This window comes from Salvia splendens, chromosome 14 (genome assembly GCF_004379255.2).
Source record: "Salvia splendens isolate huo1 chromosome 14, SspV2, whole genome shotgun sequence".
Lineage (NCBI taxonomy): Eukaryota > Viridiplantae > Streptophyta > Magnoliopsida > Lamiales > Lamiaceae > Salvia > Salvia splendens.
The window spans coordinates 2,856,053-2,982,302 of NC_056045.1; the positions used below are offsets into that span (position 1 = coordinate 2,856,053).

General features: G+C 36.7%; 14 protein-coding genes and 2 pseudogenes across 18 annotated transcripts; 6 read left to right on the top strand and 10 right to left on the bottom strand.

Annotated features, from left to right (window-relative positions):
- Positions 1-4,435: 4,435 nt before the first annotated feature.
- Positions 4,436-6,179, bottom strand: LOC121763632 (AT-hook motif nuclear-localized protein 28-like). The gene has a single exon (XM_042159691.1). It carries the CDS (start codon positions 5,865-5,867, stop codon positions 5,115-5,117), a length of 753 nt encoding a protein of 250 aa, XP_042015625.1. The 5' UTR covers positions 5,868-6,179; the 3' UTR covers positions 4,436-5,114.
- A 7,506-nt stretch (positions 6,180-13,685) lies between these two features.
- LOC121765792 (chaperone protein dnaJ 1, mitochondrial) lies at positions 13,686-21,950 on the bottom strand. Of its 4 annotated transcripts, none has more exons than XM_042162025.1 (19): positions 21,804-21,950; positions 21,642-21,720; positions 21,427-21,534; positions 21,240-21,331; positions 20,984-21,067; positions 20,828-20,866; positions 20,303-20,425; positions 20,191-20,232; positions 20,015-20,102; positions 19,589-19,653; positions 19,381-19,443; positions 19,228-19,300; positions 17,876-17,967; positions 16,534-16,605; positions 16,364-16,420; positions 15,409-15,457; positions 15,265-15,334; positions 14,816-14,902; positions 13,686-14,270 (listed from the first exon to the last, which is right to left on the bottom strand). In XM_042162025.1, exons 1-19 carry the CDS (start codon positions 21,852-21,854, stop codon positions 14,243-14,245), a joined length of 1,362 nt encoding a protein of 453 aa, XP_042017959.1. In that variant the 5' UTR covers positions 21,855-21,950; the 3' UTR covers positions 13,686-14,242. The 4 variants fall into 4 exon arrangements, with proteins under 4 accessions (XP_042017959.1, XP_042017958.1, XP_042017957.1 ...); XM_042162024.1 differs by having other exon boundaries at positions 13,686-14,273; XM_042162023.1 differs by having other exon boundaries at positions 13,686-14,233; positions 21,804-21,949.
- A 2,015-nt stretch (positions 21,951-23,965) lies between these two features.
- On the bottom strand, positions 23,966-24,968 carry LOC121763362 (bZIP transcription factor 44-like). Its single transcript, XM_042159364.1, has one exon. It carries the CDS (start codon positions 24,516-24,518, stop codon positions 24,072-24,074), a length of 447 nt encoding a protein of 148 aa, XP_042015298.1. The 5' UTR covers positions 24,519-24,968; the 3' UTR covers positions 23,966-24,071.
- Positions 24,969-32,758: 7,790 nt separating this feature from the next.
- LOC121764875 lies at positions 32,759-36,624 on the top strand (annotated as a pseudogene).
- A 4,457-nt stretch (positions 36,625-41,081) lies between these two features.
- On the top strand, positions 41,082-45,468 carry LOC121763755 (alcohol acyltransferase 9-like). Its single transcript, XM_042159832.1, has 2 exons — positions 41,082-41,803; positions 44,409-45,468. Exons 1-2 carry the CDS (start codon positions 41,369-41,371, stop codon positions 45,336-45,338), a joined length of 1,365 nt encoding a protein of 454 aa, XP_042015766.1. The 5' UTR covers positions 41,082-41,368; the 3' UTR covers positions 45,339-45,468.
- A 6,207-nt stretch (positions 45,469-51,675) lies between these two features.
- On the bottom strand, positions 51,676-52,787 carry LOC121765668. Its single transcript, XM_042161879.1, has one exon. It carries the CDS (start codon positions 52,537-52,539, stop codon positions 51,676-51,678), a length of 864 nt encoding a protein of 287 aa, XP_042017813.1. The 5' UTR covers positions 52,540-52,787.
- Positions 52,788-53,625: 838 nt separating this feature from the next.
- LOC121765409 (eukaryotic translation initiation factor 1A-like) lies at positions 53,626-54,905 on the bottom strand. The gene is made up of 2 exons (XM_042161554.1): positions 54,583-54,905; positions 53,626-54,025 (listed from the first exon to the last, which is right to left on the bottom strand). The coding sequence occupies exons 1-2, from the start codon at positions 54,835-54,837 to the stop codon at positions 53,843-53,845; spliced, it is 438 nt and encodes a 145-aa protein (XP_042017488.1). The 5' UTR covers positions 54,838-54,905; the 3' UTR covers positions 53,626-53,842.
- Positions 54,906-55,756: 851 nt separating this feature from the next.
- On the bottom strand, positions 55,757-59,646 carry LOC121765408 (BTB/POZ domain-containing protein POB1-like). Of its 2 annotated transcripts, none has more exons than XM_042161552.1 (6): positions 59,282-59,646; positions 58,525-58,668; positions 57,748-57,869; positions 57,600-57,663; positions 57,026-57,305; positions 55,757-56,914 (listed from the first exon to the last, which is right to left on the bottom strand). In XM_042161552.1, the coding sequence occupies exons 1-6, from the start codon at positions 59,529-59,531 to the stop codon at positions 56,086-56,088; spliced, it is 1,689 nt and encodes a 562-aa protein (XP_042017486.1). In that variant the 5' UTR covers positions 59,532-59,646; the 3' UTR covers positions 55,757-56,085. The 2 variants fall into 2 exon arrangements, with proteins under 2 accessions (XP_042017486.1, XP_042017487.1); XM_042161553.1 differs by having other exon boundaries at positions 58,525-58,647; positions 59,282-59,645.
- Positions 59,647-66,885: 7,239 nt separating this feature from the next.
- On the top strand, positions 66,886-69,954 carry LOC121765375 (UDP-D-xylose:L-fucose alpha-1,3-D-xylosyltransferase MGP4-like). The gene is made up of 4 exons (XM_042161505.1): positions 66,886-67,460; positions 67,904-68,065; positions 68,416-68,631; positions 69,379-69,954. The coding sequence occupies exons 1-4, from the start codon at positions 66,954-66,956 to the stop codon at positions 69,589-69,591; spliced, it is 1,098 nt and encodes a 365-aa protein (XP_042017439.1). The 5' UTR covers positions 66,886-66,953; the 3' UTR covers positions 69,592-69,954.
- Positions 69,955-70,474: 520 nt separating this feature from the next.
- Positions 70,475-73,466, top strand: LOC121765376 (protein ABIL1-like). The gene is made up of 9 exons (XM_042161507.1): positions 70,475-70,815; positions 71,337-71,419; positions 71,697-71,847; positions 71,915-72,014; positions 72,116-72,205; positions 72,304-72,388; positions 72,464-72,516; positions 72,618-72,694; positions 72,970-73,466. The coding sequence occupies exons 1-9, from the start codon at positions 70,723-70,725 to the stop codon at positions 73,120-73,122; spliced, it is 885 nt and encodes a 294-aa protein (XP_042017441.1). The 5' UTR covers positions 70,475-70,722; the 3' UTR covers positions 73,123-73,466.
- Positions 73,467-74,076: 610 nt separating this feature from the next.
- LOC121765377 lies at positions 74,077-80,434 on the bottom strand (annotated as a pseudogene).
- A 986-nt stretch (positions 80,435-81,420) lies between these two features.
- LOC121765374 (delta(8)-fatty-acid desaturase-like) lies at positions 81,421-83,323 on the bottom strand. Its single transcript, XM_042161504.1, has one exon. The coding sequence runs from the start codon at positions 82,990-82,992 to the stop codon at positions 81,640-81,642; it is 1,353 nt and encodes a 450-aa protein (XP_042017438.1). The 5' UTR covers positions 82,993-83,323; the 3' UTR covers positions 81,421-81,639.
- Positions 83,324-94,692: 11,369 nt separating this feature from the next.
- LOC121764855 lies at positions 94,693-95,603 on the top strand. Its single transcript, XM_042160879.1, has 2 exons — positions 94,693-95,228; positions 95,325-95,603. The coding sequence occupies exons 1-2, from the start codon at positions 94,796-94,798 to the stop codon at positions 95,330-95,332; spliced, it is 441 nt and encodes a 146-aa protein (XP_042016813.1). The 5' UTR covers positions 94,693-94,795; the 3' UTR covers positions 95,333-95,603.
- A 5,514-nt stretch (positions 95,604-101,117) lies between these two features.
- LOC121764831 (WRKY transcription factor 22-like) lies at positions 101,118-102,380 on the bottom strand. The gene is made up of 3 exons (XM_042160860.1): positions 101,877-102,380; positions 101,683-101,793; positions 101,118-101,575 (listed from the first exon to the last, which is right to left on the bottom strand). The coding sequence occupies exons 1-3, from the start codon at positions 102,224-102,226 to the stop codon at positions 101,311-101,313; spliced, it is 726 nt and encodes a 241-aa protein (XP_042016794.1). The 5' UTR covers positions 102,227-102,380; the 3' UTR covers positions 101,118-101,310.
- A 5,563-nt stretch (positions 102,381-107,943) lies between these two features.
- On the bottom strand, positions 107,944-109,499 carry LOC121764644 (heavy metal-associated isoprenylated plant protein 39-like). Its single transcript, XM_042160664.1, has 3 exons — positions 109,251-109,499; positions 108,903-108,978; positions 107,944-108,465 (listed from the first exon to the last, which is right to left on the bottom strand). The coding sequence occupies exons 1-3, from the start codon at positions 109,254-109,256 to the stop codon at positions 108,131-108,133; spliced, it is 417 nt and encodes a 138-aa protein (XP_042016598.1). The 5' UTR covers positions 109,257-109,499; the 3' UTR covers positions 107,944-108,130.
- Positions 109,500-114,983: 5,484 nt separating this feature from the next.
- On the top strand, positions 114,984-119,699 carry LOC121765416 (uncharacterized protein At1g01500-like). The gene is made up of 2 exons (XM_042161565.1): positions 114,984-115,837; positions 118,919-119,699. The coding sequence occupies exons 1-2, from the start codon at positions 115,154-115,156 to the stop codon at positions 119,147-119,149; spliced, it is 915 nt and encodes a 304-aa protein (XP_042017499.1). The 5' UTR covers positions 114,984-115,153; the 3' UTR covers positions 119,150-119,699.
- Positions 119,700-126,250: the final 6,551 nt, after the last annotated feature.

Here is a 126,250-nt window from a genome sequence, read left to right on the forward strand (position 1 = left end):
AAAGTATTATCAATATTATCTCTTTGAGGCATCAAATAGTACTAGATCAGAGATGTAAATCATATGTTGGTATGTCAAATTTTAATTTTAATAAGGATTGGACCCCACTCCTTTTCGGGCTCGCACACAGTTAAATCGGTCATGATCCGGTCCGATCCATCTTGTCCTTTTTTAATTGAATCACTTTTAATCATAAGAAATACAACTTTTTAAATTACGTCTTTATTTTGTGAAGTTCCAAGATAATTGAGTCATTTCTTTTTTAGTAAAAAAATAACTTTCTTTTTTACTTTATTCTACACACTATTAACGGAGGGAGTAGTAACTTTTAAATTATTGCGAAGAAGAGATCATATAAATTTAAGGATTGAGGTGTTGAAAGGCATGGAAAGAAGGTGATTTTGGAGAGTATAGAATAAATTTGGTGATGTTTCAACTTCGGAGTAGTTGACGATTAGGGTCCATGTGCGACAATATTTCCCATGCACCATCAATTATAACCTTCCTTTTTACGCTAACATTATAGCTATTGCTTTATTTTTACTTAACTATTGTAGGCTTATATGTGCCATTGGAAGTGGGTAGTGTCATTTGCCCAAATTCAATATCCAACAAACTTAATAAATTAAGGTTTGAAATTGCGTTGAAAAATATTTGAACTATGACTTATGTAGAGAGACTAAATTAAGATGCAACCACTACACTAATGGGGTGTTCGATTGGCAAAATTAAATCTCATGATTAAATATGTATCATGTTTGGTTCATAAGATTGAACCCTTCAACTTAATCCTAGATGGATAGTCTCATGATAATTAGTCATAGCATCCCCCTCTAACTAAAATAATCTCACAACTTAATCCTAAATGGATAGTTTCATGATATTAGTCATGGCAACTGAATCTCACCTAAATAAACTATTTATTGTTTCAATAACTCAAACAATACTAATAGTGATAGAAACCATATTCTTTTAGGCCCATAAGCCCAGACTATCTGATCTGAAGCTTTGGGCCCAGAAGCCCATAAAAATAGATTAAGCGCACTAGAGTTTTAGTAAGGGTACATTTGTCTTTTCGGGCGTGGTTTCACATTGCGTTTAATGGATTTTATTTCACTAGGGGCGCAATTTTGGACTCTTTGAGTAACATAATTTCTAAATAAACTTCTTAAATTTATTGAATCATTTATAACGCTAATTCAATATGGGATGTGTTTTGTCACACCGTTCTCATATGCAATTTCTTGTCACACCTAATACAACATGCACCCAAAACAACTCCAAACGTAATCCAATATAAAAATGATTATTGTAAGAGCTAATTAAGTACAGCAGGAAAAAAAAAAAGAAAAAAAAAAGCAAAACAATGTATAGGCACACAAAATTACATTTTGTATATTTTTCAGTTTCTGAAAAACAAAAGATTTACTTTTATCCCATAGAAGTGCTTGAAGTGAAATTAACCCCAAAGAAAACAAGGCACGTCATTTTATCCTTTTCTATAAGATAAGCTATTATCCTTATTTTTCAAAATATTTGACTAAATTACGAAAAAAGTTTGAAGAAAATATAATCCACATTCTTTATGTCCAGTCATGTTTCTGAATAATAAAGGTTGAAAATCAAATGGGACCACATGCCAATGAATTTGATAGATACATTGAAGAAATGTTTTCTATCTTCATTGTCGTAGATTTAATGTTTCAGAAATTCACAAAATATATTTTATAATTAATTTAAACTCGATTTGGGTTGATTTTTTTTTTTTTTTAAATCTCACGAGTCTTAAATCGAGTTACTTATGTTTCTTTTATGATAACATAATTCACAGTTTTAACCAATTTAAATCGATGAGGTAAGATTCATAATATCAATGTTTCTTTTTTTGTGTGTGTAAATGTGTTTTCGTTAATGTTTATTAATCATGCATCCATAAATAAATTATGACAAATGTTCAAATCCAAAAGTTTTTTCTGGAATTACTGATTGATTAAAATGAAAAAACTTAAAAATATATGAAGATTTGGACTTTCCACTTCTACATGATTTCTGATATGTTTAGTGGTTTAGAGACAGAGTCATATTTCAAAAGAATGAATCAAATTGGAACGTAGAGATAAAGCTTATTCTATTGAAGATTTATTTAAATTTTCTATTTCAATTACAACAAATTATAGATTAAAGTATAAAAGAGAAGTTGTGTCCGAATTTACTGTTTCAATCGCGCCAAATTTAGGAAGATTTACCCAAAGTCAGAAAGTGGACAACATTCATTTGGATTATAAAAGTGATTCCATTTCACTTCTTTGATCTCACAGTGGAATATTGCATTAAAATTTAATTTTCCAGTATATCTTAAAACAATTATAATCACAAAAAAAGTACTGGTTTTTTTTCTTTATTCTATACCAATACAGATGAATCAGTCTAAAATAAAATAAAAAATAGTACTACTATCTTATTATCTGCTTTACTTTATAAAATATCGTGTAGTCTCAAAAAATGATCATTTTTATTGGGATGACTGAAGTATAAAATAACCAAGTACTAAAAAATATTTACGAATTGCTAATATATGAGTACTAACTAATAAAATATATTACTATACTATTTATTTTCTACTATAAAAAGCAAAGTAAAGAGAATCAATAATCCAAGAAGATGCCCAACACCACATAACTTTTTATCAGCCCTTTTTCCTATCCTGAGAGTGAAATCTGATCATTATCCAATTCTGTATCAGAGTATTAATATAGGTGGATTTATATTGACTCAAATCGCCGCCAATTTGATGATTTTATTCCTGATGATAAAAATTTAAATAAAAAATGTATAGTGATCGCTAGCTGTATGGTAGATAAATACATAAAACATACTCCATGGACCATATGAAAAAAAAAAACAGAATTCTCCTTCGTTTTATAGTAGTAGTACTACTATTACTTATTTATTAATTGATTTATTTTATATAAATATCTTAAGCATATGGAGTATATATGTAGATCAAAGTCCATCTCCACACAAGTTGAGGACAAAATGTATCTAGTGCCACACATAATTCTCGACACTTATAAGTACCTACGAAGAAATGATTTCTTTAACAAATTCTAAATATTGCATAGTAAAATAATAATATACTACTCCTTCCTACAGTTTCAAAAGTTTCAACTAAGTTGAGTCGTATTCTTTTTTGAGATGTCCAAATTAAATTTAATCATTTCCTTTCTGACAAAAAATAAAATATCCAATCACTCTTATTTTATCATACTATCACCTACTTTACTCTCTCTCTATATATATCTTTTTTACTTAATTCATCTCTCATATTTTTCAACACAATTTCTTAATGGGAAATTGGTCCCTAAAATTATAAACTTTGCGTAAAATTTAGTATTTCCCACTAATTTTAAATATAAGTACTATATAATATCACAAACTTTACACTTTGTTTGATATTTCTCACGGCATATCTATTACTATATTTGACTAGCTTACGGGGCTTTTTTTATCATACTTGACACAATTAAATCAACGTAATTTTCAACGTGACTTTTTATCCTACATATTATGAACTTAAAAAAATTGTTTAAAATATCATAAAACTTATCACGATCACTTACGTAAAATAATATTTTGATGAAAATATCTTATTTGAGTGAATTTGGGAAATACCAAACAAAATGCAAAGTTGTGATATTATATACTAATTTTAGAATTGATGTGAAATACCAAATTTCAGACAAAGTTTATAGCTTTAGAGACCAATACCCATTTCTTAATCTATATACTCAAAAATTTTATATCAACTTAATTGGGATGGAGCGTAATATGTAATTGAATTCAAACAATACAGATTTCAATTTAAAATTAAGTACTGTACTTCATTTTTCAATCAATTTTTAATACTAACTTGAGTAAATTTAATGAGATAATTTTTTTTAAATAATATTGGTGGTTAAAATGGAGGTGGAAAATAGAAGTGTGCAGTGAGGCAATAAATGGAAAGCAGAGCAGCGTGTCTGAAAAAGACAAAAGGTTAGCAGTTACAGCTTCGAAAGCAAAGTCTATATAGATAGATAGATTCTGATATAATAATAATAATAATCTCTACCTTGGATTGCGCAATCTCTCTGAGTTTTCTACATACACCGTTGACAACTTGCTCCCCTCAACTTTTTTATTTTTCGAAAGTAATTTGATGAAACATTATATTGTGTCACAAACATACATACGCATAAAAGACATGTCGTTAAAACAACCTCTTGAGTACAATGCTCGTTCATCTTAAGATTATCGATTATAACATTTTTATTTTTAATATTTTGAAGCAATATTTTAAGAAAAAAATTGGAAGTGACTACATATTAGTAGTAACTTTCAATTATGTAATTTTTATTTTATTAATAAATCAAATTCAAACACATGAAAGTACAAATAAAAAATGAGAAAAATAAACCAGACTTATTTGAATAATTAGTATACAAATAAAACATAGTAATCTTTTAGTGCTCAATTTGAGGCTCCTCATAAGATCCAAGCACAGCAAGGTTAAAAAAATTGAAACATCCATTGCTTGTGCAGTGTGCTTGTGACCTCACCCAAACAAATTACATCATCCTATTCCTATTCCTATTCCTATTCCTATTCCTATTCCTATTCCTATTCCTATTAAAACATCAAATACAATAGTACATCCAAAATATATGCATACACAAATAAACTGAGTTTTCAAAATAATAATTGATGATATATACGAAATCTCAGCAGCCGCGCCAGCAGCAACCATGCCTAAAAAGCTACCCCTATTCCTCTGAACATCCAGTCTGATTCTGCCACCATTTTACTAGTATTACTTTATTTTCAAAAAATATTTAAATACATCACACACCAATGCATACAGACAGCTCAATTAATTTCCCGTTATTCGAATATTAGATCCCCCCATTCCTCCACAACCACAAACACAGCATTTTCATATGTTAAATAAACCAAATACATCAAATTTCTGAAAAAAGCTAATTAATCATAAAAAATTACAACCAAAAATCCCCCACAAACCAAACTAATTAAACAAAACCAACTAATATAGCAGCAATATTCAATTAAAACAATAATCAGTAAGGCGGCGGAGGCGGCTGATGTCTGTTCGCTGGAGCCCACACGACGTCGTTCTCCGCCGGATAGGTGTACGCCGGCGGCGGCGGCGTCTTAGGCGAATCATGTCCGCCGGAATTCTCCTCCTCCTGCTCCGCCGCCTGGAGGCGGTGGAACGACGGATTGCTGAAGTTCGCCGCGACGAGGTAGATCGTGCCGGCGGAGATTAACGAGCCCACCACGTGCCCCCCGACGACCTGCCCCTGCGGACCGGCGAGGGAGAGGGAGAAGGGGGAGGAGAGGGAGGGTGATGCGGAGGGGGGGAGGACGGTGGCGGAGATGGAGAGGATGTCGAAGTGGCCGTGGAAAGTGACGGTGGCGCCGGGGGAGGAGGACGGCTGCTTGAGGGTGACGTTGGTGACGGCGCCGCTGCCGCTGAGGAGGCAGAGCCCGATGTTCCTTTTCCGGCAGAAGCGGGCGGTGGAGTCGACGATGTCCACGCCGCCGGGGAGCTCGAGGACGTAGGGGCTCATGGCCGGCTCGGCGGCGTCGCGCGTGATTATCACGGGGGGTTTGGGCTTGTTTTTGGAGCCGGGGGGGCGGCCGCGGGGGCGGCGGACGACCTCGATGGTGGCGCCGTCGGCGGCATTGGGTGGGGTGTGGCTGTCGGCTTCTGGGTAGTCACCGGCGGCGGCGGCGGCGGAGGAGGAGAGGTGGTGGAATTTGGAGAACATTGGTTGTTGTTTATCTTCTTCGGCCAATTCTCGCTTCATGGTTTTTTATTTAAAAAAATAATTGGGGGATTTGGGAATTTTATATGGTGAAAGGGGTTAGGGAATGAGGAGGATTATTGGCTGCATGCAATTTGGTAGCAGTAAAAAAATAGAGATAGAGAGAGAGATTTGGGAGCAAGTAATTAGTTTGTGAAGAGAGAGGAGGACAAAGGAAGGGGGGATAGTCTTGGACTTTTTTCATTTATTTATTTATTTATTTATTTTGGTGGATATTCATTAAATGTTTGTTTGTGTACTTTGTTTTCTTGGTCCACTGATTCGATCGTCTCTTCTTTAAAGTTGCACTTATCTTTTTTTGGTTTTGTAAGTTTTTGTACTACTTTGATTTGTATTGTAAGTTGCAATGGATATTGTCCAACAATTTGGTTGATACTACTACTGTTTCAGAGCATTCACAGTGGGGAAGGACGTCCTGGCAGACATCCTGACGGACTTTCTAAAAATACCTTATGACACGTCATAAGAACATCCCACTGCACTGCCACGTCACAAAGACATCCCACTGCACAATGGCAGACATCCCCAAAGACATCCCGACGGACATCCACGATAATACTTATTTGCAAAATACTTATTTGGTTAATTGATAACTATTTTACTAAATGTGAGTATGTTTAAGAGTTGAGATATAGACAATTGTTAATGTGGGGTCAACTAGAATAATAGATTCTATTATAAATTAAAAATAATGCCTTGTTATAATATTTTATCATTATTCTACAATCACGTGTGTAGTGTTCATAATTCGCATAGTTTTCGTAATTCGACTACTTAATTTAGTATTTAATTATAAGACTATGTAATCCATTTTAGAATACGAATTACGTATGATGAATTCACACAGAAACTGAAATTTAGAAAATGTATATTTTGTTTCTCGTGATAATCAAATCCAGGATAACAAATTTATTACTAGTAAATAATAATACTCTCTATAATAAATCCATAGTAAATCTTCACCGTCCAAATATCGAAAGCAATTTCAAAATTTGTTAAACTTATTTTATTCAATCATGGAGGTGCGGATGATTTGGGTGATTAGGAATTAGTCACTCTACCTTAAGAGGGAAGAAACATCGTTGATGTGGGCCGGAATGAATATCGGTCTTTCACTCGTGAAATAGATAATATATAAAAAGATTCATTATCGACTTAAGCTTGTTCTGATTTCATATTCGAAATAGACCATTGCCTTCCTTAAAAAGCTTTATAAGTGAGTGATGGCTATCTATACTTATATAGATGAGATGTAATTATCATCAAATCAATATAAAACAAGACTATAACAGGTCCAAGGTGACTATCGATCATGAGTACCAAAAAATTCTACTTAAATTTGATTTTTCAATCTACTCTCAACCTATCCAATCCTACAAATTATGTGTTTTTTTTCAGATGCATTACTGATTTCAATGGCAACAAAAGTCTGGAACAATTCCACCAACTAAGCACAAAGTAAACTTGAATCGAGGGTTTAATTTGTGTCTAGACATTGAAGAATAGGGCTCCACTTGTTTGTTACATTTACACACGATTAAGTTGAAAATCAAAATTGGTGGCTGGGAATGTCCATACTACCTCCTCTATTTCGATTTTGATATCATTTCTATCTATGTTCTAGTAACTTCATCTAATTAATAAATGATTTTCAGATGTTGGTGCAATGGTGCATATATATATATATATATATATATATATATAAATATAGGATTGTGATCAAGATAGAACCATTCTTAAACGTAGAACCATTCTTAAACGTAGAACAAATGCCAAACGGAGGTCGTTAGATCTTTTAATCCAATGGTGTTGATTTGCACAGCAACTTCCCATTACAACCAAAACTATTATTAATGGGTGAATGCATAGAAGTGAAAAAATAAAGCATACATGGACTCTTCTTCGTTTCATTCATTCTTCCATCAACATGTGAGTTTTTTCACATGTTGAGTCCGGAATGTCGTGAAAACATAGTCTAATATGTATGATTTTTAATCTTGACCGTCATTTTTTCCTCATCCAATGAATAAAATATGTAGAGTTCTAGGTTCTACACTTAAGAATGGTTCTATCTTTAACACAACCCATAGGATTGTGATCAAGATAGAACCATTCTTAAACGTAGAACCATTCTTAAACGTAGAACAAATGCCAAACGGAGGTCGTTAGATCTTTTAATCCAATGGTGTTGATTTGCACAACAACTTCCCATTACAACCAAAACTATTATTAATGGGTGAATGCAGATAAGTGAAAAATAAAGCATGCATGGACTCTTCTTCGTTTCATTCATTCTTCCATCAACATGTGAGTTTTTTCACATGTTGAGTCCGGAATGTCGTGAAAACATAGTCTAATATGTATGATTTTTAATCTTGACCGTCATTTTTTCCTCATCCAATGAATAAAATATGTAGAGTTCTAGGTTCTACACTTAAGAATGGTTCTATCTTTAACGCAACCCTATATATATATATATATATATATATATATATATATATATATATATATATATATATATATATATATATATATATACTTCAATCAATTTAATATTATCGCATGAAATTATGAAATGGGTAATGGAAATAGAGAGTGACGATTATAGAATTAAATAAAATAATTACTAGATAAATCACGAGCTAGCCAAGTCACGTGTTTTAAAATCTTGTCAAATTAATGACATATTGTTAAATGTTCATGTTACTTATTTCCCACCTAATGTACATAAAATCATTTCAAAATCTACCTAATTAGTGTTTAAAATGTGTGATAGTACACAATCGGTTAAATTTACGCATTAAGGATTTGATTAGTAGAAGCTTAATAAAAATAATAGTACTAGAAAAAAACTACTATTTGAATATATTTATTTATGCAATTGTACATTCTCTAATCTGAAATTACAATTTGTTATTCATTTCCATGACTAAATCACTAGTAACTGATATCAGTGTTAAAATTTGTGAATTGCATCCCTCGTCGTTTTCGGTGTGTTGTTTGAAAATGATGTTGGATAGTGGATTTTTAAAAAAATTTAATTAAAGCTCAATTTTTTGAATTTAAAAACAATATCGCATGCCAGCACACAATTACCTATAGATAAGTGCACATTAGGCGTGTAAAAGCATCCACCTCCACCTTCGTGCTCTTCCGCAAGAGCATACTCAAAAGTCCCATCATTCCATTATTCAATTTAAATACTTCAATTACTAAAAACATTTCTACAATACAAAAATACATTAAAAATACTCGAACTACTATTACAAATTAAAAAAATATAAAAATCACATAATTAAATCCTAAAAAATAAAAATTACATAATTAAAATCCTACAAATTAAAATTTACATAAGTAAAGCCTAAAAAATACCCCCGTGGAAGACTAGCTCTCTCGCCCTATCCCTAATGTTTGTCGGAGACCTCGTATCATTGCCCTATGTGAATCAAATTACTCGGGAGTCATCCGAGACGTATATAATTTATTGGGAAGTGGAAAAACATTTTTTTCAATTTAAAAATGATTTTTTAATTAATTTTGATTTTTTTAAAAAAAGGAAAATGACAACTGCTATGCCGTTGGCCAATCCCGTCGCGCCACGTCGCCCTACTCAGCGGCACGGACGTGCTCGATGCATTGAGCAGGTGCTTGCCGCGCTGACGGCACGGACGTCGTCCTTAGCATCGAGCACCGATGCATATGCTCTAAGCACAACATGCTCCATAGTCAAGTGCCGATTCAGCACACCATTGTGCATTCTCTTAGGATTAATTGCAAAATCCTCAAATATGAGACTATGAAATTTTGATTTTTTTTCCCCTTCTAGTTTCATAGTAGTAGTATTTGATTTTGTTCATTACTCCAATTATATCCGGTCTTTGTTAATTTGCGGAGTGAATTAATAGGTGAATTGGATGTGTATGTAAAAACAAAAAATGGCGGTCACCAACTTTGACTAGAAAGTAGAGTTGTATTGGCATCAGGACGGATCCAAGAATGTAAATGAAAGGGTTAAAATTATATGTTTAAGAAATTTGAGGATTTAAGAAAGGGTAAATATAAAGAAATTTTAATTTTTTTGCAAAATTATTAAATAAAATAGTTTATATATTAATATATTTGAGGAGGGATATTTGCCCCACCTAATAATACATTACATCTGTCCCTTATTGACATCAGGGGCGGACGCACGTGGAAGGAGGGGAGGGCTTAAGCCCTCACCCACATTGTTCTTTTTAGTTTTTTTCTATTACTAAAATTTGCATAAATTCTAAAACTTATCTCTAGCCCTTACAAACCTATGGTTGTTTAAGACTAAATCATCAGAATTTGTAAGGAAGAAAGGGCTCAACAATCAGAGAATAAAAAAGTGCAGATGATGAAATTCATATAACAATGGCTACCGATATGAGTGGAGGAAGAAGATGACTTGATTATAAAAAGTTAATATTATTATATTTAAAACTTTCTTGTAAAATGTGTCCATATTAATAAATGTGTGTTTATTGTCTATTGAATGAAATTACAGTGCAATAACTCTTTAAATTTTTACTTTTGTTTAGGATTGTTAGCTAAATTTTAATTTAAAACTTAGTTTTCCCTTATGAATTCGACAGATTCTAAATTTTCTTCTCTACTATAAAATTTTCCTTTTTCTTTGCAAATTATCCAAGTAAACTTAAAATTCGTTTTCATAGTGACTTTAAACAATAATAAGTTAATTTTTATCTTATTTTTCTTTTCAAATTATTTATGTAAAAATATTTTTTCTGTGTTTTCATTACTATAATATTTTTATCACAAAAAATTCTCTATCTGTTTATGAAAAATTATCTAATTTTTTATTTTGATATGTCCAGTGTCATTTGTATTTATGGATATTTTTCACCAAATTTTCTCCTTGTCTCTTATATTTTATACCTATTATTTCTCTTTATCTCTGTTACGTCATCAATATGCATTAAAACTTATTCTGTTAACGATATGACTATTTTTCGTTGACAGTGCTAATATTCAGTAAAGTCCCTATTAACAAAAAATCATGCTTCAGCCCTGATTGGCACCCCTACCACCACGACCCTACCCTAAATCCTACTCTTATTTTGTCGTCGAATGATGAGTTCTAATTGAACCAAAGTTGATAATCAAGTAATGTCAAATGTCGGCTTCATAATACTACTATTTGTTCGAGATGGTTTAGTGAAAGTCGCAAGTTAAACCAACTAACTCAAGATATTCGATTTGCAGGTGCAAAAAATAATATTATTGATAAAGGTGAAGTTTTCTAAATTTTATTTAAAATACTCCATTTATAAATATGTCTTTGTTCGAAAATCTCTAGTGATATATACTATTTTTATACTACCAAATAATAAAAAATATGCAAACCACATCATCGAAAGACTTTTTATAGTTCATTTTTTATTTAATCAAAAGGATGCTTTGCTGGATATAAGATCATTTGAGCACTCATAATGAGATAATTTTGTTAATGAGAAAAATGATTCAATGTTGAATCCATAATAAATTTACCAAATAAGAAAACTTGCAAGTTGATTCAAGCAACGCAGTAATGATTATCCAAAGCTCACGCGTCACGTCTCACTTTTTGACAATATGAAGACATAGCAAAAAAAAGCATCCTTGCGACCATGCCAATGCTTCCCTTTTAGACCAAGGTTTGCTTGGAAATTTTTTTCATGTCATGACAATTTGTAACTATTAATTTCGATGTATTGGGTGAAAATTATATGGACTATATCATATTTTAAAAAAAACAAGTGCTTCTTAAGCGTAACGATATTGGAGAATTTTAATTATGCATAGAAAACAAATGTTTTAATGATGAGCTTTTAATGGTTAAAAGTTTGAATTATAACTAAATAACATATCACACTCTTTCATTTTGTTGTATTGCATGGGACACCGAATTTTTTACTACAATATTCCAAACAATCCTAAAAATAACATAGTATTAGTAGCCTTTTCACCTTTTTTTGATAAACTCATTTCACCTTTTTTTGATAAATTCAACATAAGAAGAATGTTGAGCAAATATTCCAAAATATATCAAAATACAAAACACGCATCAAATCAACAGAGCAAGCGAGAAATTGGGAGCACAAACCAAGAAAATGAAGACAGAAAAAGCTCTTCCATGATCTCTCACTGGTAATACTTTACTCAGGATTGATTGAAGTAACCCATGTAAAAATGTCAATAAAGAAACTCATTGTAACATCCAACCTACAATTTACTCTAGTTTGGTTGAAGTAACCCATGTAAAAATATTAATGAAAGAAGCTCATTATAATTATAACATCTAACCCCCTCTTTCATTATATCTTTATTATAAAATCATGCAAAAAATGTAGTAATTGATAGAATAGTGGCATTTGATGTAAAAAATGTAACCTTTCCAATATAATAGATTCGATCTCGAGCAAATTTGGTAATAGTGAAAGATCATGAGTGTGTTTCTTAAGCTTGCTCGACTTATTTTGCCATCTGAACTCAAATAAAAACAATTGAGAGGGAAAATGCTTATCACAACTTAAGAAAAATCACCCATTACAAAATCGCTAGTTGTAGACTATATCTAACTATTTGAGGTAGATTATATGGACAACTCTATTTGTTGATATATGTATAGGGGCACACTATGGTCAATAAGTGAAATTCTATTAAAAATAAATCAAATTTCAACCCTTGGATCCTTAGATTGGATGGTTGTAATAAGCTACATTATTAGACAAAAATGTTACATTATTTTACTAAAATAGTACTCCATCCGTTCCATAGTAATAAAACCATTTTGCCATTTTAGTACGTTTTATAGTAATATAGTCATTTCCTTTTTTAGTAAAAGTCAACACATTTCTCTGCACCTACTTTACTCTCTCTTACTTTATTTTCTCTTCATCTCTTCACCTTTTTCATTTTCCACTTTATTCTCCATTTACTTAACTCACCTAACACAATTTTCTTAATCTCCGTGCCGAAAAGAAACGCCTACATTACTATGGAACGGAGGGAGTACATTATTAGCTAAGTTACATTATTAGACTAATAATCTACATTATTAGATGACACACGACATTCATCTAACGATTACATCACAAGATTCAATGACTGAGATTTGCTTTGATTTTTGACAGAATTTCACTTATTGATTTGATCACGTCCTATATGGATATATCAAACGAAAGATTTATTTAATAATTATAGTTTGATAAGTGGGTTAATCTCATAAATGATTATCAATCTTTGATATTGGTATCAAATTGATTACTAAAGGTTGATTTATATCAAAATAAATAGTACTCCACTAAAGTATATACACTACTCCACTATTTACAGTTTAATTTTATTGAATTATTTTTCATATGACTTCTAACCTTTCAGAAATATGCCTAAAGTTGGTATATAAAATACTGTTAACATTTATAAATTCTCTCAGACATCACTAAGTAGAAGCCGATGCCGATCCATAAAGCTCAACTGTACTAAATTTTCTCTACGGCCACACGGGCCAAACCCAGTTATTTATTTTATTTGTTTAAAAATGATAGTAGTAATTTATTATATTAAATTAATTACTCTTATTAAGAATAACAATGACTTTATTAAGAATGACAATCACTATTGTAATAATCAATTTTAATTCTCACCAAATTAATTTAGAAGACGTGATTATATATTTACTGGAGTCCGTACTAAAAGTTACACTTAATCAAAATGAGTTAATTTTCACAAAAACTAAATCATCAACCAATATATGAAAAATAACTCAAAGTCATCTATAGGTCAATCTTCTACGATCAAACTCAGATACATCATTAGTAACACCAATTTACAAGACAATATCTGGGATTCCACAGCTTCCAACGGGGCGCCCCCGGTCGTGCAGTATGGAACCAGCAGAAGTTTCATGTGTATATCATTCTTTCAATGTGAGAGTTGTACAATATTTGTATGAAGAAAGAATGAAAGAATCCAATATCATTGTACAAGTGAAGCAAGGTAAAATGATGTTGTTGGTTACTCTTGATTCTTACCAAGTGGAGCAAACCTCTTTAAACTGTCCTTGATGGTGAGTTTTCAAGTTCCAGTTCATCAAATGAGATTTTCGTAGACAATACCGATTGAATCATGGTAAGTTACCACAAAATTTTAGTCGGCTCCGGAGATGATCGTGTAGATTATGCATGGATCTCTATAAACTTGTCGTCCAGAAAGTGTAGTGGTCCTAGTTCAAGACTTTGACGAGTACTAGCAATATCATCGTCAATACGGAGAACTCCAGTATAAACTCAGGCCAAGCGGAACGTCTAACCCAAAACTGCCACCTGTACAGTTCAACCAGTAGATAGCCGCTGATAAAGCCTGCTAAGCATTTCCAGATTATGCACCATATTTAGAATGGTGACTATAGAATGAGAATAAGGAATTTGGGAAATGTTTGGCAAGTTCCTAGGTTAAACGAACCCTAAAGTGAAAATAAGCTTCAACAACTTATAAGCTTCTGAAATAGTAATTTCCTTATTCCCATCTTAGTTTTTCATGATATATAAGCAACAATCAATTTTAAGAAGAAAAATACCTACTATGATATGTTATTTCCAGCATATACCCTTCGAGTTACATATTTGATATTTCTGTAACTTATAAGCTCAATTATCCAAGGCTCTTGAACATGCATATAACTTCTTTGAACATCTTATAAGCTGTCTAAGATAGCCTTAAGCCAAACACCCTCTTAGTCATGCCAAATTATGTGCATGTCAGCTCATATAATAAATTCCTACCGCGATAAATGTCACTGCATTAAGACCATGAGTCCCGGATGCTAAAAGTTGAAAAATAAGAGAAATAAAGAGGGAAGGGGTTCAGTACGCTGAGTCATTATAAAACCAGAAACATAAACTTACCAACTGCTGGAAGCAGATCTATTATCTTCATCAGATTGTTCCTTCTCAAATTCTTCTAGTATTGCGCGTTGTCTTTCAGTTACGGTGCTGAGAAATGACACATCGAAAAAAGTGGAGCTTAAAAACTACTTCTCTTTTCAGAAGAATTCTTAGAATCTAAGAGTAAATGCACAAATTTTCTCAAACAAAAAAAGCGAAAAAAGTAAAACACTTCAGAACTAGAATGATTACTGTTGTGGTGTTCTGGAGGAATGATTTTCATTGATACCAAGACAAACTAAGAGTGAAATATTTGTAACCGATTATATGAAATCTCCTAGTCAGAAGACTGTCTAATCATCTGTGAGTTTAGCATACACAATAAGTCCATAGCCCCGGTAAACCCGATGCTTGCTTTCGCTTCGACTAAAAAGGAAAATGCACAAGAAAGTAAGAAGAAAGAAACTTACGGAGGAAGTTTTATGCAGAAGCGTATGTACTGATCTCCATGGGTCACCATGAAACCACTCTTTGGCAATCCTGAAGTGCATAAAGCCGATCAGTAAACCTAAACCAAAAGCAAAAGGTAGGCCAAATCAGGATTGAAGCCATACCTTTGCCTCTCAACTTAACCAGTTGCCCATGTTGAACCCCCCGAGGAATCTGCAATGACAACATTGAGCAGAGGACAAGATTTAAATTTTAAGCATTACCTGGAAGCACTGATCAAATAAATGAGAAAACTCTCACTATAACCGAGTGAAATATATGAAAAATGAAAGGGTGGAGCAGGGTTTTAACAATAATCCAGTCTAGAATCATTTCTTTTGAATAATTTTGTAATTCATATAATCAGGCTAAAGAGGATTTCTAATGTTTAAGGGTTTCACAAATAACTTATCCATTCAAATTATCAACAATGTGGTTCATGTAGTTTCCAGTGAAACTGCTTTGAAATCTACTAACACCTCCATTTCCACTTTCGCATATATATATATTTGTCCAATTTAGACCAATACTGTAATGTTTTAATTTTAAGCCTCCTCAAAAAGGTCCAAACATATGGAAACATTGGTATATACAAAGGATCCTCGACCCTCATTATGTCCTATGACTACATTTGAAAGTCTTTCATTGCACACAGAACACAGAAATCAGACTGATACCTTCCTCCTTATGTATAACAATGGTGTTCATCTTGGAAGCAACATTCAGGTGAGATAAGTCAAAGGAAATGATGAGAATAATATGTACATTTCCTCTTTTTATCAAGTGAGAGAAGCATAACTAGATAATCATAAATAATTCATCATGAAGCCTAAGGATTATCAGATTATCCTTTTTAATTTGGAACATAAATTCTAGAGGTTATGAGTTGATGTGACAAACTTCTGTACAAACAAATGGATATCGATGAATGTCTATCTGTCATGTCAACGCTTTAAAAGTTTGGACTCTGATCTTACTAGCAATTGGAAACATGCTACATGAAATCTAGAAGAGAGAACTGGTATCTTGTATAGACACATAACAAAAGTGCCATATCAGAAAGGGAAGTAAGTATCTTACTGTCAATTGCTTTTTTCCGGAAAGGGTAGCCACATCAACACTGCCACCAAGAATGGCCTGTATGGCATTAAAAGAAAATTTCAACTCAATTGCAGTAGAAAAACAAAAGCATGGAACTTCATATATTAAGACGAAGCAAAAACAAAAGAGAATCTGATAAGAAAACTGACTTGAGTAAGGCTTATATATTTGTCAACATAAAGATCAGCACCATTTCTGGAAAATATGGGATCTTCTGCAACCTGGATCAAGAGATTACCAAATATATAAAAAAAATCAAAATAACAAAATAACATTTAAAATTATCGACTTGAAAGCATGGCACCTCATTAAGTAATATCATAAATCATAATCGAAGTCATCTACACCAAGGCAAAGACCAACAATGGCAAAGCAACATGCAAACAAGAAGTCCAATAAACAATTTGTTGTATAATTCCTTCCAAGAAACATTGTTGGAAGTAACCAAATAAGTTGAAAAATCATCCAACTAACAAAGCGCTGGAGAACCTTCTTCAAGCCTTCAAGGAGAATACCAGAAGCAAAAATGTTTGATCTAACAGTTAAAACGCCTATCTAACATCATTGGAACTCAGCCAACCTAGGAGAAGTGGAGAACAGGAATTCAGTTTTAACAAGAACTTGCCAATCCTGCAACGTTAGCTGTATTGATGGTAAAATGTTAATCTAATCTTATGCTAGTAATCTTTCAAGCTTACAGAGCAATGATGTCATCCTCAGAGAAAACAGTTGTTCACTCTACCTCTCTCATTCCTAGTTCAACAATATGTATGTCCTTGGAGAGAATTACCACAGAATCTATATAGATATTGCACCTACAGAATTCATATGATTCAACTTAATATCCATTGTAGTATTTTTGTGCATGATTCAACTTAATATCCATTGTAGTATTTTTGTGCATGCTTCGTTAGAGCCATAGGCAAAGATGAATCACACACCAATCTTCCATAATTCACAGTTATTAAATCAACAAGTTAAGCCCATATACCATGCTACATACAGAGAGTCTATCATATAACAAGAGATGGCTATATGCCTAGAACAGTTTGGCTGAAAATCACATCGGGCAACAAACTATATTGTACTTGAATCAAATCCATCTAGGAACCTCCCCCACCCACGCACAGACCTTTTCCATATAAAACTATGCTAAAAGGAACCCCTTTGGAAACGTACAACGAAGAACCTGGGAGTTTCCCTTATTCTATTTTTATGCTTTCAAGTAGGCTTTTCTTTTGGCCACCTAAATGGAATTAGTGTAGTGACACTAGGTGCTCGCTCACATTGTAGTTCTTTTTTTCTTTTTCTAGAGAGATTCTTTTTCAACCCAGAAAAGAAAATCCATATGCCCAAAAGGTTATTTGAAATCAAAACATATTTCAAAAATACAATTTAAACCAAATATGTTAGGTGATCATGTAAACTTAAACAAAGTCTGTTTTTTGTTAGGTATTGCAAATAGAAAGGAGAGCTACAGAATGGTGTTGCCTTTATTTTAATAATTAGGTCGCCAGAAGTGCTTCCCCATGCACCAGAATTACCAGCTCTTGCTACACGAACTGTATCACCAGCATCCACACCTAATCCCAAGAAAACAAAAAACGCAGTGAGCACACAAGCATCATGAATACTTAAGTGAATATAGAGAAAGTACAGGGGACATAAAGACATAGACGCTGAAATTTAAAGTAATAAATCCTCCCCCTCTTTTGGAATCTACTGGTCTACTGAATTCCAGGAAATCAATGCATCATTCACTGCACATGGTTTGCGAATTTAAATACTACTATTGTAAAGATAAAGTGCATCATTCAAGTCCCGACGTTCATCTGTGGAATGCTGCTGAGGAGATATTCTTAATCAAGATTAACTTCAAAACATAGTAACCTACACAAACTTTAACATATTATGCAATTTAATCCTTAAAATTTTAATTTTACAATTATATTCATAAGCTTTCTATTATTTTTTAAATTAATACACCATTGATATCTCTCCATTCTCCATTCTCCATTCTCCAATCAAAAATCATGTGGCGCACAGGCACAGTGGCATTCAGTCCATGTGTACATGTCAACTCAATTTGTACAAACATCAAATAGTCGATCAACTAAGAAGCTTGTGAATATAGTTGCAAAATTGAAAGCTAATGGATTAAATTGCATTTAGTGACAAAATTGATGTGTATTTTGGCAATTAACCCTCCTGAAAAAGCAAATTTACAAAAACTGAGGACTCAGCAGTTTCCCTTCATATTGTTTAGTTTACCATGCCCATTCTATTGCTCCAAGTACAAAGGATAGAGGACAGTGCTATTCTCCTGTCGGCTTTGCTGTGAAACCTCAGCAAAGGTTCTCGGAAATGTCCCATTGCTGTAACTTGATGAATATATCCCTCTGAGACGAGAAGGCACCTAGTATATAAGCCTTCATCTAATTAATTGTCCTCAGGGACATTTCACTTAATTTATTCAAGGTATTACTAAACGCCAGGAGTTGTTCCAACAAAAAACCCATAAATTCTTTCTAATCGGCATATATACACGGCCTTGGTTCTGACTCAAAGTGCTTCCACAGCTTATGTTTCCAGATAGATTCTTGAGGGCATCCTAGCATACTCCTAATCGTCCACTAAATACATGCTAGCAATTTTTCCATCAGATCCAAAGTGACAAAGTTACATAAACTATTAAGTAGTATTAAATATTAAAAATATAACTAATGCATCAGAAGTGGTTTGCTAGATGTATCAACATCAGAATTGTAAGATTGCTAAGATAAACAAAAGGAAAGAAGGATGTGTGAAATTATCAACCTGATTAGTGCTTATGTAAACCTAACCTGCCGGTATAGTTACTCGGGCATCCCTGACTCCTTTACACGCACCTGATCCTCCGCAAGCTGTGCAGTATTCCTATACATGATTTTGCTTCTTACTTCTTTTCGATATACAAAATATGATAGAAAAGAAGAAGTAAAAAACTATAAGTAGACCTTGATTATTCGTCCAGCACCTTTACAAGTACTGCAAGTTGTGGTAAAAGGTGGTATTGTCACCTAAAAAACCAGTAACAAGGTAAATGAAAACCATAAAAAAGCGTTCGTATAAATTTGATATTTAAGGGATATCATATATACAAAAATAGAAAATGTAAAAATGAATTGAAATGCTCCGAGAGAGTATCAATCAGAGAGTACTCACTCTTCCAATGCCTCTGCAAGTTGGACACGTAATTGTCTGAGCATCCAAGGGATGGCCTCGGCCACCTGAGAAAATAAGATAATCGGTAAAGAAAAGGTCTTAAGCCCAGAAGTGACAGCAGCACTAGTGAATTCTACAGCAACAATGTACACCATATAATAGAACAGGGAAATTAATTGCAACCTCTGTCCAGGAACTATGGACACAGTAACTCTTTAAACGAGTAGTAGAACTGGACAGGGCAGGGATCACCACATAGGAATTGAATAAGCTGTTAATTCTCCATTACTAATTATTTATCCGCAAGTGAGACACAGAGCATTGGTAACACTATCCAACTCAACAACTTTAATTCAGGGGACATAAGTTTAGTTATAATGTTTTAGCTAGTAGAAATAAAATGTAACTACTCCACATTATACTCACCGCAAGAATCACATGGCACATCTGCATCAAATGAAAAATGCTTAGTGCATCCTTGAGCAGCTTCAGAAAATGTAAGCACAAGTTCCACCTAGGATCCCAAAAAATAAGGTTTAATTTGCAGACAACTGAAATTAGATACATGAGGCAGCAATAGTAGCAGTATATAAATAATGTACCTGAATATCGCCACCAACATTTTCAGTTTCAGTTTCAAAAATCTGTGGATGGAAAAGGTGTCATCAGAAACACTTTTTAATCTATAACACAGCAACAGAATCACAATAGTACCTCAGAAAAAATTTTGTGAAATGAATCAGAGAACTGAGCTCCATGAGCATGTCTAAAGCGACTCGAGCCGGTGTTAAAATTATCTGAACTCCTTGTACCATTTGTTTTTGAACTCTGTCTCAACTGTTAGAAAATTCATTTGCTTAATTTCAACACAAGCATATGCAAACTTTAACACTAAACAAAGGATAAACAACAATAATCAATCAAAAAGTGAGTAGTCAGTAGATAACATGTCTGTTCCAAGAAAGCGGCATGGACTAAAGAATAAAGTCCTATATCTAAGTAAATCTGAGGCAGACAGATAACTAAATTCTTTTATGCTTTTGGGCCCAAAATGCCACCATTGTTTGATACTTCCTCGCACTCTAAACATGATTTCTCTTTATCGATGAATGTTATCCAATTCTTCGCCATAAAACAAATAACTTAACCAGGGCAAGGTAGGAGAAGATATCGTAGAACAACTAAACACCAAGAGAATCTAGTAACTAACACCAATGGAAAGAAGAAAGTAGTATTTACCCTGTCATAATGTGTTTTCTTATCAGGATCTTTCAAAGTCTGCAATCACCTTCCACAATAAAATGGAACAGGTACATTATTGTCATAGAAAACCTATGCACGACCAAATAAGTTCTTGGTTTAATTAAGATAGCTTATGTCAATAGGACGGCGGACCTCATACGCCTCTCTTATCTCTTGAAATTTTCTCTTTGCAGAAGGATTATTCTTATTGGCATCAGGGTGATACTTCTTCGCCAGCTACACAGCACAGAGAACCAAAATGCATAAGGTCATTATTCATATAACTTCTTATAAACATGCTGAAAGACAAAACAAAAAGCAATCTAGAGATGATAAGCATACAATGTTAGTATATAGGACGAGATAACAAATAACAACTAAAATACCACAATGAATAAACATGTCTTACAGCACGAAAAGCCTTTTTAATCTCATCGACCGTGGCATCTCCAGACACGCCAAGAATCTCATAGTAATCACGTGCCTCAGACCGACAAGCTCCTATTGAAATGAATCACAAGATGGCCATCAAAATCCAAATCCTACTACAACATTAACAAAAATCAAACTTTGCCTGTTGACTTTGAAATCAAAACCTGTGGCGTGGATGAAACGCCTTGAAAACAGCATCTCTTTAAGTGCAAAACCGGCCAGACATTCCCTATAACCGAACTGATATGCAGCTGGTGAATGATTCCATCGACCTTGACATTAGGGGTTATCAACAAAATGTTCTACTTTAGTTGCAGAATAGTACTATCAAATTGAGTAAAGTTATACACCTATTACAGTCAGATTTAGCAATTCTTACATGGAGAATAAATCAATGCCCGCTGAAAGTTGGGAATTTTCCCACATAAGACTCCATCGGAGGATTTAGCGTAAGTTTTCTGCCAAAACCGGAGAAAAAAGCATGATAATTTTGACAGGAAAGTGATGAATTGTTCAATTTTAATGAGATTAAAGCAATTACCAATAGTTTATCGGCGAGTGATTTGGGCGAAGACGCCCGCCATCGACGCATGCTTAAGCTTTGCGGCAATATAGAGGGGAAAATGAAATTGGGGAGGGGTTTAAAGCTCTGCTTAAACCCCTTTGTGAATTTTATATTTTTACATTTTAACTGAATGATCATTCGTAAGAACAAAATATTCTTTTTTCTTTTTAATTCTTATTATTGAATTTATATGATGAATTTGATGAGTGTAAAATCACCCATTCGCATGTCTAAAGTAGAGATGACGATGGGATATGTATTCCCTCATTGTCATTTTTTAAACTCGAATTTATTTAAAATTTAGATGCTAAATTTGAATTAGTGAATCATAATATTCATAATCAACAATTAGCTATCACCTTAGTTTCAATAAAAAATTGATTATAACATCCGCACTACTCCAAATTTGTATGCTAAAACATCCTAATTAGATTTTGCAATTTAATTGGTAAAATAAACTCATTATAAACTTATATACTCATAAAATGAACTCCAATATTCGATCTAACCTTATAATGATAACGATTGCTATGTAGAAAACCACATATGACACTTACGTGGTGTTCTTAACTTCTACTATTATTCCACAAAAATAGATATATACTCCCTCCGTCCCAGTTTAAGAGTAAGATTTAGTTATGGCAAGAGTTTTAAAAAATTGGTGGAGTGTGTAATTAATGAAGTGAGGTAGTGGTTGTTGGAGTGTGTAATTAATGAAGTGAGGTAGCGGAAAGTGAGACCCTTTCGACGTTTTGTATGTTTAGAATTTTGTTTTATTTTATTTTTATAAAAGTAATGACATTTGAATATAAATTTGATGAATAATGAGGTTAAATTTTATATCCAAATATGATAGGTTCAAAATGTGACTCTTAAATTGGGACGGAATTAAATGACAAAATGTGACTCTTAAACTGGGACGGAGGAGTTGGACAGCATCGTGGAGTGTGGATCCATTGTGCCGTGAAACGGTGCCGTTTTTGCCTCAACTTTTAACAAACTTGACTCTATCCATGTAAGCCTTTAATAGCCGAGCTAACTACATATACTGATTAAGCAGGAGCTTATGATACATTTCAGAATTTCATTTGCATCAGGTTCAATTAAATTTTATTCAACTATTAATATTATAATAATTAATGTAATATAATTAACTTATTACTTATTTAAAATTGTAGTTAGAGACTTGGAGCTTATCGGTTGCAACTGGGAGTCATCAATTCTAGTTATAACCTTAAATTCGGAAAGTCACTTTATAATTTAAATTTATTAATCTCAATTATAATATACTAATATTACACTAAATAAATTTGAAAAAAATAATTGAAAGTCCCTTTGTGTCATTTTTAAACTATTTTTAGTATAATATTAGTTCATTATAATTGAGATTTAATAATTTAAAGAGTTAATTGTCATTTTTATTTTATTTTTTGGTTGACTTCTTATTGTTGATCTCGTAACTTTAAAATTGAAATGCATCGGGCGCGGACGATGAACCATTTTTTTGTTTCCTCCGCCTCATTGCGGGAGTAAGGACGATAGTCCGGACGATGCACACATTTTCTTTTTTAAATTTTTTTTTTGTATTTTCTTCTATATATATCACCAATTCTTTTACATCATTTCACACTTTTCACTCCACTCTCTTCCACATCTCAATTTATCTCTAAATTAAATAATGAATTCTGATGATTTTCCATATTTGCAAGCATAAAATATAAAAAAATAAAAAATAAATACTGACAATAGGATTTGCCTTTAATTTTGCGGTGTTTTTATATTTATTCTTGTTAATTGATATATTTGCAAACATAAAAAATAAAAAAACAAATACAAAATAGTAGTTAAAAGTATAAGGCGGACTTTAGGGCATCCCACTGCAGGTGGAAGAGTAGGAGGATAGAATAATGATGTGGCGGAGCATAGGACGCCCCATTGTGGATGCCCTTAGTCTAATAAGAGAGAAAAATTTACTACATACATAAGACAGATTAAATTTTATGAATAACTCAAAATAAAATATGAAGATTAAAAACCATCTTAATTTTGTTTGTTGATTGTGTTGTCGTAGTTTTTTGTTTAGATTGATGACTCACTATTTTAGGTTCGCTAATTACATTAATAAAACTATAAAAATATTACTGAAAATATAGCGAACAATCATTAATAATTGATGATATTCGAATACAACAAAACACAACCAATAATTAAAAAATAAAACAAAATCCCCCAATCACAAATCCATCAATAATCATACATCTCCGCCATGATTGGGTGGTGGCTCAGCCCCACCGAGCTCCACGCCCCGCCGTCGCCAAACTGAAACTCCTCCGACTGAAACATGCATCCTCCACCGCCGCCGCCGACACCGGAGCTAGCCGAGCCGATGTAGCTCAGGATCTCATCGAGAGATCCGAGCCTCTGCGTGAGCTCCATCATCTGCGCGGCGAGCACCGAGTTCTCCGCCTCCACGCTCGCGCAGCGCTGCGCGGTGGCGCCGATGCTGCTCAGGATCCGCGCGTTCTCCTCCCGCAGCTGCTGCGCCTGCGCCATCAGGTCGTCCAGGTGCTTCTGCTTCCGCATCCGCGACCGCCGCGCCGACTCTCGGTTCGACTGCATCCGCTTCCGCTTCCGCTGGTCCATTGCGCCGTCGAAATTCTCGAACGACGACGTTCCGCTCGATGTAGCCATCGATTTCAGTGATTGTATTGAGAGAGGAGAGGAAGGGGATTGATTAATTAATTAATTAATTAATTAGGGTTTGGAAATTGGGGGAAAAGTGTTTATGAGAAAACGTAGAACCAGTAGAGGAAGACGACGGAGAAGGATTGGACGAGATGGTTGCGGCGGCGGAGGGAGGAGCCGATCACGAAACCGGATCGGAGAACTTCGCTCAGAACGGGAGACATCAATTGATCTCGAACATTACCATTTGATTTTCCCTTTTTTTTTAATTGATTGTATAGGAAAATAATGTGTGGTTGATGTGAAATGAAGCAGAGTAACGATGGGATAAGAGAAAAAAAGAGGGAAAATCAAATGAGGAGGCAGAATAATGGAGGTGAGAGAGAGGGGAGAAGGGAGGCTTTGGAGAAGGGTGAGGGGTTTGATTTATAGAAGGAAAACGTGCAGAAAAGAAAAAAAAAAGAAATGGGAAAAATGAGGGAATCTGTCTCGTGATGAAGCATGTGGGGCGGAGAAATAATGCCATAAACGTACAACTCCAGCTGTGTGCAGCAACATACGGTCACTGAAAACGATGAATGATTGCATTCATCTCAACAAACTAGGAGTAGTTTATTTTGTTACTCCTTCGTAGAGCGGCCACTATACCATCCTTTAACCGTCCCTTAAAATACTATTTGCGGGATCAACTGTACTTTTTTACTCCATCCCTGTAACCCTCCGTCCCTTAAATTACTATTCATTTAATTTTATTTTATTATTTTTTTCCAACAAATTCAATTAATAAAAACACACTTCATTAACAATAAAATAACATTACAATATAAAATTCGTAAAAAAATAAAAAACATAAATACAAATCCTAAAAAAATTAAAACTAAATAATTTAATTTCCTCTACCAAAGTTTTCCCAAATGTGCTCAATTAGATCCGCTTGGAGTTGGGCGTGGGCGCTAGAGTCGCGTGTCCTTACCCGAATAGACAGTCGTTCTTGCATAGACGGATGCATTCCACTTCGCGGCGGACTACTTGCGGTTGAGCTTCCGGAGGATTCGGGGTCGAACCAATTTCCCGCATCGGGTCCTTCGTCTTGGACAATCATGTTGTGCAAGATTATGCACGTATACATGATGTCGACCATGCTCTCCATGAACCACGTACGAGCCGGGGCTTTGATGATATTGAAGTGCGCTTGGAAAACCCCGAACGATCTCTCCAAATCTTTGCGAGCAGCCTCCTGCTTCTGCGCAAAAAGAGCCTGCTTTGGGTTCGCGATGTGGAGAAATAGCGGTTTCCCCATGCGAAAACGGCGACGAAAGTAGGCATCTCCCCAAACCGGGTAATCGCAGAAGTAGTCGCGTACTAACCTTGCGGCGGCTTCCTCCCAGTTACGATGGATGTACGTCCGGGAGTGTCGTTGGGGCGGCGCGACTTCCTCCGCCTCCCGACTTCGATCTTCTTCAAGTGATTGTTCCATTATTTGACGCATTTGCTCAAAAGGATCCATTAGTTTGATTAAATTTGGGAGAAGAAAAACAGAGTTGGTTTGAAAATAAAAATTGGAGTGGAAATATAGAGGATTTGAGAGGAATAGATGTGTGTTTGTGTGTGAAATGAGTATGAAATAGGAGTATTTATAGAGTAAAAAAATAAAAAAAATTGAAAAACGGCTATAAAACCGTAACATTACCGTTTGGATTTTATTTTATTTTTATATTTTAATTCAAATTTAAAAAAAAATGAATTATTGCGTCAGCGTGACGAATCCCACTCGCGGCCCAGCGAGTGGGCGTCACGCATCGCCTGGGAGCTCGCTACGTCGCCTCGGCGCGTGGCGAGACGTCACGTTACGCGTCTCGGAGGGACGGCACTCGGGACGGGATGGCGACGGGCTGGGGACGAGACGAGGCGCCGCAACGCGTCTCGCCGCCGTCTCGTCCCTCCGTGACGGAAAGCGGGACACCCGCGTAACGCGTTGCTGATGCCCTTAGAATTTCTTTTTCACATAGGAAGTTTAGTCTCAAAATTTTATTGGTTAAAAAGGGCCTTATTAATTAGTTAGTACTACTAATTTATAATTAAGAAAGGCTACAATTTAAAAAATAATGGCTCTGAGTTAGACAGAAAATTAGATTAAGAGAGTTACGATTCAATAGAACACGTGTGGGGTGATATAATCTAACCACTCGGCCGAGTAGAGATGACCAATTAGTCTAGAGGTGAAGACTCGGCTGTGTGGCTAGCTGAATGCACACCACTCGACCGAGTGGGAATCCAAGTGTATTTAACTTGGCTAGTGAGGTGGGTCCTAGAGAGGCTGAGAAGGTCACTCGACTAAAGCATATATGTTTCATTCGGGCAAGTGGGATTCTTAGATTATCGCAAATTTATAATTTTGAGTTTTGTCTAGTTTTGATTAGATTGAACATGATTATAAATACTACTCCATATTTTAATTATTCATGTGCTTTGTAACTACTAATGAGGTTACGAGTTTGGAAATAATTGACACTTGAATTAAACAAATTCGACATATTTATTGTTATGGAAGCATGGATCTTATGAGCTATTAGGTATACATGCTAGTGATAAGACAAACGAGTTGAATCTAGTAATCCATGATTTAGGTGATTCGATAGAAGGTCTACACTGAAATAGTGACCTTAATAAAACTTGAGTCATAGATCAACATTAGATGTATTTATTAGATCTAAAGAGTGGTCATTGAAATTAAGGTCATAAGATTCCTCCTCATTATCTATTTGTATAGCTTTTGTTTATTTTAGTTATTTAGTCAAAATATTTTTATTGATTACTTAAATAATAGTATAAATTGATTAACCTTGTACTACTACTTACATCTAATTTACTACTCTCTATGAATATGACACACTTCCTTACAATTGATGTATTATAGTTGCAACGTTCAAAAAATAACATTTGTAAGTGTAAAAATTATAGACTAATAAAAATACATCAATTAGTCAATCGATTTTCAATTTAAATAATCTTTATTATCGTTCCTCTGATAAATTGATACCTGTTGAAGGGTGAAATAAACCCACAATTAATTAACCCTATATACTATTTGTACTACTATTAAATGTTATCGGTGGAGTATTATGATTCGAAAACAACAATTAGTAAGTATAAAATGCCAAACTACTCTGATTCTTTCATGATATTGTATTATACCTAATCATCTTAATTCCACATGTGAGGTGTCGACTATGATCATATTTATTTTATTTTAATTTCTAAATGTACCAATATGCCAAACATGGAGAGTCAAAAATTCCTTAATCAGACAAAACAACCTTTCGGAATCGCCAAGGAAGACTATTTTTACAGTTTGCTACTCACGTTCATTGCACCATCACTATCACTCCAAATTAATTAATCAATTTTTATAACTTACTTTTCAAATTTTCTTGCTAACCATCTTCTAAATGCAATATTACACCTACACGCCCAACTATTTCTATAAAAATTAATAATGCTATATGTACTATCACCAACATTTGATTTTTCCCCCTTTGATTAATTAGCATTTGATGGATTTAATTAACACAAAACTTATCACGTCTCTTTTAATAACACTAATCATATAGTACAAGTAGTATATTATTTTGACATTTTAACAGCATGTTAATTCGTTTTCATATCAACATATATTACATATATAGGCGAAAAAAATAATTTAAAAATGCGTTTCGATATGATGTGATCTCGATCTAGCATGTTCAGTTTAAGAATTATTTATATATGGTTCAGCCACTTTGTCTACAGCTGAGGCAACACGCACATTATGATTCAGAAGTACTACTATATTAAAGCTCGACAATTAAAATGGCAAAAATTAGCTTAAAATTTTGCAATGTTTGAATTGGTTAACAATTACTCCCTCCGTTTCATAGTAATATAATAATTCTGTCATTTTAGTACGTTCCATAGCAGTTGAGTCATTTTTTGTTTTAGTAAAAACCAACACATTTCTTCCTACAAAATATACTATCTTCATCCACAAAATATAATTCTACTTTTTTCATTTTGGCTCTTCTACAAAAATATAGTCTCTATCTATTTTCGGTATATTTCTCTAGCTAATAAGGTTAATTGAAATTTCTACTAATAATACTTTAATCATTTTTTATCCACATATTTTTTTATTACCAATTTACTTGAAAATTCATGTTATCCTTGGTTAAGATTAATTTTCGTGGACAAAGATGACATATGATTTGACTTAAATAACATGACAGAGTCATTGGTTTTCAATTCGAAAAAACTAGATGCTCGCATTTTATTTATTTTTTGGGATATTCACAACTACTCCCTCCGTCCTTGAAAATTCGTCACATTTCATTTTATGCATTTCTTTTTAAAAAATGATAGTAATAAAAAACTAAGTGGAGAGAGGGTAATGTAAGAGAGAATAACATAGATAAGAGTCTTCTCTACATGATTCTCTCTCTTATTTTACTATTTCTCCACTTTAACTATTTATTATCATTTTTCTAAAACGAGTGCAGAAAATAAAATGTGACAAATTTTCAGGGACGGAGGGAGTAATATCATGATTTTTTTTTCAAGATTTTTATTTTTCCACAAATTTTAAACTTGACAAGTAATATCGCAAGCTTATAAAGATTAAATTTTTGCACTAGCGACAAAATCCAATAATCTTAAAATGAGACGAATAACGATATCTACCAATCATATAAATTTCATGTTTAACTAATCACTTGCCAATCATATAGGAGTACTAAATTTCATTAATACTAGATGCTAAATAAACGATAGTACTATATTAAAAGAGTATATCTCCATATTTTTGCTTACCCAATAAGTTACATTGCTTCTTATCTAAACAAAAAGATGTGTCGTTTCATACTTTTTTTTCTCTATTTGTTTCGTTAACAATAGTTGTTTATAGCGTAAAAATGGCTGGCAAAATCTTAGGCTGTCCATAACATGTTATATGTATCTCGACAAAACTAAAAAATACTTTTAATTGTTCTCTTTCACAATTGATAGAAAAATCAATTAGATTTTATTGCATACCCTCTGTTCAATGATTGCCCAACCATGAATGGATCAACGAAATATCCATAACTGTCTATTATCCAGTGAAACCACAATCAATGAAATGAGCTTAAAAGTGACATAATGAGGCTCTCGATTCCCAGGTGAAGCTCAATAGAGCAACCACACCATCCTACCTATTTAAAATGTGAGAATTGGTCGAGGGCGTTGTGCCCGGATGCCTCTAATCTTATCGATATGAAGTTGTTGGATTGTTCACACCCATCAATCATGAAGATAAAATGTAAGGTGAGTTGAGTTGAGACCCTTATGCACACAAGCATAAAGGGTTTTGATTTTTTTTTAATTGCCACATCTAATTTAAAGATATGTGTCATGACAGATTCACTATATATAAATATTGATATCATATAAAATAGGTAACCGGATACAATTATAGATAAATAGATTTTTACAGTTTTCTTTTAGAAAAGATGATTAGTTAGTTTCCTTAACTGGACAATGTTGAGATTCCAAAAGAGTGGTCCATATAAACATCAAATCTTCAGCAGTAAAAAAGAAAAAGAGAAACCAAATATCTCAATTTAAGGCTGAGGTCCACAAATTTGCATCTTGGTAAAAAGCTGTTTTTAATTTAATACATGGAAAAAAGACAGTTCTATTTTTCAATTTGGTGTTGAATTTCACATGTTGCATTTCTGTTATGAATCTCTTTCTGTATGGGTAGGGGACCTCCATTAATTTGATAACCTAATCTAGAGATTGTGCCTACTTTATTATAGAAATTGTTACTAACTAAATGCCTGATTAATCATACAAGGAAGACAACATTTTAGATTTGAAGTTCTTGCATCCTATGCAGGTGAGAGAATTGAGCATATTATTTTTAGTTCCAGATTCTCTAGTTGCATATGATATCACTATTGTGGACTCTTAGAGCTTTTCATTTTGTATGCCTTGTGACTTGACAAGAAAATCTGGAATGTCATGGTCTACGTTATCTTATGGTCTATTTGGAATATCTGAAAACACAGTTGTCTTTTAGGATAACAAGTCATATGAGAGATGGAAAAACAACGCCTTCTTTGATGTTAGGGCACGAAGGTTGATGTCTGAATTTTCCTTTCATGAATCGTAATTGACAGACAAATGACGCACATGGGATGACAGAGGCCAGAGGGTGGACAGGTGATTGAAATCAGAGGTAAACCAGTACTTGTCTTGTATAGTATTTTCTTGTTTACCGTAGCATGATTTTGCGCTTGTTGCATACTCTTCCTTGTCCTCTTCGAGCTTTTTTAAGTGTTAAATAAACGCCTTCAATAAATTACAATTCATAATTCTATGTTAAGCATTCACAAATGATTATAATCAATAATAATAGTTAAAAATTGTTTAATTATATTCATGGCAAAAATATTCTAGTGAGGCTCTAGAACACTTAATCAAATGATTTTGCAAAAAATATTCTAGCGAGGCTCTAATAATCTTAAGCATGTGAAGTTCCATAGATATTTGACAAGATTTCTGACAAAAGGTATCAGAATATTAATTTATATCATTTGCCGTACAAGATATACTCGATCTACAATATTGTACACATATTCGAATAGTATCAACTTTCATTATAGTAATGTAAGTAATAATTATCAAATCATATAGTACTAGGATAATTAATCACAGTTCGATTGATAAGACGTTAATGTTTTGTAAACTGAAGGTTCAAATTATCACCATAAAAGGAAAGGGAAAAAAAATACTACTACTCCATTGAATATCACACATACTTATCAATCTTATTAGTACTCCATTATATTTGTTCTTAATTATACATAAATATTTCTTATTTTGTGATTCATAGTAAAAATTTATTGATTGAGAGAAACAGTGCCGTCCAAAAAGTGTAGCTGGTGAGATTCTCTTTTTGCCGGTAAGATTTGATTTCGCTTCAAATTGATTGAAATATGGTACAATTGAAAAATAGTAATAGATCGCTTTATGCATACATATTCTTGAAATTAATTAGAAGCATAAAAAACCTTTCGAGTATATTCATGAGCTTTTTCTTTGCATGATGAATTTCCACTCTCCCCTAAATGCACTTATATAACAAGATTTGCTTATCATACACACAACCAAAATTATGAGACAGAGGGCCCAAAAATAAAAGAAACAAACTCACTTCCTTATCCTAATTTTGTAGGGTATATATATATATATATATATATAGAGGGCCTACCTCAAAAACAGATCTTTTTACAGCTAACTTTGATTCACAAAAAATGTATTTATACAACTTTGGGTAAACACTTTCGTGGAAAAAGTAGGAAGTTTTCAATAGAGCTTGTTTGATACTGCCAATATAAGATTTAAGACCTTTTTATAAACTAAAAATCCAGTCATATTATACGTGCTCGTATGATTATGTAGACCTCGTATCATGTGTTATATGCAGGGCTAAACAGTGTAGGATGGAGATCGATTGGGGCGGAAAATGGGCTCGAGGAGCTATCGAATTCGATCAGACATAATCATGCATTGATCTAAGGCGTTACTTTATTAAATTGGCTGAATTTGCTTCGCTTTGAAATTGCCTTGTACATGACGACTAGAAATGCTTATTTAATTCTCGAAAATTGTCAATTGACGCAGTTTAGGGCTTTAATTTGATTGATCTTTACCTTGTGTGTTTTAAGGTTGTTGCTTGAATCTTCTCATACGTTGTAGAGCTATCGTGAGATCACTACTCTCAAATGGATGAGGTTGACGAATAACGTCAGGATGTAGAATGGGTGTTGCACTTAGTTAAACAATTTTTTTGTATTCCTGTTGTTTTTTTTTTGTAGTGGTTATGATTAGATATTTGGTTTTGGCTTTTGGCTATAGATTATGGATTGTGATTAAATCCTAATAAGCATAATAATTTATTTTATTAATTCAAATTCTCATATAAGAATGATAACGAGTTGGGAGATCAAACGGATAATTATGCAGTGGTGTTTTGTTAATTGTGTGAGCATCATAGATGGAGTGGTTTCTTTATCTGCTGTGTCTTTGTAAACTCATTTGTACTTGTGTTGCTACAGAAAACATTTGAGAAAAATGGAGCATCAAGGTTTTGGAAGCATTTTGATGCTTACAGCAAAATGGTGGTTCAGGATATGGAAGACATGGTATGACTCCTGCATTAGCGTGAATCGAGCAATTTAGTGATCCAGACTTCCATGTTCAAGTTTCAGTGTCACCTTAATAAAAATTTGTTCATTTTAGTATCCATTCAAAATTTCAGATTTCATCTTTCTTTAGAAGACAAGCAACACAAACTGAAATACCATAAACAAAATCAAGCTTGGTGCTAAACATAGTTGTATTGAATTTTAATGACTGTTTTGTCTTTGCCTTCCCATTTTTTTGTTGATCTTGAATAGACTAGGAAACTGATTTGGAATATTGATAAATTATTAATGGTTCTCCTGGTAATCTATTGGTAACTGTACCTTTTTAGGTGCCTAGCATTGCAAAAATCAGAACCATTGAATAGTTCATGCTTTTCTTAAATGCACGCGTTAAGAAATCGCCAAAAACAACACGTGTATGCACGCACGTCCATGTGTGTGTATATATAAATCATATTTCCATGTTATTTTTCCAGGTTAGTATAATCATAAGATTTTGCAGTTGCAGCTTACATTCTACAGTATTTTATGGGCCATATTCACCAGATTCTTAAAATAGGAGTAGATGAAACATGTTATGGCATTCTTACAACTCTCAAGATTAATGCCTTAACTGTATTTATTTGTTTCATTTGATGCTTAGATGTGCTTGAGTGGTACTTTAAGGGAAGGCTTGAGGAGTTAAGTGAGATAATGGCTTCAGGGTTTGAGTATGATAACAAGTTAAGTGTAGATGATGAAGGGGACCAGGATTGCAGAAGAGTGGAAATGGATATTGATGAAAACCAACACCAAAGAATTGTACTGCGAAACAATAAATTAGTAAAGAACATTGGGGAGGTTGTGCGTGATCTGAGGCATCTTGGTTTCACTCGTGGTTGCTGTTACAATTTAGGAGATATTGGGCTCCACTTTTGGTATGTATATGACCTATTAAATAGGGTGTTGTGTTTTGCAGGATGTGCCACTTCAGTTTTTACATGCCCTTCTTGCATACCTGGGTGACTCTGTAAGTTATGGAAGCCCTTCTTCTGGTCTGAAATCTCCTTTGGCATCTCACCCATCTCATAAGTATTGTGGAAACGAAGTTCCTTCAGAAGGACTCATCCGATGGCAGTTACGCCTAGAGTATTTTGCTTATGAAACATTACAAGATCTAAGAATAGCCAAGCTTTTTGAAATTATTGTGGAGTGTCTTGACAGGTAACTTTATCTCTTTTGTGCACTAACACATTTAAAAATTGGTTTACAAAATTTAGGGCAGTGCTTCAGGAAGGTATGGCATGCAGCTTGAGTTGAGGAAGGGCGTTTATGTGTGTTATCAGTCACCTAAACATTTCATTAAAGTTCATGTTATTTCTTCTCTGATGTTATGGTTGGCAAGAAATCATAGATGAAACTTCAAAGTTAGCGAAAGGGTTAGAGATTAGGGTTTTGTGTATGTGTTCGGTGGATTTGACAAATAAGGTAAATTTCTTCTGATCTTTGAAACAACTTTCGATGCTTAGTGGTGTTTTGCTATCATCTTTGTATTTCAGTTCCCCTGCTATTGAAGACTTGAAACCGTGTCTTGAATATACCGGGCAACACTCGAAACTTGTTGATTCTTTCATAGCTGCACTCAAATATCGGTTACTAACAGCTGGTGCCTCTACCAATGATATATTGCATCAATATGTTTCAACTATTAAAGCCCTTCGAACCATAGACCCAGCTGGCGCATTCCTTGAATCTGTTGGTGAACCAATAAGAGAATACTTGAAAGGAAGGAAGGATACCATTAAATGCATTGTTACCATGCTCACTGATGGGGTTGGAGGAAATAGAGATGAAGAAAATCAAGAGAGTTCTAGCTTTGATGATGATGTTTGCACTGATGACAAGCAAGCTTGGATAAATGCCCAAAGGTATTCCACATAACTACTTAAACTTTGTTAGTAACATTAGAAAGGATCTATTATTTATAGATACACCTATGCATGAAGATCAAAGTAATTGTTATTTGCTCATTGTCACAATATTAAGAGATGCTCTACTGCTTTCAAATTTCAAACTGTTGACATAGTGTGGCGGTATGCACTCTTCAAGTTGGGAACCTGATCCAGTGGAAGCAGATCCCTTGAAGGGCAGCAGGTACCGGAGGAAGGTTGACATTCTTGGTATGATCGTCGGCATAATTGGTTCGAAGGATCAGTTGGTGAATGAGTATCGTGTTATGCTGGCTGAAAAGCTTCTGAATAAATCTGATTATGACATTGATTCGGAGATACGTACACTGGAACTCCTGAAGGTTGTTCATTACGAAAATTAATGTTTCTGCTACTTTAAAATCTTCTAGTCTGTCTCTTCTTTTTGCTAATATCCTGTGTAACTTTAATTCACAGATTCATTTTGGTGAGAGCAGCATGCAGAAATGTGAAATAATGCTCAATGATCTAATTGATTCAAAAAGGACGAACACCAATATTAAAAAAGCAACCATCAAGCAACAACCTAAGCCAGGTCTTATTTACACTTTCTGTAAAATATACAGAAGAAGACTTAAGCTTCTCATTCAGTTCAATGGCCAAAATTATTTTTAAATAATTGAATATGCTTGTGATTATGTCTCTCATTAGTGTGTGCAAATTATACAGTTGCTGACGTCGGAGAGGTTGAGCTTTCACTGGATAATGCTGATGCTACCATTATATCATCAAATTTCTGGCCACCTATCCAGGTACAATATCAATTCTTTAAATTCATTTTTTTCACATAATTGTGTAGCCTTTCCTCTAACCTAGTAGCACATGGTTTCGTTTTGGTTCAGTTGGAGCTGCAATTCGAAGATCGAACACTGCCATTTATGGTCACACCTCTCCAAGCTGCCATCATTGGTCAATTCGAGGATCAAACAAGGTAGATTTACTTTGTTATAAGATGATTTTCTATTGCATGGCCAGGTTGCTTACGATTTTCCTCAATTGTTATGGTGTACCAATTGATGTCTTGAACAGAAGAATATATTTTTGGATAAACAAGGTTGCAAGTCAACTATTTGAAAATCTACGCTTCAAATTATTTTCAGACAAAGGTGTTCAATTTAGGGATCTGACAATCTCTATGGATTGAACTTGTTTTTTGCTTGTGGTCAATTTAGGGCATCCTAGCAGAATCAGTTCCGGATTCTGGGGATCACACATTTACTCTGGTAGAAGCTATGGCCGAGGGTGGCAAAGCTGGTGTTGGCAGTGGTAGTTCCGAAGAGCTTCTAGCAGGTGATGAGAACGGAGAGAGATCCGTAGCATCTGTTGAAGATCAACTGCGAAAAGAAATGACTGTTTATGAGGTAGGCATGAAGAAAAATTGATCTGGAAGTTATGTAGTGATTAGCTAAAACCTGTTACTTTCGTATGAGTATTTCCTTCAAACCGCATTTCACTTGTATGAGATGAAGTGATGAACATTGTTTGTCACACAGAAATTCATCACTGGGATGCTCACCAATTTTGGCAGCATGGCACTGGACCGGATTCACAATACGCTCAAGGTACACCCGAGCTTGTGAAAACTGCGGACCATTATATGGTGTTGATACGACTCACTAACAATGTTTTCGATAGATGTTCTGTATAGGCGAGACCCCTCGTACGACAAATCACTCCAGCAGCTGCAAAGTTTTTTAGCTGGTCTAGTTGCAGAAGAGAAGCTTCAACTCAGAGATGGAATGTATTTCTTGAAGAAGTAGTAGTTACCATATAGTATACTCACTCCATTTTCAACTCTTCATTACCAAGCACAAATTTTAGCTTAATTGAAAATTTTATTTATACTGCCTTGAATATGTAATAGAATAGTTGATATGCCCATTTCGTTTAGGATCTAGAATGAGTGTTGCCCTTTGCTTCTAATTTACTTTTGATTAAATCCGAATAAGCATATTAATTTATTTTATTAATTCAAATCCAAAAGAGATACCGATACATAATCAAAATTATATTTCAAATCTAATCGAAACAAACCAACTCAAATTAACCAAGAATAGTTACTAACGTTTAATAGTGATCCAAAAACAAGTCATGTCCAGTCTAGTTAAACTTTTAAATGTTGGCCCATCACAAAATGTGCTTATTTTCTCTCGTCACGACTAAACATTTTCAATAATGTGAATTAATCCATTATCTATTTGACATCATTTCAATAATATTTTCTCATTCCCTCAATTACTTTATTAATTTCGTACTCGTATTATTTTCAAAGTCTTTATTTTTAAAGAATGGAAGTGGTACGATAAAAATAAAAACAAATTTGGGTGCAACTATCCGCCGCTGACTATGGATTAATAAATTGAGTTAACCTATCATTAGCATACGTTTGTAAGATAAAATTATCATCAAACATATCGCCAACTTTTTTCAGCTTAGTGCTCTTTAGTTAGTCGACAATAATTTTAATCGAAAGTTGAAATATTCTCATCCATGTCAAGATATACTAATGTTTTTATTTATATATGATCTCCCACTAACTAACTAGACCACTTTATAGATCCACTTGAAAGATGCTCTTTACAACTTTTTTCACGCTTTTCTTTTATTTTCAATAACAAAATTCTTACATCAAGAGACTTTTGGTGGGCTGACATTCTTTTCCTCAAATTAATTAATCAACCAGATCTAGGATAAGTTTAATTTTGACATGCGTTGAATTTCTTTCCCCCTTTTTTCCTACTATCATTATAATTTTTTATTTTATTTTATTTATGAGTATATGTGTTATGTATGTATTTGTGGTATTATGACTGTACTTGTAACTAAAATAGACATATACACACCGAAATAATTTGGTAAGGTTGTTCATAATTTAGTTTAAATCGTAAATTAAATTGGACAAACTGTATTTGTACGGTTTTATTGTAAAGAAAAAGATTATTTGGATTGTAATTAACTTCCAAAGGAAATTATTTAAACAGTTGGTATATACGTAAATATATTGACCTTATGTTTCTAAACTAAATTTAACTTTAGCTTCCTAATTTTCGGTTTAGGGGAAACTACGTACATTTATGTGGTTTGCGGTCATTTTTATAATTTTAATAAATAAAGAAATTTTTAAAAATTTTTACTATGATGGACTCGAATACAAAATTTTTAAAAATCTTGAGATGATGCGTTTTATTTAGACATGCTCACGGTTCATGAACCGGCGGTTTCGGTTCAGAACCGCCGGTTCCGGTTTTGAGAAATATGGAACCGGAACCGAACCGTGAGGCTGTTTCACGGTTTCGGTTCCGAACCGCTGGTTTTCAGATGGTTCGTAGCGGTAGGTTCGGTTTCGCGGTTTTTTTACTTAATGTTTTTTTGCCATGTAGTTTGAAATTATAAAATAAATTGGAACAAAGAAATGGATAGTTTAAATTGAATTAAGACGAGTAAGGTGAAATGATATAAGATTTACAATTTACATATACAAATTACAAGAATGGGGTGAGTGTAAGTGAGGATAGAGGGGAGTATTTATAGATAATAGGGGAAAATGGTATCCAATTTGAATTTAAAATCAACATTTAAATAAATAAATAAATAAAAATAAAAGAAATGGTGTTTTGTGCAATCAATTTTGAATAGTGCAGCCATCACTCACGGCCAACCAATCAATTTTGAAGACTCAACTAATAAATTTTGAAGACTACAAATTCATTAATCAATGTTAATTAAAGTATTATGTTTTATTTAAAGTAATCAATTCTTCTAAGGTTTATTAAACAATGTTGATAAATATTTATTAATAATGATCCATACTCCATACACCCCATACGTAAAAAATTGTGTTAATTAATAAAATCGGAAATAGTATTATAAAGTTATTATCATAATGGAGTATTGGTTTAATATAAGGATTAACTATGTTTAAATTTATCATTGCATTGGCGGTTCGGAACTGTCCGGAACCGGCGGTTCGGTCGCGGTTTCGGTTCAAAAAATTTGGAACTTGAACCGAACCGCGGTTCTAAAATTCACGGTTTCGGTTCGGAATATTTCTCGTGGTTTCGGTTCGGAACCGTAACCGGCTGTTACGGTTTCGGTTTTAACCGCCGATTCGGTAAACCTTGGACAGCTCTAGTTTTATTGCTAGAATTACTTAGAAGTTCTTATCCTACTTCTGATGTTGAAAACAGAAATTAGCTATATTTTGTTTAGTTTGAAATTTATAGTAGTATAATTTTTTTTCTTTATTCTAATTATGAGGAGACTGTATTTTCTATTTTTAGCCTGTTTGTGGATGTGGTAAATTACCTACACTGTCTGTGGTTGAATCACGTGTCAATTCCCAGATAAAAGTTTCGTTTTATCAGATCAAATGTAGTTGTCAATATTAGAAAGAAATATTCAATTCTAAAGATAATTATTAATAAGTTCTAACTGTTTTTAGAACTTAAATTTCCCTGTGCTAACTTAAATCGCACCCACGCAAATACGACCATGACAGTGAATGACTTAATTATTATTGATATTGTCAATTTTTTTTTTGAATTTTAGCCAAATTTTAATTTGATCCACAACTTTTTAAAGAATCGGCTGTGAAAATAATGAATTTTAATATTTTTCAATTTCCCGGTGTAATTTGAGTGATATTGTATCTGGTTGGATTCCAAAAAAACATCTACGATGACGAGACAACTCGTGAATTTTATCATTTTTCTCAACACACTTATCAATTAAATCAACATGTTACAAATAGAAAATCAAAGTATTTTGTCATGATAAAGTTGAGAAAAATGTTATAAATCATGATTTCTATGGATGAGTTTTAAAATTATGGGATAAACCAAAATTCATAATTTTTCAAGAAATTTTCCCTCAATGAAGTTACTGTCTATGCACATAGTCAAGATTCAAGACCTATATTTTTAGAGCAAAACTAATGTTTCCTCAATGTAATAATAATAAAAAAAAAGGACAAATAGCTATAAAATGGGAGAATCTAAAAATGGACAAATATCTATAAAATAGGATACGTTATTGCTTGAACCGTAGAAAATGTGCTTCATAATTATTGTACAAACGCATTTGTACCATATCTGTCAAATAAAAGCCCACTGAAGCAAGTACCAAATATAAGAAAATTTGTTGTTTAGAGTAGGGTCGAAAATACACAAAGCTAATTGTGAGCTATTCGAGGCTTGACTCGAAAAAAGCCCGTACAGAGTTGGATTCGACAACGAGCCGAGCTCGAGTCCAATTTCAAGCTCCAGTCAGTACACGAACCTTCAGTCGAGTTCGAGCAACACTTTAATTAAGAGCATAACTTGAACATTTTACTTGAGTTTTGACCACTATTTTAATGAATATAAGATCGGTCGAGCTTGAGATACAACATTATCGAATATCATATGAGCTGAGCTCGAGCTCGAGCTCGAGCTCGAACAATAAAATAGTAGTATCTTGAATCGAGCTCGAATACCCGAATATATTTACGAGCCGAATGCTTATTGTCGGCAACTAAAATGAATAATTATGAAAATTTTGGTTATCATTCAAAACTATAATATCCAAAAGCTTATCATTAATGCTAAGTAATCATAAGTCATAACATGATCAAATCCATAAGAACAACCACCTGTCAAATTCCACATGCTAATACTCCAACATGATTAAAAGTTGAACATTGAGCTTTAAGCTTTCTAAATTTCAATACTTTTCCTTAAATCATGAAAACTTTCCAACCAATTCCCACATTACTCATATTCGAAACTTAATTAAACTGAACCGTTACATGCAATTCACAATTCATGACTACAAATCTTCGTAATTTTGGAACTCATGTAAGTTAAATATGGTCGATTTATGACTAAGAACTTTCGTGATTGTAAATTCTAGTAAAATATGATCGATTACGACCAACAACCAGTTTGATCATATATTCATATATAATTGGTTTGTTAATTCAAGACTAATCAATAAGTTTAGATAAAATAGTTGTAAACCAATATTGACAATTCACAATTAAAAGTCACATGTTCTTAATTTATTGCTCCCTTATTCCACTATCAAAAGTTTTATTAGTAACTGTTGTGAATCTTAAGGCAAAGTATGAGATAAATAAAAAAAATGATTGAAATGTTATTAATTAGTGAAATATAACTTCATTTCATTTCGTGTATGAACCAAAATAAAAAGATCACAAGTTATAATTAGAGGTAGTACAATATAAAGAACACTATAGTAAGACAGAAGTGACAATAACATGAGCCCAATTTGAAAAAACATTGTCGGGCTCGGTATTTATAAAAAACGGATGTCAGACAAAAACATAGAAATAAACACAATTTCAACAGTTGGCGCACCACGGATTAGAAACAACTACAAAAACCTGATTAATTAAATTTTCCAACACTCATGGACTGACAGTGGAATCGGTCGACCCTATACCCCACATAAATCCGTCATTGAATGAAATTCACCAACATGTGAAAGAATAACCTAACCCCTCTCCCAAATCATGATTGTAACACATGATGTAAGTAATTTAACTAATTCAACTAGACACACACATATAGGATATCTCCAACACACTTCACAACCAAACCAACTTTCATCTCCACGCTTCTACTTTAATCACTTCTATCTTCTCTCACAAATCCTCTAACTAATCACCATGCTTAAATCCCCAGAGCTTCCAGATTGCATCTACAAAGCCCAGCCCGTGTTAATCAGCCCGGCCCGGCCCACTCCAAATCACAGGCTCTACCTTTCCAATCTGGATGATCAGAAATTCCTCAGATTCTCCATCAAATATCTCTACCTTTTCACCAAATCTCTCCACACCGCAGCCTTGCGAGGCTCCCTCGCCCGGGCTCTCGTCGAGTTCTACCCCTTAGCCGGCCGGCTGAGGCGGTGCGTGGGCGGGGACGATCGGAAGCTGGAGGTGGAGTGCAACGGAGAAGGAGCGGTGTTTGCGGAAGCGGAGATGGATTTGAGGTGTGAGGAGTTTGTTGAGTTTGTGGGGAAGCCAAACAGGGCCTTAATGAGGAAGCTGCTGTACAGAGTTGAAGCTGCTGATTTCTTGGATATTCCACCTCTCATAATTCAGGTACTATTAATTTGCATTTTTTTTGTTTTGTTTTTGTGAAATATTATGAAAAAATTCCAAAATGGCATGTTACTAGTCTTCTTTATGCTAATGTGGATGATTTGGAGGAAGTTTGTTTTCTTCGTGGTATAGGAATAATAGTAATTTAAATCATGAAATTTAATCAAAAGATAATTAATTTCATAAGATTTGTAAACTCAATATTATTTCATTAGGTTTCAGTTTTTGTTAAATCGTCGTAGAAAACAACGTATTTTGGCAATATTTTCGCAATACGTTAAAATAACGTTTTAAAATTATTAAATTAAATACTTAGGCCTCCTTTGGTAGCAAGATTGGAATTTTGCCATATAGTTAATAGATAAGATAAATTATTTAATTTTGTAAGAATAATTTAACATGATTGGGTGCTTAGTGTACGTTAAATAAATAAATATTTTAATTTTATGTTTGGTAAGGTTATTTGAGTTAGTTTTCATTATTTGATTTTCAGTGTATATTAATTATTCCAATTATTTGAAGAGTTTATCTAACGCATTAAAATATAAAAAATAAGGTGAAGCAAAAAAGTAACACTGAGTCAAAAAAGAATTTAACTCAGCATTCAAAACAAGTAAAATTATGATAAATACTACTCCTTATGTAGAATATGCACTTTAGGTTCGCCACGGGTTTTAATACAAAATTGGTAAAGTAAGAGAGAGGTAGAGAGAAAAATAAATAAAGTATAGTTAGTAGACAATAAGTCTCACCAAAAATGTTTCAAAAATTAGAAAATGCATATTTTTATAGGGCAGACTAAAAAGGAAAGAGTGCATATTCTTATAAGACAGAGGGAGTAGTGATATCCTAGTAAATATAGCAACCAAACTGATCCTTTAGGATTTATCAGATTTTGATCCGAACTTATCATTCAAATGACTATTAAAAAAATTCGATTGTGAGTTGAGTTGGGGAGTTTTGTTGTAGTATATGCAACTTAGATCTTCTGTTCACGAATAGTCAATAATTTGTCACGCAACATTAGGATACCTCGATGTCTGTTTTCTTTGAATTATTTATGTTTTTTCATTGGCATGTTTAATAAGAAATGGAAATAAAGCAATTAATTGTTTAGATCAAGTAAGCTTTTGTCGTTTATCGGGCCTCACATTTCAACGACGAATATCTTTTCCACCCACAATTTTGTTAACGGACATTACAAAAATTTTACTAAGATTAATTACCAATAAAAAATTACAGATAAGTTATTTGAGATTTGTTGCAAATTTAAATAACATGTCACGAAATTTAAAAAACTATCATTTGTTCCACTACTACCATCTGACATATTTGGGGATAAAAATAGATAGATATAAATTTATTTTTATTTTTATCTTTTAGTTTCTTAAATTTAAAACAATGTTGTGTATTTATCCACGTCTTCACACTAACACATGTTTATGCTACTATTTATCCACATCATCAAAATTTTACACATGTTTGCTGACTCAACATCGCATTAGCTAAAGAATATTGTCGTGGTACGTTGTTGTTCTAGTTTTTAAAAAATGTAGGGCAAATCAAAATTTGACAAAATTTCATAATTTTCGATCTGAATCCGAAATTTTTGCTTATTTTGAACTATGATTCGCATGAAAATGGATTGTTTTGGGTAGAATTGAAAAGTTAACATACTTTATTGAAATGTTTTACTTAAGTTGTGTGAATATTGAGAAATGTTGTATTTTACCTAAGTTGGGTGAATATTGAGAGAGACATAAAATAGAGAATGAGCTTTCTCTTTCACTCATATCCAACATGTGTCGGTTCCCTCGGCACTCATCTTTGGCCTCTTTTCCCCAAGAATATATTCCAACATCTTTTTTATTTCTCAATCTTTTACCTTTTCACTTTTCAACCCATCTCATTCAATGGTCTACATTTCTCTACATCAATTTTACATCCAAATCAATCACCAAATCTTTTCAATTTATCTTCTATTGATTTATAAGTGTTTATTACTTCGAATTATTATTACTATTATATACATATAGTTATGCATGTCTTGCAAGATATCATCTTTGTTATTAGCTATAATGACACGTGTATGATTTCATTTTATCCATGAAATTGTTGGTGGTGTGCTAATAAAGTAAAAGTTTCACTTTAGTTATGTGAGTGTATTGTAAGTTGTAGTGATTTTAAAATTATAATTGAAAAATGACAAATTTTTGTGGATAGGGTATAAAATAAATGGCAAAACGGTTAAGACTTTTGCATGTAGTATTACCTCATCCACTGAATACATAGGAATATATTGCCACATCGGTTATATGATGGTACAAATTATTTAAAGAAAAATCACACGACTCTATTATTCTATGACGCCAAATTGAACACTCCCCCACTTTATCAAAGTGAATCCTGTTGTATTAGGTGAAAACTCTCTCTTAATTAATAGAGAGATATTTCACCCCTACTTAGGTTCGGGATGTTTATTTATTAAATTAAATTAAGATTTTAAATTTTATGAATATCATTAAGACGATCTCGAGTTAAGTTACTGTTTGAGCAATCAAACATCTTGTTAATTGATAAGTAAACATTGTACTAATAATAACAGGTGACGAATCTCCGAGACGGTGGAACGATTCTCTGTACAGCAATAAGTCACTGCATTTGCGACGGAATCGGCTCATCGCAGTTCCTACACGCCTGGGCCCACATCCACCAATCCTCATCGTCCCCGAACCTACCTATCCCGCCGTTCCACTCCCGCCACGTGCTGGAGCCCCGCTGCCCGACGCAAGTGACCTCCGCGCACCCCGGATTTACCAAAAACACCCCTCCAGCGAACGACGTGTTCCACTTCCTCCAGTCCCAGCCGCTCGTGACGTCATCCGTCACATTCTCCCCCTCCCAAATCCTCCACCTGAAAAGGCAATGCTACCCCCAGCTAAAATGCACCGCCTTCGAGGCCCTCGCGTCCCACACGTGGCGCAGCTGGGTCCGCTCGCTGGGGCTAAAACCGTCATTTCAAGTCAAGCTCCTCTTCTCCATGAACATCCGCGACAAGGTGCGCCCGGAGATGCCCCAGGGGTATTACGGGAACGGGTTCGTGCTAGCGTGCGCCGAGTCGAAGGTGAAGGACCTCGTCTCGGCTAACGTGCGCCATGGGGTTATATCGGTGCAACATGCTAAATCAGTGATTAGTGATGAGTATGTTCGATCCGTGATTGATTTGTTGGATGATGAGAGTGTGGTGACGGATTTGTCGTCGAGTTTGGTGATCTCGCAATGGTCGAAATTAGGGTTGGAGGATTTGGATTTTGGGGGAGGGAAGGCTCTTCACATGGGGCCTTTGTATAGTGACATCTATTGCTTGTTTGTTCCGGTGACCGGGGCTCTCGACGCGGTTAGGGTTCTCGTGTCGATGCCTCGGAGCGTGGTCGAGAAATTCGAGTTTTACATGGCGGATTTTGATGGAGTTGTTGAGAATGGGGATGCAAAGAATCAATATGAAGTAGATAGTTTGAAGATGGTTTCGGTTTGATGAGTTATGGGTGCACATGAATATACTCTTTGTCAACAACTTTTTGTATGTGACAAATGCAAGAGTAACTCTAGTTTGGAGTGTATTTATGTACATGTGTCCATTTTAATACAATCTAAGTTTATATTTCAAGAAATGTGTCATTTGTCATTTACTTTTGCTGGTTTTTTGTTTCTTGCTATTTGTGATCGTTCGATCATTTGTGTACTTCTGTTGTTTGGGCTTGTGTGTCTTGCCTTTACGATGTTGTCATCCTTTTAGTTTCTTTGTATGTCGTGTGTTTTGTGATTGCTGTTTGCAATTTCTCATACGGCTTTGAGTTGTTGTGAGACCACTACTCTTTGGTGGATGAAGTTGACAGATAATGTTGGAATATGTTTTTTTTCTTTTGTTTCTATTTTCTTGTATTTGTCTGCTGTGGTTTTGGATGGAGTGCTTTGCTTTCGTGTGCTAAGCTTATTTTGCTTCATAGCGTTACTTTTGTATTAAACGAAGGCATTAGTTTTCTATAATTGTTATGCCATTGATTTACCATATTAGTTAGAACATCTCCTTGAAACCCTATAACAAAATTGAATAAGTGAAAATTATCATTAGTTTAACTTTTAATTAAAAGTGTATTAATACCATTGAATGGCCATACTAGGACTTCCCCTATAAACATTGTAGAAACAATTTAGAGAACCACCATATCATTCACACACACATGTTTAAGTTCAATTATCATTACCACCACCATCATCATCTAGTCCATTATAACATTGTTCTTTAGCTAGTGCCTTTTAATTAGTAGATAAGTAGATAAGTAGATAAAGTTTATTTACAATAATTGCCCCTTAGTTGAAATTCACATAATTTTTAGAGATATGTAATATTCTATATATTGTCCACTAGTCAATCCACTACTAGACTACTTTATAGATCTATTTGAAAGATACTCTTGAAAGCTTTTTCTTTTCTAATTCCCAAATATTAATATTTAATGTAATAGTCTAGGTGGATCGAACACTGACGCATGCCGACATACATGTATCTAATTAATTATCGAGATAGAGAATTACTTCTAGTCAAATTAGTGGATTGCTATGACTTAATTTTTCTTTTGTCCCTTTACATTCTTGCATATATGCAATACATAATGTGATAGGAATAATTAATACTCTCTCTCCCATTAATATTAAGATATTAAAATATATTTCATTTTGTTAATTTTTTTTATTGTAATATAAAAAAAATACAACTCAATAGTATTGGTACATATTGAGTATTAAGTAAGTTGTGCTTAGTATATATTGGTCTGAATTTTATTTTTGGATATATGACACTAGTAATTGTTAAAATTATTAATAGAACTTTTCATTTGGATTAGAGTTCCATTGAACCCAATACTTGTATACGGATGAGGACTAACAGATAATGTATTGATCTGTGTTGCTTGTTTGTTTATGCTTATTTTTGCATTTATTCGATTTTAGATATTACATTTGATGTGTTGTTACAATGATTTCGTTATTGTTTTTGTTTATTCTTTGAATCGGTCATGTATTGCTAGCTCATTATTATTTTGGTTTGAACATTTTAATTATACTATACTAAAAAAATCTTTTATTTCTAACTTGGGATTGGAGGTCTTGGTTGATGCCTCACTCAATCCTTTAGAAATACTTATATTCTACTAGTTGGTATGGAAAAGATATTTATTTATTTAAAAGTGAACAATATACCATCATCCACATTTGCCAATATATTGTCGCTGACTTTGCGCTTGGTTGGCAATGTAAAAGAAGTCAGATGATTAATGGAATTTGATTTGCTTTTTGCTAGTAATGTGTAGAAAAAGCTTATCCTCCGATGTGATATGTAAAAATTAATAAATGGAATCATGCTACTTTAAATTATTTAATCGTGCCTACCTTCGAATTTATTACACTTGACATCATGTAAGAAAAATATACTATCTTGTATCATCATCTTAAATTCTTCATTGTGTGCGTACGTATGAAAGCATTCCACTCACAAATTCAATAAGAATAAAACAAATCATATATTCATGGTTATTATTATTTTGATGATTGACACTTACACGTTGTTAAAACACTTTATACAAAAATAAAAATAAAAAATACATTCAATATATAATAGAGTTATTTAGTTTAAAATAAATACATATCAAGATGGATTGACATTTGCAACGATGGAGGATGGGGCTTATGGCCTCGTGTATCACGACACCATGATTACCAACCTCCTTTGTTGCATACGTCTAACCATTCTTGTGCCTAGAAATTACAGCCTTCTGCATAGAAATTGATTTAGTTCTCACTTTGGGTAGATTTTCAGCAATAAGAGTCTCTAAGGTCATTGGTCACTTGGAAATATTGAGCGATTGAGAATCTACCTGAGATGGGAATTGAAGGTTGTGTTGCTATTGCCCTAAACGAAATATCAATTAGATATATCTTCATAACGATAAGGCACAATTGATCAATTGGTAAAACACTTCACCTCAATTGATTGAGTCCAATTGGTTTTCATGGCTGGAAAGTCCAATAGTTTGGCAATTAAAATGTAAATTTTCAACCTTAGAGCATCCACAGCGGTTGAGCGCAACCGTCCGTGCCAGCGGCGCGGCACCCGCTGCTCCCCGCTGCGCTCTTGCCGCTGGCACGACGCTGCTCGATGCATCGAGCATGTCCGTGCCAGCGAGCAGCCCACGTGTCAGCCGTCCATTGGCCAACGACAATGCAGTTGGCAATTTTATTTATTTTGTTTAAAAAAAATCGGATTTTAATTAAAAAATCCGATTAAAAATAAAAAAAATATATTTTTTCACTTCCCAAAAAATTATATCCGTTTTCTATCCACTTATTTTTTAATTTTTTCCCCCAAAAATACACATTTTCATCTATAAATACCCCCACTTCCACACCAAAAATTCACACCACACTACACAATTCTCATCTAAATTCTCTCATTTCTATTCTTACAATTCTCAATCTTTCTTTCACTCACAACAAAAAATGTCCAGCTCCCACGGTTGGAACCCCGATTGGTTCGGTTCACAACCATTTCCTAGTCCGGAAACGGAATATTCGGCCCCCTCCTCAAACCCAAGGTTCGCAAGTTTCGGGTGGCTACCGGCCTTACCCGATCGACGACCAAGATGCCCCCGAAGGGCAATACGGGTGAACACCCGAACCACCCGTACCTAGAGCGGGAGGGAGCGTCCCCTCTCAAACTCCCCCTCTTCCTACTCGTGGTGTCTGCACCCCGTACACTCCGGGGGAGATGAAGCAATTATTCAAAGCGTACTTGTCAATCTCCGAAGATCCGGAGGTTGGCACGAACCAATCCGGTGACCATTATTGGTGGCGCAACTGTCGCCGGTACAATCAAAACCGGCCGGCTGGAACAGTCGAGCGCAACGAGAGTATGGTTCGCAATTTCATATACAGAGCCAACAAAGAAATCCAAAAGTTACAGGGGTATTACCTCCAGGAAGAGCGGTCGGCGGGGAGCGGCCGGAACGAGCTTGACATCATCTGTTCCGCCTTGGCGACCTACCAATCCATGAACTACAAGTCGTTCAAGTACCTCAATATTTGGCAGGAGACGCGGGCGCATCCGAAGTATAAGAGAGGCGTATCATCCTCCTCTAGCTCCTCCTCCAAACGGTCGAGGTCGGTATCCCTATCCGACGCCGGCTTCGAGGATGTGGCTAGCCAACTTGCCAGAGCTAACTTGGGTAGCCCCGACGCCGGCCCGAGCAGTTCCCAACGCCGGCCGCAAGGAAAGAAGAAGGCGGCGGCCAACCACCGTCGCGCCGCGACTCGATCCGCCCCAGCTCCCGTTCCCTATGTGCCATCTCAACCCCCCACCAACTCGTTGTGGGGGATTTTGACCCAACTCAATTTGGCCAATAGGTCAACTATGACCCCCGAGCAACTTCGATCGCATGTGGCGATGATACGGGGTCTCCAAAGAACATTGGGGGTGGAGCCGGATGAATAGTCATCCACGGGGGTAATTTTTATTTTTTAGGTGTTTAATTATGTAATTTTTAATTTTTAGGATTTTAATTATGTAATCTTAAATTTTTAGTATTTTAATTATGTAATTCTAAATTTTTAGTATTTTAATTATGTAATTTTTAATTTTTTTAATTTGTAATATTATTCCGGGTATTTTTAATATATTTTAATTTTGTGGAAATGTTTTTATTTAAATTGAATAATAGAATGGTGGGACCCTTGAGCTTGTCCTTGCGGAAGAGCACGGATGTGAGTGTTGTGCTCTTGCCTAAGAGCAGGGAGTAAAAGTGGGACCGGGCCCACATCCGTACTCGTTGGCAAGAGCACGGATGTGGATGGTCTTAGAAATAATATTGACACTAATCAATGCACACATTTTGTTATCACTGTTTGACATTTGAGGTTATGGTCCAGCCCGGTTGGGTGTCATTGGGCTTATACCGAATTTATCTTTCATTATCAAATCCAAATGACTTTTCTTAAAATGAACTTGTCCTGAATTTCTCGATATTGAAAGGGATCGAGATTAGACTAATTTTGCCACGTAACCAAGACTCATAATCAAAAACTAATTATATGTAGCATTATATTGTCATGAAATTTATTAAGTAGTGATCCTTATCTATCCAATCGAATAATATTTATTAGATTTAATTATATCTAAGCAATCAAACCAAACATCAATCATAGAGTGTTATTAGGTGAAAGTCGACATTATTAACCTAAAGGAGGAAAAACACACAATCCACAATGGAATGTGGTCCTAACTAACTGGGTTGGGTAAATGAAGTGGTATTAGGCAAATTGGGGTTGAAACTTGAAATAACAAAGGTCAAACTTTTATGTAACATTGTGTTTTGTAATTGTATTACTGTTTTTTTATGGTAATTGGTAAGTAATCATGACATTCAACCAATTGTGATTATTAAAAATCAAGATTGAGGATGATCATTAATTAACAGATCTAATTCATGAAACATTACACTAATTAGAAATAAATGTATGTGTCACAATATAAGCAAAAAACTTTTGGTAGTGTACAACTTATAAAATTTTTTGGTAAAACATCTATTTGGAGTCCCAAAAAGCATTTTAGAAATATTGTTTGCATCATTGATTTCTGTGACAGTCTTAAAGAGGAAAAGCTTTAATTAGATCAAGCTCCAGCTTTCTGAAGTAACAACTACTGTTGAAGATTACACTACAATATTTCACTGTTTTAATCTCAAGTTCAAATGTTTGATTACTACACAAAATATCAAGCAATGAATATTGTCCCAGTCTGGATTGATTACAACAGCATCTTTTTTAGGGCTGACAAATCGTGCGGATTGGGTCGTTATCAGGTCAACCTGATAATGACCCAACCCAATAAGGCCTAACATGAACCCGACCTGTTAAGGAAACTATAAATCCGAACACGAACCCGACCTGCTACCTTCAAATCCGAACACGACCCGCACCCGACACGAACCCGTTATCGACACGATATAATATGGGTTGACACGACACGATAACAACCCGAACCTGATATTACACGATTAAAACCTAATATTACGCGATTAAACCTTAATTTTTAACCTAATTTACCCAATTAAAATTCGTTTTATACTATTTAAACCTAATTTATAAGAAATTAAAAAATTAAAGTAATATATATATATTTTTAAATAATAATAAAAATAATAATATTATTTCTTAATGGGTTACCCGTATCCAACCTGAACCCAACCCGAAATTATCGGGTTCTTAATGGGTCAACCCGATAAGGACACGGATCCAATAAGACTTGACCCCAACCCAATAATTTCGTGCGGATTCGTGTCAGATTATCGTGTCGTGTCAAAAATTGTCAGCCCTAATCTTTTTACACAAAGAAAAGCTATGACCAATCTTTGTCTGCATGTTATAAATTTCTCCTTATTTTTTCAGCCTTTATCATTGCCATCAATCAAGGGGCTAACAATCATTATATAATGCAATTGATATTCACATGTAACAAGACAAAACATACATACACATATTTTGGTCTTGACAGCTTCACTTTGTTCACATAACTTCCCAAATCAGAAAAATACAATGTCCAAAATATTTGCACCAACAAAACTTACTTAGATTGGAGTAATAAACTAATAGCATACAACAATAGTATAGTTAATGAACATGGACATTCCCAAAAGCCTAAGGACAAGTTACACAACAACTAGACATGAAACATTAACATAAGATACATCATCATTCAATAAAAACACCATCACATTTTGTATGAACAAAAATTCTTTCATCAACAAGATTGATAGAGAGACTCAAGGAAGATAACTATCTTCAAGAACTGGCTGTGTTCTAATAGCTGAAGCAAAGGGCATTCTACTTCTCCCAATCCAAACACACTCCAACCCTTCACTCCTCTCTGATTCTTCCTCCATTCCCTTCATCTTCCTCCTCCTCATCTTCTTCCACACCAAAAACCCCAAAACCACCAAAATCACCCCAAACCCCCCCAAAACCACCCCCATCATCCACCATTCCCAATCCCTCTTCCCCTCATTAGGCACGACGAGGGAAAAGTGGCCCCGCCCTCTCACCACGCACCACCCCTCCCTCGTTGTGCTGCTCATCTCCAATGTCCCATTCCCATCGAACTTAACACACTTCGCGGCCCCACCAACGTGTTCATAACTCTTAAAATCCAACACCAATTGCTCATCACCTAAAGCCCTAATCTCAATGGCTCCATTCCCACTAGAATCATAAGGTAGAAACCCTAAAACCGGTGCAAGAAATGTGTGGTGAGGCACATTGTAGTAAAGAGAAGACCAGTTTCCAAGATTTTGATATACTACATCAACTCTCTTTGTGAATGGCCATGGCAATGTCTTTGGTGGGATTGATAAGAGTCCATGTCTGAGCCCTTTGCGCCATAGGCTGCTTGTACGGACTCGGGCCACGGCCAGCTCCATGCCGGAGAAGTTGGCCGGAGGGGGGACCGAGTACACCTCCCCCGACCGGAGTTTCTTGATCTTCTTGAAGGCGTAGTCGTAGAGGAATGAATCTAGAGAGTCTCCATTTGATGAAGATCCATCGACGAGGTGGCAAAGCCATGAATTCAGCATGATCAGAGCAATGAGGCTATCCCTTTTGCAATTGCACCCCATCAATGCTATCATCATTGGTGATTTGCAGGATTGTGAATCAAGGGTTTCATGATATTGATTTCATGTGTTATAGTGAAATACTACACCTATGGAAAAAACCATAAATCTCAACAAGGTTATGAGAAAGCAAAATGAAATGAAAAGAGAAAAGGAGGGCTTTGTGTGAATCACTGAAATGTGATATGCTTTGTGTCCACATTCGTGTGCTGTCACTTTAAGCTTTCATTTTCATGATTTTATGTACAGCTTTCTTTTATTGTTTTTTTGTTATCAATAATAGGGAAATAATTTACTCTACGTTTACATTTGGAAAGATGTCACCTCTTTAAAAATTAATGGATATGTTTGCATGTTTGTCGGCGGAAATATCCATTATAATTAAATGTTACTTTATCATTATTATCGTGTAAACAATTAAATAATTTATAAATTATTATACATGAATTGTACAATATGTCAAATGAATGAAGGAAAAACAATTGTGAGTCTCACTTTATTATGTTGATACATTTATTAATAAAAATCTCATATTTTTACTATAAATAGTAATTAGATTATATATTCCTTAACTCATGCTACTTATATTATTAATTATATATAGAAATAGAATTAAGTTAACGAAATTTTTGAACTTATAACTCTTAAAATTATTGTGTATTTTCACATCGAAAGTTAAGTACTATCATTTTCACATACTCAATAATTGGAAGAGTGAGAAATGCAGTAATTAAATATTTTGGGCGTATTTTCTCAAGACATTCAATAATTTGAAGAGAGAGCGAAATGGAGTTGTTAATAATTGGGGTCTTTATAAGTGAAAGGAGTGCATAAAATTCTAGAAAATCTCTACCATCGAAAATGAAGATAAAATGGTCCATTCCATTATAATTTTAAAATTGGACTAATTTAAACTGCAGGGAATCAGGGATCGACGATTAATAAGTTAGAAAAGGAAAATAATAGTAATATTATTTGTTTTATTTATATTCCACACTGTGCATTTTCTTTGTAAGATTTCTATTTATAACAATTTAATATTTATAGAAAGGTTGGGCCCAAGGTGACGGAATAATCAGAAACTCATCAAGATGGTACACAAAATGTCAAACAAATCAAGTGTATATATATTGGTTCAAATAATTCAAACAGAGTACATAAAAATTGTAGTACTCTGCATTTCTGCAACTTAGACCAAATAAAGCTTTCACCAAATTACTCAAAAACAGTAGACATGAAGGGATGGAAAAACCTCATCAAGAATACAAGAGGCAATCAATGTGGTTGCAAGAAATGGCCCTTGCAACAAGAGGTGGTGGCTCTAGAGTTTGTCAAGGTCTTCGTCCTCGAATTCAATGTAATCGTCACCAGGGCCATCTTCTTCCTCGTCCAGCCCACCAGCGATGCCCTCGTTCAACCTGGTGTTCTCCGGCAGCTCCCCATACGCCTTCAGCAGCCTGGCTTCGTCGGGCATGTATTTCAAGATAACATCAGCCTTGTCATCCTGTTGCAATCCACAATCCATTCATCACTAACACAAATCTATATCTATATATACATGATTAGATGATCAATGCCATCTGATGATCCATCACCACAAACACAAACATATATGATCAGATGAACATTGAATATATATATCAATTCTTGTTATAGTCGAATTTCAAGAATGAGGCATGATTATGACCATCATCTTACTGTTTTGCAACATAACAATTAGAGATACAAACAGAGTATTTAACTCTATAAACAATTGAAAGATGAAAGCTTTGGTATACTAAACAAAAATGTCCAAAACAAATCCCTAACTTAGACTGTAGATTTTCAATAAAAAGGATTCACAAAATCCCCAAATCAACAAAGGAATACCACACAAACAAACCAGTTGATACAATTAGGTCATTTTGCAGCATCATGTGCATCTCCATCACTACTCATTCCATAAAAACCACAAAACTACTAACAATCAAACAAACAAACACAAAATGTGCAAAATTCCCCAATTCAAAACAGGAACAAACCTAAACCACCAATTGGAAAAAAAATACTCCATGAATTAACCTGATAGTCACGGAGGCCGACGAGGATGATGTCACCGGCGCCAATCCAGACCTTCTTGTGCATCTTGCCGCGGATATGGCAGAGGCGCTTGACGCCGTCGATACAGGTAGCCTCGCAGCGGCCGTTCCCGAGCATACGCATGACCTGGGCGTACTCCTGACCATCTTCCTTGAAGACGAGCTCTCTCTTCTCATCATCAGCCTCGTTCTTTCCCCTCTTCCGATTCTTCCCTCCCTTTCCCTTGTTCTTCGGCATCGCTGGAAAACCTAAATCGGACGGCTTCCCCCTTTCTGCTGCTTCTTTCTTTTGTAAAAATATTCAGAAAGAAATGGCGCGTTTGATTTTGCCTTTTTTATCGTTGGGCTTCTCGGCCCAATACTGTTAATCATGATCGAATTCTTATTTATCTCGCAATTTTAAAAATTAATTACGAAATTATGAAATAAATTTGCTAATTATGTATAGCAAAATATTGGGATCATGTGATATTATATATTGAGAAGATCACAAATATGTCTTAAATTAATGGCATGATTAAATAAGTATAAAATCGGATAACTACACTATTTATAGTTTTATACAAAATATTTTATTATAGTTTTATATTGGGATAAAAAGTTGCATAAATAATTTTTTCCTACAAAATGTTTGAACATTGTTTGTTGTTGTTATAAAAGTTTCATCATTATTTTAATTCAGTATAAAAAATTTTATCATTATTTTGTATTTTTTATATACTATAGGTAAAAAGTTAACGGCATAAAAAATACATGTAACAAAATTTATTAAAATGAAACCCGAATAAACATTTTTTTAGTATTATCTTTGCAAACTCCAAAATTTTTTATACAAATATGAAACAATGAGAAAATATTTTATATGAATGTTGTAATACCATGTTAAAATCCGTTTTACTAAATTGATGAAGATTGTGAATACAAAATTTCGCATGGAGATCATTAGAAATCTTAATCCGATTCTCCTCACCTTGTAATTCAAGGAATATTTTCTATTTTTTTCTCTTAAAAATAACTGTGAATTTTGATCGAGTTTTTGTCCATCTTGCAAATTTAATGATCAATCAAAAAACAATAAAGTTTAACATTATTCGCAGCAAAATATTCAAGTCTGCCTTGCTAATGCGTGTCTTAAATTAATTATGAGACACTACAGGTTAAAATGTATAATACTGGATTGATAAAAATTATGAATATAAAGATTCAGGTAAATATATAAACCCAAATTTCGCTCTCAAATGATACATAATTTCACCCAAATCTATTGAAGCAAATTGGAGCTCTTCAAAAAGGGTAAGGCCTGTCAGAAACAAACAACCCTATTTACAGCATTCAGCATCACAACATCATCATCTCTCTGTATATCACACAAAAGTATACAGCCTGACTCTTCAAAGTAATTGCAACATTAAACTTAATTATATATCATCTCACTTGGAGCTGAAAGGAAAGGGATTTCAAGAGCTCTCTCTCTCTCCCCCCTTCGCTACGACGAGGCGACGTCGCGTTTGATGGTGAGCTCTGCTCGGAGATGGAGCATGTCGTTGATGAAATAGAGACTGTCCTCGGCCATGAATGAAGTCCACGGAATGCTGAACAGGTTGCGATATCCAACTGCTTTGCCGCCGGTGAATGTGTAGTTACCCTTGTATTTGCTGATGTATTCTTCTGTGGGTTTGGATCTAGCAGCGAATTCATAATCAACGGCGAATGAGACAGAGCCCTTTTCTTGCATCCCTAGGAACAGGCCGAAGCAGTGAAACGAGCTCCCTTGATCCATGTTGCAATGCGCGGATAGGAAAAAGCCTTGCCCGCCCAAGTGGAACGCTTGAGAATACACCCGTCCAGACGGGAACAGACCAGCGCACTCTTCCCGCTTTAGATCTAAGTAGACTACGCACTGTTGGCGTGGGTGTTCAAACCCAACAACCTTGACCGGCCTGTATTTGTACGATCGCTCCACAAACCGGCGGCTAGAGGATGATGACTCCTCTATGGCATGTATTCTCTGACGATGTGGGGCCTCTGCCTTGAAAAAGAGGGCATCAAGCACAACTTTAGTAGCAAAATCTTGATCGAAGTCATTGCAGGTCAGAACTTTCCTAAGCTTCCGGGAATTCATGTAAGGGAAACGGATAAAGCGACCCAACCGGGTGCAGAGGATATCACGCCGCTCCTCCAGCTTTTGATAGTGAGTCCTGGTCCACTTTAGTGCAAAGTCGTAAACTGTATCCTCTGAAGCCACCTGAAGATCATCGCTTGATAGGATTGCTTCGATTCCAGCAAGAGGCAAATTCATAACCTCATCTTGGAACCTGCTCTCGGTAGAAAAAACATAAGTGAATGTCCAGCAGGGGCAGAGTAATTACTATAGCCAACAGAAAGTCAAATGATAAATTAACAAAGGGAGGGGGCGGAGAACTTACTTTGATATATCTTTGTAGCGTGCAGCTAAGAATTGTTTTGCTGCATCAGTCAGTGGTTGAACTGCATCAGCCATAAGGACGCTAGAAGGAAGATCCAGATACAGTAACGCAGACTCTGGAGTCATGGGCAATGTTCTCAGTGAACGACTACAATGTCTCATACATGAAGCAACCTCAAACTTATCAGCAGCCATTAGCACGTCTAATAAAGCAGGAGCTGTATTGGTGCTTAACTTGTTGCTATACATAAAATTTAGGAGTTCCATAAGTGCAGCTTCTTCTGTTACAATGAAAAAAATATGTTACGCAATGCAATTGAGCAATAAATGCAAATAATGACCTGGATAAGCTCCCTTACTAAATGCAAGAGAGCAGCTAACAATAAATCAGCAACAATATCTGGGAAAACTAAAAATTAACTGGAAGAATATGCTCAGTAAAAAACTGAGGGTCCTAAGTATCATCTTGAACTGAATAAAGATATTGAAAAAGAATTTCTAGAACCAAACTTGCAACCAATAGTTATGTACTAGAAGTAGCTATATGTTTTTGCATAATGCACTAGATCACATACCTGAGGCATTAATTCTTAGGGTGACATGTCTCTGTTCTGATTCCATCATACCGTTTGAGAACAACTACAAAATGAAGAGTAGAATAAGAAATGTGTACATTAATTCTTATAAAGGAAAGCAAATATTAGAAACTAAATCTATGAGTACCTTATAGAAAAATGGACTCTTGGCTGCTAAGATGGGAGAGCTAATATGCAAAGTTTTCACTCTAATCACTTTTGAACCATCTTCAGACCAATTTGAATCATCACTGTGAACAGCTTCATCCCCTGCAACGGTAACATACTAAATATAAGTACCAACTCAGAGCAGAAGGAATAAAATAGACCATTAATTCTCAATCAGTAGTTGATATTCAAGAAGTTAGCAAATTCATGGAAACATATGTTCATTTCCATCTTATGAACATACTTCCTCAAAGATTGTTTCCGAAAAATATCAGGTATGATGAATAGCATGCAAATGAAGATGAGTCACAAGTTTAATACGATAACCATAGGGGAAAATTTTTTCTAAATTTAAGGCAAATAGAGACACAAGTTCAGCAAAGTCAATCTTGTAGTTTATGTTGCAACATTAACAAATTGTTCATGTGGTTTTCATTCATTAAGCAATAGGCAACATCATGGAGGCAATTTCTTTCACTCAATCTCATTTTATAAACAAACAGGCCCAAAAATTCGCTACGCTGAATGCAGCTATACGTAAACTTGCAATTGATCGATTCACTGAAGAACATTTCCTGTATGAACTTCTCTGCTGTAATAACTCACATTCTCCATTCAGCCTTAATGCTAATCAAATACATGTCCTAGAATGTTAAAATAATTAATTAGTGTGTCATATTATAATGATCAACTGAAAGTCCGAATCATGATTCCGTGACAAAGAGTAACCAACAAAGAATTAATTTCAGTTTAATACCTGATAGATGATCTTCTATCATTGGAATCTCTTCCTCATCATGATTCTCGTCACCCACGACATCTTCAGCTTCTGGCTGACAGTCTAAAATCTGCTCTTCGGGGCAATTGTTGATATCCAAAGCTGCAAACGAGTGGTACATGTCTGATTAAGATGAGCACAACCCATACCATTATAAGAATGAGTATATACCAAATACATGTGCGCGCAAAGGGTATCAGGAAATAACTCATGCAACGTACGTCACTATGTCTAATAGAGAAGACGCGTTTACTCAGCACTTTACATAGATAATTTATAATAGGATAAATACTCAGTACTTTGCAGCTTGATTCTACATAAGAATCAAATATGCATAGATAGTTAGATACTCAACTCTCTAATTTAGCATTCGCGCGCAATCCACAAATTTAATTTCTAAAAAACATGCTAAAGAAAGCAAATCTCCAATACAAGCAGCTACAAAGACCAGAGCTATATTTGTTTAGCATCATTAGATTCCGTTACAACATAACAATTAAGATAACTAAGCCGTGTCAATGCTAAAATGATCCACATCCAGCAACCCTAACGTTATACAAATTACTACTATCAATTTACAGGTGTTAAGCTATATCTAATTTCTCGAGCTACACCAAATTCGAAATCGGTCAAATTACATCTCATAAATATTAATTTCATTTTTTTTTAATAACCAAGCAAACAACAAAACTTCACCAACAACAATAACTGAGCTAAGTTGACTAAAGCAGCTCACCAGTCTCCTTCTTGGGCGCATCGCCGCGGCGGCGTTTGCTCTTGCGCAGCGCCCAATCAGCTAGGGTTTTGCAGCCGTCGTCCTCGGAGGAATCGGCGAGAATCTCGATTCGGAGAACTCGGTCGGAGAAATTGCTGTCGTTGAAGGCGAATCCGAAATCGGGGTCGCGGCTGGCACTGGGGGAGGAGGTGTAGGCGGAGTCCACGACGGCGACGGGCGGGTCAAACAGATCCTGACCCGAATCCCTCATGATTCTCTCTCTAAAACCTTTCTCGTTATCCAATGAGAGAGAAGGAGCGAGAGAGAGAGAAACAGAATTCACGGATGCTTTGCTTTGGATTTCGAAGTCTTCTCTCTATTTTGCTTTCAATTTGGGTCCAATTTTTCTCTTTCTATTTATATGATTAATATTTCTAAAAATTAATCTTTTTATAAGAATATTTTTTATTATAATGTTTTTGAGATAAAATAAATTTTGTAGCTATGATTAGGGATGTCACTCGGGCCAACCCGTTCGGGTTGTCGGGCCATTCGGGTACGGGCTATTCGGGTTATAAAAGTTCGATCCTAACCCTAACCCTTCGAGTTTCGGGCTAACCCACCGGGTTATTCGGACCAATGCGTATTTTTAATTCTTTTAATATTTTCAAAAAAATAATATGTATTTTAAATTTTCTTTAATTATATACATATTTTTAATTAATCATTCAACAATGAAATACGTATTTTTAAATTTTTTTAAATATTTTAAAAAAAGATTAAGTTATTTAAGTTTAAATCACTTATTCATTACATAATTATTTACAAAATATCTATCAATAGTATGTTTATGTTTATGTTTATGTATTTAAAACATAAATCAACACTTTGTTTCAAAATTCAAACATAAATCAATTCGTAGAAAATTGAATAAAATTTTCATAACGTGAGAGGTGCATCGTAGATGTAACAAAAATATTTTGAATTGTTAAAGAGTGAATTATCAAGATGCTAGCTAATTGGAGTAACTCTAAGTTTTCTTGAATTATGATTGGTCAAATTTAATTTATTCCAGCGGTAAATAAGTCAAATAATAATTTATCTTTGTTTTAAGAATCATCAAAGTACGCATAATTCAATGACGAAGCAGCGTCAAAACACTTTGCACTATTATATTGGAAATATACTAAAAGAAAGCTTTTATATACGACTATTTATGAATCCATGAACCACATAGTGAATTTTTTTTCGTGATCTTATATAGTCGGTTGACATATTTGGATTTTGCATGGTTTTAGAGGGTTGTCTTGGATGATTTTGATTATATTTCTATATTTTGGTATGTTTACATGTTTGTTGAGAAATGATAGAAAATGAATTAGAAAATGTACACAAAATATGTGGATGTGCAGCAGCCTTGTTTGAGCCTATGTTTCTCGCGATTTTGAAGTCTGATAAACCTCTAATGCATATCACTCTCTTCGTATTCGAAAGAGCTTCGCGTGGATATATTGCACGCCTCAATCGGAGCTTTGTAGAGAAAGTTAAGACATTACAAAAACTGCTCGTTGTGCAGAAGCCTTCAACCCGACGGGCCGACCCGTAACCCGAACGGGTCAGCCCGCCTAACCCGACAACCCGAATGGACCGATTTTAAATTCAGGCTGCGAAATTACAACTCTAACCCTGTATTTTTATCGGGTTATTCGGGCCGGCCCTTGGGTTTCGGGTTACATTGACATCCATAGCTATGATTGGTTGGTAAAGTGTCCTATTTTAGTGAATAATTATAGTTGGATAATCTGTCTGTTTGTGTTTCTAATATTAGAGCATCCATAGCGGGGCGGATGTCCAGGCGGACATCCCGACAGACTTCCCAAAAACATCTCATGCCACTTCATAATGACATCCCACTGCACTGCCACGTCATAAGGACATCCCACTGCACAATGGCGGACATCCCCAAGGACATCCCGACGGACATCCCACAATAATAAAAATTCACAAATTCACAAATTAAACAATTTACAGAATTAAACAATTCACAGAATTAAATAAAAAAGTACATTTCATTAAATAAAAAAAGTACAATTCAAAAAAAAATCTAAACAAATTACATTCTAAATATCAACGACTACCCCTCCGCATCTATATCTCTTCAATAATATCTTTCTGGAGTCAAATATAGGCTTGTCATTGGCGCATGTCGGCAAATACACAAACTCGATCGACCTCTTCATGGGGGTATCCCTATGCGTACATTGGCGGTGGCCACGCCGTGGCTTGGACCGGCAGCATCAACATCATCATTGGCCCAATTAGTCAGTGTTGGACCTTCATCTTCGACAATCATGTTGTGCATGATAATACATGCGTACATGATATCAGCGATGCTGTCAATATACCACAACCGTGATGGACCCTTCACTGCCGCTCATCGAGTCTGGAGCACACCAAATGCCCGCTCCACATCCTTGCGCGTTGCCTCCTGACGACCTACATAATAGACCTTCTTTTCTTCTGTGGGGCATCTGATCATCTTCACAAAGACGGGTCACATAGTATATATCCCATCTGCCAAATAATAGCCCATGTTGTGCTGGTTGTCATTGGCGACGAAACTGACGGCCGGACCAACACCTATACATTGGTCGTTGAAAAGGGGCGATGACTGGAGGACATTGATGTCGTTGTTCGACCCGGCTACTCCAAAATACGTATGCCAAAATCCACAGCCGGTAGTCAGCTACCGCTTTAAGGATCATCGTGAGATTCTTGCCCTTGAAACCGGTAGTGTACACCCATTTCCAGGCGGCGGGGCAGTTCTTCCACTCCCAATGCATACAATCTATGCTGCCCAACATTTCCGGAAACCCGTGCTGACTCCCGTGCATATCCATCAGAGCCTGACAATCTTTAGGGGTAGGCTTCCGAAGATACATATCCTCGAATATCTCCCTAACGCCCTCACAAAAATACTTCAGACAATCGCGGGCAGTCGTCTCGCCGATGTGGAGGTACTCATCGAACATGTTGGTCGCACCTCCGTATGTCAGCTGCCTGATTGCGGCAGTGCACTTCTGTATGGGCGTGTGCCGGGTTTACCAACCGCATCCTCCCTCATCCTGAAATACTCATATCGGCGCTCTAAAGCTCCCACGATACGCAGAAATAGCGGGCGATGCATCCTAAAATGTCGCCGGAACATGTTCTCCCCAAACCGCGGCTCCGGAGCGAAGTAGTCCTCATATAACCGACGGTGTGCAGCGATGTGGTCCCAGGGTACTATAGTTCGACGATGGATGGGTCGAGGTACCGCCGGCTGCTGCTGCTGCTGCAAGGACGCTTGTATCGCGCGATTTATCTCCCTGGACGTAACGACCCACAACTGTTATCTAATTCGCCGACGTACGTCATCACAAATTCCACGACTACCACCCGCACCACTACCACTACCACTACCACTACCACTAACCATTCTGGATATATAAAAGAAACATGAAGAGAGAGAGAAACTCGTTAAAACAAGTGGTGCGAATGAAATGAAGTTCAACGAGCCGTATATATAGAGTTTTTTTTTAAATGAAAAATTGGGACGTCCGTCGGGAACCCGCAATGGCGGACGTCACGACGGACGTCGTCGGAATGCTGCGGAACTCCGGTGTCCGCAGCGGATGTCCGTATCCATAATCCATCCCTCCCGCGCCTAATGGCTGACGTCCGCCGGGACGACCGCAGTTATGGATGCTCTTAGAACTCCTTCAAATCTAATAGCTATATCTATATAGATATGATTACTATCATGCAATGCATATTTTGGAAAAATATGAAATTTGGTCAATTTGTATTTCGTTGTGCAATTTAAGAAATCAGTCAAAAAAGTAAACCATGAAATTTGAATTTGTTCAGAACTATTCATGATGAAAATCCAATCACCTACTTGCAATATACGACATTGTCTATTAATAAATAAAACAATGTCATTTGGATGAAAAGTATCAAAAACATATTGTATTTAATGTTTTCGCTATTTAATCATTGAGAATAAATTCAAATTTTATAAATTTGTCGATTAACTTTTAAAATTGTGAGACGGGTCAGAATTTGACGAAACTTCGTTATTTTTCAGGCAACTTGCCTAAAAATGGTCAAATGATGGATACATACTATAAAAACATGCGTAACATTTATAAAATTAAATGTAGTTCCATATTGCTTACTTTTTCGTCAAAAAAATGAAGAACAAAGAATACAGCCATATAGAAAGTTCCAAATTGCAATTGGCAACACTGAAAGGGTCCATATTGGTGGCACTTCCACCACCAATTTATAATTGTGATAATTTATTATAGAGCCATTACAATTTCAAACGTTAAATAAATGTTTAAGAAATCCACTGGGAGTTTCATTTATAATTAGATAGTTGTTCTCTTCAAAGTACTAAATAATTTTGTTGAATCTAAAATTCCAAATTGAATTAGATAAAGGTTGTTTCCAAACTCGAAGTTAGGGTTGATAAGTTGTTGAACAAACTTTCAAAAATGATATAAAAGGCTTAGGCAGAGTAAAGGGGTTAGAATTTGAATTTACTAATCAATATAGAGGTAGATTTCTTCCACTTGCTTGACTTGGTAGCTTCTTTTCAATTGCTTGAGTTTAAATAATTAACTAAATTCATTTTATTTTTTAAATTAGATAGTTGGACAGTCAACATATCTATAATTGAAATAGGTTGATATTTGATTTACATCGTAATATTTAATTACTTTATAGTATTATTTTTATGATATAGGTACATGAAACAGTTTCGATACAAATTAACTGATTTAATTAGCTTCTAGTTTTTATCCCCTCTAAAAATTCTAGTACTAATATTAAAATCAAACTATATTTTGAGATGCAATTACTAGCGTTTGAAATTTTTTAAAAATAACCATAAGTTATGATACAAAAGAAAACGTCCCTAAGTTGAGGAAAAATTATCTTAATCTTTTGGTCTTTTAGGACGTTTCTATTTGTGTCCCCTAATTTTAATTGAGACACTAACAATAAGGACACCTTATGCAGCGTTAATAATATAATTAGATACACAAATTAATCTCCTTAATAGCATTAAAAAGTGTCCTTATCTAATTATTTTGTTGTAGTGATAAATGCAAGAATATATAAGTACTAGATGATCATGACTAATTTATATGGAAATTGGTAATTTGGTATTGAATATACGTAACCGAAATAAAACCCAACACCCTATTTAGTAAATCCCAAAACATAATCAATTTCTTGGATCAATTTTAGCTGATAAATGCATTAAAAGAAAGGTGGTTGGGCGGCCATGAGTAATTAAGAAACATGGACCGTCAAAAAGAGAAAGGATGCACGTTAGGCCCATAAAAAAAGCCCAATACCTAATTAAAAATTGCATGAGAGCCACACTACAGATAGGGCGGACCCCGACGAAGGCATTTCCGACAACTCTGTCACTGATTAATTATTCAAATTGTACAGTAATTATTTTATTGAATATCTAAAAATTATTATATAGGAGTATATATTTTTTGAACATTTGTCTCATATTTTACTCTCATAATTTTTTTAAAAAATTTATACCCTTGACTCTTGATATTGGATATATGAACTAATAAAAGTAGAAGTATAAATTAGGTAGAATGAAAATCATGATATCTGAAAATAATTGAAACACTCTTTCATTTACAGTCAATTATTTATATTCTAATTTTAAAAAAATTATCTCAGGTGAGATCCATTTTCCTCTAACAATATTTTAATTATTTTTTTTATCTAGGTATATTGGTCTCTAAAATCATAAATTTTGCCTAATATTTGGTATTTTCCATAAACTTTGAAATTGATTTATAATATCACAAACATTGCATTTTGTTAGGTATTTCCCAAACTCACTCAAATAAGATATATTCTTTAAAATCTTATTTTACATAGGCAACCGTGATAGCTTTTATGATATTTTAAATCACTTTTTAAGTTCATAACATGTAGGATAAAAAGTCACGTTGAAAACCACGTTGATTTAATTGTGTTAAGTATAATAAAAAAAAGTCTCGTAAGTTAGTCAAATATAGTAATAGACATGCCGTGAGAACCAATTTCCCTTTTATCTATTGCTTACCTTACCAATTAAAACTCGTGTCTAATCAACAATGTATAATCTTGTGGGATGGAGGGAGTGTATTAGAAAAGATAATTTTATTGTTTTATGCTTTATAAATATACATTATTACTGTCAGAGTTAAACTATTACTACTTCTGAAGAGAACTCCACAATCGACGCACCAACAATATCTATGCCTCCAAATATTTAAAATTCTGTGTAATTGATGATAACTTTTACATTAACAACAAAACTCATAGAAGGGTATAAGCATTTCGTTTACCTAGGAGTAACTGATAAATTGAACGAATTAAAAGAAAATTACAAACACAAATTCGAAATTACAATCTCCGACTAAATACACTTTCAACATTTCAAACTAGTATCACTTAACGTAAATGAAATATAAAGCGTCAATTTACTTCAATCAACGGCTCACCGCTATTCGAAACGATCACAGCCGTCAATCACCGAAGCCCATCATCTTTACCCCGCCACGTGTCAAGATTCGACGGACAGGATGGGATCTTCCTCGCCATCATCAGCCCGTACAGCAATCCTCCACCGTTAGATTTCGCCCCTTTCAATTTTCCTGCCATTTCTCGGACTGAGTTCCATTCCCTCAGCGCCGGCGACGACGCCGACGAGGACACCGTGGAGTCGGCATCGGAGAGATCACACGATTCTCCGCAGGAGGACTGATTGCTCGGCCTCGAATCCCACCGGAAATGCCGTTGGCCAATCAGAACGCGCCACGTCAGCGGCTCGCTGGCACGGACGTGCTCGATGCATCGAGCAGCGCCGCGCCAGCGGCAAGAGCGCAGCGGCGGACAGCGGTGCCGTGCCACTGGCACGGATGGACGGACAACGTCCTGCCTCACCGCTGCGGATGCTCTAAGGAATGTGATTGCTTGAGTTTCTGTATAGCACAATAACTATAGGAAATAACATGTCATATACTTCCAATATGAGAATGATATGTCCTATGAATAGCCATTAAGTCTAAAACTTTCATTTGTGATCAAGGATCACGGGTTGATGATGTCCTTCAAATATCACAATAGAGTATAGTAATTAAATTCTGCTACTATAAAAATACTCTTAACGTATACTCCCTTCGTGTATACTCCCTTCGTCCCAATAGAAATAAAACGTTTTACTTTTTGGGTTGTCCCATTAAAAATGAAATGTTTCTTAAAATAGAAACAACATTATCTCTACTTTTTCTTTTCTCTTACTTTACTCTCTCCTTATTAACTTTCAAATAACCCTACATAAAATCTTGTGTCAAAAAGTAAACGTTTCATATTTATTGAGATGGAAGTAGTAATTTTTTATATAAAGTTCAATCATAATTTCATAGTACTATAATTCAACATATTTTTAATAAAATAGTTTAACATACCTAGCCATTTTTCTATAAAGTTCAATCATAATTTTTACAACATATTTTAATAAAATAAAAGTAAATTCCCCATACTTAATCGCACCGTCGGCAAATTCCCCATCTCTCTCTGTATCTCTTTCAGTTAAGTTGAAAATCAAAGGGCACAATTACAATTGATGTCAAGGAAAATGTCTGCGTTTCTGCATCAGAGACCACTCTACCCCCTCTCACCGGAATCTCACGATTTGTCCCCTAGATCCCGCCAAGATCACCATAAAACCTCCGCCGCCTCCTTCCTCAGCCGCGGCCCAGCGTTGGCCATTCTCCTCCTCTCGCTGCTCATAATAGTCGGCGTAGTTTTCCCCCACGTACGCTCCCCCGATTCCCTCATTTTCTTCACTTCCAGGAGCTCCGATTCCAAGTGGCGGAGCTACACCCTCTCCGATGCGGCTGCCTACGTGGCGAAGAACAATTCGCTGATCGTCTGCGCCGTCAGCGAGGCGTATTTGTCTTTCCTGAACAACTGGCTGATCAGCATCGCGCGGCAGAAGCATCACGATCAAGTTTTGGTGATTGCTGAGGATTACGCCACGCTTTTCAAGGTGAATGAGCGGTGGCCTGGGCACGCTGTGTTGGTGCCTCCGGCGTTGGAGGCCGCCGCGGCGCATAAGTTTGGGTCTCAGGTAATTTATTTGGTTTTGTGGCCTTTGAAGTTCGGTGTTGAACAAATCTGGTTCTCCATATTTTAGTCCATTTCCGAATTAATTTATGCTTTGGGGATAAATCTTACTAATAAACTTGATTATGTACTTTTGATTGCTGAATAACTTAATCCGATGGCTTGATACTGATATCATGTATTTGTTTATGTCAGTTTGTGGTTGTTGATTCAAAAACATGGAGTTTTCTTGGCTATGAGCAATTGATGATTTAGCTCCTTAAGAGTCATTATACTAGATTAGTGAGAATTAAAATGCATGTCATTGTTTTGTCTTACTAAATCTTAAGTTGCTGTTTCTTGGTGATCGTGATTGGATTTTGTATTTCCTTGAAGCTATGGTGCTCCTGCCTATTTATTTCGTTTTACTTCTGTGCCCTAGCTCACATCCTTTGTTGTACATAATAGGGCTTCTTCAATTTTACAGCTAGAAGGCCCCAACACCTCCTGCAAATTTTGGAACTTGGCTATAACGTTATGTACAATGATGTTGACATGGTTTGGTTGGCAGATCCATTTCCATATTTTGAGGGCGAGCATGATGTTTACTTCATGGACGACATGGCTTATGTAAGAATTCCTGCTGCGTCTTAGTCCAAATTTATCAGTTTTGAAAGCATCCACTATTAGTTTGCGGCAAGCTAACTGGAATTCGAAATTTAACTTGAATATATACTCTTAGGACTCCAACAGTGAGTATCTTTTTCCTGTATGATTTTTTTTGTGGTCACTTGACATGGTTGTTTAATCCAAAGTCTGTCTTGTGACAAGTAATAATTTCTGTGTTGTTTACTTATCAAGAGAATATGGAAAGATATTGAAAATGATTATTGAAAGGTCGTTCTACAATGAATTAGTGTCAAACGGAACTATTTCTCTTATGTTAATAATGTTCGTTTTCTTACCAATGAAACTGCCAGGTGAAACCTCTTAATCATTCTCATGATTTGCCGCCTCCAGGGAAAAAGGGTCGTACGTACATCTGTAGCTGCCTGATTTATCTCCGTCCTACTGTTGGAGCAAAATTACTTATGAAGAAGTGGATTGAAGAACTACAGGACCAACCTTGGTCCAGGGCAAAGAAAGCCAATGACCAGCCTGCCTTTAATTGGGCATTGAATAAAACTGCTGGGCAGGTAGATATGCACTCTCTATTACTACTGCAGTTTTCATTCTCTTTTTCCTTCTTTTTTTGTGCAGATACATCATTTGATGCATTGTATCTAGACAGTTGCTTAGCAGTTCTGAGCATCATGCATATAATTCCATAGGTTCATTCTTTCCGCCCTTATCTTTTCTCCAATCCAGAAGTTAGGGAGAGTTTATAGAGGGGGGCATCACTGACCAACCATTTCTGTAGTGATGCATTCATTCTGCTAGGCCTCTTATGGTTATCGGTTAGAAGGGTATTAAAAGTATACTCTTGTTAAGAAACTTCCAATTTTATCTCTTTAATTTTCTGGTTATCCAATTGGTTGCTTGTTATTTGACTTGACATCTTTATCTATCATCAATTTCTTGTTCTTAAGTTTCGATAATCACTGGTTTTCCACTGAACCTTGATTACTAGCATAGATTTAATGTGTCATACCTCAGATAACACTCTAATCTGTAGTTATTTCATATTTGTCTTGCTGATTCTCATAAATCATGAAGGCTCAAAAGAAACTACGATCATAGTGATACTAGAAATTCTTTTATCTTCTTGTAGAATTTGCTGGGTGTAAATACTTACTGCCTGAGCTTGTTGCTTTTTACACCCTGTATTCATACGAATCGGTCATGTGAAAATGGATCTGTTTCTGTTCTTCACAGCTTAGATAGGTGCCTATCAAATAATTCATGCTGCCATTGACTAATTTATAAGCTTTGATCCATTTCAGGTGGATGTATACCTTCTGCCTCAAAAAGCATTCCCCACCGGTGGTTTGTATTTCAAAAACAAGACATGGGCACGTGAAACCGAAGGGATGCATGTAATAATCCACAACAACTACATAATTGGTTTTGAGAAGAAGACCAAGCGATTTCGTGATTATGGCCTCTGGTTGGTGGATAAATACGCTGCTGAATCCCTGCTTGGCAGATTAGAGTGAGTTACAAATAAGCTTTTCTCCTGGCACATTTACTAAAACCGAGCTTGCCTGGCTTGAGCCTATCGTTGGAATAGAGAAGCGAGGATATGAAAGATTCTGATGCCAAAGCTTAGCTCACAGATGCTGGAACAAGTTCTTTCCCTGGTGCTCTGTAGTGTGTGTTTATAGGCAATGCGTTGTGTAGCCTTAGTTTTCTTGTTCATTAACGAGATGCATTCATTGAGCAGATTGTGAAGCAGCTTTACACGCTTGCTACAAGTTAATTGTAGATGTTCTAAATTGAGCAGATGTAAGATTCTTTAAAACTGTTTGCAACATTTTTTGGGGGTAAAAGAAATCATAAACATTGGAGATTATTCATCACTTTATCCAAATATAACCATAAATTTCTGCAACATATAATCTTTCTAATCAAGTGCACTACTTTGACGGCTTGACTTTCGCCTGTCAGGCCATCAAGATACTCTGATGCATCGCATTGAGCACGTGGTCATTGCACGCGCAGGTGCACTTGAGCACGCATTGTGTTGCCCAATGAATGGGCGACGCATGATTTTTAATAATTCAAAAATAATTTTGTCTATATATAGATATTCTCATTTTCCACTTCAATTTTGTATTGGTTAGGCAGAGAGAATATTTATGAACAATTACATTGTAATGAATTCCGAATTCAATCATGTCGTTATAATATCATAATCATAATTGTTCATCATATCTTTATAAATATTTGAAGAGGGATATATATATAATGATAGACGATCAATTAAAATTTCATTATCATAAAATACAATACTATCAATTTACAAAATTGAATGCCCCACCGATTGAATTCAGCTACCTTTCTTCATCTCAAATAAATACCAACGACGTCGCTTTCGTCCTTCTCCTATTTCTCTAACTTCCTTCCCAATTTACAACTACACCTCACTCACTTCCCGGGGTTGCTTCACCAAATTTTCATACCCATTTTACTCGTTTCACAAATCATTGCTTAATAGTTCAGCATTTCTGTTTCCCGAATCCTTTTTTGGCGGTGAAAAAGCACCTTTTGTGTGTGATGGTTTTGCGGATTTGATGATTGAGTTTCAGGAGAAGTCTCTCGAGAGCTGAGTGGAATCTGTGTTGCTAATGGAGGCGGAGACAGTTCGAGCGGAGAATCGGAGCCTCAGGTTCGACGCGGTGTCCATGGAGAGAAGTAAGAGCTTTGTTACTGCATTACAGGTGAGGTTTTGTTTGTTTCTGAGATTCGGTTCGAGATTGTGAGCTCAGATCTTAGATCAACTGGTTTGCGTTATTGCTTGGTGATTTCTAGTTGACTTCGTTTTTTTTTGCGTTTTTTTTTCGTTTTATTTTGGATCGTATGATCATTTGGTAGTGGAGAAAGAGGAGCTAGAAAAATATGATGAGATGCTGTAATCCGGATTGAATATCTGAAATTAAGCTGGGGAAATTCAATATACTGTTTCATTTATTTAAACTTTGATTTCAGTTTTAGTACTTTTGTTTGTATTTATAAAAAGTAGGAGTAAGTAGGCATACATATGATGTGCTTTGTAATGATACATGTTCTTAAACATTGAAAATTATAGATGCTTTATTTGAAATTTCTACTCGATTGATCTCCGAAATGAACTATAGAGGCATCGTTCTCTGAAGTCTGTATGAATGTGCTCTATGCTTGATTCACTTGCTCATGGCTTTACTAATTTAATGGATTTTTTTTTGTTGTTTGACCAATGCAGGATCTCAAGAACCTCAGGCCCCAACTATACTCTGCTGCAGAATACTGTGAGAAGTCTTACCTTCACAGCGAGGAAAAACAAATGTGAGTCCATTGCCATCTTATCTGAGGTTGTGCTTGGCTTGAAGGATTTGATAATGGATCAGGAGCTTAATCCATTCATTTCAAATCCAGCATTCCTATCCCAATCCATGATTTCTGATGATTTTAAAGAATGGAGTGCTGATTTTTGTGGTATTCAGTATGAGTTACTTTTGTTCACAATCAAGAATTGAGAATTTTTATAGAAAAAGCTGTTACTGGGTCTGTTTTCTATTGGTCATGAATGTTTTAGCTTATAATTAGTATTGTTCTGCATTAGGGTGTTGGACAATCTTAAGGATTATGCTGTACGAGCTCTAGTGAATGCAATCGACCACCTTGGTACTGTTGCTTACAAGCTGGGTGATATCCTGGAACAACAGACGTCGGACATCTCATCAATGGAGCTGAAAGTTACTTGTCTAAATCAGGTAGGTCAGAGAATATTTATTGATCACGAACATGTTATCGAGACTCAGAAATGCGTTTTCTCTGTAGCAACTGCTTACATGCCAAATATATACGGAAAAAGAAGGTCTTAGGCAGCAGCAGTTATTAGCTATCATCCCAAGGCATCACAAACATTATATCTTGCCAAGTAAGACTAAGGATTGTCTTGTAGAATGACTATATTTGCTAAGTTTCTAGTATTTCTTTTAATTTTCCCTGTTAATTTTATTTGGCTTTTACCTGAGCCAGATTCTGTGAACAAGAAGGTGCACTTTAACCCACATATACAGACTGATCCTAGGCAACCTGCACTAGCAAGAGCCCGTCTTTATCATGCAGGTGACTGATATGCTCTGCATTTTACCCTTGTTGATTACATTCAGCTTTGGAATAATACATAATCGCTGGTTAACTTGCCTTATTGCATACTTTGTTAGGTGCTACAGCCGCAAAAACTCTCTCTTGGCATTTAGCATCTGAAACCAAATCAACTTTGAAAGGCTCTGTACGCAGTATTATAAGGTTTGTTTACGATCCGAATCTGAGATACTAATGGTCAAACACATAATGTTGATAATATATGCTTATTTTTTTCAGCAATGAAAACTCGCAAACATATGGGAGAACTTCTTGGCCGCCCAGCATGTCAGGTATGCAAAATATTAGAGTGGAACTTGTCTCGCTCTGGTTAATGTAACATTATGTCGCAGAAGCAGTATTTATTTTGTCAAACTTTGTCTTGATTGGCTAGATATTGAAGAGAACACACGGATGAAATCCACACCAGCTTCAAGTGCAGCGATGCAAAAACTGGGTGTTGTTCAACAGGTAAAGTTAAAATAACCCCAGAATATTCTAAATTTAATCGTACTTCTCTTCTTCACAAGACACTTGGATATCTCAGTCTCCGGTCTTTCACATTTCTTAAATTTGGGCAATTAGGCCAGCTTGACTTGTGTTATGTCTAGAAATGTGTCTATGATGAAATATTACACGGACCTTATGGCTTAAAATCAGTAGGCTCTTCATCGAGACAACATCCAGCTGCTGTTTTTGTTGTTTTTTTTGTGTTAAACCTAACACTTCTTTCCATTCACTTGCAGGATGCTTTTGAGGGCTCAAAACCTCTGACTCCATTCCGGTCATTTGACAATCTTACACAAAGAGAAATAGTTCGACCCCCTGTTCGCAGCAGGAGTGTGCTCTCAGCTTTCTTTGTCAAGCAAAAGACGCCAAAGTTGAGGACGGGCGCATAAGTGCATAACTCCTTCACCAAACTATAATCTAGGACGGGCGCATAAGTGCATAACTCCTTCACCAAACTATAATCTAGATCGTTTCAGCTTTTGCATCAGGTTAGAGTCTATGGATATGGACATCTTCTTTTGATCAATCATTAACTAGTAGTTGGCTGTATCTTATTATCCAATCTTTCCCTGTTGTGCATCAATAAACTAGCAGTCAGTCTGGGTAGAATGTTGAGCCTTTTCTTTTCTTGATGTTATATGTTATCTCCTACATTGTGTTATATTTTGTAGTATTAACATAACTTTCTGTATTTTCTAATCATTTTGTGTTAATAATAAATGTGTCTTGATAACGTCCGTACAGGATCGTGTCTTGTTTTGTTTGAATTTATTGGTCAAGACATCATCATATAAATATTGAAATAAATATATAACCATGGTTTATTAATATCTAATTTATTTTAAAAGAAGAATAAAATACTATAGAAGCCATAAACATATTAACTAAAATTCATTCATGCAACTTGTTATCAAATCAGACGAAATTGAAAGTTCATTCAAAAAAAAATTGCAATGTTTTGTTTTTAACTTTATATAACTAGATCAAAATCCAATAATTTACATGCAAATAGTAATTCTTTTATTTATTCTACATATTCTGCTTCTGTATGCTTATCAATATTCTCGTCGCACTAATAATTCTCAAAGCTATAACGCATATTATAAAATGCAATTTTTAAGGCTTTGTTAAAAGTTTAAACATTTTTTAGATTGAAAGATTATAAATAACGACATTATTAATTGAACGAAGGGAGATGTTACGCATGGTTGGGCCACACGCAGTGGCCCGATGGGCTCACGCTGCAGCCAGCCCCAAACCTACCAATTTTAAACCTCTCACGTTATTAAGGGAAATAAAAGGTTAATTTATAAAAATAAAAAAAAGTATTTTCATCCAAAGAATAAACTGAATTCATTCTTCAAAATTAGGATTTAGATACCAATTTTTGTCTAAAGGTACAACAAGTACCAAATCTCCAAGACGGGGAGTGTTGATGCTAAAAATGAAGTTAAAATTAATAAACTAATCTACCATTTACAAGTTAAAAAATGACCAAATAAAGAGGGGAAGGGAAGAAATCTTGATCCTAAAAGAGTAGAAACAATGGCAACTCCAAAAGAATTAGTATGAAAATATTAGTGCTACCTCAAAGCAAGATCGGTTTCGTCGCCTCCGCCACCGGCTTCACATACTTTCCGATCGGTTTCTGACGACTGCCCCATCTATTCCTCCTGTCCCTCTTAGCCTCACTCTGTTGCCTCTTCTTCTCCTCTCTGTTTTTCCGACTCCTCTCCTTCTCATAGGTACCTTGCCATACTATTTCGCCCGTTGATGGCCACAGCCGTCGTCTGTATGAGCGATCCGTGTCAGATTCCTCGGCCAAGTCCTCGTCCATGGCTTTAAGAGTGGAGAACTGAAACCACTTGATCCACATCTGACCCCTCCGGCTTTTCAGCCCGTGCTGCTCCTGCATAAAACCCGTCTCTGGGTCTGTGTACACCATTCTTCTCGCACTGTGGTATGCCCAAACGTTTACGAGCAATTCAAGCAAACGAGAGTAGCAGTGGTTGTCCTGATACATTTCAGATAACATGCATGTTGAGAGGATATTCACAAGAAAAAACTCATCTTTATCGATGATGGTTACCTTCAATATGCCAAGACTGCAGAGCCCGGTTTTTTGGTGATCCTCGTGGAATTGTGCATCAAGTGCATCCACGAAGATTCTATAAATCGACAAAACAATAGCTTGTTAAAAGATACGTTTGTCTGTTGGAATCTTATAGGAACAGGATTTTGAAAAAGTTCAAACCTTGAAAACATGACGAACTCCAAGAACGACTTAGTAGGAAGAGCCCACGAATGCATGACAGACCAAGTGCCATCACTCGATGGCATGACGGGTAAAGAAGTCAAGTTATGCTTTATGCCATACATCTGTTTCAGAGTCTCCAAGAACACAGACCTGATAGCCACGACAAAAAATATATCAGGTCCAACGCACATACGAACCCAATCTTGTGCCAATACTTTGAGAAAATAGCAAATACTAATGTGGGAGTGATCCGAGACTATACACACTAATCGCATTATTTCTTCTGCCATGTATGGGATGAAATTGACTTGAAAGTGATAAGATCAACACGAGAATACTTACTGGCAATTCCCGGCATTTATAGCATTGCAGAATGACCAGAAATCCTGTTTCAATGGGTTTCTAGGGTCCTTGTCGAGCCGGGCCCAGAAGTACAAAGTGTCTCCATGCTTTCGTGCTTCTACAGCGTCCAACAATGACTTTTCAGCAGTCTTGGACAGAGATCCCTGTTAAATTACCCGTGTAATGTTGCTTTAGTAGATCTAGAAATAATTAATCAACCAAAGTTCTTCAGTTAATCTAGAGTTGCAAAAGATTTGTGACGAAATAAGAGTTAACCACGTAATGCTTAGAGAGTAGAATAAAGGTACCATGTGTGTAGTAGCTCTCCAGGACTGAAATCCTATCCAAGCATTCTTATGAATGCGGTCACTCCGGTAAGCAATTGCAAAGAAGGCTCCGTATTCTCCTAAGACATCTCGATAGTAGGCATTATTCAACAAAGGGAGATGAGAAGGCCCATCCACACCATCAGCTCCAGGCCTTCTACCTCTCGTGGACTAGCCAATGCATTCACACATTGCATCAGCCGAATGCTAGTAAGCTGACAGCAAACACAAAAAATACATGGTGCATGAGTCGAGTACTCACCAGCCCAATCCCTCTATATAATGAAGTGCGGTGCAAGAAGGGCCAGGTTCCTGCTCCAAAGTAAGGTTCGTAAATACATAGTGGTTGGCCAGCTCTTTCAAGTTCTCCTTCATCTCTTTCGTGTAACGTACGATCACTCCTCCTAACACTTCGATATATTCCATCCCATTTGCCTCGAGGCTGATCTGTCCTATCCTTCAACTGCATCAGGTTCACCAAAAAAAATAACTCAGCAAATCGAATATATCATGCTCGATTTCATAGAGGGTGGCAAAACCAGATTTACTTACCTCTGCATCCTCTCTGTTCTTTCTCATGTAAGCAATATCCATGTTCTTTTGCTCTTCCCATATGGAATACAAAAATGTTTCATTCGGTGATATCAACGACACAGAGTTCTCTCCGTTGGTATGATTAAATAGTTTCTCAATCTTGTCTATGGACTCCACACCATCTTTGCTAGGAGAATGGGTGTCCGAAATAGCTTCGAAAAGAGACCATCGCCATTCAGTTTTCAGTTTGTTGGGAATGCTTTTGACAGCCAGGGGTAGAGCTACTTCAGATGGGAGTGTAAGGATGTTTTCCAATAGTGAAGCATATCCATCCACACTTTCTGAGACCATTAAGTTTTTAGCTGTATGTTTTCCAGTTGATGCAACATTCCGAGCTGAAACTGAGAGTTTACCATTTGAAACCACTTGCAACAAGATACGTATCAGAGCCCTCATATCATCCTTTGGGAAAAGGTAGCCATTTACCTTGTCATTTACCTAAGATATTCATGAATCCATTAAGCAGGGAATACTACAAAATACTAATAAATGTATACTTTACCAATCAGGATGATTATGATTATTATGCTTATATATTTCCTTGTAGCAGGTAGATCTGGAGCTACTATAGGTTCTCGAAACACATAGCTTTCAGCAAAACACCGGGAAAAGAATGCTCTTCAAGGAAGGATCCGTATACTACGAGATCAGCTCTGTTTATCACAGTGTCTATGTTTTGGTTGATAGCAACATGCTTCACCGTATCCTTTGAATATCCGAATTTTAGGGCAATGGTCTGCAGAAAGAAATTCAGTCTATTAGTATAGAAGGATTTAAAAAACGGCAGCCTCCCTTCATTCATCAATTGAATTATCAAAATGTGCTCGCGCCTTGCAAGGTCTCCATGAACGTATAGCAGTTTGAAGACATATTATATTCTCACCTCCAAAATACTACTGTAGTTGCTAGTGGAGTCACCAGTTGTGATTATGATTTTAAGACGAGCGCTTGAATGGCCAAAGTCCTTATATAGCGTGTATAAAGCCTTTAAAACAAAGGCATGCTCGAGCCACAATCCTCTGTATGATAGTTGACTGCCCAAAACTGCAACAACAAAATCATCTGGTTCATACTCCACATTCGGTGGTAAATTCTCTTTTATTAAAGCCCTTTGCGTATCAGCTCTCCAAGCTTCTTCAGGGGAGCCCGAAATGACAAAGTAATTTCCAGGATCACACATCGAATACACTATCTGCATTGTATCTAGGAATTGATCATGTAAATCACAGTAGCATCCTCTCATTTTCGTAGATACACTCAACAACAATATTCATTCATGAGAACTGAATTTGACAACAAATTAGTTTCAGGTTTTGTATCCTCCTCCATAACCACTCGAAAGGGTAAAACTTTCATGTTTACTCCTAGTAATTAGTATTTAATAACTCTTTTTTTAGTTGGTACTTGGTAGATTATAACAAGTAAAACGTGCTTACCGGCAGAATATAGTTTGGGAAGACAACAACGGTGGCCCGGCTGAAGTATTTTCTCCACATATCGATCAACTCACTTTGGCCACTTGAAACATATTGTCTTAATCGGTCTGCTAGTGTTTGTTCGTGGATGGTCCATACAACTGGAACATGTTTGAAAGGATCCTGCATAAGACTGTAAGGAGTAAAACCTTTTATGTCATTGGCAACGGATATAGTCAGCAACAAAACTCAAACTGTCATAAGAAGATAGATTAAAATGGACAACAATATAAGATGATGTTGCTTACCGGGATAAGAACCCCGCAGCATTAATTGAATTCACAAGAACGGCATCATAGCTGCAAAAGAAGTAGAAGGTTAGAACGTCTACCATCATATTTTGACTTCTTTCCCTAATCACCGAATTTCCTATTGCAACTGGAGCTGAATAAGTAACCAGGATGTTGGGGATGGAAGCTATGCATTGGACCAAGAATTTCAACCCCAACAACAAAGTTCTTAAGCCCAAAGCCTAATAATTACATCAACCAACAAACATAAATTGCAATCTTGAAACTTTACGAAGAGTGAACAGTGCAACAAAACAATTGGAGAAAAAAATGTACTACTATAGGAAACAATATAAAATTGTCTATGACGAATCTCTTTGCCAAATGGACAACACGGTAAGAAGTTAGTTTAGAGATATGAGAATGGTGGGCAGGGTCAAGTTTAACTACAGTCATAAGTTTCAAATATTATAGCAGTTGAATCCCAATACTAATGAAGAATTTATTGACATAACAAGTCGATGGAAATATGCATACTCCAGCCAATCTACAGCAAACTTCTTATTATTGTCAGCAGTGCTGACAGTAACACTTATATTTCGCCAAATAGCATGTGCTGGACCATTTTCCAATGCGAATACCTGGAAAGACAAATGGTATATCAATGGCTATTTCCAGCTCAAGCTCCAAATCAAGTTTAAGGGAAACAACAGCAGCAGCGGTAACAACAAATCAGATATACGTAGATAAAACTCAGATTCTGTTTGTAGCACAGTTATCGCCTTTATCCAAGCTGCCTCCTTAACATGATGATAGTCGGCAAAAAATGTGATTTTGTACCCCAAAATATTGACCCCAAAGATCTACTCTTTCTAACATCAGGCCCAAAAACACAGCTTTAAAGCAGGTTTCCACTAAATTAAGGTATAGCATATACACCAAATCCAAAAATGATAAGCTTTTAAAGCTATTAGAGGCAGCAATCATTTAGAACAAAAATATTTATCATACAAGTTCCAATCAAATAGGAAAAGTAGACTAGTAAGATTTCAAGAAACTTAGTCAACATCATAAGATCAAGTCAAGGTTAGGTTAGACTGAATACATTGCATCATTATGTAGAGCACCCAAAGTAATACTATCGTTTAAGGTAACTCAAGCAAACAGTCTTACAGCGTTTTTCTGAATACACTGTAGGAACTTATTATAAGTACTTAGCATGATCATATCATCAAAAAGGTTAAAATTTTGAAATAATCAAAACTATATGATCTTTGACAACATGGACAAGGCATAGGCACAGAACCATCTATATTCCATCTTGATTATAACTTTATAACAAAGAACTGTGCCCGGTAAATTCAATTACAAGAAATGTGAAATGCAAAGAACTAACAAATTATCACCTCAATTTCATATCCAATCTCCAGCAAAGCCGTAGCAACAGTAGCCATTAGTATTTGATGCTGATCAACCCATAGATCAGCTAAAACCTACAAAAAAAAATCCAAAAGCTGTTCATTTCAACTACATTGCTCAGACATCAACTCTACTAGCTGAATTCACAAAATCCCAAATAAGAAGGAATCAAATTCACAAACAGCTTACAAACTAAACAGAGTAAAAATCAAATCTTTACAATGCTCACCAAAGCAATCCTCGGTTTTCTGTATCCAAATCTCACAACTCCACTCTCATTCCCAACACCACCTTCCTTCCGAAACTTCTCAATGATTTTCAAAGGCTCAAAATTCAAATCTTCACCAAAATCCAACCCTTTCAAAAACGAAAAACCCTCAGAATCAGCTCCAACATTCCTCCCAAACAAATCACGGCCATTATTCCCATCTTCAATCACCGAGCCCGGCAAGAAGAAAATATGGAAGAAGAAAACGAAGAAGAAGAAAACAGCAACCGAGCAAATCAACTGCAGATAGTCCATTTTCTTGAAAAGGACAGCTCTTGCAAATCTTGATCTGCTCCTTTGCCCCGAGAATCCAATACTATTACTGCTGCTAGAGCTCCTCGAAGAAGAGGAGCGCTGCAAATTATGATCCCTCTTCAATGCCAATCCAGTTTCAAGTGAACCCATTTACACTCCCATGAAAAGAAACACCAAAAAATCAAATCTTTATCGCTGAAATCTCTTCCACATCAACATTTACATACTCGTGTCAAGAATATTGGTACCCAAATTTTACCCCAAGAAATACGCAGAAATTGGAAAAGGAAACAGAGTTTTGGGATGCTAAATATGATGGATTTGCTGAATTATGTACAGTAATGAGTCCTCTCTTTTCATTTTGTGAAAAAGAAGGTTAATGTGTTAATCTGCTGACGTGGGTATATTAGTCATTCCTAGTCCAACGCATTTATATGTATGTATAGTTAGTTAGTTAGTTAGGGTAGAGGGCAAATAATACTATTATTTTATTATTTTCGAAGGCAAGTAGAGATAGATAAAACAGATATATAATAATTAATACAATAATTGATATATTAAATACTAGTAGTATCATCAAATGGGTTGGTACATGTGCTCCTAACTTATTCCACAATAAGAAAATAGTATTGCAAACAACAAATAGTAAATCCTTAAATACAAATGACAATATCAACAACATTCAATAAATTCAAAAGCTAATTATACTTTATGAATCGACTTTAAGAGTTAATAATAAAAATGATACGTATGATCTTTGAAATAGTTTGATGTTTACTATCAATAGAAATGGAAGGAGGGGTGATATATATTTAACAGAGTATATTTTCCTATGTAAAATAGTAATATTATGTTTGTGTTACATGTACTAAATTATCTATTATTAAAATAATTTATGGTATGAAATAAAATGTTAGCAAATTAATTAATTACTTGGTTAATTAGGTGATTAGGTTTAATTAAAATGAATTAATTGAAGGTTTCGTTTTGCACCTAGGAATTCTAGCGTGCACAAGAAGATAAACTTTCTTGAATTTCGAGGTACTGGCTGTTAAATGGTGAGATTTTGAAAGATTTTTTTTGTAATTTTGAACAAAAAATCTGCAATATCAACTTTTGATGAATTGTGAAGAAAAAAAATAGCAACATATCCTACTACTCCCCTCTTCCACTTGCTCTTCATTTCGTTATTCTTTGTCTATTTGCTTTTTTTAGGTTGATGATGATAGTGGAAATAAATTAAGACTATCATCTTCCTGAATTTTACAAAGCATGGTTATGGTTTATGAAAAGTAGTAGAAATATAGGAAAGGGAGAGAGTGATCAGCCAGTTTTGAGCTAGTGCGGATGCTCTATATCATGGCTAGGGACTAGGGAGATTGTTTCAATTTTTCCAATGCAAACATCTTATTCAATGGACTTTGACCAGTAATTAAAGTGCAGCAACTCAACTCATTTAATTTCAATAAATAGGTTGCCTCCTCCATCCCAAAACCAACTTACTTCAGAATTCAAACCTTCTTCACCAACAAAACAGTTATACTAATAAATATGAATAGTGACAGCAGTTGCTCCAAACATAATAGATACGTATAAATATGCCAATGAACAACTTCAAACACATAAGGTTATCACAAGCTGTTCCAAAGAGCTGATCAAATCATTTCAAAAACAGAAAAAGAATAGAAAAACAAAATTAAGGAAGAGTGTGCGAGTGAGAAATGAATTACTTCTCTCATATCATCCATGGGTGTTGACAGCTTCCCACAGCAAGTTTCTCGGCACCATGGAGAAGTCTCGGGCCTCCACCGCGGCGGCTCTGAGCGTCCGCAGCGTCCACTTGTTTGCTTCCACAAACGTCAAGCTCCGGTACGGCAAGTTGTGCTTCTTGCAGAGGTCTCTGATAATGGGGGAAACCTTCCTCAAATGGCACCTCGGCAGCCTCGGAAAGAGATGATGCTCCAGCTGAAATTGGAGTCCGCCGAAGAACCAATCCATATAAGAAGGGCAGTCAATGTCGATTGTTCCGGCGGTTTGTTTTTCGAACCAGTTGTTCCCCTTCGGGGGGCCTACGTAGACGTCGGCGGCGAAGTGGTTGAGCGTGAATTGGATGTGTTGGATTGAGCAGACGCAGAAGCTGGCTAGCACGAAGAGGACTCTCTCGGTCCAATTGGGTAAAAATGAGACGAGGAGAGGGAACCATGTCCAGAACACCATGATTCCTAAAATGTTGAGGCCTCTGTCGGGGACTCTGCGGCTGGAGAAGAGGAGGAGGAATGTTTGGAGGTAGAGATTCACTCTGGCGACGCACATCACGAGGTAGTATGTGAGGTGTTGGTAGCTGATGAAGAACCGCGCGATTGGATCGAATTCGAGCTTCCTGTTGTAGAATTTGGAGGTGAGGTTGGTGAAGAAGCAGTTGGAGACGGCGAGCATCGGGAGGTGCTGGAGATCGGGGTCGTAATCGAGGCTGTTGCAGGCGATGTGGTGCGCGTTGTGCGTCCACTTCCACCACGCAATGCTGATGCCGGTGAGGCAGTTACCGGTCAGGATCTGCGCCAATTTGTTGAATCTAGGGCTAATCATGATGTTGTAGTGGCCGGAGTCGTGGCCTAGGTAGGCGACCTGCATCCAGATTAATCCGAGGAGGCATCCGGAGAGAATGTGGGTGAGGAAACCGTCGCAGCGGAGGACTCCGTAGAAGCAGGCGGCGAGGAGGAAGGAGATGAAGCAGAGGCTGTAGATCACGCCGTGGCCTTTCTTCTCGAACATTCCGGATCTGGCGAACTGCGTCGCCAGGGTACGGTAATCGCGAGACATTTCCGAGACGTGGAAGTCGCGGAGGTGGTAGCCGGTGAAGAGACTGTCCAGGTGCTTCCAGGCGGAGCCAGGGTGGAAGGCGATGAATGCGTCGGTGACGTCCTGGCCGGCGAGAGTGAGAAGAGGAACCTCCCCGCCGGGGTGGCGCTTCGCCCAATCGGTGACGTTGTAGACTTTGCCCTGGATTGAGAGCCACAGATCGCCGGATTTGTTGTGCTTGCTGAGCTCGTCGGAGGTGATGTACTTCTTATCGTCGTCGCCCGCGGCGGCCATGGCCGATCGATGCGCCGACTCTGTGGTGAGATCGTATAAAACGAGATCTGGAATCAGATAAGCGAGTGGAGATCCGCTTTCTCTCTCCTCCTTCAAATCTGGTAACTTTGAATTTGCAATGCTGAAATGAAACGAGATCAAATTGTTAGTATCTTTGAATTGTTAGTATCTTTGCGGGGAGAGAGGGCGAAGAGAATGCGCGTTGACAGCGAAATTTCCGGCGAAGCGGTGGTGGAAGATATTTTCGGCTCTGCCTCTCACTAATTTAAACAACAATGGATTCCTCTTTGGAATATCACTCTCTTTTGTTGCCTCTTTTGCCGAGTGGAAAGGAAACTGCCTTTTAAAAAATAAATTACTACTATTATTCAATCTGCATAAAGTATGAAAACCATAAAATAAGAGAAAAATAAAAATAAAATAATGATAAAAATATTATTAATAAATACTAATATCCATCCAACTGGAGTACTATAAATATACCAGTATATACTAAGTAGTAGTAATTTAGAATTAAATTTAGATAATAGAGAAATAATTTTGATATCGAATTATATCAATTTTGATATAAAATTCATAAAATAAGAAAAACATAAAAATTAAGTACTGATAATAAATATATTTTTAATGGAAAATGAGATCCCCAATTTACCATTAATATATAGTAAATGCTAATTTTGATGAACGTAGCAAAAATAGAAAAACAATTTTTTTAACAGACTAAATACAATAATTGATAAATACTCCATCGATCACAAGTTAGATGATGAGAATCAGTATTCTTTATTTGATTCCAAGCTAAGTTGCACATTAACCTTATTCTCTCTTATATTTCGTTTTCTATTCTTTCTTTCATTTTAATCTTTCTCTATTTTACACATTTTCTTTTTCTTAAATTATGGTATTGAGATGAATTGCATCGCCTAAATTGGAACGAAAAGAGTAATAAATACTCTAACTTTGTTTTTTTGTGAGTGATGTGTTGATACATGTCTTTATCCCTATTAATTCTATTTAAGCTTCCACCCCATAGAAGTCTCCCTCCATACTCTTAAATTAATGAAGTTATGATAATACTTCATATGTCTCCAAAGAATATACACTTTGAGGTCAGCACGAGTTTTAATGTAAAATTAATAAAGTAAGATAGAGGTAAAGAGAAAAATTAAATAAAGTATTGTTAGTAGAGAATTGGTCTCACCTCATTAGAGAGAAAAAACCTTCCAAAATTAGAAAGTATATATTATTGTGGGATGGACTAAAAAGAAAAAAGTGCATATTCTTGAGAGACGGAGGGAGAGTGTTAAATAAATTAACCTATATAACTAAGAATGCAATTGATGAGTATTTAAGATCAAATCTAAATAGAGAATGCATGCGATGTTATGTAGTCTATGCAATGTGTAAACACATAAATATAAATGAATGAGATCTCGTTGTTGCATGATGAGTCATGCAACGACGGTGGCGCGCACAGACACAGTGAAAGACTTGAGATAAAATGTGCGAGTAATAAGTCATAGCTGCCTCTATAATTATTAGAATCATCTCATAACTGTTAACGAAAATTTAGACCCACGGATAAAATCATGGATTTGTCATTAGCTGGTGTTATAGATTGATTCACTTTCCTTTCATACTCTATATTCTCCTTTCATACTCTATATTCTAATATTATTAATTTATTATAGTGTGAAAATCACTACATCGTCACAATAAAACGTATAAATGTATCAAATTTTGAAATGTACAAAGTTCTAAATCCAAGGTGACAAATTATTGTTAGATGTTGAAATCAAAATCGTGGCTCGTTGTGCGCCAGATAGAATATGGAATCGATGAGGTGTTCATGTTGTTACGTTAAGGCAGGTCATTTTCATTAAAGTTTTAATAAAACCAAACATATCTTTAATTATTTTTCATTACTTTATTTCAATAAAAATATGTTAACTCTTTACTGAGTTTTGGTTAAAGGCTGGCAGGATGATAGATTAAATATTAATTTCAATTAATTTTTTATTTTTGATTTGGAGAAGATGCTTATACATTTTTGATGGTTTGGCGAATTTTTGATGGTGATGAATGCAGGAAAATGCAGATCACGACACAGAGATTTACGTGGTTCGATTTACTGAGGTAAATCTACGTCCACGGGAAGAAAAGAGGGCAGAGTTGTATTGCTTGATCTGTTTTCTACAGCTTACAATACAGACTTGCTATTTGATATTTGATCTCTAGAGAACTTAACCCCAGTCTATCTGATCTAAGTTCTATTTATACATTGAACTAAGATCGTGGCTTGCATCACCACTAATGATGGTTGTGGATGTCGTGGAGGTCATGGAGATCCTGCATGGGTCCACTACCTCTTTGTTTGGTCCGCTTATCCCGCATGAGATCCTGCATGATTTGACACCACTAAATAGATCGTGTAGTGGTCATGAGATCCTGCATGGGTCCACTATCTCCCAGTTCGGTCGAATACTGAGACCGAACTGCTGAACTATTGCCGAGCAGCTTTTGCCGATCTGAGAGTAGAGCTTGATTGGTCGGCTTTTACCGAGCTGTAGGCTGGGGCCGAACTCTTTGGTAATGCCGAACTGATACTCTTCCTTGGGCTTTGGGCTGATGGGCCGTCACTGCTATTGGGCTTGTTTAGTACGTACCCCATCACTACCCCCCCCGAAAAGCGAAGTGAATCACTTCGGCGAAGCGAGTCACTTCGGCATTCTGGATAAAGGTACGGGGGAAGCTGACGTCAGGGGACGTGCCTTGCGCGTGACTGCATTAAATGCGACAGTAAAATCCGGCCGTTGAATCCTGAAAAGGTGGGATTCGAAACGGTGCGATGATTTTGAAATCTTCTCCGAATCTGATAAATACGTCCTTTCTTCATCAGTTGAACACTTTTGCTATTGCTTCTTCTGCATTCTCTCTCTTTTGCGTAAAAATTTTCTTCCGCTTTCAAGAATTTTTTCAGAATTTCTTCAGACTTTCGAAGAGTAAGAACTATGTCTTCTTCTTCTTCTTCTGAGTCAGGTAGCGGTAGGAAAAGGGGTAAGGGGTCTTCTAGCCGGAAAGAATCTGGGGAGAAGACCGTAGAGTACTTTCACAGCGTCTTGAGTAAGGATACTGTGATATCCATATACGAAAAATATCTTCTTCCCAGGGGGAAGGCGGTGGTTCCCGACGACGATCATAGGGCTAACGAGCCGCCGGAGGGTTATGCCACCGTTTACGAAGCCTGCTTAGAATGCGGGCTTCGTTTCCCTCTTCCCCCACCTTTTGTAGAGCTTCTTGATTTCTTTCAACTCCCTTTAGGTCAGGTGACTCCGAATTCTTGGAGGCACTTATCGGCCTTTGCTGCCGAACTGCGTAGGCTAGATAAGGATCTGTCTCTGAGGGCAATCCTTAATTTTTTCCAGTTTAAGAGGAAGGGATCTTGGTTTTACTTGATCCCTTTACAGCCTTTTAGGGCCTTCTGCAAAACCAAATGGCCGAAATGGCAAAACCGCTTCTTTTTTTATAATAGGACAGCGGCTCCGGGCTTTCCCTGGAGAGGGCCGAAGTCCGTGATTCCTCATCCTCGGTTAGAACCGTTGGCCGAGCTCGAGGGCGAGCTCAATAAGATTCCTATGATTAGGAAACAGTACTCGGAAACTGAGCTCGTCAAGGGCGACCTCGTGTTCAATATCTCGTCTTCGGACGAAGAAACTGAGGGTGAGGATTTCTTTTTTATGCTTTACTGCTTTAGCGGCGAAAACTAACCTTGTTTCCTTGCTTTTCGGCAGTGAACATGCTAAATAAGCTCAGTCGCCAATCCTCTGAGTCCAAGGAGCAGGAGAGAGAGAAGGCTACCAGCTCGGCGCCTGATGCCGAGAAGAATCCGAAGAGGCAAAAGACCTCTTCGGATCCAAAGAAGCCGGAGTCGACTTCGGCAAGTAGGAAGGGGAAGACCCAGAAGCCCCCAAGAGCGCCGGAGAAAGACGTGGTCTTGGCGCCTCCTTCGGAACATATCTGTGAGCCCTTTTTATGGCCCACGGACTTCGCCGAGGTGAACTTTCTTCTTGATTTTCTGGCCTTGCTTTTTTTTTCTGTATTTTTTGTAGCCCCTCTGTTGACTTTTTGCTTTTTCCATTTTCAGAGGAACGATATGCTCTCCAAGCTCGTCGCCGTCGAACTCTCCAAAGCGTCCAACGACTATGCTGAGATGCAGAGGAAGTTGGCGGCTGCTTGTCATCGGGCCGAGCAGGCTGAGGCAAACTTTGAGAAAGCCAGAGCTGCTAGGATTTCGGCCCAAGATGAAGCTCAGTTTGCCAAAAACCAGCTCGTCATCCAGCGAGAGCAGACGAAACGGAGGGATGCTGCCGCCGTGGTTGCCCAAGGAGAGGTTCTCCGTGCTTTCGCGGAGAAACTCTTTCTGAGCAACCAATTTTCGGCCTTTGTCGGTGATCTGCTGAAACTGATGACCGATAAAGCCGAGCAGGGTCCCGAAGTCATCCTGCCGCTGTACGGCCGAGAGATAGCAGCTCGGCTTCAGAGTCTGCCGGTGCTTGAGGAGCTTGCTTCATCCTCGGTCCTGCTTTCTGCAGACCAAGTTCGTAGTTGCCGAGCTGACCGCGATGAGAATATGGAGGCTATCTTTGCCTCCATAGGGTCAGTTTCACCCGCTCCAATTTTCCACGGAGAGGGTGAGACCGAGCAGCATGAGCGGCAGACCGGCGATGAGCAGGCCGAGCAGGAGGCGCAGCAGATCGGCTATGGTGGCGCCGAGCAGGCTGGGGAGAGCAGGGAGGCCGAGGCTGAAGCTGAAGCAGACAAGGAGAAGGAAGCTGAACCTCACCGAGGAGCCGGAGACGAAGCTGGCGGAGTATGATTTCGTCTCCCTTCTCCTAGTTTAGTTTCTTCCTTCTTGTAAGATGGCCTTGAAGCCCTCCTTGTGTAAAAAAATTTTTTCCTTATGTATGAAAAAATTCTTCTGTCTACCCTTGTGTCTTCGTATAGCTTTTCGTACTCTCTTACTCCTGTTGTGGTTTACTACCTGCTCGGTAAGCTGAAATGCCGAACTGACATAGCTGCTTTGTATTCTTAACTCTCAAGGAGCTGGAGGTACTTCACTGGAAGCGGCTGTACTCTTCGGCTTTAGACGAAGCTGAGAAAAGAGCTATAGCTGACCAGATGAAGAATGACGAACTCTTGGCTCGTTCAGTGAAGCTGGAGGCCGACAATAAGGACTTAGAGTCCGAAAAGAAAGATCTGGAGGCCGAGCTGAATACCGCCGTCGCTGAGAGGACTGCGTATGAGGATTTCATCTGCAGGCGCGGGGGAATGACCATCTCTGAAGTTCAGGAACGAGTTGACGAACTGTGGGAGGAATATCATGTACTCCGGATGAACAATGCGCTGGAGAGCTCGGTTTGCCAACAAGTCGTGAATTCATTGCGGCGCTATGCTTCTCGGTACGACATCATTCTTTCCCGGCGTCCTTCAATCGAGAGATTCCTTAGGCATTTCCCGCCAACAGATGGTCACACTCTAGCTCAAACCCCTGATTCACTTGCTCAAAACCCTACTCCAAGTCAGCAGCGAACTCAGGAACAGCCGGAAACGTCAAGACGAGAACGGACTGAAGTTCGTAGAGGAGCTGTGATTATGAGTGAGCAAGATCAACAAATGCTTCGTGAAGAGACTCTTCGCCGCCGAGGTGCTAGAGCTTCCCGGGCTCAGGGAAGAGGCGGTAGGTCGATTAGAGCATCTCGTCGACCTGCTTATTCTTCAGCTGCCGAGAACGCCCGAACTCGGCTTCACGAGGATTTTGTGAATAGATGGCTCAACTTTAGCAACCAGGGACAGTAGAATAGACCTTTGTAATAGCGTAACGCCTTCCCGTAGGGCAGCGGAGTTGTATGCCGAACAAGTTTTAATAAATGAAATCTTCATTTCGCTTCTAACACTGCGTATTTACAGCTCGGCGAAAAAATTTCATCGTGCTCGTCCTCGGTCTTATGAAGTAAACTTCTTTTGACCGGACTCGTCCTCGGTCTTATGAAGTGAGCTTCTTTGACCGGACTCGTCTTTGGTCTTATGAAGTAAACTTCTTTGACCGGACTTGGTCCTCGGTCTTATGAAATAAACTTCTTTGACCGGACTCGTCTTTGGTCTTATGAAGTAAATTTCTTTGACCGGACTAAGCTTGTGTCCTAATTCGGCGAGTTTTATCGCGTGGATCGGACTTTCCCTTGTCCTAATTCGGCGAGTTTTATCGCGTGGATCGGACTTTCCCTTGTCCTAATTCGGCGAGTTTTATCGCGTGGATCGGACTTTCCCTTTGTTGCAGTTCGTTTCAGACGAACTGCTTGTTTCTTAAGCTGAATTGTGGTCTTGTATCCTCCTTGGAAGCTTGGACTCACAATCGTTGGCTTATATATGTTCTAAGAAGGGGATCAGCCTTTAAAGAACAAGATACCTCAGTAACATTTGTAAGAGACGACACGCACATAGACAGACAAAACGCACATAGACAAACCAAACGCACATAGACAAACCAAACGCACATAGACAAAAAAGGACGAACAAGCACAAAGAAAGCACATACCCCTAGGACCGAACTAGACACAAGACTGACTGACCGGACTGTCTCTTACAAATGGAACTTCATGAGGTTGGAAATGTACCATGTTCGGGGTGCTTGTTCTCCTGACATGTGAGTCAATTTGTAAGACCCTTTGCCGAGGACTTCTGACACCCGATATGGACCTTCCCATGTGGGTTCGAGTTTGCCCAGCTTTTCTGCTCGGCTTACTTCGTTGTTTCTCAAGACGAGATCTCCCACTTGAAATTGCAGCTTTTTCACCCTTTGGTTATAATACCGGGCTACTTGCTCCTTGTACTTGGCTGCTTTTATGCAGGCCAATTCTCTTCTTTCTTCGGCCAGATCTAGTTCGGCTCTCAGTCCGTCATCATTCATTTCTGAGGAGAAATTTAGAGTTCGGGGACTGGGTACGCCGATCTCAACCGGAATCACGGCTTCAGTGCCGTACACCATCGAGTTCGGCTCCGGTGTGACTTCGGTCATTTCGCCTGCCTCTGACTCCGGCTGCTGTGATTGCTATGCTTGATGGTGCCGATCTGATTGCTCGGCACTTTTAAGCGCAATCTGCACTCTTGCTCTTTTTTGATCACCTCGGATGACCGCTATCCCTCCTTTAGTGGGGAAGGAGTTCGGCGAGGAAGCCTCTGATCGCTATGATCGGGCTTCTTTTTGTCTTCTCTAGATGAGCTGTCTAAAGACCGTTTTCGACGGTCCGCCTCATCGGCACGAGAAAACTGGTCCGCAATGTCCCACATCTGTTGAGCTGTTTGCGGACTGCATTCCACGAGCTTTCTGTAGAGAGCTCCGGGCAGGATTCCATTTTGGAATGCCGAAATGACAAGTAGATCATTGAGATCATCTACTTGTAGGCATTCCTTGTGGAATCTCGTCATAAAGTCGCTGATCTTTTCGTCACGACCTTGACGTATAGAAAGCAGCTGAGCCGAAGTGCTTCGGGCTTCCGCTTTCTGAAAGAACCTCCTGTGGAAAGCATCCATTAGATCTCGGTAAGATCTAATGCTTCCTTGGGGGAGGCTATCGAACCACCTTCTTGCGTTCCCGATAAGCAGCTCGGGAAACAGCTTGCACATATGGACCTCATTGAGACCCTGGTTCACCATGTTATACTGATAGCGTCCCAGGAAGTCATGAGGATTCACTAACCCGTCATAAGTCATTGACGGAGTTCGGTAGTTCTGTGGTAAGGGAGTTCGGGTGATATCGTCCGAGAACGGAGTCTTCAATGCTCCGTACGTGGCGAACCCGACATCTCTTCGGTATGGAGGAGATGGAGATCTCCTGTGATTCCGGTACCGAGGAGGAACAGGAACATGTCGGGGTTGAGGATTCTTCTTCCTGGAAGACACGGCACTACTGCGGTAGTGACTTTCATGTCTGGATGAGGAAGGAGAATCCACCGTTTTCGTCTTCGGCTCTTGGCTCTTTTGCAGGAAGGCTAAGAACTCATCCTGCTTCTCAGCCAAGAACAGCTTGACAGCCTCATTCAAATCAGGCTGCTGGGAAGACTCGGTGTGTGGACCTTTTGAGCGGCTTGTTCCTTCATCGTGAAAACTGGAAGTAGATGTCTCCCGAGGCTGTTTTCCGGACCTGCGGGCTGGACTAGCTTCCTCATGGTTTTCACGAACGGTATTACGGGTAGTATGTGATCTGGTATGCATTTTTTTTTTTTGGGGTGGAAAAAGGGTCAAAAATTCGCTTTATCACAAATTTGGTTCTCTGTTTCCCACAGACGGCGCCAGTGATGGTTTGGCGAATTTTTGATGGTGATGAATGCAGGAAAATGCAGATCACGACACAGAGATTTACGTGGTTCGATTTACTGAGGTAAATCTACGTCCACGGGAAGAAAAGAGGGCAGAGTTGTATTGCTTGATCTGTTTTCTACAGCTTACAATACAGACTTGCTATTTGATATTTGATCTCTAGAGAACTTAACCCCAGTCTATCTGATCTAAGTTCTATTTATACATTGAACTAAGATCGTGGCTTGCATCACCACTAATGATGGTTGTGGATGTCGTGGAGGTCATGGAGATCCTGCATGGGTCCACTACCTCTTTGTTTGGTCCGCTTATCCCGCATGAGATCCTGCATGATTTGACACCACTAAATAGATCGTGTAGTGGTCATGAGATCCTGCATGGGTCCACTATCTCCCAGTTCGGTCGAATACTGAGACCGAACTGCTGAACTATTGCCGAGCAGCTTTTGCCGATCTGAGAGTAGAGCTTGATTGGTCGGCTTTTACCGAGCTGTAGGCTGGGGCCGAACTCTTTGGTAATGCCGAACTGATTGGTCGGCTTTTACCGAGCTGTAGGCTGGGGCCGAACTCTTTGGTAATGCCGAACTGATACTCTTCCTTGGGCTTTGGGCTGATGGGTCGTCACTGCTATTGGGCTTGTTTAGTACGTACCCCATCAATTTTTAAGGATTATTAAGTGAATTTAAGATAAATATATTATGTTATACTATTTAAAAATGATAATACATAATTTATAGATAAAATTTAATTATGTTTTAAATTAATAACATTAAATTGTATGTCGCATATACGACATATTTCATTATTGATAAAAAAATCATCTAAAGGCATTTCCATAATTTTTCTAGGCTTTATTTGGTTTAATATGATGTGGCAAGAACAATATGAGTTCATATAATTTTTCGTCGCACAATATTACATCCCCTATTGCATATTGCATATAGGGTAGTGATCAATTGCTAACTCATTCTCTAATTGCTAACTATAACTAATTTAAGACCATAGAATTTTAGAAATATAGTGGTCTAAAATTTGTCATGTATAATTTTCGTTTTTATTAATTAAATCAAAAAAGATAAAAAAAACTACCAAATTAGGGTTTTGGATGAAAATGTCAATATAGTGTTTTGATAATATCAACACAATTGCTTTGAGAATGTCAACACATTGCTTTAAGAATGTCATTCTACATGTCTTATTGACATTTGTTGTTGTACGAAAAAAGTGGAAATTTTCCAAAAAAAATTCAAATTTTGACATCGAACATATGCAAGTGAGATCATCCAAGCCCCTTGGCCTAGCGGTAAAGGGTGCTGGATACCGCGTCCATCCTGGAGGTCTCGAGTTCGAACTCTGGGTGGCGTAATTTGTCTTTCCTCCTTGTTATAGGAGTTGATTTGTACTTTCCTCCTTCATATATATGATATAAATATATGAAGTTAATTTAAAAAAAAAAACATATGCAAGTGAGATGTCGTTAGAATCCTTGTGAAATTATCTTTAATTTGATATATGTTTTCCGAAAAAATAATTCAAATCGAGAAAGTTATATGCGTTTTAAAGTTATGTGATATTTTTCAAAAGTTAGTTAAAACTAATTTGTAGTAAATTGATCTTAATACCCTTATTGACGTTTTTTTGATCGTATTGACGTTTTGGGGCTGATGATGTAGGCCCTTAATTTAAATATCTAATGTCTATTATTTAATTATAGTTAGTAATTAAATATTGAGTTATCAATATAACACTCCTTATTATATTATATTTTATATATATGTGTATCCAAGGCCATGATAATCTACAAACCCTCTATAATACAAACTATACAAACTTTAGGTGTTGACATTGTTGACATTCCTCGAGTGACTGAATTTGTATTAGGCGTTGACATTGACATTCCCCCAGAGATAGAATTTGTATTAGGCGTTGACATTCCCCCAGTGACAGAATTTGTATTAGGCGTTGACATTAATATATGAATCACATTACTAACCGTTGATTACTTACAAGGAGTGTGTAAAATTAAAGTTTATAGTTTGTATTATAGATATGTGTTTGTATTTGATCACACATCTATATATCCATCACTCAAAAAACATAATCTATTCTAATACACTATCTTCGTATCTTTATATATATTATATATATGTATCCATCACTCAAAAAACATAATCTCTCAAAAAACATAATCTATTCAAATACACTATCTTCGTATCTATTATATATATTATATATATGTATCCATCACTCAAAAAACATAATCTATTCAAATACACTATCTTCGTATCTTTTAATGGTTTGTAAATTATGAGAAAATGTTTATGTTCTGAATTCATTGAAATAAAACGCCAAAATCAGTATTCATTTTTTTTTTTGAATAGTTCCAAATTGAGATTTCTGCATGTAAAAAGTCGATCGATTCGATGTAATCCAAAAAAGACACGTCTTAGGTTAAGAATAGTATTTTTATTTATAGGAAGGGACTTTTTTATATATATTATAGTGTTCGTTTTTCAACTAAATTTTGTTATTTCTAAAACCTTTCCTGACGTTTAGTGTGCTTTCCAAAACATCGATAGAACCATGTCTCCTCAAAGCAAGTTCAAGTTCAAATTCAACTACTTTAATAGTATTATTGTATGCACATGGAAATATTCTTTTAATGTGGTGGAACTGAATTATATACATGAAGAGGTTCAAATAAGACCTCACATTAAAATAAGATCGAAAACCTTTTGCAGTTTTTCGAGCATGAAGATTTATAGTGTATGCATCTATCTATTAGATAGTAATGTAGTATGCATATATCCTGTGTTTAAGGATGTTTTGCATAATTCAATTCATGAAATTTGTGTTCGACGTGTTGTCCAATAAATGCATCGGAGACCAATTTAATTATATGTGCCACATTTATGTTATTTAATTTAGGATGAATTATTAAGTGTCAATTTTTGATTAATTAGTTTCCTACATTGATTAAGATTAAATTGCCACCAAAACAATAGTCCGATATTGACGCTACATACACAAGCTAAAACTCCGATATTGTCTCAAGGATCTCTAGGGTTATTGGTGGCTTATTCAAGCTTAACATTAATGTGTTGCACACCCTGTTTTATGAGTGTTGAAGAATTCTTCTTTTTATAGAGAATAAATATTCTTCCAAAAATAGATTGATCCTCTATATGATCTTTTGTTTGTTAACAATTAAGTGGGTTCCCTTTCTAGACCACATAATCTTGACATCATATGACCAATGCCTACTTCATCAAATCCAAAACATCCACAAATTCTCTTTGTCAATTGTCGGCACAACTAGCAAAAATTCCAAATCAACATGCCATGTGTTTTCATGAACCTCACTATTTATACAAACATAATTCTTCCTCTTCTTCACAACCAAACCAATCCCTTCAAAACTCCCATTAATGGAAAACTCACAGCCATTACACACAGAGAGCTTCTCCTACAGCTGGTTAACACACAACACCCCACCTCCCAACCTCAGACAAATCGACGACAACGACTTCTGCTTCGACGTCCCTTCTTCATCCGCTGACTTTGAGAATGCGGACGAGATCTTCTCGGAGGGGCAGATCCTAGCCAGATCCCCGGGAACGGTTCCCGACAAAAAATGTAATAAAATCGTGTCGAAATTGAGGAGATTGATGTTGAAGAAGATCTTGCGGAAGGGGTTGGTGTTTGCGGGTTGCTGGTCAGCGAAGAGCAGGAAAGTGGATGATCTTCAACGGAAGGTTCTAGAATCTCTTGAAGCTTCGCCGAGGCGAAGCTCGGCGTCTTGTTATGATGCTGATGAGAACTCAATTAGTGAAGCTATTATTTATTGCAAAAGATCAATAGGTTTGGTTCTTTTGCTCAAATTGTGTATATATTGTTATCTTGATTTTTTTTGGTTGATTATGGTTTTAATTATTTTTTTTTTGTTTGATTTTTCAGAAAATTAATGCGGTGAAGGAGATTCGTGCAAGGATGTGCATGAATCAAGAATTAGGATTTTATTCAAGAGATTGATAAGTATTGTTTCACTGTAAAAAAAATAACTCTGCGTTTTACCAGCGGAATTTACCGATAGATATAGTTCAACTCTATTAGCAGCGGATTAGCACATGTGAATAACATTTTTTTTACAGAAAATTCTGCATGTAATTTTTTTCCCACTTGTATCGGATATAATTGAGACAATTTTTAGTAAAGGAAATCATCAATTACTGAACAGTTTCATATCACAAGGAATAGTATAAGTTATTGGCATTTTTATGTTGATATATTGCATTATTTTTATGGTGAAAGGGGTAACATGTTTCAGTTTGTTTCCTTTTTAAATGAAAATGGGACTCTTTAATAATCAAATTGGGGAATAATTAGCAAAGCGTAGACTAATGATTTCTAAATCCACATTTAATACAATATTAATTAATTAATTAATTAGGGTGGTAGAAAAACAAGGACAGACCAATAGGGTCCATGGGTTCATAAATATTTGTATGCATATGCTAGATTTTATTGTCTTTCCTTGGCTATAGATTAGGGCAGGACAATTACTAATTAAGAATCTAAGATTTGATGTTTCATGTGAATCTCAAATTAGCTAGCCATGAATGTGACTTTGGGGGACCAACCCCTCCATTACATCCGACTTGTCCTAGCTATATGATATTACGTCCTTTTCTCACACACGGTGGCCTTTCCTTATGTCGCCTTCGCCTTGGGCTTGATCATGGCCGTGTTTTGGTCATTGGACGATCTCAACTCTGGTCTCGCAGTCTTTAAACACGTCTATCGGAGCCCTTGTGGAATGGAACTGATCATTTGTTAGTGTTACCTAATTATTTTTGGCAATGGTGCACCTTCTCTCAAGTTATAGGAACTTGAAGGCTCACCGCAACTTAGTTCGTAAGATGATTCACTTCAGCTGCTCTTCCATTGCGAATTGATGTGGTTGTAGATGACCCAAAATAAATAAAAAAAAAAATTACGTATACGATTACATATTTTGATTGAATGGACTGTGCCTAGTCCCAGTAAATTGGTTCACAACTAATTATTTGGTTTGGATAGGCAATCATGTTGATTATTTTGGGTGTAGGATGGTCTATAACTCTAGAAAATAGGTAATTCTCTTCATCGCCAGTAAACTTCAAAATTTATGAAGAAAATCGAAGAAAATATAATGAATAAAAATGAACGACTGCGGGAAATATTAGGGTTATCTGCTAAACCTTGAAGTGAAGATTCATATTTATAGAAAGAGCTGAGCAAGATTAATATACTAGATTATTGGGCCGGGCCAAAAACATCGACGGGGCCGGTTTACATATAATGAATAGTCCAGGCCTTTTATAAATGGGTTTGGTCATAATTGCCTGCTCACTCATCATTTTGGACATTTCGGTATGCTATCTCATATTCAAATTGGGGGAAATTCCATACTGGAAAAAATTAGTTATATTTAATTTATTTATAATATAATAAATACATGAATAATGGATTGTGATTGTTGTTTCGTAAATAAATGATAAAATTGATAAATATATGCTGACTCTACTAAAGAATGAATAAGTAACTGTTGTAAATTTACAGGTGCTTTTAGAAAGTGCTCAGAGCATCGTTAACGCAGCGGGCCGGACCGTTGTTGGATCCCAGCTGCGTCACGACGCGTTGGAGGAGAGCAATTTCCGGCCTGGGCCGGTCCCGGGGACGCAGTTGCGGCCACGGGCTGCTCCTAGGGCCCGTCCTGACCGCGCATTAATCGTGCCCAATGCCCGTGCCCGTGCCGCACGCCCAGCGTCCCGGCCCGGCGTTGGATGTCTTCCGGGCCGGTCCCCAAGTCCTCAACATTTATTTATTTTATTTTATTCATTTTATTGCCTATATATACTTCATTTGTGCATCATTTTTCCACTCTTTGCCCATTTCAATCCTCTTGTATTACAATATTTACGGTTTCTATGGAGTGGTTTAACAGCGACGAACGTCAGATGAACGAGTTCGTCAACGCCAACAATTGGTACGTGACGCTGACGCCCAACCCGGATGCGACGCCTAGTCCGGGGGTGGCTACCAACATGGAAGTAGCATCATCAGTTAGAACTGATGATTACGAAATTAGTGATATGGAGTCTGCTGAACGGAGGGGCAAGGGCAAGGTTGCGGATGATGAAGGGCCGAAGAAGTATAGTCCACAGGAGACGTTGTGGCTGGCCAAGAACTTGATCGACGTCTCCTAGGAGATCATCGGCAACCATCAGAGCGGCAAAGTGTTCAGCCAGCGGATTGCGGAGAAGTACAACGCTAGTCGTCCTAGAGGGGCGTTCGAGCGTAGCTACGTGAAGTTACGCAAGCATTGGGGTTGGGTCCAGAAGGAGATGAACAAGTGGAATGGCAAGTGGACCAACGTACTCCGGATGTGGTCGAGCGGGCACAGCGAGATGGACCTCTTAGAGAATGCAGGGCGGAGTTCTTCTCTGACGGGAAGAAGCATTTCAAGTACTTCAATGTTTGGAAGATTGTCGAGAAGAGCCCGAAGTACACCGTGGGGCAGAACCGGAGCCAAGTGGGGCGCTGAAGAGAACCAAAGTTCCCGCCGCTGGAAACTACTCTTCGAGCGAAGGAGGTCCGGCAATCGACTTCAACGTGACAGACGATGACGTCTTCCTCTCATCCCCTAGCACTCAAAGCCGTATGATGGGAACAAAGACGACAAAGAGGAAAGCAAAGGGGAAGGCAACTGCGAGCTTCTCCGCTATGCCGCCGCCCAATCCTTCTCTGGATAAGATATCCGACTCTATGTCGGGAATGAGTATTAGCTGGAGGATGAGCCAGCAGGCGGAGTTGACATCGAGGGATACCTCGACAATGTCAGAGTTCGATCTCGAGTTGCAGCATGAGATGATTGCCTACCTTTGTGGACAAATGAAGAAGTAGTTTTTTCATTTTTTATGACTTGTATTTTTATTTTCTAGGTTTGTAATTTTCTTTTTCTAGGATTTTTAATTTTCTTTTTTTAGGAATTGTAATTTTCTTTTTTTTTCGACTGAACAATGAATTTTCCCGGTTTGAATTGTTCAACATATTCTATTTTACTAGTAAAATAGGTTGAAGTTGTGAATAGTGCAATTTAATAGTTATGGCTCGGGAAGGGGCCTGCAAGGTTTAGAGCAATTGTAACATGTAACTTAAATTTAGGAGAATGATGACGTGAATGAGACTTAGGACCTGAAATGGAGATGAGGTTAATGATGCTCTCAGAATGCAAATACGAGAAATATCTATTGAAAAATCCAGGTGGGGTAATAAGTTAGATTTCTTTCTAATTTCATTCACAAAGTAATCACATAGTGTCATTTCTCTCACATAAATATTAATTTTAAAATTTCATACGAGAAATATCTATTGAAAAACCAGGTGGGGTAATAAGTTAGATTTCTTTCCAATTTCATTCACAAAGTAATCACATAGTGTCATTTCTCTCACATAAATATTAATTTTAAAATTTCATTACATTACTCATGTAAATTAATATAGTGCATAGTTAACTTTTAGTTATGTAGTAAAAATTGTATAATAAATATACATAAAAAAATAGTACTAGCTAGTATGCATATGAATCTCGGGTATTGATCTAGTTTTTGGCTAGCTATACGTAGAAAAAGACTTGCAAGATAAATCTTAAACAGATGACCGAATAAATTTTTATTTGTAGAGTAAAATAGAATAGATACAATCCATGTTTCTTGATAAATTAGAATATTAAGTCCATGGAGTATTAGTGTATGAGTTGCAAAAAGTCAGTAATGCTGATATAGAGCAAAAAAAGTTACTGACTTAATGTAATGACATAACTGACTTACAACAAATAGAAAAAACAGACATACATCAGCATAACCACTATATTGGCAGAAAAAACGGAACTCATAACGAATACTCCACTTACTAAGTAGTAAAAGGATCTCCTAGGCACCCGCAACGCGTTAAGTGGGTGTCCCGTGCCCCGTCACGGAGTGACGAGACGGCGGCGCGATGTGTTGCGGTGCCCCGTATCGTCCCCATCCCGTCCCGAGTGTCGTCCCTGCAAGACGCGTAACGCGACGTTTCGCCACGCACCGAGGCGACGTGGCGAGCTCCCAGGCCATGCGTGACTCCCACTCGCTGGCCCGCTAGTGGGATTCGTCACGCTGATGCAATAATTCATTTTTTTTAATTCAAACTAAAATATATAAAAAAATTGTAAAATCCAAACGGTAATGTTACCGTTTTATAGCCGTTTTTCAATTTTTTTTATTTTACTCTATAAATACTCCTATTTCATACTAATTTCACACACAAATACACATCTATTCCTCTCAAATCCTCTCTATTTCCACTCCAATTTTCATCTCAAACCATCTCAGTTTTTCTTCTCCCAAATTTAATCAAACTAATGGATCCTTTTGAGCAAATGCGTCAAATAATGGAGCAATCACTTGAAGAAGATCGACGTCGGGAGGCGGAGGAAGCCGCGCCGCCCCAACGACGCTCCCGGACGTACATCCATCGCCAACAACCGCCTTTACAAAATGGAGTACTATCTCACCGACGGCATCTACCCGAAATGGCCAACCTTCGTGAAAACGTGCAGCAGGTCTGTGAACCCAAAGCAGACTCTTTTTGAGCAGAAGCAGGAGACTGCTCGCAAAGATGTGGAGAGGGCGTTCGGGGTTCTCCAAGCGCGCTTCAACATCATCAAAGCCCCGGCTTGTTCGTGGTTCATGGAGAGCATGGTCGACATCATGTATATGTGCATAATCTTGCACAATATGATTGTCCAAGACGAAGGACCCGAGACAGGAAATTTGTACGACCCCGAATCCCCCGGAAGCTCAACCGCAAGTAGTCCGCCGCGAAGTGGAACGCATCCGTCTATACAAGAACGGTTGTCTATTCGGGCAAGGACATGCGACTCTAGCGCCCATGCCCAACTCCAAGAGGATCTAATTGAGCACATTTGAGAAAACTTTGGCGGAGGAAATTTAATTATGTAGTTTTAATTTTTTTAGGATTTTTATTTATGTTTTTTTTTTATGAATTTTATGTAGTAATTGTATTTTATTTTTAATGAAGTGTGTTTTTTATTAATTGAATTTGTTGAGGAAAAAATAAAAAAAAATGAAATTGAATGAATAGTAATTTAAGGGACGGTTAAGAGACGGTTAAGGGACGGAGCGTTGCAGGTTCCGTCCCTTAGTTAAGGGATAGAGTAAAAAAAAGTATAGTGGGGCCCGCAAATAGTGTTTTAAGGGACGGTTAAGGAATGCTATAGTGACAGCGTTGTGGATAGTTTTACGACACTAAGAGTATATCCAAGTTACGAAAAAAAGACAAAGATGCACTCGAAACCTACCATTTTAACATTGAAAATTTTGACCAAATTACGACCCTTTTTTTCCACCACATATCTATATTAGCCATAGACACCTAAATCATTGCATATCCATACTAATAAGGATTGTCATTTCAAACATGTAGATGCGTGGATTCCATCAAAATCTACTCATGAATCTATAGTGGATCATCCAATGTATAAAAAATCTATGGTTCAAATTCATACAAATGAAGCACACAAAAGCCTATTAAGTCGATTTTTGATATTTCAACAAGCAAATAATGGAGAATTTTATAAGGATAAAAGATTTATAATTGATGACCATTTTTCTTAATAAACATCAACTATGAATCTATCATCCTATACAACGAACACCTCAAAAAAGAAATCGAATCTACTCTCCTTTTCCTCTAGAAACCCTCTTTATCATACCCAAATTTAAATCTAATTTAATTCTTTTAACGAAAAAAAAAGAAAGAAAAGGATGCTGTGATCTAGTAGATTCTCAACGGATAAAAGTGATGGTGAAGAAAAGCATCATTTCATTTCATTTCATTTCATTCATTCCTCGTCCGCCATCTCCGCCGCCACGTCGGAGAAATCCTCCAATCCGGCGAACAAATCATCTTCCTCCACCTCGGCTTGAGATTCCTCCGCCGTCTTCCTAGGTGCGCGGGTGGTTCCAGCGAGCGAGTTCCGGTGAGTTGGAGGGGCATGGTTGTGGTCGCCGGTGAAGGTGAGGATGAACATAGTCGGGTCGGCTTTGTTCCGCTCCACTTGCTTCCTCGCATTGCACCATTTCAACGTGCTGCATCTGTAGTAACCCCTAATTTTAAAAAAAAAAATTTAAAGTTTAGCTCAGTTGCTAAGACGCTTATAAAATTAATTAAATAAAATCACAAAATTGAGAAAATTAATGGAAATTGTTTAAACCGTGGATACGGGGAGCCCTTGATGGGCTTCGAGCCGTATTTCCGCCACGACCACTGGTCGGAAGAGATGCCGTCTGCCGGGACATGGCACACGTTCCTGGAGTGATGCTTTCTGCAAAAAAAATCATAAAATTGGGAAATGGATCTATAAGTGGAAAGAGCAAGAATGGGAATTTCATTTTCATTTTCACAGACCTTTTTTTGGTCTTCAGTGGGGAGGGTTTCGGGGCGCTGACGATGGTAAAAGGCTGCTGATTTTGGGGGGAAAATTGCTTGATTTCTTGATCCGCGGGCGATGGATCTTGCAAAACGGAAAGGGGGGAAATGGGGAGGTTGATTTGTTGGATTTGTTGCTTGGAGAAGAAGGGTTTCCAGAGCTCATGCAAATCTTCTTCCAAGCTGATTTTTCTTGGTTCAAAGGTGCAATCTTTTTCAATTGAGGTGGGGATTTGCGCCGCCGCGAAGGCGTCGGCGGCAGGGGTGGGAGTGAAGGAGGAGGAGCAGCTTCGGACGACGGCGTTGAGATCCCAGTTGTCATCATCCATGGTTGCAGAGAGAATTGAAAATGGAGGCGCTGACTTAGTTTGGGAGTGAAGAGAGAGGGAGGGGAGTGAGGTCTTTTATAGGGGGAGAAATGGAGTATGGGTATAATGCTTTTTTGTGACTGGAAATCATAAAGAGGGGAAAGGGAGGATTTTGCTGGCGATTCTCTCATTTCTCATGTGTTGGGATGAGAAAATGTGGTGGAAATTTTTGATTTTTTTGATTAAGTAGAGATAATTTGAGGTTGACTTTCGAAATGTCAAAGGGAAGTTACAACCCATATGTGTACGCGGTTTTAGTGTTTGGTGAAGTGGGGCTGCAGACAAAAAGATACTGAGGCAAAGCCACGTAGGACTAGTGTCTCCACACTCTACACTCAAATTCCTGTTTTTTGGTGAGACGAATCTCGGTAGTAAAGATGTTTCCCTTGTCTAAGTTCCGACTCGTCGTGTAATGAAAGAATGATGATTGATCGTTTTTGGTAAAAGAGAAAAAACATAACTTTATTCGTTACGTTGTTCGAATATAACTTTGTCCGATAGTTGTTCGATACATAATTAGTTTGAGATTTTTTTTTTCATCGAAAAAGTTAAAACACGTAATACAAGAATAAATTTGTAGTTTTGTCCGATTATTAAGTTTTCGTTGTCGACGTGTCGAATCATTGTATAATAAAGAACCATGATTGATTTTTTACAAAAGAGAAAAACATTCCTTTTGCCGTTTCGTTATTCGAAATAAATAGCCCGGTCCTACAATTGTTCGATATTTGATTAGTTTGTGATTTTTTCATCGAAAAAGGTCAAAACGCGTAAAACAAAACTAAATTTATGGTTTTGTCCAATTATTAAGTTTCCACTGTCGGTGTTTCGAATCGTCGTATATTAATGAACCATGATTGATTTTGTACGGAAAGATAAAAACATTCCTTTTTCCGTTTGGTTATTTGAAATAAATAATTTTGTCCTACAATTGTTCGATATTGGATTAGTCTGAGATTTTTTTGTCGAAAAAGGTCAAGCCACATATAACAAGAATAGTTTATAGTGTTGTCTGATATCGGACTGTATTTACTCAAACGACCAACATTCGTAAAACTCAATCTTACGTGTAGTGTTCGGTTTAATGAATTAGTTGTATGTTATAAAGATTATTCGGAATTCGGAATCTTACTTATAGTATTCCGGAACAAATTAAACACCAACATTTGAACACCCTACTCTATAATATTACTCCTTATATCCCATAAAAATGTATCAATTTTAAATGACATGAGAATTAATACACAATTGATAAAGTAAAAATGAGAAGAACAGTAGTTAAAGTAGTGTTAGTTGATAGTGAGACTCACATTATTATTATTATTAGTGTTTAATTGGTGGGCCCTAGTAATATAATTGGTGTTTAATGAGTTAAGACTTAAGGACAACTTCCCATTTCATAAATGGAAATGCTCATATTTTTGTAGGACAAACGAAATGGAAAATGCACATATTTTTTTGAAATGAAAGAAGTATAATATTATAATTTTTTATTTTATTTTATTTATGTTAATTAATTTATTGAATAAATAGGAGTAGGAATCTGATAAGCAAAATAATGTCCGGTAAATGAAAAATAATCAATAGTCCAATATGTAACAATATGTGTTGTATTTGTAATTAATATAATTACACTTTTTATTCACAAAAAAATTATCTTTTTTTGTGCGTTCATCGAAATAGTGCCCTATATATTTATGAAAACTCTCTCACAATATAACACTTCATTACCTAATTCATACATCAATTTATCTACATTTTGTACTTATGTGACTCCTCATTATATTCAAGCACTTTTTCTTTTTTTCCTGTCATATCTCAACCATGTTTTCTATTCTTTCGCATATCTTGAGTTATCTGTTATCAATCTAGTAGTATATCGGAGTGGTATTTTTTGTGGATTTATACTAAATTAAATGTTATTTTTTGTTTAACCCTCGAAAAATCTCGAATGTTTTATATGTTTTCCATTTAATTGGCACCAACTGATTTAATATATCTTTACTTTAGTTTGGGCAATTTTGTATATTTTTATTAAATAGGATATTTTTCAATGATAATTCATGAAACAAAACACTTTTACTCATTAACACCTTATTATATGGAGTACTATTTTTCAATGATAATTTATCAGTGTATAACGACTTAGAAAAAGCGATGAAGCTAGAATTAATATATACTATTCACAATCATAGATCTTAATAATTGAAGTTCTGATCTTATAAGATACATTTTGAAGTTATCATTCTAATGCTGAAAGTGAAATGAAAACTTATTTAAGCTAGATTTAGTTGATACAAAGTACAAATTCACGTAAACTAGCCGATAAGTCACATCCATTAATCTACTCAAAATCAATAATATTTTGGTGGGACAATCATAGTAGTTTAATAGTAATTTTTTATGGATAATTTCATAAACTATTAATGTGGATAAGTAGTGGGACGCCATTGTATATTTTTTTTCTTTGTAATTTTTGTTTTAGTGGAAATGTTAAAAGGTGGTGATAGTCGCCTGTGTATCCTATTTGTATATAATAAGGTTCAATTTTTTTATTTTTTATTTATAACATGTGACATCGAGGTACATGACTTGAAATTTTATATACCGCTGTACTCCTTCCTTTGCTAAAATCTATCACATTTTGTTATTTTAGACTAATCATCTTTATAAGATATTTTTAAATTTTTTTAATATATAGACTTCATATTCTACTAATTCATTATTCTCATATTCTAATTAATGTCTAAAAGGTGAGATTCATACTATACTAGTTTTTTTATTCATTCTTTTATAGAGTTTAAATTTTTTTATCAAATCATACATAATTTAATCGAATAACTAAAAATTATCAAATTATAATATAAATAATTTGTTTTAAAAATTATGAGATTTACTAGATTTTGACCATAATTTAAACTTAAAGTTTTTATGGCAGTTTGCCATTGATGTAAATATAATTTGCCAGTATTGATTCACAGTTATCGGCCATGAAATGCACACGTATCTCACGCGCATCCATAATGTGAAAAACACCAGAATTCAATTAATCACATAGTAAAAGTAAAAGTCCATCTTAATTTAATTGTGCCCATAGTTATTTGTTGCCAGTATAGTAGTATAGCAGTTTATGCATTTTTTCCTGAAAGAAAAAATATATTAATTGCTTAATGAAATTAAAGTGTGCAATCTCCCCAAGTTAATCCCAAAAACTCTTCATTTATATTAACCAACATGTAAATAAGGAAAAAATTATTTGAAGTGTATGTTTTGATTATAGTTTTAAATTGTGGTGAAATAATGAAAGAATGAATTTGCCAATTTATATGTGTTATTTATTGTAAATTTGAATATACTGCACTTATTTGTTTTTTAAAGAAAGAAACTTAATTCAAAGCGGCATGCATTAAGCATATACTATATGCAAATAAATTAATAGTAGTTGGGCAGAATATATGAGGAGTAGTGAAACAATAACTCAAGGCCCATAAATTCAAATCAACCCATTTATTAACAAGATAGGCCCAAGCCCATATCCATGGATTTAGAATATTGTTTATCCATTATAAGAGCATCCACATCCGTGCTCTTGCCAACGAGCACGGATATGAGCCCGGACCCACTTTTACTCCCTGCTCTAAGGCAAGAGCACAACACACACATCCGTGCTCTTCCGCAAGGACAAACTCAAGGGTCCCACCATTCTATTATTCAATTTAAATAAAAACATTTCCACAATATTAAAATACATTAAAAATAACCGGAATAATATTACAAATTACAAAAAAAATAAAAATTACATAATTAAAATCCTAAAAATAAAAATTTTCATAATTAAAGTCTTAAAAATTAAAAATTACATAATTTAAATCCAAAAAATTAAAAATTACATAATTAAATTCATAAAATTAAAAAACCCACTACTCGTGGCCGAATTTCGCTCAAATGTGTTTGATTAGGTCTTCTTGTAGCTCAACGTGGGTTCGGGTATCGCGCATTGTGTGCCTTGTTTCGATCTAGTTGGTTGAGGAGGAGGGGTGGGGGTATTTGCTGCGACATATGCTTCATAGGCGGCACGATGTTGTTCTTAGTATTCTTGTTCTTCGCGCTCCGTTTCCGCAATGAGATGGGTGAAATCCATTTGAGGATTTGAGTGAGAGAGGAAGATGCAGATATAAGTTGTATGAAAAAATATGAATGAGAGATGAAAGAGGGATGATTTGACGTGAAAAATGGATGATGAATGTATGTATTTATAGATGATTTTTGGGATAATAAAAATTTAAAAAATAAAAAAATCCAAAAAAACGGTAAAAAAACGGCCAGATTTTTGGGATTTTGAAAATATATAGTATTTTTTAATTTTTGGTATTATTTTCAATTTTTTTAAAAAAAATTGAATTTCCAACAGAAATGTTGTTGGCCAATCAGAACGCGTCACGTCAGATGTTCGCTGGCACAGGCGTGCTCGATGCATCGAGCAGCGTCGCGCCAGCGGCAAGAGCGCAGCGGCGGACAGCAGTGCCGTGCCACTGGCACGGACGGACGGACATCGTCCTACTTACCGCTGCAGATGCTCTAATCACTCTTGATTGATAAACGCACCATAATTTTATCACGTTTATGTTCTTATCGGATCAAATCAATAAAAATACAATAATTTTAAATTAGATTTGATGAGATTAGTTTAATGTGGATCATGTTAAGGTTTATATATACCAAGTTAGTACTACTACTATTTCGAAATTGATAATTTTTTGAATATATTAAATCCTGATTTAGAGTCCTATAACAAACAAGAAGCTTAAGCCCCTATTAAATAAAGATAATACGGAATAATTTTTACAATTTATTTACCATAGTTGAATTTGGATATTTTATGTGAATTGTTATAGGAAAGTCTGTACTCTTTATCATCATTCTCACAATGATATAATGTACAATTATTATCCTAAAATTGAGCAATTCCTATCAAAACAATTTTTTGTATTCATCCGGTGGTTGTCATGATAATGTGGCACACGTAATTCAACCATGCATGTCTCTCTTTATTTGGATTTACTGCCTTCGAAGTGAATCTAATGTCATTTTCACTTTATTGGAAATTTCATTTCAAAATACAAATGTCATATTCTAATTATCAACTTGATTGAACAATGACTGCCTAAAATCTCACAACCAAATAATTAATTTTCCCTTTGGTATGACCTACTTAACCGACCATCTGCGAACTCCACGCTAATTACTTTATGTTTGAGGATAGGAAGAGACGATGTATTCAATTTTTATACTTATATATTTAAAGAGCTTTTATTTTATTAATTTAATCGTAACCTATTATGTCCTTTTAATTATTTGTAGTAGGAGTTCATCTCTTAACCCCATCAAATGTTCTAATCTAATGTTTACAATTACACATATTTTAATATAATTTTTATTATATTTAATAAACACTACTTTTCACTTTTTTTTTGTTCATAGAACAAATTTGAAATCTTGGAAACCATGACCTTTACAATCTGTTATTTACAAAATAAAGCTGATGTAGCTAGATATAAATGTAAAAATTTGGCAACCACATTATTTAGCCTTTTTTTCCTAATCGATTTGTCATATCATCAATGAGACGTCACCACCCATTTCTCTATAAAATTTTGTCTGCATCAAAAAATATAACATAACGTTACAGCAAGGATATCAACTGTGGAGCACTCCAACGAAATTATGTGCATGATAATAATCAATTTTTATAATTTTAGAGAAAAAAACATTATTACAATTATATACTCACAAAACAAAATCCTTAAAAGACTATTATACCCTTATCCATTATAAACAGAGTTGCTCTGTTTAGGGCAAATTCACTTAAGAGATCACACATGCATTTGGATTCTCTTCCATGCTGTGATTAGCATAATAGTATGTGTTCATCTGCGGATAAAACAGTCGGAAGGGCATCACCGTTCCGACAACGGGCTCGGGTTCCGCCTTCTTCTCCTCGTCTTTCTTGGCCTCCTCCTCCTTCTTCGCCTCGTCTTTCTTGGCCTCCTCCTTCTTCTCCGGCTCCTTGGGTGGGCCGACAGAGACGATGGCGACTTCCCAGTTTTTCTTGCGCAGCTTGCTAACCACTCTCAGCGGATCAACTGTCCCGACCACCATTATCGTCTTTTGCTTCATGTCGATGGTGATCTCGTCGATTCCTAAAATAAAAAGGGTATATATGTAAATTGAAGTACATTAACATTTTTAACATGCACTTGATACAGAGTGAACGGCGGCTGATCGGCGCCCTTATTGCGAATGCCCTTATAAACATGATAAATAATGAAGAAGCTATTGGAACATGAAATTAAATATATCTTCATAAGAATAATATACAATAATCCTAAACAAACACAATAAAATAGCTGAACTAAACTTTATTTTCCAACACTTCAAAACTTGGGAACAATATTTATGTGTAAGACTATGATATTCTTTAAAACTTGAATACTGCTCTAAAAGATAAACAGTTGAATTAGTAAAATAAAAATACTTATACTACAGATTGATATCAGAATTCTCATATTCACGAGATAGAAGCATATTTTATTTATTTTATAATAGAGTTTTATAACAAAAATTTTTACAACCAAACCTGAAAGAGTAGCCACAGTTTTGAGAGCCCTTCTTTTGTCTCTGTCTTCTTCCAGATTCAGTTTCAATACAAGAATCTGCAGAAACACAACATTAATCTCCACAAATATATAAACAAAAATCTTGCAAATACAATAAAATTTACACACACACATGTGTGTGTATGTAAAATGTTATGTAATAAAAAACACTCACAATCTTCTCTTTTTTTGACAAAGTATGAATAAAGCATCAATCTTTCTTGAAACAAACACAAACATGAAATTCTTGGGTTCCACAAAGGAAACAATCTTAAACAAATAAAAATTTAGATAATCATAAAAAATGGCAAAAAAAGAAATAATCCAACCTTCATTTTTGGTAGAGGTGCTGAAAAAGAGGGACTGGAAATGTAAGGAGAATGTGATGAGATGAGTAATTAAGAGAGTTAAAAATGGAATCAAAATCACTAGTGTTCAAAAACTTAAATATAAGAGGGAGATGACAGAAAAAGAAAAGTGATGGTGGGAGAAAGGGACAGATGGTGAATTATGGGCTATTTGAAAATAAAAGACAAGATTGTGATTCACACAATCAAGAATTCCTCTAACTAAAAACCAAATAATGCAGGAGATAAAATGTAGTGCAAATGCCCATCTCCCTCTCTCTCTAAAATGGGAGGGAATGAAACAGAAGAATGGGAATGAGTGCACGTTTCTCCAAAGAAATGGGAGGGGCGCATCGGTGTTAGAGCATCTGCATCGCGCACGCTACATCACTAGACAGGGTGAAAACGGGCGTTTGAGGGTGTGGTGGACGCAGTGATTACACTCACTGGCGCGTAAAAGGCGCGCAAGTGTCATATTTTATTTTATCGATTTAATTAACGAATTAGTGGATTAAAATATCGGTAAATTATCCGAATTCGTTTTCATTTATAAATATAAGTTGTTATAATGATCGGTTAAATGTCACAACTCGGAATAACAACATGATCGGTACACAAAAATATTAACAATAAATAGAATGAATAATAATAAATTACAATGAAAAAGTTCCATGGATGTTGATTACGGAGTATTATTCAAACCCGTTTATGATTTATATGCTCATCATAAATTTAAAAAATTAGATGCAAACTTCTAAGCATCATCGCATTTGCAGTTTAACGTGACCTTCAATTTGGGAGCATCATCTCATTCGTGAACTTAACGGACCTTTTTTTTTTGCATTAGTTAGTTGAAGAAAAATCTTTGGGCCTATTTTATTTAAAAAAGTTGGGCTCATTGACCTAAAAATGTTGGTGGACATTCAATTATAGCATAGATTGATAAATATTTGACTAAAGGCTAAAACTGATCCTGAACATAGGCTCATTTTATGATTTTGGTCCTATATTTTATTTTTTGAATTTTTGCATCCTGAACATTTCAACTCAGATCACAATTCGTCCTACACTAACAATTCCGTCAATTTTTAAACGGTTTTAACCCGTTTTTGACCGATTTTGATGGTTTTAACAGTCTCATTTGGGTTAAAACCGTTTAAAAATCGGTCAAAATCGGGTTAAAACCGTTTAAAAATTGACAGAATTGTTAGTGCAAGACCAATTGTGATCCGAGTTGAAATGTTTAGAATGCAAAAATTCAAAAGATAAAATATAGGACAAAAAACCATAAAATGAACATATGTTTAGAACCAGTTTTGACCATTACTCTAAATATTTTCATAGTTTTCATTTTATCAACTATAACGACATTCTATTTAACTTCATTTGCTGATATTTTTAAATGTTCAATACTAAGAAATTTGATACATTTTTTATATAGGAGTATTTTAAGATTCAATTATCACAAACAACGGGTGACAGTTATTTAAATTGCAATGTTTTTTTTATAATGATTTTACTATTATATTTATCAAAAAAATTTCATTATATTCAATCGAACAATTTATATTTTCTAGATCTATCATTGTCTTTCGCCCAAAGCTTAAAAGAATGAGGTTGCATTCTCATTTGGTGTCTGAAAGATTGAAATTGGATCCTTAGCATCGTCTTGCACTTGAAAGACTATAAATAACTTAGGAACATATACCATCTAATCTAAAGTTTGACATACCTTTTATTTTGAGATCATCTCATTTATAGATTGAGATAATAAAACTAATTTAAGATAATCATAAATCAATAGAAATGAGCTAAAGTATATGTATCATCTGATATAAAATTAAAATAATTAAAATCTAATTACGCGTATCGCATCGTCTAAATATAAAAAGGTTAGAGCTGAATGATTAGCATAATATCAATAAACAGAATAATTATATACTAATCAAATTTTGGACGACAAGGTTAATACTCGAATATTTCATAAAGAAAACGTTTAAGTTAACTATGAAACGATTAAACGATAACAAACTTTAAAAATAATTACTATCTGAAATATCTAAGGATTCTATATATGTATTAAAGTAGAAATTAGCACACAAAAGTAAAATGAATAATGTCGAATTAGGCTAAGCCATTAAGACTTGGTAGGCAAAGACTCAAAGTCAATTAATATTTTCTTATTTTAGGTAACAATAGCAAAATTAACAATGTGCGACAAGAGTATCTATTGTTATTAAAATTAGAAAAGGATTATACTATAAATAAATTATGGATATTCAAGATAAATAAGAATGTTAAAATATTATAAATAACTAATATTGACTCTTGGTATAGGTCAAACTCACGAAATGGTTGCACATTTTCGTACTTTCATACCATTTCTCCATTTCCAACTAAGATTTTAATGAGTTAAAATAATCGCTTACTTGTTCTATTTTATTTCAAGGTGGAAACGAGATATTCAAATTCATGGCTGTAGACTTATATCTTTTCAAAAAGCTCTAAACACAAGTGGAAATTATCAATAGCCTTATAACAAGAAGCCTAACTTGCAATTAAGTTGGATAAAAATTCAAATGATCCTACCTATAATGAGTCAAATATACTCCCAAAATGAACCACAACCACAATTTCCTTTTATCGTTACATACTTGCAATTCTAATTTCTTTAAACTTATACCCTTCGCCGCTCTGAATGAAAACTAACGAAATTTCTATCACGATATGTGGAAGTGAAGTAACATCATTCCCCACATTACTTAAATAGTACTACTCCATTTTGAATTTTATTCCACGTTATCTAAATCATTTCTCTTTATAATAATTTAAAATATCATATTACTCTTATTTTATTCTCTTTTCAACATCTATATTTATTCAGTTATAGTTAAATATCATTTGTAAATTTCTGCTCTAAGAGTATCCTTAACGCCGCGGGCCGGACCGCACCTGGGTCCCGGCCCGCGATCCGCGCGATGGAGGAGAGGAAGTTGCGGCCTGGGACGCGCCTGGGGTCCGGCGTAGGAGGTGAGCTTTTTCCGGTCCCGGGCCTCAATTTTAGGGTTTCTTTTGCATTTGGAAGAGGAAGGAGGGGGAGGGGGAGAGGAAGAAGAGGGGGGAAGAGGAAGAAGAGGGATGAAGAGGGGCGAGAGGAAGAGGAAGAGGGTGAGCTTGTTTTTTTTTTTGCATTTTGAAGGAGGATGAAAACGGGCGAGAGGAAGAGGAAGAAGTGTAATTTTTTTGCATTTTTTTATGTTTTAATTTAATATTTTAGTTTTATAATTTATTATTTTTGAATTAAAAATAAATTTCTCGTGTTATAATTGTTCAACGTTTATAATTTTTATGAGTAAAATAGGTGAAGTTGTGAATATTGCAATTTAATAGTTGTGGCCCGGGGTGTGGCCGGTTAGAGGAGTTGTGGTCTGGGACTCAAATTTAGGGAAATGATGACGTGGAGGAGACTTGTGGTCTTGGCCAGAGTTAAGGACGCTCTAAGAGCATCTCCAATGGTTCTGGACAAACCATAGGCCAGCCATAGGCTAGCCACAACTCCTCCTGCCACATCATTAGCACTTAAAAACTCCTCCTGCCACATCATCACGACAAGCAACTTGACAAGCAATAGGCTACCACAATAAACAAAATTATAAAAAATAAATAATTACCAATCACACAAAATACGGAATTAAATTTACGACACAGATATGGGAAAATTCAATAATAACATTTAAATTAAAAAAATACATTAATTCAAAAAAATTACATTATTTTAAAAAAAAACTCCTCTTCCACGCACTAGCCCCCGCCTCCGCCTCACTCGTCGTGGCCGTCGCCATCGCCGCCCGCGTCTGAGCCCCCAACTGTGCCGCGGCGGCATCCAAATCGACCCGCATACTCTCGAGCATTGAGTGAAGAAACCTCTTCTCCACGGGGTCAGTTGCCGCCTTCCAGTCAGCCAAGATCTTGTACATCTGAGCCCACGTTTGTTGACGCGCGAAGAAGGCGAGCTCGTTTGTCGACTTGCCAACAGGGGGGATGCCGACTGGACCTCCTGGGACCACCCCTGGCGAGCCCGTTGCGCCCGCCTTTGACCAACCGGGCGAGTGCGGCGAGTAAACGCGGGAGGGGACAGGAACTCCTGAACATCCTCGGGGAGGTCGTGGGAACCGCCGCTGCTGCCGCTGTAATCACCGGTATAGTTCAGTCGCTGCTTCTTCGGCCAGCCAGCATCGACACCTGCCTGAAGCTTCTCGGAGTCCATCAGCACCTCATAGCAGTTCCAGTTGGTGAACTCCTTATAAAGCACGGGCACGAGGAAGGCTTTCTCCGCTATCCTCCTGTAGTCCTCGTCAGTTTGGCCACTGGTCTGCATGCGAAGGGCATTGGTGTACAAGCCCGAAAATCGGGAGACCGCAACCCTGATTCGGTCCCACCCCTTCCGGCACTCCTCCCCACTGTGTGGCCTCCCCTCCGGGCAAAATGCCTTGTAGGTTGCTGATATTTTAGCCCACAAGTTGACGATCCTCTGATTGTTCGAATCGAGGGGATCATCGCAAACACTCACCCACGCCTTGGACAGCACGACGTTCTCCGCATCCGTCCACTTTTTCCGTACTGGTTGTCGTCATCAGACGGCTGCGACGACTCACCGACCACCCTCTTGCCCTTCCCCATGCCCTTCTTCTTCTTTGGCGCGCCCCGACCCCACCCTACTCCCCTTGTTTGAACGGGAGTGTCCGCATCCCCGAGATATATCCCCAACTCCTGTAAGGAGAAAGTATCACACCCAGTGAACTGCGTCTCCGATGGGGTCGATGTGTGCGAAGAAGCAGTCAAAAAATCAAAACTTTGACGATAGACGTTGTCCCCCCCGGCTGCATCCCCGGGTGCCACCCCGGCATCATCTGCATCCCGGGTGCCCACCCCGGTATCATCTGCATCCCGGGTTGCATCCCCGGTACCCCCTGCCCGCCCTGCATCGCCGGCCCACCCTGCATCCTCTGCCATCCCGGCATACTACCCTCGGATGCCATCCTGGGCATCATCTGCTGCCAAGGGTACATGTTGTAGTACCCGGCCATCGGACCCCATCCACTTCCCACGGGTACCGTGGGAGTTTGAGACCCGCTCGTCACTGGAGTAGACTCGTTGTTGTGCTCCATTTCGCGTTGTTGCTCTTGTACAGAAATTAAGATAGAGAGAAAATTCGTTAAAACAAGTGGCGCGAATGAAAATGACGTGCAAATCGCGTATATATAGTGTTTCGAAAATTAAATAAAAAATCGGCGTGCCAGTCGATCGGCCAGCGCCCGAAAATCGGCATGCGCTCGCCGTTTTTCTCGCCGGCTGCAATGGTTCGGCGAGCGGACCAGCCATTGCCGGGAATCGGCTAGCCGGTCCGCTCGCCACTATTGTGGATTCTTTTCCCTGCGCGGGCCGATCCGCTCGCCACCATTGTGGATGCTCTAAGGAAATAAATAGTCCCGGCGCTGGCCGATCCGCTCGCCGCCATTGTGGATGCTCTAAGACTAAGGAAATAAATAGTGAGGTCAAATATTGACTAGAGAAGGAAAACTACAGCCCCCAATATGGGCCCCATAATGGGGTGGGCGCATTTAGATTTTCCCGCATTCTTGTCCGATTCCACTCGCGCTCAACGCGTGTGCCCATCACGCTCCACTTGTCCTCATGTCACTCACCCTTTTCTCCCAATGTTCTTACTTTTGTTTCATTTTCCCCAATCTCAAGCCACCCTCGGAAAAGAACCCTAAATTCCACAGCAATTTGATCACCTCTTGAATTCCTCAATGAACCGAATACTGTGATTTCTATTCGAGAATTTCAGAATTAGATTGTTCGAATCTTAGGGTTTTTGGAGAATGGGCAAAAACGAGGACGATTTGCAGCTATCGATTTACAGGCCGCTGAAATTCACCGGCGGCTGTTTGGAAATCCGCCTCTTCTACGTCCGAATCTCCTCCTGCGCGGTGGAAAACCTCCCGGACCAGCTGAAGCTCCGCCACCTCCGGCGGGAGGTGGGCGTTTCCTTGGAAATCAACGGCGCGCGTATCCCCTCCTCTGACGCCGTCTCCATCACTCTCCGCCGCGATCGCGTCAACAAGGACTCGTCCGAGGTGACCTACGTGAGCACCGATAGCGTCAAGATATCGGGGCCCGCGGAATTCGAGGTGTGCGAGGAGAGGGATGATTTGGATTTGATTCTATGTGGCTCGCTGGAGAAGGCTGACGCGTGGAGCAATGAGAGCGCGTTGGATAACGATTCGAAATCGGGGTGGAGTATTGAGTGCTATGCTGCAACGCCTATCACGAATAAGAGCTCGGGGCTCCTGCAGCCGAGGAAAGGGGGATGCTCCCCATCCATCGAGGTTTACGTAGCCGGGTGTTGTTCCGGAACGCCTGTAATTTTGATGAAGACAGTGTTGGTTAGCCCGCGGAGGAAGGCGAGGCAAGGACTGATGCTTGATGCTATTCCAGAGGATGAGGAGATGGGCAAGGAGCAAGGGAGTATGAGTAATGGGCTGGTTAGACAGCGAAAACTGCAGGTAATTTTGGATTTAGGCGTAATGTTTGGAGTTGAGAGTCTCTTTTTTTAATTTAAATGGGTATTTGAGCTAAGATTGATATGCTGGTCACTTAATTTATGCTTTGAGCTAGAATATCTGAAAGTGGTTGAATATGGTAGGCTGGAGCTGAAGCAGTTAGTTGCGAAGGAATATAAGCAAAAACCAAATTAGTTCGTGCTATTATGAATGCGTAGTGTGTGATTTAGGAGTCTGCAGATTAGATATCCTGCAATTAGGTTATAAATCGTGTACCTAATGAAACTGAATCTTAGTTTTAGGCTGAGCATAAAGCCGATTTTTTTTATGATCCCATGACACTGGCAGCTTTTTTTGGATATTCTCTCGATTGAAAATCTTATCATTTATAGTTGTTATTTTATGTGATGCCAATATTATAGGAAAAGTATGACACAAGTTCACGATCCATCAGATAAGTCCTACTTTTGGCATAGGGGGAGCGTACTTTGGTAATAGCATGGATAGATAAAAATAGCATCACAGACTTTGATGGATTGAACAACTTTGGGCTTGTTGGATCATGCAATCATTCAAACACTAAATCCTATGCATTGTAAACCCAAGTTGCCATCGAAAGTGAGCATCTTTTTAATGAATATAGGAAATCATCCCAGTCAAATGATCAAGACATATATTAAAAAAGATGATATGCTTGAAGCTTTACTCCTAAAAGAGCTTATCAGTAAGGTATTAAATTCACTATCTCCTTTGAATCTCCAAACCAAGGACGTTTCTTGTTAATGATAATTCTCCTTCATATACTATCTTTCATTTTGGTTTGTACTTTGCGGTTTCTGGGTCCTTAGATCCGCCAACGATAGGTGCCTTAAGCTTATTGAGGCACCGAGCAGCCCTTGCTTTTTTCCCAAATTGTTTCTGTCTGAACTCTCCTGACTCCTGGGATGCTTATCCCAAGCCTCTCATTAGCGACTTTTAGAACATTTCCCTTTTAGAGTGAACTGCGTCCCCTATAGAAAATATATCATTTGGGTATCCTTTTCCTATAGTGTGATGCTATTTGAAGGACTTTTTCACTTTTTGGCTTTATTTACTGAGCAAAACGCCCTTCTACCCTTCAGGGATAATTTAGTCATTTCTCCCCCCTCTTTCTCTTTCTTCTCGTATCTTCTTCTTCCTTTTTCTTTCAGGTCATTTTGTTCTTTATTTTTATTTTTATTTTTATTTTTATTTTTATTTTTATTTTTATTTTTATTTTTATTGTGCACCACTTTCATGGTATAGACTGCCCTTCCTCAGGCGGCTTGCAAGGAACTATAATTAACATAATTCTAATTTGAACTTTTGTGGTGTGGTAGAGTTGAAATAGGAATGTGTGGGGATGATCATGAATGAACTGTGGAAAAAGGTGACAAAGAACATGCTTGAAGTCAAAATTTAGGCAGAAGGGAGTGAGATATGGCTCAAGCTAAGGAAGAATATAGTATTAATGAAACTTTTTTTTAAAGTAGGGGAATTGGTTGAAGAGAAGCAGACTTTTTCTTATGTATTTAGTTAACAGCGAATAAGGTTTCCGTGCTCTCGCATAGAACACAGATGTGTGTGTTTTTATGTTTTTAGAGAGGGGGGGAGGGAGAGAGAGAAAGATGGGGAAAGGGGATGGAAATTGAAAGTTTAGGAGGAATGCAGGAGCAAATCGAAAAGAAATCAAGCTAAAAAGTGCAAAAGTCCTTCAAATGATATTACCCCATTGTAAAAGGTACAAACCTTATGATATTTTTTTATAAGGGGTAAACGATCAATCTCCATAGCATAGGGACATTGGATATTTCAAGCAACAACTAGTTCTAATGCAGAGACCCTGCATGTATAAACCTTCTATTTTGGGCATTGTAACGTCCTGGAAAACATGGATGATTACAGATTGATTTGTGTAAAATACAATGGCTAGCTGCAAAAGTTGAACACCATCTTTCAAGTTCCAATCAACTGCACTAATTGCAAAAGGCAAACCTAGAAAATGAACTTTGGTCGAGGAGAGTTGATAGGGTTGTATTGATTTTATGAAAAAGGCAAAGTCAAGTTTCTGGTTCATGTGAATACTCATGCTCTAGGCTCATCTCCCACTACCGCTGAGATGTATAAAAGTTTTAGTGTAGGCTTTACACTTCCTCTTTTTAATTAAAATATCAGATTTTCCAAATGATTGAGGAACCCTGTGGCTTTACTTTCCAAGTTCCCATCAATAGTATGGTTGAGGATGTGCTATAGCTAATTAAATGTAATTTATCTTCAACACCTCACTGTGTCAAGATTCCAAATCCGACTTCACCTTGCGTGGGGTTTAATTCTAAATCAGGGCACACAAGTTTTGCTTTTATGTACTTGGTACCTTTTTCCTTGTAGTGGTTGTAAACTGGCCATTCCTTGACAAGGTGGTAGTTTCTGGGTGATAATTTTTTGAATGATTCTTATTTTTTAATTCTAAATTAGAAAGCAAGAGTAATGAATTTGGGTAGGCAGTCTACTTTAAAAAGCAGACCATCCATCTAAGGTAACCACTAACTAGATGTAGATTGTAGAACACTTCTCTTGTACAGTTTGGAATGTCTCGTGCATTCTCATTCACATAGAACAATGACATGAAAGGTCCCATGAGTTTGACCATTAATTTTTGTTTGGAAGGAACATGAGAAATCTGGTCCCTTGTAGGCTAATGATAGCTGACTTGTAAAACTTTGAATTTTTGCACTTGAAGTATCTCCCGAAGACATCACATGTCCAGTGGAAATATAGTGAGTGGAGCCTGTGAAATTAAATCTAGGAAAAAACAGAATCATGCAAATGACATTGTAGAGAGAGCTTTGAGACATACTTTTGCTCTTTGGTCCACTTGTTACCATTTTGGCTTATGCTGCAGAACAGTAAAATGTTGTCATATGTTGTTTCTCTGGTAAGCCTATCCATCTATGCTTCACAGGGTAGCCCATTCTTCAAAGTGGGTGTTGAGAGAGATTTAACTCTCAGACTCTCAGTGTCTTGATCTTAAGTTCTCTTGTTCAATCGGTTGGTTTTCGTCTGCAGTTAATGCCGGCTGATATGGATGATGAGGAGTCGGAGGGGAAAGCTGCATACACCTATTACTCTGAAGATATGTATCCTGGTGAAGACGGGCAGCTCTCGTGGTTCAATTCTGGTGTAAGGGTTGGTGTGGGGATAGGGCTAGGGATGTGCCTTGGTGTTGGAATTGGTGTCGGGCTGCTGATGCGATCTTACCAAGCCACAACCAGGGGTTTCAGGAGGAGGTTCTTCTAATCTGGTCATCCTAACTTAGGACAAAAAAAAAGGAAATCGCATTGGAGATGGAAGCATACCACCACACCATAACGCAGCTACAGAAGTGAGAGGCTCTATCGTACATAGCATACCACGGGGTTGTTTACAAGTTGTGTCTCATAAAAATGGTGCTGCTGCTGCCTTGAGGGAGGGTGTCATCATCTTACAGTGTGCGCCATGGGGGGAATGTTTGTGATATTATTGGCCTTGTGTGAAGTTCTCGTGTGTCTTCCCTTTTACATATATATCGTCTCTTTCCCCCCAACAGATCATTTTTGTGTAGTTCTTTTCTTTTCTTATTTCCCTTTTCACTCAGAAAGTCCAGACATGTTAAGCCAATTTTGTTTCCTTCACTGTCCGAATAAGTAGTAGCCAATGCTGCTTTTGGTGTAGAGTTGTATATTTGTAACGCATTGCTGTAGAGAGTTGGTTTGTGTTGTTCGAGATCAATGCCTTTTCACTTTGTAAGGACAGTATATCATTCTCTGTCTTTCTTAGTTATTGCAATAAGAGGTACAGTTAATTGTCATTACTTTGTCTCTGAATAAATACTCTCAAGTCCCTATTTTTGCTTCCTAAAAACTGGATAGAAAGAAAATGGATAATGGTACTCTCTTTGTTGATTGATTGCATAGAAAATCAATAGTACATAATTCGCATAAAATAGAAGGATAAGTGGAAGTTTGACACTACTTTCCTATATTCCAAAGTGATAGTACTATGTCAAAAAATTAAAAAAAATGATTAAAAATTTATTGGCATATGATTGTGATATGTGCAAAACTACTAGCATAATACATAATCAAAACACAGATGTCATTTTTAGATATATGGTATTTTTTGTTTGTTTTTAGTTCATTTTAGATGACTAAAAACGATCGAAAAATAATCTTTGTATTTTTAAAATCCGAACTTTTTAAAATGTAATCTTTGTATTTTTAAAATCCGAACTTTTTAAAATGGACTAAAAACGAACTAAAAGTGTCATACATTTTGTCTAAATTGACGATATTACAGTTTCTCTAAATTGACGATATTACATTATTCAATAAGATGATCCAATTTTGATCTCAATCCTATTCGACTAACCATAATTTTGCCAATATTTTGATATATATTGGTAACTAGTGCCGTTGTATATTTAATGAGATAAAAGTTGGAACAATTTACTATATATTCATAATCAATGAATGTAATCTTTGTATTTTTAAAATCCGAACCTTTTAAAATGGACTAAAAACGAACTAAAAGTGTCATACATTTTGTCTAAATTGACGATATTACAGTTTCTCTAAATTGACGATATTACATTATTCAATAAGATGATCCAATTTTGATCTCAATCCTATTCGACTAACCATAATTTTGCCAATATTTTGATATATATTGGTAACTAGTGCCGTTGTATATTTAATGAGATAAAAGTTGGAACAATTTACTATATATTCATAATCAATGAATGATGAATGTTAAATAGAGTATACAAAAACTGAACAATTTATTTTGCTTATAAAAAGTTAAATTATTAAAAAAGTGAGAATTCATACGCTGAGGGATAAATTGTGAAGACTGGCAGAGGAGACGATGAGAGATATGAGAGAGGAGAGAGGAAATTAGAAAGGGTAGAGAGAAAATTGATGGTGATGTTGCCAGGTGTCTAGTCGCTCACCAAGTCCTCACAATTTATCCCTCAGCATATCAATTCTCAAATAAATATTAATAAGTTATGTCTATCATATGTTATTTTGCTATAGGGATGTGATCATATGATAACTCATATTTACGGTGATAACCTAATAACCTATCATTCTATGGACGAAATATATCATTTTATAAAATAGAATATCATTTTATAGATTAAAAGTATCATTTTATACATGCTGAAAAAATATCATTTTATAGTGTATAAATATCATTTTTAGTAAAAATGATATTTTTGACCCATAAAATGATAGGTTATTATGTTATCACCATAAATATGGTTATCATTCTAACGCACATGTGATCATATGATAACCCATATTTATGGTGATAACCTAATAACCTATCATTCTATGGACGAAATATATCATTTTATAAAACAAAATATCATTTTATGGATTAAAAGTGTCATTCTATGCATGCTGAAAAAATATCATTTTATAGTGTATAAATATCATTTTTAGTAAAAAATGATATTTTTGACCCATAAAATGATAGGTTATTAGGTTATCATCATAGATATGGTTATCATTCTAACGCACATATAGGGATGTGATCATATGATAACTCATATTTATGGTGATAACCTAATAACCTATCATTCTATGGACGAAATATATCATTTTATAAAACATAATATCATTTTATGGATTAAAAGTATCATTTTATGCATGCTGAAAAAATATCATTTTATAGTGTATAAATATCATATTTAGTAAAAATGATATTTTTGACCCATAAAATGATAGTAGGTTATTAGGTTATCACCATAAATATTTCATCCATAGAATGATAGGTTATTAGGTTATCACCATAAATATGGGTTATCATATGATCACATCCCGTGCGTTAGAATGATAACCATATTTATGGTGATAACCTAATAACCTATTATTTTATGGGTCAAAAATATCATTTTTACAAAAAATGATATTTATACACTATAAAATGATATTTTTTCAGCATGTATAAAATGAAACTTTTAATCCATAAAATGATATTCTGTTTTATAAAATGATATATTTCTTGTAAAAATCATGGATTAAATATGCCCGGTCAATGGATTTTGACCAAATAATAAATGTGACGAGACATTTAATTTTGTGAAATTAAATGACATAGCGTCGTTCTACATTTTACGTAGGTAAATGTAGTATATTCACTTTCTCAAATCCGATTTCCGGTGAGTGAGAAATAGTGGATTAAAGTTGGGCATAATTAGCTTTTAATTAAAGCTTAGAGTTGGAGCTTAGGGAATAATTAACTAAGTGTTAATTATCCCACATTGGAGGATTAACACATCTTTAATGTGTATAAATTAAGTGACTTTATGTTACTTAATAATTATAGTGGACCAAGATGGGTGAAAGAGCCCACACGCGCGCACACGCGCGCGCCGCCGCCGCCGCCCGCCCGCCCGAGCCCGAGCCCGTGCCCGTGCCCGTGCTCGTGCTCGTGGTCGCGGTCGCGGTCGCGGTCGTGGGCCGCGGGCCCGGGCCCGATCCCGATCCCGATCCCGATCTCGATCTCGATCTCGATCTCGATCTCGATGCCACGTGAGAAATCCACACGCTCCACACACGGATGGCACACTCCTGCCACACGTCTGTAACCGACGTCGGTTACGAATTGCCATGATGACAGCCATCATGGCTGTTGACCCCCTGCAGTGGACTGAGCCTATAAATAGGCCAGCCATTCCATGCATCACTACACAATTCAAAAAGCATTCTGCATCATAAGCTCTCTCCCTCTCCCTGCATAGTTTTTCTGTCGAAGCTCTGCCCTCTCCTCCATCCAGTTCGCCGGAGCTCTGTTGATTGCGGTGCTGCATCAATAGAGACGTAGCCGTTTTACCTTTGGGGACGACACGCCAAACCGAAGAGCACTACCGGGGCGTATCTCGTCTTGCGGGAAGAGGCCTCCTCGACTCGGCTAATCACACTGGTTTAGTAGTTTCGATTATACGTTGTATTTTTAAGTTCAGTTCTTCCTTTTCTTTCTTTTGGGTTGTATTACGCCCGGTAGTTATCTTTGTAATCCCAGAAACCAACAATCGCAAGACGAGATAACTTGCCTTTGAAGGAATTTGGACTTCTAAACTGAACTAAAACTTTCGAAATATTAAACACCTTTGCTGGAGATGTCTACCGACTCCAACACCGCCGCTGCCACCACCGCCGCCGCCATTCCCTCCACCATGGCGACCACTGGACCGGTCAACACTTCATCGGCTCCCTCGATGATGCCAACTCCCGGCTTCCCAGCTGCCTCATCCACCGTCCCTTGGGTTTGGGACAACCCCTTCGGGGCGTCCACTGGTTCCACCTTTGGTGGTTCGGTTGGTTCCACTTTTAGTGGTTCCTTCGGATCCTTTAATGGATCGAGTGTTGGTGCCTTCGGGCTCAATACTAGTGTTGGATCTTTCGGGATCAACACGAATGCTGGGGCCTTCGGGTCTCATGCGGGTGCTAGTCCCTTCGGGGCTGGTACGACCATGGCGGGCTCTATGCCCAACATGAATGGTGGGGGCTCTATGCCCAACCATGTTGTTGGCTCCTTCGGGGGCAACGGAATTGGTTCCTTCCAAGGACCAAGCGCGGCACCTTTGGCACCAAGAATGATGCCACCTGCCGAGAAGCCACCAAAGTTTGGAGGATCTGACTTCAAGCGGTGGTACCAGAAGATGTTGTTCTACTTGACAACATTGGGCGTCGCCAACTTCCTCACGGAGAACGAGCCGCCCGCACCAAGCGACCAAGAGACTAGGCTCGAAGTCATGGCAGATTATGAAGCTTGGAGGAAAGGAGATTACCTTTGTAAAAATTTCATTCTAAGTGCTTTAGATGATAGTTTGTACAATGTATACTCCAATGTAACCACATCTAAACAAATGTGGGAAAACCTAGAAAAGAAGTATAGCATAGATAATGCTGCTGGGACGGAACAAGTTGTAGCATCCAAGTTTATGGACTACAAAATGGTCGACTCTCGACCCGTCATGGAGCAAGTCCAAGAGCTCCAAATGATCATCCACTCATTAGTGGCTGAAGGGATGACCTTGCCTGATAAATTCCTAAGGTGCACGATCATTGACAAGCTCCCTCCAAGTTGGAAGGACTTCAAGAGTTATCTCAAGCACAAGCGAAAGCAGATGACCCTTGAAGACTTGATCGTGAAGTTGCGCATTGAGGCCGACGTGCGCAAAAGTGATCAGAAGGCTAAAGGCTTCACCCCAAATGAAGCCAAAGCCAACCTGTTGGAGCGGGGCGGTCCCTCCAACAAACGCCCTCGCCCAAACCGTCCAAATGACAAAGGGAAGGGAAAGCAGCCTTCAAGGAAGTTTGAAGGCGACTGCTACAAATGTGGCAAACCGGGCCACTTTGCCAAAGACTGCCGCAGCAAGAAGAAGAAGCCGGCAGCCCACGTCGTTGAGAAGGAGTTCAAGGACTGGGATGAGAACGACCTCATTGCAGTGGTCACTGAAGAGGTTAACCTTGTTGATAACAAGGGAGGCTGGTACATCGACACCGGCGCTACTGCTCATGTTTGCTCCGACAGGAGCAAGTTTGCCTCCTACACTGCTGTTGAAGGAAGGAAGATCAACATGGGGAATCAAGCATCGTCCGAAGTCCTCGGCGTTGGCAACGTGATTCTCATGATGACGTCTGGCCTAACTATCACTTTGAAGGATGTGCTGCATGTCCCGGACATCCGCAAGAACCTAGTGTCAGGATCAATACTAGTTAATAAAGGGTTTAAACTTGTATTTGAGTCCGATAGGTTTGTCTTGTATAAGTTTGGAAAATCCATCGGAAAAGGTTATGTAACCGATGGGCTTTTCAAGCTTAGTGTAGCAACTCGAAGTGTTGCGAAGCCATTGGCCAATAAGAATAAAGCATCTACTTCCTCTTATTTGATTGAGTCTTCAAATTTGTGGCATGGTAGATTGGGACATGTAAATTCAAAAGCCATTAAAAGATTAGTAAATTTAGATTTACTAAAGGCTAATGAATTGGATATCCAAGATAAATGTGAAATTTGTCTTGAAGCAAAAATGACTAAGTTGCCGTTTCACTCGGTTGAACGAAGCACAAAACCCCTTGAATTAATTCACACGGATGTATGTGATTTAAAGATGGTGCAAACTAGAGGTGGTAAAAAGTACTTTATCACTTTCATAGATGATTGCACAAGATATTGCTACATTTATCTTTTAAAAGGCAAAGATGAAGCAATAGAGGCGTTCAAAAATTATAAGAACGAAGTTGAGAATCAACTTGGTTGTAAAATCAAAATGATTCGAAGCGATAGAGGAGGCGAATATGTAGCCCCGTTTGAGGAGTTATGCAACGCAAGTGGTATAATTCATCAAACAACTGCTCCATATTCACCACAATCTAATGGTGTTGCAGAACGCAAGAATCGAACTCTAAAAGAGATGATGAATGCACTGCTACTCAGTTCAGGATTACCACATAACATGTGGGGGGAAGCTGTTTTGACAGCAAACTATATCTTGAATAAAATCCCTCTCAAAGGAAAAGATGTTACTCCTTATGAGTTGTGGAAGGGAAGGAAGCCATCCTACAAATACCTCAAAGTGTGGGGGTGTTTGGCAAAGGTGATGGTTCCTCCGCCCAAAGAAGTTACAATCGGACCTAAGACGGTTGATTGCATCTTCATTGGATATGCACTTAACAGTAGTGCATATCGATTTGTTGTTCACAAGTCTGAAATATCGACTATCACAGTAGGAACAACAATTGAGTCGAGGAATGCTGTATTTCTCGAAAATACCTTTCCTTGCAAAGATAAGGAAAAAGTATCAACCAATTCTGAGACAAGAATTGAAGAAGCCACTAGTTCTAAACAAGTGGAAGAAGAAGCCACTAGTTCTAAATCAACAGATGCGGAACCTGAATCGCGCAAGCGTGCAAGGCCCGATCCAAAAGATACAGTACTAAGACGTGGTAATAGAGTCAGAACACCAAAAACTTTTGGTCCTGACTACATTGCTTTCATGTTGGATGAAGAACCAACATCGATAAAAGTAGCCTTTGCTGGCCCAGACGGGCTGCATTGGAGAGAAGCTGTTCAAAGCGAAATTGATTCAATTTTGCTGAACCACACATGGGTGTTGGTTGATTTTCCCGAAGGTGCTAAACCTTTAGGATGCAAATGGGTTCTTAAAAGAAAGTTTAAGGCCGATGGAACAGTTGATAAGTATAAAGCCCGATTAGTAGTAAAGGGTTTTAAACAAAAAGAAGGACATGACTTCTTCGATACCTATTCACCTGTAACAAGGATTACATCTATCCGGGTGCTTCTCGCTATTGCTGCATTGCACAATCTCGAGATTCATCAAATGGATGTAAA

What these genes read in the sequence shown, in the direction of transcription:
- LOC121763632 (XM_042159691.1), bottom strand. Translation starts at nt 5,867, where the DNA reads ATGAAGCGAGAATTGGCCGAAGAAGATAAACAACAACCAATGTTCTCC.
- LOC121765792 (XM_042162023.1), bottom strand. Translation starts at nt 21,854, where the DNA reads ATGCGTCGATGGCGGGCGTCTTCGCCCAAATCACTCGCCGATAAACTA. An exon ending in GTGCTGGACGAATAATCAAG is followed by an intron (nt 19,301 to 19,380) that starts GTCTACTTATAG and finishes AATCATGTATAG; the next exon opens with GAATACTGCACAGCTTGCGG. An exon ending in GGTTAAGTTGAGAGGCAAAG is followed by an intron (nt 15,335 to 15,408) that starts GTATGGCTTCAA and finishes TATGCACTTCAG; the next exon opens with GATTGCCAAAGAGTGGTTTC.
- LOC121763362 (XM_042159364.1), bottom strand. Translation starts at nt 24,518, where the DNA reads ATGGCTACATCGAGCGGAACGTCGTCGTTCGAGAATTTCGACGGCGCA.
- LOC121763755 (XM_042159832.1), top strand. Translation starts at nt 41,369, where the DNA reads ATGCTTAAATCCCCAGAGCTTCCAGATTGCATCTACAAAGCCCAGCCC. An exon ending in TTCCACCTCTCATAATTCAG is followed by an intron (nt 41,804 to 44,408) that starts GTACTATTAATT and finishes TAATAATAACAG; the next exon opens with GTGACGAATCTCCGAGACGG.
- LOC121765668 (XM_042161879.1), bottom strand. Translation starts at nt 52,539, where the DNA reads ATGATGATAGCATTGATGGGGTGCAATTGCAAAAGGGATAGCCTCATT.
- LOC121765409 (XM_042161554.1), bottom strand. Translation starts at nt 54,837, where the DNA reads ATGCCGAAGAACAAGGGAAAGGGAGGGAAGAATCGGAAGAGGGGAAAG. An exon ending in TCGGCCTCCGTGACTATCAG is followed by an intron (nt 54,026 to 54,582) that starts GTTAATTCATGG and finishes GGATTGCAACAG; the next exon opens with GATGACAAGGCTGATGTTAT.
- LOC121765408 (XM_042161552.1), bottom strand. Translation starts at nt 59,531, where the DNA reads ATGAGGGATTCGGGTCAGGATCTGTTTGACCCGCCCGTCGCCGTCGTG. An exon ending in GATAGAAGATCATCTATCAG is followed by an intron (nt 57,870 to 58,524) that starts GTATTAAACTGA and finishes TTACCGTTGCAG; the next exon opens with GGGATGAAGCTGTTCACAGT. An exon ending in CGCTACAAAGATATATCAAA is followed by an intron (nt 56,915 to 57,025) that starts GTAAGTTCTCCG and finishes TACCGAGAGCAG; the next exon opens with GTTCCAAGATGAGGTTATGA.
- LOC121765375 (XM_042161505.1), top strand. Translation starts at nt 66,954, where the DNA reads ATGTCAAGGAAAATGTCTGCGTTTCTGCATCAGAGACCACTCTACCCC. An exon ending in TCATGGACGACATGGCTTAT is followed by an intron (nt 68,066 to 68,415) that starts GTAAGAATTCCT and finishes TGAAACTGCCAG; the next exon opens with GTGAAACCTCTTAATCATTC. An exon ending in TGAATAAAACTGCTGGGCAG is followed by an intron (nt 68,632 to 69,378) that starts GTAGATATGCAC and finishes GATCCATTTCAG; the next exon opens with GTGGATGTATACCTTCTGCC.
- LOC121765376 (XM_042161507.1), top strand. Translation starts at nt 70,723, where the DNA reads ATGGAGGCGGAGACAGTTCGAGCGGAGAATCGGAGCCTCAGGTTCGAC. An exon ending in AAGTTACTTGTCTAAATCAG is followed by an intron (nt 71,848 to 71,914) that starts GTAGGTCAGAGA and finishes TTTTCTCTGTAG; the next exon opens with CAACTGCTTACATGCCAAAT. An exon ending in AGCCCGTCTTTATCATGCAG is followed by an intron (nt 72,206 to 72,303) that starts GTGACTGATATG and finishes ATACTTTGTTAG; the next exon opens with GTGCTACAGCCGCAAAAACT.
- LOC121765374 (XM_042161504.1), bottom strand. Translation starts at nt 82,992, where the DNA reads ATGGCCGCCGCGGGCGACGACGATAAGAAGTACATCACCTCCGACGAG.
- LOC121764855 (XM_042160879.1), top strand. Translation starts at nt 94,796, where the DNA reads ATGGAAAACTCACAGCCATTACACACAGAGAGCTTCTCCTACAGCTGG.
- LOC121764831 (XM_042160860.1), bottom strand. Translation starts at nt 102,226, where the DNA reads ATGGATGATGACAACTGGGATCTCAACGCCGTCGTCCGAAGCTGCTCC. An exon ending in CCACTGAAGACCAAAAAAAG is followed by an intron (nt 101,794 to 101,876) that starts GTCTGTGAAAAT and finishes TTTTTTTTGCAG; the next exon opens with AAAGCATCACTCCAGGAACG. An exon ending in AAGGGCTCCCCGTATCCACG is followed by an intron (nt 101,576 to 101,682) that starts GTTTAAACAATT and finishes TTTTAAAATTAG; the next exon opens with GGGTTACTACAGATGCAGCA.
- LOC121764644 (XM_042160664.1), bottom strand. An exon ending in AACTGTGGCTACTCTTTCAG is followed by an intron (nt 108,466 to 108,902) that starts GTTTGGTTGTAA and finishes TTTTTATTTTAG; the next exon opens with GAATCGACGAGATCACCATC.
- LOC121765416 (XM_042161565.1), top strand. Translation starts at nt 115,154, where the DNA reads ATGGGCAAAAACGAGGACGATTTGCAGCTATCGATTTACAGGCCGCTG. An exon ending in TTAGACAGCGAAAACTGCAG is followed by an intron (nt 115,838 to 118,918) that starts GTAATTTTGGAT and finishes TTTCGTCTGCAG; the next exon opens with TTAATGCCGGCTGATATGGA.